This window comes from Pelecanus crispus, chromosome 4 (genome assembly GCF_030463565.1).
Source record: "Pelecanus crispus isolate bPelCri1 chromosome 4, bPelCri1.pri, whole genome shotgun sequence".
NCBI lineage: Eukaryota > Metazoa > Chordata > Aves > Pelecaniformes > Pelecanidae > Pelecanus > Pelecanus crispus.
Window position 1 is genome coordinate 46812306 of NC_134646.1, and position 144179 is coordinate 46956484.

General features: G+C 37.0%; 3 protein-coding genes across 6 annotated transcripts; 2 read left to right on the top strand and 1 right to left on the bottom strand.

Moving 5' to 3' along the window:
• Nucleotides 1-1871: 1871 nt before the first annotated feature.
• WDR17 (WD repeat domain 17) lies at nt 1872-50227 on the top strand. 3 transcript variants are annotated; one of them, XM_009479376.2, is made up of 30 exons: nt 1872-1985; nt 11116-11244; nt 12318-12501; nt 14275-14505; nt 19574-19825; nt 20543-20665; nt 20999-21186; nt 22443-22611; nt 24271-24362; nt 25519-25601; nt 26571-26657; nt 27352-27516; nt 30763-30965; nt 31103-31252; nt 31371-31501; nt 33086-33211; nt 35057-35212; nt 35497-35561; nt 35963-36095; nt 38161-38249; nt 39171-39270; nt 40435-40574; nt 42818-42838; nt 43794-43905; nt 44630-44771; nt 44860-44962; nt 45846-45947; nt 48326-48421; nt 48604-48787; nt 50108-50227. In XM_009479376.2, the coding sequence occupies exons 1-30, from the start codon at nt 1872-1874 to the stop codon at nt 50225-50227; spliced, it is 3990 nt and encodes a 1329-aa protein (XP_009477651.2). The 3 variants fall into 3 exon arrangements, with proteins under 3 accessions (XP_009477651.2, XP_075565200.1, XP_075565201.1); XM_075709085.1 differs by lacking the exons at nt 1872-1985; nt 27352-27516 and having other exon boundaries at nt 11122-11244; XM_075709086.1 differs by lacking the exons at nt 1872-1985; nt 27352-27516; nt 42818-42838 and having other exon boundaries at nt 11122-11244.
• Nucleotides 50228-62317: 12090 nt separating this feature from the next.
• On the bottom strand, nt 62318-90802 carry ASB5 (ankyrin repeat and SOCS box containing 5). Of its 2 annotated transcripts, none has more exons than XM_009484982.2 (7): nt 90516-90802; nt 69374-69453; nt 68148-68255; nt 66396-66546; nt 66126-66260; nt 63833-64024; nt 62318-62445 (listed from the first exon to the last, which is right to left on the bottom strand). In XM_009484982.2, exons 1-7 carry the CDS (start codon nt 90709-90711, stop codon nt 62318-62320), a joined length of 990 nt encoding a protein of 329 aa, XP_009483257.1. In that variant the 5' UTR covers nt 90712-90802. The 2 variants fall into 2 exon arrangements, with proteins under 2 accessions (XP_009483257.1, XP_075565358.1); XM_075709243.1 differs by lacking the exon at nt 90516-90802 and adding an exon at nt 72761-72818.
• A 13082-nt stretch (nt 90803-103884) lies between these two features.
• SPCS3 (signal peptidase complex subunit 3) lies at nt 103885-112406 on the top strand. The gene is made up of 5 exons (XM_075709581.1): nt 103885-104027; nt 107099-107172; nt 109861-109937; nt 111385-111500; nt 111996-112406. The coding sequence occupies exons 1-5, from the start codon at nt 103885-103887 to the stop codon at nt 112126-112128; spliced, it is 543 nt and encodes a 180-aa protein (XP_075565696.1). The 3' UTR covers nt 112129-112406.
• The last annotated feature ends 31773 nt before the right edge of the window (nt 112407-144179 follow it).

A 144179-nucleotide genomic window follows, 5' to 3' on the forward strand; every position in this document is an offset into this window, starting at 1 on the left:
AGCGTGAAAGCAAAGGCTTTCCTAAATGTGCTAGTATTAATTTATTTGAAACCACAATTTTGGGGTGTAACAAGCAGTAATAATGTGGATATGATTTGTTTAGCAAATTGTAAAATTTTTTTCATAGGAATGGTACATCGGTAACATTTTTATCATTTAGTTACAGACTGTGGATATGGTCAGGCATTTCTTCAGCCGTATGAATAGAGGTGTCTGAATAAATCCTTTCCCATATAGTTTATGAGACCATGCAATTCTGTGCACTTTGCATTGCTTATGTTTGAGCCAAAGTCTCAAAGGGCAAGTAATCTGAAACATTTCAGCAGTATGGTGAGAAGTTCCTCTGTATGTTCTTGTGTATCTATACATCTATCTGGAGAACTGTATAACCACAAAAAAATCTGCTAATCTGGGAATGCTACTTCCCATAAATATAGTGGGTGTCTTGATTTAAATTTTTATTATTTTGTGTATGTGGTTTGGGTTTTTTGCTTTTCCCCTTGGGTGTCATAATTGCTGAGTGAGAGGTTGGAAAGCAAAAGTATTGCTGGTTTTATTTCCCTGCTTTGTATCTGAGGATGTAGCTTGCTTATACAGTAGCCTTAATGGAAACTACATGTGCTAGGGTAGGACTGGTAATGACGCTGAATTGCTCTTTGGAAATGGCAAGTCATGTTGACCACTAACTCCAGGTTAATATCTGGTACTTCCAGCTGTTCTTTTCCTACTTTGCTTTGTTTATTTCTTGACTGAACAGCTGACTTCACAGTCTAGCTTTTGCATTTATTACGAATTTTGGGAAACAGCTCATTAATCCAGTACAGAAAGGCAGACGTTGTCTGGGTTCTAGATTTCTTAAGAAACTGGGGGTTTTTAGTTCTCCATGATCTCTGTTGAGGATTTGATAGTTGCTGCAGCCGTGTAGTCAGGAAGATTTGTACGATAGTCTCCTAAACAGCGCAGCTGATGAAGCGTGCTGCTGCAGTACTGAGTTGTGGTGTGAGCAATACAGCTTTTATTCCTCTTTTTAATTCTTGTTTTCAATGGTATAATGCACTCTGAAATCCGGTGTGAAACTTGGGAGCATACCAAAAAAAGATAATTAGCTGCAGAAGGAATAAATACAGATACGTGAAATTCTCCTGAGGGAGAGAAAAGAAGCAGATGCATTCTGATGAATTAGTGAAAATTAGGCTTTTTAAATTTCCCAGCCAGTGCTGGTGGCTGTAGCTGAACCCTTCAGGCTCTGCTGGCTGTGAACAACAGAGATGCAGATCTTTTTTTCTTTCTTTTTTTCACCTTTTAAAAAAAATGTTGTTAAACATAAGATGATCGTAACGGTCTTTTCCAACCTAAACAATTCTATGATTCTGTGTTCGGCACTTCCGATAATTGTGGCCCCTCCTACTGTGCCAGTTGAAACCACTCCCTACATAACCAAAACATATCACTTCCCATGATTCTGAAGGTATTTTACATTTCAATACAAGCTTTTGTGCACTGAACCACATTTCTTACAGACAGTACATTTGAAAAGAAGGAAAATAATTTTTCAGGAGACAAATGAGAATGATTCAAACAGCATCTCATATTCAGAGCTCAGAAGCACTGTAAAATCGAGCTTGAAGCACTAACCTGCTTTAATTTAAAATACTGGAATATATAATCTACTAATTGTTTTAGTGTTGATTTCTGTTTTCCAGTTCAGAATCCAATACATAGACCGTTGAAACTGCTGCTAAAAGTATTTCAGATTATATATTTATGAATGTAAAGTTTATTAATGTAGAATGATATCACAGAGTTCAGTTCTGATCTTTGGGTAGCTTGTAGTTTTCAGTAAATTTTAGCACAGGACTCATTGCACTCGCATGTGTTCAGGTTCTGTATATTTTTTTATTTCAACTGTGCCTTCTGTCATGGCTTGGATGACTTATATTTCCCACTGGTTTGATGAAGATGATTGGTATGAAGGACAGCAACGAGTAAGAATTGTTTAAATTAATATTTTCTCTTTTACTTCCTTTATATTTTTCTTCTTTAAGCTGCTGTTTATTATATTACTAGTACCAAAAGTAATATTCCTATAGTGGTACTAAGAAGGGATTTTTAGTAGTTTTAATGAGATCTTGGCTCATAGACAAGCACATCTAAAACTAGTTTTTTGCAAATTAATGTTGCTAGCTGGATAAAAGATATTGGAAGTTTGGTGGCCACCTACTTGCATTTTTTTAGTTTGCATAATTTAACCAGTAGTAATTCTTTAATATGTAATGAGCTAGAAATCAAGCATTTAATTGTATTGTATTAGGAGGAATTAATATACTGTGCATGGAGTAAACGAAAGAAACTATAAGCAGTAATTGAGTAAAACAAAAATATTTGGAAGATATTAAATTCACCTAGGGTCATTTCCAGTTTGTACCTTGGATACCTGTATATTTTTATTAACATTTTTCCAAGGAGGAGGAGTTGTTACTATAGCAACATTTGCAGGATATCTTGGATATTTTTAAAATGTTTATTAACTGCATGCCTTGTGCAAGCTTAATCTGCTGCTGGTTTCATAGATTTATGGTGGAAAGTGAGTATGTCACATTTCTTTCACTGTATCAAGCTCCTTTATGTAACCGTATATTTCTGTAATTACTATTTTTCGTTTTGATAGTATATTCTCAGCTATTGAATCAGAATGCAGGAGATGCTATTGAAACACAAGGGCCAGCAGCTGCTTTAATTGTACTGTTGTGTATTATTTGGTAATACCAGTTATATGCTCACAAGTATTAAAAACTAGCAGATTTTAATACTTTTCCACTGTTCTTATTTTACATGTCACTCATGATATTAATGTTTCAGATGTGGAGTTATCTTTTAATAGCTGCTCATCAGGGCTTCAGGTGTGAGATGCATCAAGAGGTAACTTTATCTGAAATCAGAAGTGTCATTTTTGCAATTTGCCAGCAGAAAAGCAATCTTCTGGTGATTATGGTAGCTCTGGGTTGGAAGATGAGAACAAAATTCGTATGGAAGGTCTTAGATGCTTTATCCTGAGATCAGACATGGTTGTATGTATTTCTTTGTATTACATACAGTATCTGAAAACTAGATTTCTGGTACCGTATGACTAACCAATACTCTATAGATTATGGTTTTGTTACCACTGCTGTGTATGATGTCTTGGCTTGATTAGGTACGTAGTTCAACATTCCTGGTGATGTATTATTACAAATACCAGCATTTCTCCATGCTCTGTTTCAAACCCTAGTATTGCCCTTTAGATTATCTTGTTAAAGTTGCACAATAAAGGATATTCTAGTTAAACTGTACAAGTAGTGTAGTCGAGATAGTAAAAAACACTCCTTTGTAACACTTACCCCAAGTTACAATTTTTTTAATGTCAAATTGTTGGCCTTAGGTTTTCTAATCAGGGTACCTATCTTGAATTAATATATTTGTTTTTAATTTCAAATAAGTGTTTGTTTCTGTAAAATATGGTCTCAGGCTGTGATTTCAAATCCAGACTTCTTCCAAACTTCAGCCAGAGGTCCACAACGTTTTTAGGACTTATTCCCTTGTGAAGCCAGAGAAACTGTGGTTAAATCAATTCTAGTAGTAATTTGGTTCTGGGTTTATTGTGGAGGTTTAAAATGTCTGTGAACACTAGTAGGACACTTGTTCATTTAAAATGGTCTTTTAAATAATAGTGTTCTTTTCCTAGTCAGTGTCTGGATAACTGAATGCACTCGTTTTGAACGCTTGCTACGTTAGCATAAATTAGGAAATGTTATCTGCAAATGCTGGTTGCAAGAGTCTAGCCGAGGCTTCTGGTGTTTTTGAAGAATCTTGCTGAAATTCAAAGCCTTGTCCAAGGCACTCTCTTCTTGCCTCTGGTTAATTTTCTGTTTCCATTACCCACAGATGGTCTCTGTGCCATGAATTGTAAACAAAAGTAGAAAAAACTTTTCTAATTTTTGCAGAGAAGCATGCAAACTCTCTGTCTATACTGTTCAGTGGTAAACTAGCAACCAACCTGACACTTTAACAAGCAGTAGACTACCTAGGTTAAATTGTGCTGGGAGGTATGAAGGGCTTAGCTTTTGCTTAGAGCAGTACATGCGTAAACCTACATAATTATAATACATTATTCTACATTGTGACTGTCATGATTAATGTAGTCAGCCTTTGCTCATCTTTTGCCCAGAAGCAGTTGCTTGAAGTAGTGTGTGTACAGTCTCAGTAAGACTATTTAGAGACCTACATTAGTAACAGCAGTTTGATTGTCCACATCAAGAACTGAATTCTTCAGCATTTTGTGGTACTCCACACAAAGTAGGAAGAAATTTTTTTTAAAGGGAGTAACTCAAATGATATTGAGATATCTGGTTCTTAAGAAGTTATAACTGAAATATGACACTGCCATCTGTTTCTTTGTTTTTAACCTTTTTTTTTCCCCCTATGGATCTATTAAAATCCATGACAGCTGATCTATTGTCAAAGTTTTCATAGTATAAGATTTCTTCTTATCTTCTGACGTGCTTACTTTTACTTTTGAGATTCCCCAGATTCATAAAGTAATAGCTATAAGTACATTTTAATTTAATGGATAGATAGCATAGAATAGAATTTAGAAAATGTACTAACTTCTGAAATGTTCCTTCCAGAAACATTAAAGTTTTTGGAAATTTCATTGCTCTGTTTAGTCTTAGTAAATTTAATTTGTCTATTGGCTTTTAAGTTGCATATGTACCAGAATATTTCCAATTATCCTTTATTTCATGGGTCTGGACATAATAATCAGAATTTAATTTCTTAACATGGCTATAATGTGCTTGGTGTTTTCCAGCCCCATTGGAAGCGGGCTAATGCTAATTATGCTTATGTTCTCACATGAGACACCGTGCTATTGAGGCAGGCACACTCAGGAAGAAGTTGGGTTTTGCTGTGTCTTGCAGACATGCAGAGATTTCTTGGTAGGTTTTGAAGACTTTTGTGTTCTTAACAAGATAAATTGTCTATTATCTGGTGTTTCAAACTGGTCCCATTGGATAGGGTAATGAATTTGAAACTCTATGGTTCACAAATCATGTTTTCATCTCCAATGAATTTTCCCACAAAGGTGGATAAATATACCCAATGTCTTTAAGGAGACATCATTTTTCTATCACTGAAGATCTTTAATTATTACATTGTCATTGACATATTGACAAAAATACTGGTACCTGGGGACAATAGTCTGGATGTGATACAACAGGTTTATGTGTCAAACGTACGGGAGTTGACAGCAAGCTTTCCACATAAGAAAACATAACAAGCTTAATTGGAAGATAGTGACCATAGAATGAACAGAAGCAGAAGACATTAACACTTTAGTAGCTGTTCAGAAACTAGGGGCTTATATATACAGAAGCATATTGATTAATACTGTATATTCACTTTTGTGTGCACACCATATTGCATATGTACTCATTTGGACAGCTCATACACCATATGGATCACAATCACTAACAATATCAGCATATGTTATTGGTTGTGCTTGATGGTTATAAACTTGCAAATATTTATAACAAGCAAGCACATCTCTTGATAATTAAAGGGTGCTAAGTGATGGATTTAAAGAGCTATTGTTATTCTGTAAATAGCATTGTAGTACAATCAGGAAATACGAGTAATGAATACACTGAGTAGCTGAAGCAGAGAAAAAGGAGTTAGGTTAAAATTAAAATGGTGCCTGTTAAAGAGCTGCAGTTGCCAGGCTACTGATACTGCCGTTTTGTGTGTGCGGTGCGACACAATGCTCAGTCTTTTCTCCTGCATCCTTTAGTAACTGCATTATTCTGTGAACATCAAGGTTTAGTTCCTTCATCTGTCAAGTAAAGTGATTCCGTTCTACAACTAGAGCAAGATTTTGCATTTTTGGGAGCAGGAAGGTATTGGAATGAACATGGACATTCTTAAGTGGTTTACAAAAAATGATACCTTTGCTAAGGTAGGGGTTATTAGGCATTTATCTTTAAGTTATTGATATATAGCCATGTCTACCTATCTAGTTCACTCAGTTGTTATTTTTAAATAATATTAACTCTATGGTATACAGAATTTCAGTTTAATGTTTTTTTTCTATATTTAGCAACAAGGAATGACTTAGAATGTTGCTGCTCATTCCAATTGAAAAGAAAGGTTTTCCCTTCATCTCCTGGGAAACTGTGGGCATCCTTTGATAGCTTTCCCAGTGTGGTATACATTTTTTACATGCACATTTTTTTTCAGTGTATACTTAAGAGTCCAATATAATTACTTGTAAATCCCTTATTTTGAAATAAAATGCTTTTTTTAACGAAGTATGAAAAATCTCCATTGTATAAAAATGCAACATGCGTGAAATCATAAATATTTATCTTTATTCAGTTATACTGCATTTCTAAATTTTCTGTTTTACTCAGGCTGTTCTGATGAGTGCCGCTTTCTCCCTTGTACTATGAGTATATTCAACAGAAATCTATAATGTCTGAAAAGATCTGCAGGAAACTGCTTTGACGCATGATGCTTACAAGAGAATAACAGTCAGTATGCCACACAATTGTAATTTCTTCTAGATACTATTGTACTGAATTTCAAAGCAAATGCTTCTTCTTAATTACAATATTTTTTGTAAAACAGTATATAACTCATTACAAGGAGCAGGAAATATTAACAAGTTTAAAACAGCAAATATTAGTAAATAAAGTGCAAATTCCTTTCTATAATACACCTCAGAATAGGTTACATATGTCATTTTTTTACATATACTTAAAGAGGAAAAATCTATAAGAAGAATCGAAGTTTAATAATGCTTCTTAGCATGAATTATTAACTCAGTGAAATAAGGATATATCACAAAACAGCATTTTTCATCTAAATGTTGATCTTATTTAGGAGACATTTTCATTTGAATATCAGACTTTAAGAAAAATAGTACATTATCCAAAAAATGGTTGTTTAATTTTAAACTTGTGAATAAGACTTCTATTGGTGAATTTCTTCAAGAAACATATTCAGGTTACCTTTTGTCTTTAACATAAATGTAGAACAAAGAGAAGACAAATGTGTTCTTCTATTTCAAATACAGTACTTAATATGACATATCCAGTAATGCTTACAGACATACATTTAGACCTAGGCTGAAATAATTTTATAACCATTTGATGACAATGATTTTTGGTCATGATTAATCTAGCCTGAATTCTAATCAAGTGATGCATGTGTTTGGAAACCATTAAAATATCCTAAACTATGCAGGTGTCCTGATGACATGAAGAAATACCTAAAAGGCTCTTCATTGTTAATCAGCTGCGTGGAAAACATGGGAATAGTAGCACCAGTAGTGGAACTATCTCCAAACCTGAAGTTTGGAGACAGCTAGTCTGTTTTGTGTGATCATTTTAATTGTAAATCCAGTGTAGAGGATCTTTTTCTTTTTGTTCTAGATATCACACTTAAGCTCGGAATCCTCCTCATTCTCCACTTAGAATAGTATTTTCCTACAGACTAGATTTCATGTAGTCAGGAGTAACTTCTTTCTCTCATATCAAGGCAAAAAGGAAGATCTACTGAATATATTAACAGGAATTCTTTTTATACAGATTACTGCAGAATCCTACAAGACTGTTGTTACTCTGAAAGAAACATTTGTGGAATTCTGTTTTAGCATCTGTAAGAGATCTTAACTTTACAATCAATTTCACCTGTAATCAAACCGCAAATTAAACAAGATTTAAGATAATATCTTCTTACAGATTCTTACAGATTAAACTTCATCAAATCAGGAACCTCTTAGCTCCCATATGAGAAGGTAAAAAAGAGGATCTGTACAGAATGACACAAATCTGTTATTACTATGAAATAAATATTTGTGCACTCTTAGTGTCTAAAGAGTTGTTAACTTTTAATCAATCTTACATGTGATAAACCTACAAACTAAACCTATGATAATCCAATATTGTACATCTAATTCTGTTCTATTTCACCATGCCTTTTTTAACGTTCCATATATGTTTGCTGACATACCTAGTGGTTTAACCATCATTTTCCCTGGAATCAAGAGTGAAAACCAGGAGTTCTGTTTCCAGGTATTATTCTGCATTTTAGTAAATTGATATGTAATCAACTGGATTACTTTAATTTCAGAAAAAGTGTGTGTTAATGGTGCCAGTTGTACTTTCATTGTGACCGAAAAAAGTCATGTGTTGCAGTTCTGAATGCCCCAAATCCAAATATTTCTGAATATATGTCATTGATACTTTAATTGCACAGAAGGGATCTCTGGAATTTGTAATTTCACTCAACAGTAAAAGAACATTAAATGGCAAAATCAGAAATTTGGAGTATATTTTTTGTCACTTTGGTGATGATGATGATGATTCTTCAGATAGTAAGATAAATTTCTTTCTGTGGGACTCATCATTTATAACATGAAATGGATTGCAAATAAACTGCAAGGTGATGCAATTTATAGAACTGTTCTCTCTAGAATCTATAATTTATTTGCTGCAGAAGTCAGAAGAATTGTTAGCAGAGACAGAAAGGAAGTCTAATAGCCAGAGCACTAGTCTGCAGCAGAGCTGTATCTTGTAATGTCTTACTGTATATTTCTGTTCTGTTGTTGTACAGTCTCCTTTACCAAAATTTTCAGAGGTTAAACATGGGCGTTTCATTTTCTTTAGGCATGTAGAACTCAGTCAGAACCTTTAAGCACTATAACTACAGTCAGTGATATCTTTGAGATGGTCAGTCCCAAATGTTCAATCTGTTCCTGATCTTCTGCTAAAGAAGCACCCAAAATAGTCTGTCGTAATTTTTTTTTTCTTTCACACTTTCCAAAGTGAGAGAGACTTATAATCTCATGGAGGTTGCTTCTTATATTCATTCATATTTATCTGCCAAGTAGACACCCCAAGCAGGTAAGAAAAATGGAAGATAAAATTGATCATTCAACTTCATTTTCATCCCTTGTATATATATGCAGTAAAATGAAATTTTGTTTATATTTATATAATAAGCTTTTTGTCAATATTGACTGATAGGTTCCCTTGAGTACTATAGGTCACTGTTACCATACTTGTACAAAGTTTTTTTTCTAAATGTGCCTTAATACTAATGTCATTCAGAAAAATTTTTCCAACTCCATACAGTTGATATCAAGTAGGTGGAAAGTGATCTGCAGACAACATATCTTTCCTAAAACTGTTACACAGCAATGCATTGCATAACCAACCCTTGCATTTAATCAATAGTTGCTCCCTCAAAATACTCGATTGCATTTGAAGTCTCCTTTTTTCTTTTTCATTCCCTTTCCTTTGTGGGGCTTGAAAACGTACCTAACACTCGGTAAATTGAACATAACTCTCCTTGTCTTTAAAGATTATAGTCTCAGCTCTTTGACCTAAAGATCCCATCCTCCATAGTCCATGTAATGTTTATCCACATAATGTCCCTCAGTCCATTAATCTATCCACAGTATAAACGTGCCCTTAAATGACACATTCTGTAACATAGTTGGAGGAGTAAATTTTTATGTTTGGACCTTACCTTAGCCCATGCTGAAGCACTCAGTGGTGTGGTGAAACTCAGCAGAATTGTCCTTTGCTAATCTGCACAAGAAGATTCTTTCCTGCAGGAGCTCTCACTGACACATGTACAATTGTTTTCTGTATTAGGATTCTGCTGCTAGCCCAGCTGAAGTCATATGTACAAAGAGGTTTCAGCTATGGGTTATCTTAAATGTCCTGTGTATGGGTAGTACTTTCAGTCATGCTCATGGGGGCCTTGTTTGGATTGATTTAACTTTTATGCAGAAGTGGTGAATCCTTTTTGCAGCTACTTGGACCTTTTCCTGCCATTTGGATCACCACGCTGTTGCAGGCTGTGATCCACCTAGTCATTCTTGTTAACCTCAGTTGCAGTTGTGTGGCAACTGGAGCCTTCTATAGTGGTGGTAAAGCCACAATTATTTCTGCAAGTTCATGGAGCAGGCATTTCATCAGTTGACAGTTGGCTTGAAGCTGGGACATTTGTATCACATGAAGACTGGTTTCTAGGTGAATTCTGAGATTCTGTAAAAACTGATGGCCTTCCCTACTTGTCTGCTGTAAATAAATGCAACAAAGCTCCTTTTGAACGTTTTCTTAAATCACAGAACAGTTGAGGTTGGAAGGGACATCTGGAGGTCATCTTGTACAACCCACCCAGGAGTTAAGTTTTAACAATACCTCTGCAAATTTGTGCATTCTTTGTCGTAGTAGAGTATCTAAATGGATCATAGGAAAATGGTCAGGCTCATGCTCTAAGTAACATTTTGACATTATCATGAATCAAATACAGGCTAGGTGGATAATTGGTCTGGCCCAGCAAAGCATTTCTTGTGTTTTTATGTTGAAGTCAGTCGTTGCCTCTTTCTGAGCAGAGCTGGTAGTTTCAAGGCTTGTTTTGGACAGTGGAGGCATAGTTTGCTATACAGTAATGTTATATTAAGCTTTGTTTTTTATTTTCCACAGCTTGCTTCAACTTTTTTGTTAAACAGTAATTATTAAGAAAATTTAGAAAGCTTCTCCAAAAAGGATGATGATAATAGGCAGTGCATAGTTGTTCTGTGCAAGTGGTTTGAAGTTCTTTTTAGACATGTTGCTTAACTTACTTAAAACAAAAATATTAGCATATGGTTTATATTGTTCAGCTGTCTTTATAGGGGATGATGGGAAGAAGAGAGCAGAGAGGGCATTACACTGTAATATATAAATTATTGAACCAGACTGCAGAATAAAATGAAAGTGATGAAGATCCAAAACTATTCAAGTTTTCATGTGCTGTCCCCCCATGCCTTTTTTCCTTCCAAATGGATTCCTGTGTATGGTATTAAAATCCCTTTCTTGTGTAGCAGTGAAGACTGCGAACATCTGCTTGGCTTTATTTTGGATACATTCGTTTGTACTTCATAAACACAAGATGTTGCTGTTAAAACATAAAGGCTAGCTATATTTTTAAGGTACATATGTATACGTTATTTATGGGAACAGAAACGTATTGTTCTGTTCTTTAACATTCTGTTGTCTTGTAGTCTAATGAGTTTCTGTTTTAAAGGCAAAAATGTCACAGGTTAAACAAGTGGGACTTTTAGCTGCTGGATGTCAGCCATGGAACAAGGATGTATGTGCTGCTAGTGGGGACAGATTTGCCTACTGTGCTACCCTTGCTATTTATATTTATCAGGTAAGATTATTTTTTATTTAATAGACTAGTTACATTTTTACATTGTTGTCTATCTCACTTTGAACCATTTCAATAAATGTTTCTACAACGCTTTTGGAAGTATGATTGCTGCTGAGAAGATGTCTATATAAAGCTCAATCTTCCATTCAGATTATTTTTTCTCCTTGTTACAGCTAGTGCAAAAGATTGATGTAAACTTTATATTTGAAGTTATATGTGTCAAGAATTATTCTCAAAAGACAGGCTCTCAATCCAGCAAACACTTGAGATGGATGAAGTACAATGATAGAAGAGCAGGTTCTGAGAGAGAAATGAAGCAATTCCATGGCTTCATTTGAAGCTGTAGTATAACAGTAGTCTTTTGAAGTAGTTTAATCCACTGTGCAAAGTCATGGATTCAGTGGTCCACCTTTCTTTGGTTTGGAACAAGTTATTACTTTCTTCATTTCTGAACTGCTCAGCACTGTGGTCTTCTGAAGTTCACAATTACTACACATCAACACATAACAAAAAAATAGAAATGCTGTGACGTGGAATTTTCAGACTGAGAAATGTGTCAGGAAATAAAGGATATGCTTATTTCAACTTCATGAGTTGTACCGCTACGAGGATTATAATAAACAAAATTTACTGTGTCAGGTTTGGACATTTGATTTTTTTTTTTTTAATTGTCCTAAGTGATTTAAGAAATTAGAATTATTTCAAACTCATTTTCCTATTCTATCCTGTGTGACCCCTTGCAGATTACTAAATTATTGTTAGCATGCCTATAAATAAAGCATTTTAGGATTGTGTTTGAGTGCAGTTATTAATGGAATATTATAGTTCATAAGTGAAAAGAGGATAGACTGTGTTAATACTGGTTGGGCTAATTGAGTATTTGACAACTTTTCTGTCCAAGTCAAATGTGTGAGAATTTAATTTATTGAGATGTCAGGTACTGACAATTGTTAAACCCACTATGAATTCATCTGTAAGTCTAATATGGTTATATGAACTATTCTCCAACCCAACAGTACTTAAAGTGAGTTTGAAATAAGTGTTTCTAAAATGAATTTTACTTTTTTATTTAGCTGGATCATCGTTACAATGAATTCAAGCTCCGGGCAATTATGTCTGAGCATAAGAAGACAATCACGGCCATATCTTGGTGTCCTCACAATCCTGACATGTTTGCAAGTGCCAGTGCAGATAGTTTAGTGATTATTTGGAATGTGACTGAACAGAAAGTTGTGGCCAAGCTGGACAATACAAAAGGTATTTCAGACATGGGAATCTATTTGATTTGTACAGCTTTTTCATCCACAGGTATCAGAAATACTTGATATAGAGTAAATTCTAAGCACTTGGTAGGCTAGAGGTTTAACAATTGTGTAACACAATATTCTTGTCAGATTTGTAGCAGTTCATTTTAGAAAATAATGATAGTGTGTTGAAGTAAATTGCTCTGAACCGTCTAGTATTTGGTAAAGAAAGAGGTTATTCTTTTTTCTGAAGTACTTGACGAACTCAGGAATTTACTTTGTCATTGATTTCTTGTTGAGCAGAGGAAAAAAAAAAAACCCAACTTTTTTTTTTCCATCACTGTATAAAAGGATAAATAATTAAGTTTTAAACCTTGTGTGTTTTCATGGTAACTTTGTGGAAGTGAAAGCAAACAAAATGTAGCCTTCAACAGATTCAAGTATAAATTGTCAGTGAATTTGAAAAACAGGTTTTGTTTAAATACCCTAATGCTTGTCTGCCTGCATCTTCTCTCAGGACTTGAAACTGCTGGTTTGGAGATTGTAATAGAAGTCTGGTGGGTTAAAAGTCTGTGTCTGCCACCTTTCCCTGCCCACTTCTATTTATTCCCTTTAGGCAAAACCAGTACCTGTATTTCTGTTCTTACAGTCAATCTCTGTCAGGTGTCCTTGACTCCTACATTTGCATTCTTGGAAAATAGGTGCAACCCAAGAATAGTCAGTATCTCAGGATCTTCTAAGACATTTCAGGACCCCCTACTCTGTTCTTCCCAGAGCACTTAGGATACCTCTGAAAATCTTGTACATCTTGCATGCCCTGCAAAAGGAATAAGTAGGAAAAAATCACACTAGTTTGATCTATTCTGAAAGGAATATTGTATCAGATTATGCATTAATATAAAAACTGATACTTATTTTTCAATACATTGCTTGTTTAAAAAACTACTTCAGCCAGTGACTACAGGTGAAAGAAGCGTTGTTATTATTTTAAACTCTTTAAAAGTTAATTTACTTTTAGGATAATATGTTTAAACCTCCTATTAATGTTGCTTTTACTCTGACACTGCCATATTAAAGTGTCTAAATACAGTTTTGAATTTTCAGCTTGAGGAGTTTGTCTTACCATCATTTATTCCTTCAGACACATATTAATAAATTATGAGGATAATGAGGGTTGGAGATGTTAACGTCAAAATCCTTAAACTGGAATGCCTACAGTTAGGTGTTAGGGAACGGAATTAAAACTGTCATATATCCAGAAGGAAGCTATCAAGAATTTCCTTAGAATACAGAGCTAGCTTTCCAATTTTGTCACAAATATCTGCCTCTGTTATATTGATCTCTAAATTAAATTTCATTGTGTTTTGCAAAAATAGACATTTTAAAGTTTTCAGTATTTTACCACCTTAGTAGCAAATAGCTTACAGTAAAACATAATGCTGAATGGAATTGTGAATGAATGAAAGTATTGTTTACAGGATCAGGCTTATCCTCTTTCATATGTGTGATTGTCTTTGGCACTAATGAAGTGTAGCTATCATAAAATACAGCCCGTCAAAATAGTATTAAAATAAGTTGGGAAATAATTCTACTTCCTGCCTATGGATATGTGTTGTTTACTTTTACAGCATAAGATGTTCACACAGTTGTCTAAATTTTGGTCTAATCATTTTTATGTAGAATAATTGTTTCTACAGCTTCTCCAGACAATTGCTGGTACTGGGTTAAGCAGTAATACACTGAATTTCATATCCTGGTTCTTATAAGGTTTACCTGTATGTTTCAGGAATTCCTGCGTCACTTAGCTGGTGCTGGAATGCAGATGATGCAGTTGCATTTGTGTCCCACAGAGGTCCGTTGTACATTTGGACTATCTCAGGACCTGACAGTGGGGTAACTGTACATAGAGAAGCACATAGTTTCTTGTCAGATATCAGTCTGTTTAGATGGCATCCAAAGAAAAAAGGAAAAGTAGTATTTGGACATACTGATGGAAGCCTATCTATTTTTCAGCCAGGTAAGAACTGATATGGTAAAGTATTTATTTTTTTTATATATATGTATCTCTTATTTTTGTCTCTGTATATGTGTGTAATTCTGCACTCCTTTCATTTAGGTTTTATAATGTATGTACATATATAAAACTTGTTATTAGTTCATAGTATTCCTATTCCTTCCATATCACAAAAATACTCTTTCTTAGGTAAAGAGTGCAGAGCATTTTCTTTGTATCTTCTCCCTTTTGTGACCAAGATAACGTTGCAATTTTCGACATACAATAAACCGGGTTTTTTAGGGAATAACAGCCATGATCTTCTACTGAACTTTCACAGCAAGTTTGTTCTGGAAGAATGGACCGACTTGAATCTGTCGCTCTTACTTTGCTTGCATTTGTTCTAGAGTCCTCTGCTTCATAGTCTAGAGTCCTCTACATTTTTGTAGGTAGAAACTCATGTCACGTGTCATATTATCTTTGTGATTCTGTTATATCAAAAACTATATGGGAAAATATTTATCTCTGAAAACCACTGAGTGCATTTGTGCATACTTTATAAATAGTCCAGTACTCTGCTAATGAAGGAGTCTTGTGGATAAGCTGCTTTGAAGCTAAAATTTAGCGCTCTCATAAATAGTTTTCTACAAAAACAGATATCTGTATTAGGTGGATTGTTTCAATTTTTTTTCTGGCTACTTCTTTTTCCTCCAGTAAAAACTGATTTTCATCTTTGTGAGAAAAATTTTTCTTTAAATAATGCATTAATTTTACATAGTATTATGCTCCAACAGCCATGCAAAGTTTATTCTCCTTCAGTTCACTCTACTAAGTTGTCACTCAGGATGTCACAGAAAATAGATTCCCTTGCTTCAGTAGTGCTGACTGAATTAGTATTGGCATTGGGAAAAGAAAATTTATTTTAATATGATGACCTCTAAATATGTATTGAACTGAGACTTAACATAAAGTTTGTCTAGAATGATTTGAATATGAAAATAGAAATAATAGGAAAAGGATTTAAAATGTCAAAATTATGTTCTGCAAATGCAAATATAATATTGGCTAAAAAAGCTAGCAGCAGCGGCAGTTTTGTATGTACCACAATTCAAGTTGCTACAAAAATTTGTTTATTGAAAATTATCCATTACTGCTGGGGAAAAACCTATTTGCATCAGCTTGAAATTGAATTTAGATTATCACAGAAATTCTGCTTGTCTCTATATTTAGGATAGTTTTCATTATTATTGTAAGATTATATATATTCATTAATACAATTTTAAAATAAAAATAAATTAACCATAAAATTTGCTCTTAACATAAATAAGATTCTTGTTTTCCAACAGAGAAATAACAAGCTGAAAGTTTATACACAGCTGGGTGAAAATTTTTGTCAGAACTCTTTCACTGAAAATCCTGGATTTAAGTAGTGCAGTTTACTACTTCTTAATAAATGCTTTAGAATAAAAACGAAAATGTTGCACTTTGGCTTTTAAAAATGAATGTTTCAGGTTTTTGTTTTTAAACTGTTTAGAATTTCACTTTCTCAAAATTATTCAAGAAAAGTAATACATTTTCTGTTGAATCATATTGTGTTTTAAGCCTGAAGAGACTTCTTTTAATGAAATGGATGTAAAAACTTTTTTAGTCAAACAGGATTTTTAAATTTGATTTTATGTAACAAAAAAATCACTGACCTACAGAGGTCTACTTACAAATTAATTGTGAGAACTGAGTAGCAATTTTTACTATGTGGGATAAATTAGTGCAACAAATTCAGATGCATTCAAGAAGAATAACCGCTAATTGAAATACCATAGAGCCACCATTTGAAGCCCAGACTTGCATGCAATAAGAAATTGGAATATTTTAATTCAAAGGATTATATTCTTGTAATTAAGACAATGACATTGGAGCAATCATAATGACTTTGAAAGAACACAGACCAGTATTAGTTTTCTTTTCACTTGCTTTCTTTACACTATTACAAAAAGACAGAGAATTTGTTTAGATAAAAACATAGATGTGTTTAAGAATAGATCACAAAAATTTTGGTGAACAGATAAATTCATTAAAATATGTTTCAAAATTAGGTAATACTGAAAAATAGATTGTATCACAATAATAAAATAGAAGCACCATTACTGTAGTTACACTTCCATAAATAACTTTAGTGTGTCTTAGCATTCAGATATAATTGAAAATGTAGGCTTATCAAGTTATCTATTTTATCAGCTGTGTGTTTCTATTTTGCAATTTATAGTCAAACTTAATCTGACTTTTGTAACTGGTAGCTCTTAAAATAACAGAGTGGTATCACTAGGATGAATATAGGCCTTCTGTTTTGGTTTTTTTTTTTTTTAAAGAGGGGTACAAAGAATTGGTACTTTTCAATAAGGAATAAAAAAATCAGTTTTTTGCTTTGAGATCAAAGTTCAGCCCTCGTCTACCTCATGTCAGAATGTGTAAAACGACTTATTATTGAACCAGAACTTAGTTACCAAGTGAAATAAATTTAAAAAAAAAAATTTCTATTCCTTACTTTTAAAGGTTTCAGTCCTTTTGTAGGATATCCTACAAAACACTGTCTTGAGAACCTGAGCATCCACAAGTTCCTGTTAATTGCTTGAAAGTTCAGTGTGATTGAGTCGTTGAAGGCTCTACTCTTTCTGTTTAAGTGTTGAGTCACTGCTGCATAATTAGCAGACTACACAACTTTTTTTTTTTTTTTTTCCATTATTGTTATCTACTTAGGTTTTTCTCTCCTGGCTGTATTTTCTTTTAATTAACTCCAGAGTATCCACTGCTGTAGCAGAACAATTAGTGTGAAGAAAAAAATATGCAAGAATTTAAGATTAAAACCCTATTTTTAAAGAAATACAGTGCAGTCATGTGGAGCCAAATGTTCTGTACTAGTTTGCCTTTCATTTGTTCTGAAAATAAGCACAGCTTACTTAAATGACCTGTGACTCAGTTGCATGATTCACAGTGCTGATGTCTTCTTTTAACAGAAAATAAAATTTAACAGTTAGGGTTTCCATGAGCTTTGCTTCTGGACTCTTTTGTGAAGCACAGGTAAAACTGAATAGCTCCTAGATATCCATACTCCCCCAGCAGTTGATTGCGCTTTTTTGGGACTGAAGTGTTTGAGCATGACTGGCTATGATCACGTGAGGACTTTTTGCCTTTAGTTTTTGTAAAGCTAACTGAAAAATGACAATTCTGCTTTGTTGTCAGTTCTTGGTTTTCATTTGAATATTGATTTTCATTCAACAAAAAATCTGAACTGAAATGTAAGCAGGGGACATTGTTAAAGAAGGTGGGAATCCCAAAGTTTTGGGCAAATTTAAAGTAGTTATCTGATGATATTTCTGATGTTATTCCTGATGCTTCAAGAGAGGCAACTGCACCTTTGCAGTTGTCTTGCACACAAACATAAATGGAATGGAGAAATAGTTTATGCTATTAATTCTTGTGCAGTCTTAAATTATTTTCCCCGTTTCTGGTAATTGATTTATAAAGTTACCCTTGATATAATGTGCACTAATAGCATTTTCCCTAGAAAATCACAATGAGAGTTATTTTAATATTCAGAATGTTCCCCAGTGAACAAAAACTTCTCAGCATTTCTTTAGTATGTATTGGAATAGGCTTTGTCCTACATCAGTCATGAAGGAATACAGGTAGGTCTTGGCATTTATGATACTATGACAAATTAGTTGTATTCTTCATTATCAAAATTGAAAATTAGATTAAAAACTGAATACTGGAAGATGTCAATTCATTATTTCTAGAAAAGGGGTACAAAATTAGTTTGTTTTTTTTAATACAAGATCACAACTTCAGAAATACAGAGCTATGTTGTTCATTATTCATTTGGACTGTACACTATCTTATAAAAACTAAGAGCCAGCTCTCCATAACAACAAAAACTGGGAAATAAACATGATGTTAAAAATTGTGGTTCTCAATAATATGGATCATCAAGTGAAATGTGTCTGCTGTTGCAGGTATCAAATGTCCTGGTTTCAGCTGGGATAGAGTTAATTTTCTTCCTAGTAGCAGGCACAGTGCTGTGTTTTGGATTTAGTGGGAGAAGAATGTTGGTAACACACTGATGTTTTAGTTGTTGCTGAGTACTGCTTATGCCAGTCAAGGACTTTTCAGCTTCCCATGCTCTGCCAGGTGCACAAGAAACTGGGAGGGGGCACAGCCAGAATAGTTGATCCAAACTGACCAAAGGGCTATTCCATACCATATGACGTCATGCTCAGTATAGAAACTGGGGGGGGTTGGCCAGGGAGCAGCCATTGCTGCTCGGGAACTGGCTGGGTATCGGTCGGCGGGTGGTGAGCAACTGCATTGTGCATCACTTGCTTATAATTATTATATTGTTGTTATTATCATTACCATTTTACTTTATTTCAATTATTAAACTGTTCTTATCTCAACCCAGGAGTGTTTCTCACTCTTACTCCTCCGATTCTCTCCCCCATCCCATCGGGGCAGGGGGAGTAAGCGAGCGACTGTGTGGTGCTTAGTTGCTGGCTGGGGCTAAACCATGACACAAATTAGATATTTAATGGCCTGTTCTGGTTTCAGAATCTATGAACGCTTCATAATTGCACGCATATTTTTGAGTAAGACAAAAAATCTAAAGGCAATTTTTCATGAACACTTTTTTGACTGCTACATTTTTTTTTTCTAGTTCATACTGCTTTTATTTTGCCTGTATTTGCTGTGGTATGCAGATTTACTTATACTCAAATAACATGTATGTTAGGCTGTACAGCAGGCCTTTACTCATGGAAATTGTTAGGACAATGTATATGATTTAACAGATTTTTCTTTACTGTAAAATTATGTTAATAAACCTGACAGCTGTTTCTGTTTTCTGCTGTATTAAAAAGTAAGTTGGATTTTTAAGTCAAATACTGTAAAGCCAGCTTCATTAATTTCACTGGTGCAGACAGTAGAGCAGGCTACTAAAAATTTCAGGGAGAGACAAAAATTATGTTTGCAAACCTTGTAACTATTGAAAAGGTATACTTGACTTCATTTTGAAATAATCTGTTTTCTTGTGTTCTAAAAGGTTCTAAAAATCAGAAACATGTCTTAAGACCAGAGTCTCTTGAAGGAACAGATGAAGAGGATCCAGTTACAGCACTGGAGTGGGACCCTTTGTCAACTGACTACCTTCTTGTTGCTAATTTACATAATGGTATTCGACTAGTTGATTCTGAATCTCTGTCCTGTATCACAGCTTTTAATTTTCCCAGTGCAGCAGCGTCTGTTCAGTGTTTAGCCTGGGTTTCTAGTGCACCTGGAATGTTTATAACTGGAGGTAAGACTTTAATTTTCTGATTTATACAAAGGTAATAAATATAGGACTGTGTCTTCAAAATTAGTACATCAAGTCTGATCTTTCTGTATCTTAACATTTCTACAAATAAAAGCATACATGCATTGTACAAAAAAATATGTAAATCTGGAGAAAAGAACAGAAAACTACACTGAGCAGTTTTTACTATTTTGTATTTGTTGGGTACATAAACAAGTGACTTTAAACTTTTTTTATACTAAATAATATTTTCGTCATGCACACTTCAGCAACAAATATGAGAGTTACTTTGAGAATAGGAATAAAAATGCATTGTACTAGTGGATGTCACTTCTTGTGCCCCTGCTTTTCTTTCTCTATTTTTAGAAGGATTTTAAGAAAACTTAATCCATTTTCTGCCTGTTTTCTACACCATAGACGTTAGTGCTCATGTTGAAGAACTAATGAATAAGGAAAGTGAGACTGTGAGAATATTTTATAATGAGAGAGGTTCCATACTGAAGTTTAAATAACTAATGCTAATAATTATTGTTGCTAACAGTGATATTACCATGGAGGTGACAGTGCTTGCTTATAAAATTCTTTTAGGATGCTAAGTTTAATTCATTGTTGTATTTTTGCTTAAATCAGTCCTTAAACCGCATACCTCTGTGTACAGCAAAAAGATAATAATAAATCAAAAACATAAATGGTTTTGTATTTTTTTTTTTTAAACCTCAGATTCTCAGGTTGGTGTGTTACGTATTTGGAATGTTTCACGTACAACACCTATAGATAATTTTAAATTGAAGAAAACTGGTTTCCATGGTTTGCATGTGCTAAGTTCTCCTCCAAAGAAAAAGTGTAAGTGTAGTTTTTATTATTATTCATTGCAATGACTGTAAGTTAAGAAAATCTTGTTTGTGAATCTTGTTATATCTGAGTCGATCTTTGTATGTTCGTGTCGGCTCTACTTCTTAATTAAACAAAGTACCCTCTGGTGCCAGTGGACTAGACAAATGTGTAAAGGATGAAGCACTTTATGAGGTCCTTCTTTAGTAGCTTCATACAGGAATTCTCCATTTCTTTTGTTTTTAATCTCATTGGACTACAAAGCATTTTACTCTTTGAAATTGTTAATTATTAAATGAAAAAGTAAAAAATAATCTTATCTTTTTATATCTTTATTTTGTTAAGCACGTTCATCACAGTATCCTACTAAAAATCACCATACATCCTCAACAAGTGAGGCTGTTCCTCCTCCAACTTTAACCCAAACCCAAGCATTTTCTCTTCCTCCTGGTCATGCTGTCTGTTGCTTCATGGATGGTGGAGTGGGGCTTTATGACATGGGAGCCAAAAAGTGGGATTTCCTTAGAGATTTGGTACGTTTCATCTCTGCCTTTGGAATGACAGTTTATGTGGCTTATACGCTTTCTTCTAACAGCAAAAAACTGAGAAAGAAGTCTTCACAGCAATGTGAAACAGTTTCTATCATTAAAAAGAGTCTACATTTCTAGGAAACAAAATTACAGTTCTGAAGTTGAAAGTAATTCATTATTGCAAAAGACTGAACCCTGTTGGAAGTATTCTGGCAGTTTTCATCCAAAAATAAAGATTTAAGGGCTTGGGTTTTTTTTTTTTAACTGAAATTTTAATTTGATGGCCTCTTCAGAAGTATTATCTGGATGGTTTTCTGTAATCCAGAATAAAAGTTCTAGTCAAATCAGAGAGAAAATATGTGCAACTCAGATGGTGAGGTCACTCAGTTTAAAATGACAAAGATTGAATTATTAAATCTTCTTTGAAACAGAAATTCAAAAATGGGTTTATTGCATATTAGGTGAGCCTCTTTTTCACTAGGCTTTTGGTTATTCTTGAGGATTTTTTGCTTTTCCTCTTTCCCTGTTCCCTTTTCATTGGAATAACTTCAATAATTTTCAGCTGTACTCCCACAAGTGCTTGAATAGAGGCTACTGGCTGGTGTTCTTTTTTCCATTTTTAATGGTTTTGGTCCTGTAAAGCAACCAAGGCTTAAAAAATTCTTACATATTATCTGTGTCTCGTGTGTGCGTCAAGTTAAATTCTACAAATGCATGTCTTAGAAAACAAGCAGTTGATCTGGGAAATTTCTAATGGACTGAAGTTTAAACTGCAATAGAGCATAGACTGTATTTAGAACATAGAAAACTCAGTGGAATACTCGAAAAATTGTAGAACATGATCAACATACAAAGTTTTATTTTTTACAGTCAGATACTTTTTTACCTAAAGAGCAAAATTATTTCTGTTTTAAAAAATTAACTTTTCTTGGTTGTTTTTTTTTTAGCTTAACTTTTTTAAGTTCTGTTTTTTTAGCAGTTCCGTTCCAATGGCAAATGCTAAAAAGTCCCTGGCATTGCATCACCCTGTTGTTTCAGGGCAGAATTTTTCTGTCTTTAATAATCACCTATGAAAGGGAGGAGTGTTATAGTCCAAGCTATTTTATGCCTTTTAATTTTGACTGATGAGCCAGGTATTTTGGAACTCATAATTGATCTGACCGGTTATAATGTAACGTATTTTAGAGTTTGATCTACAGTTGGACTTCTGAAAAAAGTCAAATGTAATAAAAATGGATTAAATATTTGTTTCATTTAAGGGACATGTTGAGACCATCTTTGATTGCAAATTCAAACCTGATAACCCTGATCTTCTTGCTACAGCTTCATTTGATGGCACAATAAAAGTTTGGGACATAAATACTTTAACAGCGGTTTACACATCTCCTGGTAATGAGGGGGTTATTTATTCCCTTTCTTGGGCTCCAGGTAAGAATATTTTGCTTTAGATCTAAATGTTCTTTGAATTAGCATTGACTAGCAGCAATAGGGAGTACCTTTTCTGCTAAGCACCTACTTTTTCTTAGAGAAGTCACTGAGATCAGTGGGAAATTGTCGTCTTAAAACTGTTCTGCAACACACTTAGGTGAATCTGGGAGTATATTTCTGATAGTTACTAATGGCAATAGCTGATGATAGGCTTTCTTGTTGTGTTCTAACTCTTTGGACAGCAGATGCATTTTTAAAAAAGTCTAATTCAGCTCAATGCCTTTCTCTACTATGCTTTTAAACTCTAAGAAATAATAACTGACAGGAAAAAATACTGTGATAGGAAGCTTAATGTATTTTGCCTATGTGAAAACAATTTGCACTTCTTTCATTTCAAAGAGTCTCTTGCACCTTGTTCCTCTTCACAGATAATTTGTCTTGCTATATGGAAATGATGGCAATATGAAATATGGTGTTTTCTTTTGTGTTATTTTGTTTTGAAATTTAAATTCAGTTTGTAGTAGTATCTCACATCGAGAGAGCAGTTTGTTCACTGGGCAGTGCTTTTCAAGTCTTGTATTCTGATTTTTTTCTTTTTTTTTAAACGTAAATTTAAGCTAATTGGAAGCATGTGCTTCAACTTCAGTTCTGTCCAAAAGCTCCTGTCCATCCCAGACAGAACTTTTCCTGCTTCTTTCACATCCCTTACGCCTAGAGAGTTCCTCTCCACCTTCTACTATTATTTATCTTCATTCCTAGTATATAGTCCAATGCATGCCACCATTTCTATTTGGTCTCAAAAGACCTTTGAACATAGTGATTACTCTTTTTTTCTTTTTTTTCTTTTCTTTTTTTTTTCTTTTTCCCCTATCATTCTCCTACCTGAATCTCTTTCCATCTTACGTACCTTTCTAGACTCCTCCTGCATAGACTGCCTTTTCCACCTCTGAAGTGTGGTATAAAATAACAGTCAAAATTTATATATAAATGTGCCGTATAGCTATTTAGGAAAAGTATAGCTATATTGGGATATAGGGTTACTGTGGTGAGGAGAAAATGGTGGCTTTTGGATTAGGCCTGAATTCAGTGTTCAGGTTCTTATGGAGTCATATATTAAGATTTTCTGCCCTGCAGAGTGTGGTTACAGATTTAAGTACATTCTTGATGGTCTTAGGTGGTGCAGTGGCACAAGATTAAGAGAACAAAGTACTGTTATATGTTCTGTCTCATTCTTCCTGATTTGCCTTAGTACCTAGGGAACTTTAAAAGAAAATGCTGTAGTTGCTACAACTTTAAGATTGAAACATTGAGATTGTATCTCTTTTTCAGTTTGAGTCATACGCCTCATGGACATTATTTTCTTGTCACCTTAACTGCAAGACTTTCAGCAGGCGTTGAGAATACTTCTTGCAACAATAAAACTTTTATTTTGCTCTTTTCTCAAAATAGGAATGTAGAAAAGCAGGCCAAGCTTTTGTTGAAATTGATACTTGTGACTTAGTATGAAATGCTGGCCTTAAACTGTGAAAAACTCTTGTTTATGTGCCATTGATGTATTCTATTTATATTACATTTCTTAAATTTAAAGTAGAGACATATTAGTCAAACAATATTGTGCTGTTATTTATTGTGAGATGTTACAAATATCTTTCTCCAAAGGAGATCTGAACTGCATAGCAGGTGCAACATCCAGAAATGGTGGCTTCATCTGGGATGTCCCAAAAGGCAAAATGATAACCAGATTCAGTGAGGTAAGATGAGTTTATGTCTTTTTTTTGTTTGTAAAATGTAACTTAGCTGTTCCCTCTGTCAATAAATAAAGATGGGTCAGAGTTCATATGTTTTTAAAAGATGCTATAATATAAAAATCTATAGAAAGACTTATGTGGGTGCCAGTTTATCTCTGAGGCAGAAGTATTTTTACTTCCTCAGACTGGGTTTGTGACATGAGAATGATGAAGCACCAGATGGTCTCCATTATCTTAAAATCAGTCCTGTAGTGATAGACAGCAAAATCATACCTGATTCTTTCTTAAATATGTAAATGTATATGGACATACAGACTTTAAACTCAGTACCAAAATGTAAAATGATGTTCTGTATTTTCAGAGATAAGCCCCAGAAAAAATTTTCAGTCCCTGAAGGCTAGACCAGTAAAGCTCCATTTTGCAGCACGCTAAACAGTATGCCTTATTTAGAATCTTGCCTTGTATTACCTGAAATCTATGCAGGCGTTTGTAAGTCCTGAAATGGTAGCATAATTGTTATTGGCAGAAGGAGCTATTTAATACTGTGTTGTAGTATTCTATACTATTTTGAGTATTCTTAGTATATAGCTGTAATCTTCAGATTATACAGACATAATTAACTGTGGCATCTGCACCAGAGGACAAAGGCAGCTCTTTGAGAAAACAGAGATGGACAGCGGGGCGGGCAGAAAACAAATATACATATATTCAGGAGTTCCCAAGGTCTAACACTCAGATTTACACTTGTGCTCCTAAATATCTTTTCTCAAACACTTATACCGATACACATCCCACTTAAGTTTTCACATACCACAATTGTTCATGCCCCCTAACTTCATTATTCCAACAAGCAGCTAACCTTTTTTCAAGCTTCAGGTCCATATAGTTGCTCATTCTTCAGCTTGACTGAGTTTTGTCTCTTGGATCCTGGAGAATATGGCAGTTTTATTGTCTCTCTCCTCTGTCCCAATTTTTTGGACTTGGATTCTCAAATACCCAGCTATATTGGGACTCATTGTAATGTGTTTTTGTACAGTATACTTTACTGGGAGAAAAGGGCTGAAGCCCACAGGAGAATAAAACAAAAAAGATGAGTCAACAGATGAGAGAAAAAGGGGTGAATTATTTCTTATTGATAGGTATTTTGCATTTTTTGAAGCATGGAAAGAATGGAATCTTCTGCATTGCCTGGAGTCATAAAGATTCCAAAAGAATAGCAACCTGCAGCAGTGATGGATTTTGGTGAGTGTTATTGGAAGAAAAAAAACCCTGCTAAATGCGCTTCTCAAGTCAGTAAACAGTACTATCAGTGATTAATTTTAAAACTGTTCTTACTGGCCAAAACTTGGATTATGTTAATCTCCTGTACTTGTTAGGATACATTTTTCATTATTTTAAGAAAAAAATAGAGGAAATTTTGCATAAGGAATAGTGTCTAAGACACTCTGATAGTGAAACTGAATATTGATTTTTATTTAGCCAAGAATATTCTCCTAGGTTTCTTAGCTGTAGATATGGAGGACACTTTTGAAAAGCTATCCCACTTTACCTGTCTTCATTTTTGAATTTTTTTTAAGTTTGTTATTTCAAGGACTAGGAATCACTATTTTAGAACAAAGTAGTTGCAGTTGTACTATTACAGGAGTATAATAGAATCATAGAATCGTTTAGGTTGGAAAAGACCTTTAGGACCATCCAGTCCAACCATTACTTTATTTGTAAAAACTTGTGAAGACCCATTAAGAACAATTTTGCATGTATTGTGTTTCAGTTCACTTTTAAATCCTTGTTCATTCTTTTCCTTTGCTACCCATGTTATTTCAGCTCAAACATAACAAGACCATGAATTTTAGAAAACAATCAAGAATTTTTTTTTTTTTTTAATCCCTAAAGATCTATTTGTACCTTAAAGCCATAGCTACAACTTAAATTTTAGGCTGTGAGGATCCTTTCAGGGAGGGAGATACTGCAGTGGACATCTTTACAGCCCCTCTGAAGGATCATGGACTCTGAAGCCCAATTAAATGTTTGGCTGGGAAATATATAGTTAGCCTTGTAGTTGAGGGGCTGTAGGAATAAAGATTTCTCATATTCTTTCTGTATACTTTTTTTGCTATCTGGCTTATTTGTACAGAATCAAACTTGACTTTTGGATAGCCTATTCAGAATGCTTTTTTTTTCCTCATAATATTACATTGTAATTGGTTTCAGTATCATTCGAACCATCGATGGCAGGGTTCTTCACAAGTACAAACATCCAGCTGCAGTGTTTGGCTGTGATTGGAGTCAAAACAACAAGTAAGTAAAAGAATTCATAATATTTACTATTTAAATTGATTACCAATAAAATAACATGAAGTTACTTAGAATGTGGTATTTACAGTAGGATATGTCTGTAGCAGCTCTATATTCCCAGTACTGTATTTCATTGCCTAGCATGTTAATGTGTTGAGTAGGACAAGGACTACCTAACTTTCAAAAGAGGGTCTTTTCATATTGATGGGAGAAAAAAAAAATTCTCTGGCTGAATATATAATGGAGAAAAAAAAAGGTGACATTCAGTACCGGGAAAAGCGGGTTTAGATTGGCTTCCTTTTAATGACTGCTAAGCTGAAGATATAGATATGTTAGATATAGATATAGAAGATAGGTTAATTTTGCAGATAATTCCTAATAACAACAGGAGAACTTCTTGTTAAAAAAACAATTATACAGTAATTCAGTCTATTAATAGTTATGTGTTGGGTGCTTAGTCAGACTGTAATGCAAATACTATTTTCTGTTGCAACTAGTGGATCTGTATCAGGTTTTTTTCTGATTTCATATATTTAATTGGATTATCAACAATTACATCATAAAGAGACAAAGCAGAAGCAAAAATAAGCTATTTTTTTAAAGTAAATTGCAAAATGTGCCTTTTTTTTTTTTTTTTTAAGCTAAAGTACTTTTGGTAATCTCAGTGACCAAAGATTTTATTATTTTTATTTTGCAGAGACATGATAGCTACTGGTTGTGAGGATAAAAATGTTCGTGTTTACTACTTAGCAACCAGCTCTGATCAGCCCCTGAAAGTCTTTACAGGGCATACTGCAAAGGTGTTTCATGTACGGTGGTCTCCTCTGAGAGAAGGAATCCTCTGCAGTGGCTCTGATGATGGGTATGTATTTCTGAACTACTAGAAAACTTAAAACCTCAAGCAGGAATATTAGAGAAACTTAAGATCTTCAGTTGTACTGGTGCTGGCACCTTCAAAAACTCTGTGAATAATATAGTAATCTAAACCTCTGCCTTGTTCAGATTCAGTCTGTAGCTTTGCTGTTAGCTTAATATAGTTTTTGGACAGCAGGATAATTATCTAAAATTGTCACAACTGCTGTAGCCATGCAACTTTCCAAATGCTTTCCCAAGAGTAGAGTCAGTGACTGATACCTGTTACTCCCAGGAATGATACAAGGAGGATACCACATGCTTACACTATGCCTAAAGATAGGGCTGCAAGACCTGCTCTTATTTGATGTCTTTCAAAAGTATAATTGAATAGAATCTGTGGAGATTTTAATGGGTGCTAGGTACTTCTGTTTTGTTGGTTTTGATGACATTCTTTGAGGGAGAGCTCATCAGTCTATGGTAAGCAGGAGGGAGGATTTTCTTATGATTCTAAGCCACTTCCCTGCAGAGTACACAAAACAGTTCTGTAAAGGATAAGAGGTGTGGAGTATTGGCTTCTATTGCTTTCCCCAATATCATTCATTAGATGTCTATGCTTGCATCAAAATCTCTTAGTTCATAGTGTAATGATTCATGAAAGAAACCAACTTGACAACAAACTTTTTATGTGTGAATCGTCTCTATTTCATATGAGCAAGAAGTAGTGAATCCAGAATTCTGTCATAGTGTCATTATGAGATATTCTGTTTTTCTTACCAATCATGGCTATGTAATAAGTCTTGATTACAGAGGGATTTCCAGAATACAGTCACACTTTCACTTTGAGGGAAGGGGGTCGTTGAATAACCTAGTCCCAGGTAACACAGAAAGTAAGCAGTCTTTTAAGTTTATTGTACTTGGTAACATTCCTGTTCATAGTCAAACTCGGAACTATTTCAGATGACCTGTTTAGCAGCTAGGCTTATACAGTACATAGGAACAGTATGCAAGGGTCACACATGAGCACATATTGCTGTAGGGCGATATCTATGTCAATATATAAAATAGCCTTCTTACTTGTGGGTTCTGCTTTGTGAAGCAAGGCCCATCAAATGGCCCCTTTGCAACACTGGAGAAACTGTAATAGGTGCCTTTGCTGCCATGAGTGAACTTTGGCGACATATTTGATAATGTAATAAAACTTAGCCAGAATTAAAATTATCTTTTCAAGAAACTGAACTTCTAGCTTCCTAATTCTGTAGTCTGCTCAGTTAGCTGTACCCAGTGATAGCAGCTAGTGAAAATAAAAGGAAATGTTGGAAACTTACTTGGTTAAAAGGGAAGAAAACAATAGTGAGAGAGCTGGTATGAATTCTTCCCCATTACTTGCGTAATTGCGGTGGGAGTTTCCCAATTTAAGATAGTGTGGTGTCCACTTCTACCATGTGACAAATGCCACGTTCAAAGGAGAGAAGATAATAGAATAAAATAGAATATTTCAGTTGAAGGGACCTACAATGATCATCTTGTCCAACTGCCTGACCACTTCAGGGCTGACCAAAAGTTAAAGCACGTTATTAAGGGCTTTGTCCAAATGCCTCTTAAACACTGACAGGCTTGGGGCATCGACGGCCTCTCTAGGAAGCCTGTTGCAGTGTTTGACCACCCTCTTGGTGAAGAAACGCTTCCTAATGTCCAGTCTAAACCTCCCCTGGCACAGCTTTGAACCATTCCCAGGCACCCTGTCACTGGATACCAGGGAGAAGAGGTCAGCACCTCCCTCTCCACTTCCCTTCCTCAGGAAGCTGTAGAGAGCAATAAGGTCGTCCCTCAGCCTCTTTTTCTCCAAGCTGGACAAATCCAAAGTCCTTAGCTGTTCCTCATAGAACATTACTTCTAGCCCTTTCATCAACTTTGTTGCCTTCCTCTGGATGCATTCAAAGACCTTCACATCCTTCTTGAATTGTGGGGCCCAAAACTGCACACAGTGTTCAAGGTGAGGCCACATCAATGCTGAATACAGTGGGATATTCACCTCTTTTGACCAGATGGTCATACTGTGTTTGATGCACCCCAGGATGCGGTTTGCCCCCTTGGCTGCCAGGGCACGCTGCTGACTCACATTAAGCCTGCTGTCGACCAGCACCCCCAGATCCCTTTCTGCAGGGCTGCTCTCCAGCCACTCTTCTCCCCATTTATACTTGTGCCTGACGTTACTCTGTCTCAGGTGCAGAATCCGTCATTTGGACTTGTTAAATTTCATCCCATTGATCGTTGCCCAGTGCTCCAATCTATCTAGATCTCTCTGCAAGTCCTCTTGTCCCTCAAGAGAGTCAACAGCACCTCTCAGTTTGGTATCATCACCAAACTGCTAGTAATGCATTAAGCTCCTGCATCTAGATCATTAATAAATATATTGAACAGAACTGGCCCTAGTATTGAACCCTGAGGAACACTGCTGGTGACTGGTTGCCAACCAGATGTATCCCCATTCATTACAACCCTTTGAGCCCTGTGTTCAGCCAGTTCTTCACCCAGCACACTGTGAACCTGCTCATCTCACTGTTGGAGAACTTGTCCCAAAGGATGCTGTGAGGGACTGTATCAAAAGCTGTACTAAAATCCAGAAAAACTACGTCCGCTGCCTTCCCTTCATCCACTAGGTGGGTGACGTTCTCATAGAAGGATATCAAATTAGTTGAACAGGACTTTCCCTTTGTGAACCCGTGTTGACTGTGCCTGATGACTGCATTACTCTTTACATGCCTTTCAATAGTACCCAGTATGATCTTCTCCATAATTTTTCCAGGAACTGAGGTTAGACTGGCAGATCTGTAGTTTCCTGAGTCTGTTAAGGGCCTGTTAAAGCCATAGGAAAGATAGGTCTTACAGTTTTGCTTTGTTTTTCTTTTTTTCCCCATTGAGAGTCCTAACAGACAAATTTATTACACGTGCAGAAATATGGGCAAACTTCTTTTCTCTCACTGACATGTGAGATAATGGTGCATGTGAGATTTTGAAAGACCATGCGGTGGGTGGAATAGTTTCTTACTCTGGTGAACTGTCTTCAGTGTATTGTGTACCCCATCCTAAACGTGAAGGGCATTGGCTCCAACGTCTCCTATTATAACTTCTGTAAACATATTGCAAATAAATATTCTGATAAATTTGATGCTTAGAATATTGCTGAAGTTGAGAGAGAATCATATTTCAGTAGGTGATTTGATGGACATAGGTCTTTTTTATCCTGTTTCAGTACTGTTCGAATATGGGATTATACACAGGATGCTTGTATAAATGTTCTTAGTGGACATACAGCTCCAGTACGGGGACTGATGTGGAATCCTGAAATTCCTTACCTTCTAATATCCGGCAGTTGGGACTATACAATTCGAGTCTGGGACACAAGAGATGGAACATGTTTGGACACAGTTTATGATCATGGTGCAGATGTATATGGTAATACTTTAAAATTTTGTTTTATTTCTGTATTGAAATGCATTTTAAAATATTTTAAAATTTACAAAAATTAAATCAAACTGGTTATTAGCTAAACTTAATTATTTGACTACATTTTTAAATGTCATCTCTACTAGGATTAACATGTCATCCTAGTCGTCCATTTACTATGGCTTCTTGCTCTCGTGACTCCACTGTGAGACTCTGGTCATTGACACCTCTAATAAACCCTCTACAAATAAATATCTTAGCAGATAGATGTTGGGATGAGATTATTGGTAATACAGGTAAGTAAATTGTATATGCCATTGTTTTAATTTTATTTATGTTACTATATTTCTCTTTTTTTTTTCTTTTTTTCTTGGTTTTTTTTAATTTTCATGTATAAATCTTTGTGTGTGTTAGATCGGGCTGTGGAATCTGGTGCTCCTCCTTTGCTGTGTGGTAAAGTTTCCAGGGATATTAAACAAGAAGTGGAAAAATTGACAGGAAATATTCGAGGAAAAAAACTAAGGTGGTTTTCAGAATGTTTTTCAGTAAGTATTCTGCAAACTTAAGGATGTTGTCAGTGTGCATGACTTTCTCTTCTGAAGTCAGTCTCCAAAACTGAAAATTCTTTCTTTACCATTTTTTTCTCTCTTTCTTAAAGGGAGCTCAGAAAATATGTAGAAATCAATTCTGTCTCTTAACAGTGCTGCGTGTAAAAATGTCCATGACTGAATTGTTCATCAGTTATGAACACCAATTTTTCACAGAGTAAAATAGATGGGATAATTTAATTTTCCATAGGAAAAGTTTGATTTGACAAGAATTTTCTATTGAAGAAAATGAAAAGATGTGTTTTGTCAAACTACATTGGATTTTTTAATTTTAATCCAGGGACACCATCATTTACAGAAAAGGTTTGAACTGCCCAAGTGCCTGTGCCAAAACTGTTGTATGACCTACTTGAAGCTGTAGATCTGGATGACCCAGATCTGGCCTCAGTATCTGTCTCTTGCCTTTGCTCCATTGCAGAGTAGTATTTCCTACAAATCACTGCAGCCTCTTTGTGCAATTGAGTGCTTACCTGCATAGGAGCTGAACTTGAGGTAGAACAAGGACAAAAATGACCTGGAACTACAGCTTGTGTCAAGCACTGTTGTAATTTAAGTCAATACACTGATTTACAAAGACCTAGTTCATCCAAAATATTTGTTTTGATTTCTACCTAAATTGAAGTGTATGATTTAGAAATGCTGAAACAATCTTCTTCAATTACAAATCTTGAAATTTCCTGTAAAAGAAGGAATTCCATAAAAATATATTTTTAATAAAACTGAAGTTACACATTTTGATGTCCCATGTTGATTCAGAGTAAAACTGTTATAAGAATATTAGAATTTTCCAAGTACAAAAACTTTTTTTGAATAGATGTTTTCAGTGCTTTTTGAGTCCAGAAAATAGTGTTGTGCTTAAACTATGGGGAGTCAAGTAACAGTTTTAAGGGACTGAAAAAAGAGGAATAGTCTCTCTTCCCCGCCCCCCACCCCGTAGGATCTGCTTTTTATCAGCTCGGAAATAATTGGAATTCTAAACTTGTAATCCTGTTATTCTTACAAAAGCTCCTTCAGGTCAAAAGTTTAATGATTAGGGTTTTTTTAAGCTTTTAATTATTCACTCTCTTCTAGATCTCATCGAATGTTAAACCGTTGTCCTAGTTCTACAGAAGGATTGATTCAAATGTTAGACCAGTAAAAATGCTTAAAATTTATTTTTAAAAAAATCGCTTTAATGGCCTGCAAGATTTTGTGCATATACAGTTATATCATATGTGTCTATTTTAAGATTTAATATTAAAGGTAGTAAATCAGACTGTGGCAGTCGAACCTTGAAGTTGTTTTTTACCTGGCCCATGCCTTTGCTTTACAGAAAACGCATCCCAGCAGCTGAATGTTGTTTTACTTCAAAAAGACTGAAAGAGTTGTAGTGTCTTGAACAAATTCATGTCTTCATAGTGAAGCTTCTAATACTGAAATGGTCTGATATTTTCTGACAAGTGTTTTTCAATGTCTTTATGAGTTTAATTTCTCTCTTGAACATTACTGTAATACAACTCTTTTCTTCCCTAACAATTTTAGCCTCCAGGAGGCAGCAAAAATTTATGGGATTTAGTTGCTGTAATAAAAGGACAGGATGACAGTTTGCTTCCACAAAACTACTGCAAAGGAATTATGCATATGAAACATCTTGTTAGATTTAGAATGGTAAGTGAAGAATAAATGGTATGTGAAAATGGTCGTTAATCCATTACTGTATTTCACTCTAAAAATAGCATTTAATGCTTTACAGAAGGGTCACAATTTATTTTGTGTCTAAAGATATTTGTGCAGTATCAGTTCTCTGTGCAGTACTAGTCTGTTAGAACAATAGCAACTAGCTAAGCCTGCGTGACTTTGTGCATACTCAGTGTTAAAATGCTAGGTTGCAGTTATTAACTAGAAAAGCAGTTTTCAAAATAAGGAAAAGAAATTGCAAAGCAAGCATCGCTACAGCTTGAGCTATGAAGTGAGTTTGTCTTCCCTGTTACATATACTGTACTATTATATTCAGTAAAGCCAAGCTGTTTGGTGTATAAACGTGAAGTTTGTAGTTATATTCAGATGTAAGGACTGGGGAATTTATGTCTGAAAATGGGGGAGAGTCAGCAGAAATATGCCCTGTATCTGGAAGAAGGAGTGGAAAAACAAGAACCTGTCACTCATACAGACATGCAGCTGAAGAAGGACTCACATGTGAATGTGAAATTCAACTACTAGGCCACAAATTTATTAGTAGTTGCATATATGAATATGCAACCAGACATACAATTTGGGCAGAATATGGGGATATGTGGTTCTGTCAGGGACTTCTTAGGGATACTAAAGAATCCCATACTTCAATGACTGGATTGGAAGGAGAGGAAAGATATCTATTGGTATGGATCAGGAAATGCATCTCTCCCCACTTACCTGGCAGGTGTTTAGCCCTGGGTGGCATCACCTGTTGTTTGCTCTTGCAGGCTGTCTTTTTTTCAAAATCACAAACTCTTAAAGTGTCCTATATACCTTATAACTCTTAAGTGATGAAAGTTTTTTTTATTGGCGATGTTAATTGTAATAATAGCTGCTCTGCTAATACTGTGAAGCTCTGTGTGTGTGTGTGTGTGTGTGTCCAAAACTCAGTTTCCTCAGCCAGTTAGCCTGAGAAGAAGAAATTAATTCTTGACTCAGCAGCTGCCATTGGTCTACATTGCAGTTTACTTTGGTGAAGAAGTTCAAAGTTTGTTCGCCATCCTCCATATATGGTATTGTAAGGCCATGCATAGCCAAATGCCATCTTATGTGCATTGATGATAGAGAGTTAAATGGAGAATTCTTGAAATGTGATGCTCCTTTTACCCTTTTTTTTTTCCTCTGTTAGATGTGATCCTGTTGCAGCTTGTTTCTCAAACTCTGCCAGATGGAGAAATTTAGTCCTATCTTTTCAACTAATATAAACATTGCAGTGGTTGGGCATTTAAATCATTTATTGGTCATAAGGTTAATGGGGTATGACAAATCAGGACACAGGTTGAGCCTGCTGATTTTATTCTTTCTTTATCCGGATATCATTATAATGGTAATGAGTACAATTTCTGGACCTATATGGTTTATGTTCACAGATATTTTTTTGACATTTCAAAAATACCAGGATTTTTATGAGGGACATCTGGGTGAATTACTATTACATGTGAGAAAATGGTTGAGAATTAAAAAAAAAAAAAAAGATATTAAAGGAAGATAATCAAGGAAAATCTATGTGTGCAACAAAACACTAACACAGTTACTTTAACAATATAAATAGTTCACTGTAATCTCATTGTAAGCTTTTCTAATTAGTTCACTGTAATCTCATTGTAATCTCTTCCAATTAGCCTTTTCTCAAAAGGATTTTTTTCTTAAATGATAGCCTTTATATTCCATTGTAATGTTTGACACTAGTTCATTCTTAAGAAAACTTGTTTTCATCACACAAAACTGTACTACTTTTTTTTTTTTTAACTTTTTGAACCTTTTTTTTTTCCCCCTCAGTCCAAGGCACAAGAACTGACAACAGTAAAAATGTCCAAGTTTGGAGGTGGTATTGGTGCACCAAGCAAAGAGGAGAGGCTTAAAGAAGCTGCAGAAATACATTTAAGATTAGGACAAATTCAGCGATACTGTGAACTAATGGTAGAACTTGGAGAGGTAAAATACCAGAACATTATTGAAGAACAATAAAATATGAAGGTTTCTGAAAACCAGCTACCCTAATAAAGATGGGGTAGCAACAAAATGGGTCACAAGTCCAGAAAAGAGTAATCTTGCTCCAATTATATTATTTTTAACATATGCAGTCTAATGCATAGTTCATTCCTTATTTAACCTCTTGACAAATTTATTTTTAATGGAAGAAACATGAAACTAGTTAAAAATACAGCTATTTCTCAAAATAAAATGATCAGGTTAAATGCATTGCTGCTTTATTCTAGTGGGACAAAGCGCTCTCAGTTGCACCTGGTGTATCGATGAAGTATTGGAGGAAGTTAATGCAAAGGTAAGGTAATAAAAATACGGTGCTGAATTGTAGTTTCTGTCCAAAAAAGGACACAGACAAGTAGGAATGATGGATACTAATATCAGTTGTACTTGGCTTTTGTTAAAGCATTCTAGTGATGTTACTTTTTGTTCAGTAAGCTTTGGGATGGAACTGTAGAGGATTTCAATAATGATTTTGTGTCCAGGAATCAAGTTAAAGGGTTGAACATAAATTGCAAGTTTAACTGGAAACACTTCAGTGCAGTATCCACAGTTTGCAAGTTGTCTGAGGTCTGGAAGGGCAGATGGGTTTCAGTGAACTTTATATGGCTTCATCTAACACCTATACCATAGAGTTAAGTTTAGTGATTAATTATATATGCAGATTGTTCTTGTTTGTTTATTCATTTCTTTAATTAGGAGAGCTGATCAGTTAATTCAGGAAGAAAATGATGATGTCATCCCATACTGTATAGCTGTCGGAGATGTGAAGAAACTAGTTTCTTTCTTTACTTCAAGAGGCCAGCTTAAAGAGGCTCTGCTTGTTGCACAGGTATTATTATGTACAACAGTGTGGGAGATGTATTTAGCTATTCGTTTCTAACTCTGAAGATGACAGGCATATTTAAAAGGCTAATTCTGTTCACTTTTGCAAAATGGCTAAATAATGATACCCTACTCTTTATTTTCATGTTGTATTGACCAGTTTTTATGCAGAAATTGTAAAAAGGTATCTCATGCTTACAGGTTTTAAGCCTGATTCTTCTAAATTGCAATCAAATGCCCATAATGAAAACTGATTTATTCCTTTTTAGTTGAAGTAGAAAATTAACCTGATTTTCAGCAGTCAGTATTGCCCTTAACATCTAAGACAGGTAGGATTTCTCTTGCATTTCTACTGAGGTCTTGGTTATACTACTTCCCATTGAATCTTTGGGTAAAACTGCTCAGTTGCAGAGGTAATCAATATAGGAAATCAAACTTCTGAATTAATGCAAAAAACAGTACAAGAGATTACCAAAAGCATGTATGGCCCTTCTGCTTCCTAATGTAAACACAAGTTAAAGGGCGCACAAAACATGCAAGACTGATTCTTTGTTTCGCTCTTTCTCACCATTCCTTTATTCTTTTTGAGTGATGTTCTGGTTTTGGCTGGGATGCAGTTAATTTTCTTCCTAGTAACTGGCATAGTGCTGTGTTTTGGATTTAGGATGAGAAGAATGCTGATAACACACCGATGTTTTAATTGTTGCTAAGTACTGCTTATGCTAGTCAGGGACTTTTCAGCTTCCCATGCTCTGCCAGGTGCACAAGAAGCTGCGAAGGGCCACAGCCAGGACAGCTGACCCCAAACTGGCCAAAGGGCTATTCCATACCATGTGACGTCATGCTCAGTATAGAAACTGGGGGGGGGTTGACTGGGGGGCAGCGATGGTGCTTGGGGACTGGCTGGGCATCGGTCGGCAGGTGGTGACCAATTGCATTGTGCATCACTTACTTTGTATATTCTTTTATCATTATCATTATTATTATTATTACTACTACTTTCTCTTCCTCTGCCGTCCTGTTAAATTGCCTTTACCTCAACCCATGGGTTTTACTTTTTTTTCCCCCCCCTGATTCTCTCTCCCATCCCACTGCGGGGTGGGACGGTGAGCAAGCAGCTTTGTGGTGCTTAGTTGCTGGGGTTAAACCACAAGTAATTTCTGCATACTTAATATAGTTTGTTAAATAAACTGTCAGAATTTGTCCCTGGTACATTCTGTCATGCCTACCTGTCCTTGAACATTCAATTGCCTCAGAGATAGGAACTTTAATAATGCATGTGAATTTGTCCTTTAGAAATTGTCTATCTGTACGTTGTTATTCTTCTAAAAGTAGCTGAATAGTGCACGAAATGGAACTTCAAAGTATGCTTAAATTTAACAAGTTAAAATGTTTGAACCTTGAAGCACCTTAAAGCTTTAGAAAGACCTTAATTTTTCTTGTGAGAGACATTGCAGGGGTTGCTTTTATTACAATTCATAGAATAGTCTTTGTCTCAAAGGTTTAATCAGATAATATTAAGCAATAAAATACCAGGACTTACTTTCCCTTTTAACTGAGCCCTGAATATTAATGTTGTTATCACAGCTACACCTTAAAGCACATGAAAGAATTTCCTTTTAACCCACACTGATCTCTTCTCATTTAACGTTAGAAATAATTTATTGCCAGACACGAAAAAGGTTCAGCTTATGCCACTATATAAACTTTTCCAGATTTGTTGGTATGCCTGCTGAGAAGTATCTATGGAGTTCATCCTCCACTCACAGCCGCTTGCTCCTTGGGGTGTAAAAAACAAGGTTGTAGCCCTCGCTGTCCATTTTAAGCATATTCAGATGCTGGAAAAATCCTGTACAAATGCATAGGAAGGAAGAGGTCTCTTGCTTCTGTGGAATTTCTTGTATGGCTGGATAAAACTAGGCTAAGATTTAGCTATGAATAAGTTTATTGGTTTAAACATTTCCTTTGTTATAACTGGGCTTTAGAAGGATTATTTTGTGGTTGTTGAAAAATAACGTTTTATATTCAGTTTGATTGGTGCATTAATTAATCGGGTTTTTATTCACTTCTAGGCAGCTTGTGAGGGAAATATACAGATGTCGCCACTCTTCACAAGTGGATCTTCAAATTCTGGTGGAGACAATACAGATGATTATAACGAGTAAGTTGTTCTACTTTATATCTAAAGCTTCATTTTAGTGCAGAATGTAAAGTCATCAAGGGAGATAAACCTTAGTGGTTTAATTTCGCATCAGCAATGTAGAATTCGACAACAGAATATTACATCTTATAGTACATAGTTGATAGAGTTAGTAACTAACTAATGCTATACTGAATAATTCCCCTGTTGTGCCTCCTTCTGGAACCAAATGGATTTTTCATATGTGTGTATTATAAATACACTTTTCATTTGCTTGATGTTTAAGGTGCATTCTTATGCACTTAATATGCTAAATATTTAAACATATTTAACTTAGAACTTTTGGTAAGTAGAGTAAAATTTAGCATTAACAAGTATCTGTGAGACCCTATGTTTTATGCATCTCCTCCTCCTGAAGCTTCACTGTTTATCATCAGTGAAGTTTCTGACAATGGACACTAATGGCCATATTTTCATTGTGTGTGCCCATAAAAGAAACCATGCATCTCTCCTTGTTTAGAACAGTGCTCAAAAACCTAAATTACATTATCAAGCTATATGTGTAGTAACAAAAGCAGCTTGGAGGCTGTGTAGTTACTTCATTTACATATGCAGTTTTTGACCAATTAGAGAGATATTTATGCAGAGTTCACAGGTACTGAATGAATATCTAAATACCTGATTTTTCTTCTGTCAATCTGAAGAGACACTTCCATACTGATGTAGATTTTGGGAGACTGACCCACCTGAATATGCACCAACATAAGTAGGGGATGAAGCTCAAATTGATTGCATTTCGAAAGCTAGTGGCATCATTATCTGTAAGTCAAATACAGAAATTTTAGGGTACAGAAGCAAATGTGGTGACTTGTACATAAATTAAACAGCCAAAGAACTCCAACCTTTAAGTGACTTCGCAGAATTCATGTTTTGTTCTTGCAGGCTCCTACACAAGGTCAGTAAAGAACTGGCAGAATGGTATTTCCAGGATGGCCATGCAGTGCTTGCAGCATGTTGCCATCTGGCTGTTGAAAATATAGAGGTAATTTTTTTTTTTTTTTTTTCTCTCTGTAACTATGGGAAGGCCAACATTGACTTCCTTTGTACATCTCCACGTTAACTGCTTTTTAAAATGTATGTACACATTCTAAAATATATTACTTACATCTGCTTTGTATATATTTATATAGAGTTTGATCCTTACAATATTGAAGTTAGTAGCAAAACTCCCCTGATTCTATTAAATTCAAGATTTCTCTCGTGCATAGAACGTTGTATGTTATTTAATTGTATTTTCATATATACAATATCATGTTATATTAGAAAATATACGGTACCTAAGTACCTTACGTGTATACATCTACACATTAAGTATTACAGTTTACTGTTTATGGTGACTCAGAAGACCCATTCAGAACTGGAACTTCATTGTGCTACAAAAGATGCAATCTCTACCTTGAAGAATTTGCAGTCTAAATGGTGAAGTAAATAGGAAAAAAACTCTGCTCCTCACTGCAAAAATAGGGCTGACATGTAGGAAACATTTTATTAGATTTTCATTTTGTTTGTAGTTTTACAAACAAAATTTTGTTTCTTTTCCTCATTCTCTCTGGATTTTGTTGTTGCTGACCCAACATGTTCTTCCTCCTCTGTCCCCCAAAATGAGTAAAAATCCATCTTAACGAGCTGTTCAGAGAGAAAGCAATAATCAGTTAATGCCTATATTTCAAAATAGACGTCACAATTTATTGTGTAGTCTCTTACTGTTTGATACTCTGCTATGCCTACCAGCATCTCCAGTTGCCCAGAGAGGGTAAGAACAGGAGAGTCCTTTCTGGTTTGGTTTTATTTTTTGAGTCTCCTTTCCTCAAAAGAGAGGGGAAATATGTACTCTGAAAACTAGTGTCCTTACTCAAGACTAGAAGGAGTTGCTATCTTGCTTTTTTTATGTATGATGTGTAATCTCTTTGGTTGAATAAAGGAAGATTCTGCTGCAGGAAATGTATTTGGTTATTTAAAAACTGATGAACACATGGTGCACAATTATTTACTTATGAGATCCAAATTAGATATAAAGTTGCTTTAATTAATGCATATTTTGTCATTCTGTAAAAAGCAGTCTCATAAATGAATGTCATATGCTCAACATGGTGAATCCCCAGAAATGCTTGTGTCCCTTAATGATATAATTTTTTCATTGAGCAAGCTTGCGATGGCAAACCTGATTCGTGGAAATGAACTGGAGTTGGCAATCAGTGTGGGTACTGTCTTAGGAGAAAGTGCAGCACAAGCAACACATTATGCCCTAGAATTACTAGCAAGAAAATGTATGACAGTAACGACATGGTAAGAATTTCTTAATCCACAGAAGATTTTTCCCCTCCCCCTGACAAAATGATAAAAGTGTTTCATTCTGAAACTTTTATAGACACCCAACCACCATGGGGAGGTAGAGTAAGAATTGCTGCTTGGATAAAAATTGCTGTATTAGACCTTTGAAGCACAGGGCATGCAAATGTTCGGCTTTAATCTCAAAATACATTATGTATACATTGTAAATGAGAGGAGAGTCATTGCCAAACAGAGTATGAAACCCACTGAAAAAACCCTAGATACTTGGGCAATAGATAGCATAGTAAGTCCTAGTCTGTACTGAGTAAAAATGACTGCTTCAGGCAAAGTAAGGCTAGAATTGAATTACAAAGTCAAAAGGAACAGAAGCTTAAGTAGGTTCTGTGAAGTGATTTTTAAGTACTGGCTTGAAAAACATAAAAACGTAAGAGGCTGAGGAATTACTTTATGTTGGTATTGGGAATACAAGACAGCTGACAAGATTGAAGGATGTAACGGATTACTATTTAATTCTGCAGGAGTAGGTAATTTCTCTGTTGCATATAGGGGGAACTTTATCTCTGATAAATTTTCTTTTCCTCCGGTTTTACTTTGAAGGATACGGTTTTGGTCTGTTTTTTGTTTACCAATGAAAAGCAGAAAATCTTCCTAAGGTATATTTGGCAGCTGTACAGGTGTTTTGGAAATAACATTTCATAGAAAACGTGTGCTTAAACAGATATTGCAATTAAGCATCGGTTTTTCTGCTATGGTTGGTATTTGCTTAAGCATCTAGAGGTAGCCTGAGAGAAACATAGTGGAACTCCTCTCTGCAGAGCACTTTATGTAGCCTCTGATAGGAGGCACTGGACATGGACTTAAGAAAAACAGTGTATATTTTTCCCAGTTCCATAACAAAAGCTTGTTCTGATCTCAGTGCTGTAACAAGTACTTATAATAGTATGGCATTTATGTGTAAGTACATAAAACTTCTGCAAACTTACGGCATGCATACATTGAAGTCTACACGGGTATATGTGATTAAAATTTTAAATTGGTGTACTGCATATTGCCCAAGTATACATCTGGATTTGTCAGTGGGTTTCATATGCTATACATATATTACAGCTACACCCTGCAATCCTGGATTCTGATTTGCAGCCATTACAGCATATTTTTCTGTTCTGTAGGAAAAGATCAGAGATTCCTGAATCTCTTAATATTTTTTAATAAAGAGATACTGGCACAGCATAGTACCCCTTGGTCCACTGCATTTATAAGGTCATGTATGGGGAAGCTGGAGTTCAAGGGCCTCTGATATTTGAAGGGCTCCCTTTTTGTTTTTACTGGTTGTTATGCTTAGGGATATCCATCAATTGCAAACATTTCATCGTAGAGACACTCTTAATTGTAGACACCTCAAGGAATACTGAAAGGACCTTGATGGGTTAGTAATGAAACAGTTATTGGTGGAATGTTTTTTGGGGTTTGGTTGGTTTTGGTTTTTTGGTTTTTTTAGAAATGCTCTAAAACATAAAATCCAAACAAAAAAGTCAAAACTAAACATTCATGCGCTTCCCCATCCTTCCAAATTACACAGCCTTGGGAAAATGTGTAACACCATTTCCATTTTATTTGTGTTTAGCACCTAAATACTGTTAAAAGCAACCTTCTGCTATTCAGAAGGCTAGTGGTATTTTACTTGAAATACTGAGTTCTGCATATGCAGACTCAGCCACCTGATTTTGTTCTTTATACTGACAGTGTTTTCAGCTCAGTTCTTAAAAAAACATTCCAGGTAACATGATTTGTAGGCCAGTATATGAGGGCTTCTTTGGATTCTTTTCAATTTGATTTTTCTAAACATTTGAATTCAGTTTTTTGGCTGAGCAATTTCTAATCACTTTAAAAAAAAATCTTTAAATTGCCTATGAAGATGAGTACATGTGAGTATCTGATCTTGAAAATAGTTTAAGAACTTATGAAATATACTATATTCTGAAAGAGCGTGTCTGTATCTTGGAAAAGTGGCTATTGCATGGTAATAATATACAGTTTTTTCCAAAGACCTTTTGGCATTAGCTTCTTTAGGTTGTCAAAAGGCATTAGAAAGATATTTTTTTATTGTTTAACAAAGTCAGTTAACCTCACCCTTAGATTTGCTCTTGTAGCTTAATTATTTTCTATTAGTTTTTTCCTCTGTAAAATAAGAATACAAAACAGTTTTGTTCATTACTGTTTCAATGTCTTCCTTTTAGCTTTCCATCACTTGGATACAGGTATTTTGCTTGTTTATAGAAAGAGAGATTTGAAAAGCGTGTGACTTTACTAACGCTAAAAATAAGCTTAAACTAAGTGTTCTAATTTTTTAATTGTGATCAGTACTTAAAAGTGGGATAGAAGGCAGTTGCAAATATTGGACAGTAGCTTACTCGAACATTTTTAAGCCAAGGACTGCATTCTGAAAATCCAGGGGAACTCAGAAGGAGTTTTTGCCTACATAAGGGCAAGTCAGTCTTGTGGGTCACAGGAGCAATGGTGTCTGCATGAATAGTCACAGAACATCCAGAATAATCAGTTATTAAAAACTCAATAGAATAATTGTTTCAAAATAATTTATTAATATTTACCTGTATTCCCTCCAGCTGCTTGTTGTGTTAAGGAGGGGGTAACAAACAGTAAAAAGTTAGGAATATTTCAGAAATTGCAGTTTGCTAAAATCCAATTTTCCTTTCAGAAGGATGAAAATAGGTATCACATTTTTTCCTTGTATAATCTCTGTTTTGTGATGTCACAGAAGCACTAGCCATTCTGGATGACTGAGAGATGCTTTATGCTGATGTCATGGAGCTCTAGAAGCCTGGAAGTTTGAGGATGGTTTCATGACACAGAGCCACATTAACAGCTTTCCTTCTTTCAAATCGGATAGGTCCTGCTCACATATTCTTCCATCTCATTTTGAGGTGGTTCTGATGCTTGAGGATTGCACAGCTGTTTAATTCAACCAACTAAAGCAATAGAAAATTAACACATGATTTCCCAAAAAGATGAATAGATTAAGCCTCATTTATTGCACCAAAATAGTCTTAGAGACTGAGGTTGCTTCTGCTGTTCTCTGGAAATAGTATTTTTTTTCAGTAAACTCTTCTTTATAAAAGGAGTGTAAAAGAAAACAGAGTTTCCTCCTATTACAAACCATCAAAAATAACTACATGTCATCTTTTGTTTGTGCAGGGATTTAGCAGCTGATCTTCTTATGATGATTCCTGATAATAAACTGCAGTTAGTAAAACTATGTGCTTTTTATCCTGGATGCATAGCAGAAATAAATGACCTGCATGAAAAGGTACAATGAAAAAGAATGCTAACAAGAGGTTATGTATCGATTTGTTTACTAATTTCAGAAAATTTAAGGCCAAATAGCTCTGTAGGATGAATTTGTCGCTAACAGTCTTATATGTTACGTATCCTTTTTTATTCTTTTATTCTTAATTTGACTTCGTTTTCAGTACTGCACAAGAACAACTTTAGTTCTTTGATTCTACTCTGTGTGTAGTCTTTCCATGATATGGGTTACTTCCTGAAGTAGCTTATTATCTTCAGAATTACCTGTCAGTATGATTTATAACCTCCTCCTCACTGATGTGCAGCCTAATCATGTCTTGGCAGATCAGCTTTCTCTACTGTCCTGAACTGTTTTGCATCTTATGTCTATAATCTCCTGAAATCCCCCCTTTCCTCTTCAGCAGCAGAAGGGTCTGCTCCAATAACTCCCTTAATGTTCAACTCAGACTGCACATCTATTAAGCAGTAGTAAAAAGTTCACAAAAACATTAGGAATGGAAACTGATACTGCTTAAATTAAAGTTACAGAACCTTCTCCTGTGTTGTTCTCTGGTCTAGATGGCTTTCTTAATGCGCATTATATGCAGGTAGGTCCTTCAAACAATGACTCTTCTTTCAGAGTGAGTTTGATCTTATTGTTATGTGCAAACTTCAGTATTTCTCTGCATCTTAGAGAATTGTTTGAACATTACAAGAATTCTTTGGCAAAAATCTTTGTTTTCCAGTGTAATCTTCCTGATGTAGAAGAATGTATGCGACTGGCAGAGACAATTCAGGCAGATGGGGATATATTTGAAACTATAAAGTACTACCTGTTAAGCACAGAACCTGAAAAGGCTCTCCCTATTGGCATTCAGTATGTGAAAGGTAGGTACCTGCATGAAGAAACCTTTTAAAGCAGAAGTCATTTATAAAGCTTGCCTCTTGAGATACTTTTGTTTCTATTTTTCAACAGAACAACTTCGTGGCTCAGACTGGACTTTAGATTCAGTCTGTCCGTATCTTGATCTTCTAAGTTACATACGCACTGAACGATTAGTGTTGCATAAATGTAGTGAGTGAGTATATATTTTCCTTACTTACAAAAATGGAAGTTTCATTAAAGGAAACTTTTGGAATTAAAAAAATTTAGGTGCATACTGTTAGTATCATTTTATGTGTACCAGAAGAGGGGTACAAAAAAATTGCACCAAGCAGGCTAGTTCCCAATCTGGAGAACAGAATGTGGAATTTTCCTAAATTTTCAAGGTTTAGCAAGAAGAAAAAAGATATTTTACTGCTTCTTTCTCTGTGGGGCATTTACAATGGGTGAATCAATGTTGGTCTTATTTGAAGAATTTCACTTTGATTAGCTCTGGTTTCTGTTTCCTGAAGAAAAAGAGCAGTAGTACCACACATAATACATGTTTTTATGTCAAAGTGTTAAGGAAATTTGAGCTGTCACTCTCAGAATTAACTCTAAAATAGTTGGATGGCTGTGGTTGACCTTTATGACAGGTGGGTGAAGCTAGGCCTGGGTGCCTGCACAGGTGTACATGTGAAGAACTAAAAGGAGCAAAAAGCTTAACTCTTATCTGTGGCCTGTGGGGAAACCTGGTGAAACTGAAGTCCATGCTAATATGCGGGGCAATTTTATTTACATTTAGAGTTTTATCACATTAAAAGGTCTGAGTGAAATTGTTTTTGTAACTTTACATGATTGTGCTTAATAACTGTGTTGTACATGCTATTTAAAATTTAATAATGGAGATCAATATAAAGCGGATGGAGTCTGTTTCAACAATTATATCACACAGAAAGTAAGCATAATCAGCAAACATATATTCTCGACAAAAGATGGATGGATAATTTAGGTTTTATAATTATAATTTGAATATGAGTTTGTTTAATGTTTTTGCAAACGCTTGTTATTGTTCATGATTAATACTTGTCTATTTATAGATTTCGGAATGAGTTGCTGATTTTGTGTGGTTACATTGGTGCTTTACTTGCTATCAGAAGACAGTACAATAGCATTGTACCTGCACTTTATGAGTATACAAGGTAATATTATGTTTTAAGTAACACTGAGACATCTCAGTCCCTATTATATGCCATGCATTGTCCCCACTCCCAACCCCTCCAAAAAAAAAAAAACAACCCCCAAAAACCCAAAACACCTGAGTTCCCAGTCCTGTTATAAAGTTATAAGGGTATGCCCATGCCTGCATATAGAACCTTCCTTACTTTCTTTATGCATTATACGCATAGAAGTTTGAGGTAATGCAACAAGTTGTGAATCCAGGATTTCAGTCAAACTCTTAGCTCTGTAAGAAAAACAATTTTTAGAAGTAGATGAGTATTCAGCATTGCCTCCATGCATGATTATATGTTGACAGTAACAGTTGTAATTTTGTATCTATGTGTAGACCATTTGCCAAGACTTGCTCAGTAGCAACAAGGACAAGCTTTCAATTTACAGTTTTCAATTTACAGGCACTAGCTTGATTCCCACCAAGAAACCTGGCTTGACCTTCTGTTACTCCGTGAGCTAATATTCCCAGGCATTAATACACTTGACCTGGCCCACTTGATCTGACCTGGCCTGGTCCTGCCCACTTGGCCCAGCTCAACCCCATCCAGTCACCTGACTTGACCTGACCTGACTAGGCCCACCTGACTAGACATGACTGACTTGAGCCAGCTCAGCCTGACCAAGTTGACTTGACCTCACTCACTTCATGTGACCCAGCTTGGGCCACTTGACTTGACCAGACTTGGATTGACTTGACCCAGCCCACGTGGCTTGACCAGACTGGGCTTGACCCAGCCCAATCTGGCTTGGCCCAACCCACTTGACCCTACTTGACCTGACCCACTTGATTGCGCTTGGTACAGCTGACTTGACATGACCCTAGTTGTCCCACTCGGACTTGAACCGACCAACTTGGACTTGAAAGGAGAAAGATTAAGATCAATAAGATCTTTATCTTAGCTGGTAAATAAAATAGGCTTACATAGAGTACTCTAGTATTCCTTCCTCAGAGTATAACCATGATTGTTTAGTCTTCCTGTCTGGTTTGGTAACAATACTACTATCCAGCTGACTAATTTCCATTTCTCCCTCACAATTTGGGACTGTCAAATCCTTTTGGTTTCATTACCTGACTTGCTACGTAGCAAGGCCGGCTCCAAGATGTCACCGATTTCATAGTGCAAGCTGCATTGTCATTGTTCTAGCTGGTATTGCTCCACTAGCTGCTCTGACCACTGTAGCTTTGCTAGCAATTTCAGCTCATTTATCTCTTCATTAAGAGTAAATGTTGCATAGATGTTGTCCACTCCTTTCACACCTTAGTAGTATTGTGAGCTTTCCCTTCACCTCTTGATATTTTATCAGAATTGCCTACCAAGGATAATAAAACAACATAAATTTAACATATCTTAGATCTCTGTTTCCCCTTTTGTTCATCTCCTCTCTGTTAGATGGCTCAACAGCACTCCTTTCCTCTTAGCCATCCTCATCTCTGAAACTTGGTGAGAGGATAGGGAAAAGGGAAAAGGACTGTGGTTTTTGTTTTGGTTGGTTGGTTTGTTTTTCTTTTCTGAGCCACCAGACTTATGTATGGAAAACAACAAGATGAAATGTAAGCTTTTACAGCAGGGCTATTCTGATATGGAAATTAATAGACTAGTAACAAGCCGACTCAGTTTGTGATACTTCAGCTGTCAAGCTTTAAGTTTTCCTGGAATTTAAGGAACTGCAGAACAATACTGTTCTGAATTTTTTCTCAGATTGACCAATATTTTCAGGATTCATAGATTTTTAGATTCCAGCCAATGTTAAACTGGACACTTAAATGCTTAAGCTGGACATTTTTAAGGCATCCCAACACAAATGGAAGTTTGCTGAATTAAGTCAGGTAATAACTGTCCCTTGAATTATATTTTGATAAATAAAAAATGCATCCACTGCAAGGGTTTTGAAACTGTTTTCCACAAGCAGTCAGGTGAAACAAGGCTGTCCCAGAGCATGTATTGAACCATGTTACTCTAACTGTATTTTTATCATATCTACCATATATAGGCAAAATGGGCCCTTAATTTTAGTAAAGTTGTCATTATTAAAAATAAGAATGCATCTAGCCTTAAAATATAGAACAGTCTCAAAAAAAAAAAAGAGCTAATTAAAGACAAGAAAGATTAAATAGTAAGGTGCAAATGGGGATAATTAAAATCAAACTTAAATGAAAAGGTATACTTTTGTATCTAGTAACTTAATATTTCCAAGGTTTAGTATAGTAATTATCATGAAGGATCGATTTATTTCCATATCTGGTCAAAAATATTTTTATATTACTACTGTCTGTCTTGCTTTTCTTTTAAGAAAATATTCATTGTTAGAATTACTTTGGACTTCAATTATTTGCATTCCTTTTCAGTCAGCTTTTAAAAAGACGGGAAGTATCTGTACCTTTGAAAATTGAACAGCTTTCTGAGGAACTAGATGCATGGAGAGCTTGTACTCAATTAAACAGGTAGGTGGAAAAATACAAAATTACCATGAATGAGACTGTTAGTATTTAAATGTTTAGTCGTAAATACAGTATTTTTGTGAATATGAATGTAAAAAAAAAAAAAAAAAGAGTGCTTTGTGGCTCTTAATTTCTAACACAAATTAAGATGTATAGTTGAAAAACAAGTGTCTTTTTGTTCATAGGCGTACCAATGAATTGGCATGCACCCCGCCATCTGAATCGCAGAGAAGGGTGTATTCAATACTTGTATCACGCATACAGGAGGAGCCTCTGAAAGGAATGGTTGGGCCAGACTATGTCACTGGATCAAATCTTCCTAGTCACTCAGATGTTCACGTCTCTTGTTTGACAGGGCTAAGGATACAGGTACGGTTTCAGAGAGCTGCAGTTTTCTTTCTCAGTGATAGCATTGACTAGTTGTAAGGTTGCAATAAATCTAAGGTCGCTCCCATCATTTGGGAGGAAAAATGTTTTCCCTGTTGTCACAGTAGCAGAACTCAAAGAGGACGAGTGCTGACATCTGCTACATAAGAAAGCCTGTATAAAGAAGAATTGTCCAATCATATAATTGCCCAGCTTCCCAATCCAAAACTTTTTAATTTCCGTGGGAAAGACAGATTTGCTTTGCCAGATGTTGTGTCTAAAGTGCATGTAACTTCCTGCCTGCCGCCTCACCACGGCTTGAATAAAACCCAGGGAATTACTTGTCTTCCACCACTTACTAACATTATTCTGTTGTTAGTATTTATCGTTATGGAAATGCATTCATGATGAATTAAAACCAGATATTAGAAGACTAAATATTCAAGTACATTTATTCATCACTCACATAGAGCTTTATGATCAAAGCATACTAGTCCTTGTAACACCTCTTTGGTATATGTTGTTATTTCCATAAAGGGAAAATTGACAGAGCCTGAAAACACTACTCCCAGGCTCCTGTCTCCAGACAGTGCCCTCAGCGTGAATTTACTCTCTTAAATGAGACTGAGCCTGTTTCCTCTGTCCAACGCAAGATGCCAGCCCAAATAGTAACAGGGTTGTTCAGGGATTAAAAGGGATAGTTTTGCATCAGAAATTGGAGATTGCAAAGTGCTAGTGGGATTTTTGAGGTAAACAAAATTCACAACTGCATGCCATCAAGTCTAAAAAAACTTGCTGCCGACATTTCCACATCAGACCAATGGTCTCTGGCTATGGCCATACTCTCAACATTTGCTAAGAGCCATGTAAAGCTGCCATTGTTATAATCCATTCAACCAGAATAGCAAATACGGTGTCACCAGCTTGTCATTTACAATATCCTTATTTCTGGATTAGTGAGGAATTCTGAAGGAAAAAACCTGTTACCTCCGTTTCTAATGCAGGCTAAATTTAACTCTGGAATAATTAACAAACATATATAAAATATCACAACTATTAAAAATCAAACTAAAAATGTAAGGATTATGAAATGTTGGGTCTCCAAATTTTGGAACGTAACAAGTTCACTCAACTTCTAATGTGTAACTACTATAAAAGCTTTAGGTTGGTGGGGTGCAATTTTGGCATGAACACAGATGACAGTTGTAAACCAGTTTTTCATGTTCTTAGATAAAATAAAATCTGCTTTCTGTTGTGGTAGCCTTTACACAATACACGTGTACTTTCTTTTTCTTTCCCTCCCCAAACATTTTTGCCGCACAGGGTCCAGTCTTCTTCCTTGAAGATGGAAAATCTGCTATTTCACTGAATGATGCTTTGATGTGGGCCAAAGTGAATCCTTTTTCACCACTTGGAACAGGAATACGACTTAACCCATTTTGATGAGTTAAAATAACACTCTGGGGGTTAATACTGATTTAACCTTGGTTGTCAAAAGGACAGAAAGACGGCAGTTGACTCCTTCTGAAGGGCAATTACTTGGACTTTGAAAATTGTAAAATGAGAACAAGAAATGGATTGCTATACAAATGTTTGTTGATAATCCAAAGAAAAAAGTTATTTGAGAATCCAAAGAAAAAAAAAAGGTCCTAACTGCATAGACAGCCATGTCTTTTTATAAAAAAAGAGTAGTGTTGTCAGACAATACAGACATATTTCAGTCAACTCTGTGTAAACAGATGCCTTGTAAAGGAAGTAAGCAACTCTCTGCACATTATTAAAATATTGATAACAAACTGTGAAATCCATAAACACACTTTCAAATACATAATAATAGAATGACTTTATTGATAGCCACTGCAACCTGTTTCTAGAATGACTGGAATCCTGTGGCTGTTTCACACATTGTGTCCCCCTTTTTAATTTTAACAAATTTTTACACACAGGGTTCCATAGCAAAAGTAAAATTTAGAAAGTGCTTGGATAATTTTTTTCATCCATTAGTTATTGTGCTTTAATAGCAGTACAAAGATATTTACTAATGTTTTGTTTAGATAGGTTCGAATATCTAGCTTATAAAATTCTATTTTCTAATAAGTTCATCTTTGGCAACTGTCCCCCTTATACTTTCACTGGAAGCTAAAACGTATTTATAAAACTTTTTTTTTTAAAAAAAAAACAAAAGGTTTGTAAGGAACAAACAGCAAATGTATTGAAATTATTTAAATGTTATGTACATTTAAAATACTTGCTTTCTTTTTACATTTTGTATTAATTATAAATAGACATATAGTATGACAGACCAGAAGTAAATACTCGTGCATATATTTTTATTTACTAAAGCTGTGCTCAAATGGAAAGAAAATTATGGCAATAGAATACTAAGAATATTTAACTTAAAGCTGTGTATAGTATGGAATTTAATCATAAGGCAAATCTTATTAATTATTATTCTTATTCATAATTTTTATAATCAGAATTACTCACCTGTAGAAAAGATGCCTTGGTTATAATATTCTTTATTAGCTTAATTGATGGCACACACAGAGAAATCTACTTTATCTGTTGTTACAGTTTTTGCTGCTGCTTTAAAATAAATTTTAAAATCTTGATAGTTACATAAAATGTAAAGAAGTTGCAATTAAAAACTGGCAGAACTGTTCTAGAGAAACTGTTGCAAAACTGGAAATAACACAAGGTCTCTTTCAGCAGACCCTATCAAATAAAATCCTCAATATATAGGTAAGTAATGCCCTCATCTAACTGGAAATAATAATGCCACCATGCTGGAACGGTGGGATGGAGATTAGAAATAAAAAATTCCCATCTTCCCCCTCCCCCTTAGAAAGTTAAAATTACATTCTGTCAATGTTCTAGAGTATTACTACAGGGTTTCTGGTGTAAGAGTATATGGGGGGGAGGAGGGGAAGCTTAGCTGTTTTGTAACCTATACAAAAACATTTTTGTACATACTTGGATGCTGGAACAGAATGTTTTACTTTTTGCAGTTATTGTTTGGAAAAATGTTTGCCTTTGTTTAACCCTGTGGAGCTTGGGGAATGAGAGTTGGATTTCAGAAATAAGAATTCATAGTTTTTGAAGGAATTTTCCAGCAGTCAGTATCTGATGTGTTGCTTCTGTCAAATGAAAGCTGTCTTTTAGCACATAAATTGTACAACCTTGTATGTAAAACTTGTTAGTACAGAGTTGGAGAGCAAAGGTAAGAACTGAACATGCAGCCCTATGACTGATGACGGGGATCTGAAGGATTGACTCAACTGCCACTCTACTATATTTAAAATGTTTTGCTGTGTCCTAAGGATTTTTACCAATATCTCACAGTTTAAATAACTTATGTAGTATAACTGTATCAATTTGTTGTGCATAAATTGTGCCTTAACATGGAATCTCAAACAAATCTACTCCCTCTTTAAATTAGAGAGTGAGGGTTAAGAACTCTTCATTGCTGAAATATAAAAATTAAGTCAAAGGGTGCTTTTTATATTGGAAATCCATCAGGTGACAGTCATTGTGAATAAAATGAGGTTGCATTTTTAAGGTGGTTATACCCCATGTGGTGAGTGAGGGGAACGTGCAGAAAAGGTTGTAATTGTGTCTACTGCTACAACTGTGGTTGCAACTGTCAAACTATAGATTCATCATTTTCAAAAATAATTTCAGATTGTTTGCTAATGTGTGACTTCATTGTCTGGCACAGCTAGTCAAATACAGATATTTCCCCTTAATATTAAAGAATCCTTTGTCTTCAAATGATTGTTTGACTCTTCTGTAAAAGTTTTATCTCTATTTGAATGAAGAAATTTATCAAGCTACCCAGCTAGTGCTTTCCAATTACTATTAAATCTCAGTGAAGTTTAACATCACTTTATCCCTACAAAATCAAATTAATTGTTCTATTGAAAGAATCTGACCAACATTACTGACAGGTTTATAAGCTTCACAGACTGCAGTCACATGTGAGACTTTCCTATGTGGGTTCCAAAACAATACCAAAAAAATCTATCATGCTATAAACTCTTCCCATTGCAAAGACTGCCTCTAAAGTGAGATATGACACTTTAAATCCATGTTGTTGAATTCCTTCATTGGGTAAAATTATTTAAATGCAGAATTACAACAATGCAGTAAACTCCCTTTGTTCTTCACACAGAAAACAAAACTAAACTACTAAGTCTAGATACCTATTTCAGAACAGGCATTAGGGGTTTGTTTTAAAACTTGAATCTTAGACATTCATGTAGGAAGGAAATGAAATCCAGGATCATCTTTGCTCCAGATAAAAGTTACTAAAAACACGGGGCGGGGAATAGATTTAGAAAAGCAGTTGTGAAGACTGGTATGCATTTGCACAATAGGTCAAGATACAAAGACGTGAAGAACACTTTCAGATTTAGTGAAAATTTCACATGCAACAATTATACCTTGTAGCTTCTAATGTTGTATCAGTAACATCTGTGTCAGGAAAATGCACTGATAAAATAGTAAACCAGCTCTAGGAAGAAGCTGAAAAGGAAGCAAGGCAATGTTAGTAAATTACAGTATTGCAGAAATTAAGAAATAACAACAAAAGCTGTATGTTAGAATATGATGATTTCAAAGAGGTTTTCAATTTATTTGCTTTGAAGACAATTGTTCCCTAACAGACAGTAAACTTAAATTTCTTTCTGTTGACTATGCGGTCAACACTACTGTAACCAGAATGGGGTTTGTGTTTCAAAGTTCCACTCTCTGGGTAATCCGTTCAGTGGTCGCTGGGAGGTACCAAGCATACATTGTAACAGGACCTGTCAGCTTGTTCCACCTGGTTTTCTTTAAAAGGAACACCTGTTTTGCCTCATGTTTCTGAGGAATCTAGATGCATGTGGAGGGAAAAGAATTGGAAAAATATATTAAAAGAAACGGTGGCTTCGAAGATTCAAAGTATTAAAACTCCATAATTTAAAAGTGACAATCACCTTTTAGTTTAAATTTGGTGTACGATTTTATAGTTAAACAGGGAAGAAAGCCTCATCTTTCCTTATAAAAACAGCATTTTAGCCCTATACATACATAAAGCCAAAGCACTACCCTCTTCTGAGGTACAATTACTTGAACCAGTGTAGACTATTGGTGGTGGGAAAAGGGGAAAATACATGCAAAGAACGTGAAAATTTATCTGACTATTCACTTTGGGACTATTGCTACCAGTATCCAAACCAGCCAGATGTGTTGGCATCTATTGCAGGTAGGGCCTTGCTGCAGAGCTGACTACTCATGTCCCGCTTTTCCTGCACGGTATCCTACAGTTCCCTACGCAGTCAAGATGTCTGTTAGTGTTGTAGGAATTACTGATTAAGTAAGGACTGGAGCACCTGCCCAATCACACATTCATCAACAAAATTAAGATCTCTATTACATAATTAGAGGGAAGAAAACTGATTTCAGTATCATAAAAGTATCCAGAATAAATCAAAGCTCTGAGGAAGGTAACAGAAGCACTTTTGAATATTAGAATAATTTCTACAGATGCCATGACAGGGAAAAGTTCAAAGCAAATTTATCTTAAAAATAAAAAATACTGGCAACCCCCTTCAAACTTCCTATTTTCTAAGAAATTGTATCCGCTATCTTCAAATTTTAAACACAAAACCTCTTGGTGGCCTTTGTAGCAAAAGTAAACCAAACCCACACAACATTACAATCTGAAAAGATTAAAATGAAGACTTAATGTGATGTGAGAAACAAACTTACATGATGTGGCAAACAGTTTTTCCTTTGCGATGTGAGCTACGTTCTCATAGGATGCGGAGCAACAAAGATGGTGAACTGGACATTGTCCCAAACTTGGTTTGATGTTAAAACCCCCTTTAAAGCAAAAAATGAGAAGTTGTTCATTTCAGCAGTATGTTAAGTATCTGATCAGTTAGTTGTTCAGCTTTCTACTTTATTAGCAGTTATTACCCTTCCCCCCCAATTGACTTAGACACCCAGATGATCTTGGCAGCTGTACAAAAAAAAAAAAAGTGAAACAAACCCTCTAAAAAGAGAAGGGGAAACATTAAACAGGTTATATGGTAAAAGTGCACTGTATCTTCTTTTTAAATGGAACATTTTGCGTATGTTGAAAAAAACTAAAATGAGATGGCTTCAGCATTTTGGGGGCATAATATGCATGAGATCATAATGAATAAACATGAAATAGAATGTCGAGAAATTACACAGTATGTCTTGAAACCACACATTCTGAATTTGAACAACTAACTATCGGAAGAGTAAAATCATTAAGTCATTCTAATTAAACATTACTTGCCAAAGTAGGTCCAATATTGACGGGAAAAAAAAAAAACAACCAACCTCTTGACAAACTGTGATCATATACAGCCTTCTGATGATCCAGAACAAATTTTTCATTTGATGCCTGTCAATCAGTATACTTCATTCTCTTCAAAAATTTTAAAGATGCAGCTAAAAGACCGACTGACCTGAAGTTTAATGTCTAAATTATGTTTGCGTATGCTTCATTTAGTCCTGCAACTACCACTGATATTAAGAAGCTGGAAGAACTTGTGCAGTGCCAGTACGTGCAATACATAGTATGTTAAAAAAAAAAATAGGAGATTTTTTTTGCCTTGGCCTGTGGCATAGAAGACACTTATCTGGGGATGTTAGGTTCCATGTTGGTGCATTTTGAGGAGGACACTGAAAACCCACAGGAGTGCAGAAAAGGGCTCCAAAATGAAACAAGCCAGAGAACTCAGTCTCATTTGGGAAACATCATTGATACGGCCATGATATCTTTTAATTGAGACAGAGCGTCTTCCAAAAAAAAAAAAGTGCTTTAGTTAACACACTGGTTAGGAAGTTGAATGTGAGAAAATTCAAGTGAAATGCAGTGGCCTGCAAGAGAGAGGAGGTCAAACTAGACAGGCTAACAAACTCTTTAGACCTCAAAAATATCTCAACTGGTTGCAGTAAGACCAATACATGTACAAATATTTGCAAGATTGGATTGATACAGGAGTATTATGTTTTTTAAAAGGTCATATTGTTTGTTGTCGTGGTTTAGCCCCAGCCAGCAACTAAGCACCACGCAGCCGCTCGCTCACTCCCCCTACCCCGATGGGATGGGGGAGAGAATTGGAGGAGTAAGAGTGAGAAACACTCCTGGGTTGAGATAAGAACAGTTTAATAATTGAAATAAAATAAAGTAAAATAATAGTAGTAATAACAACATCAATATAATAGTAGTAATAACAATATACAAAGCAAGTGATGCACAATGCAATTGCTCACCACCTGCCAAACGATACCCAGACAGTTCCCGAGCAGCCATCGCTGCCCCCCGGCCAACCCCCCCCCAGTTTATATACTGAGCATGACGTCATGTGGTATGGAATAGCCCTTTGGTCAGTTTGGATCAACTATTCTGGCTGTGCCCCCTCCCAGCTTCTTGTGCACCTGGCAGAGCACGGGAAGCTGCAAAGTCCTTGACTAGCATGAGCAGTACTTAGCAACGACTAAAACATCAGCGTGTTATCAGCATTATTCTCATACTAAATCCAAAACACAGCACTATGCCAGCTACTAGGAAGAAAATTAACTCTATCCCAGCCAAAACCAGGACATTTGTCTTACAGAAGAGAGGGGTAATAACATTAAAATGAACAGAATTAGAAACTCAAACTGATTGATTTAAAAATATCCTTTTACTCTTGAAGACTGTTTGATAATCTTATCCACGCAAGTTAAATTAACCTAATTAGCAGAGCAAAATAATTAGCTACTGCATTATCACTTCACCTGCTCTTCTTCAGGCTGAACAAACCAAATCCTTTCAGCCACTCTTTGTACGCCAGCCCACTAACCACCTCGGTGGCCCTTCCTGGACTCGCTCCAGTATGTTAATGTATGTTTTCTACAGGTGGTCCAACACCCAGTGCAGTACTGCAGGTGCAGTCTCACAAGTGCCATAAAGAGGATCAGAATCTCTTCCGAAAGTGCTGGCATATTACACCCTTACTAACACAGCCCAAAATGCTGCTGGCCCCTGCTGCTTCAAGGGCGCTGTTCAACTTGTCCATCAGGAACCTCGATGTCCTTTTCTGCAAAGGTCCTTTCTAACCAACTGGCCGCAGCCTGTAGCGGTGCACGGGCTACTCCATCCCCGGTGCCGGACTTTGTCTTTGCTGAGTGTCACGTCATTGTCAGCCCGTTTCTCCAGCCTGTCGAAGTCCCTCTGAACTTGGAGGGACCTCCAGCACATCAGTCACTCCCCTGTTTGCTACGTGTGTCCTCCATCCCATTGTCCCAGGTCATTAATAAAGACATTAAGCAATACTGGCCCAAGAAGTGACCCCTAAGGGAGATGACGTGTAACCGGCCATCAGCTGGACATCATCTACAACCCTTTGATCGCAGCCCTTTGAATATCACAATCCAGCCAGTTTTCCATCCACCTCATCAACCACTTGTCCACTCTATGTCCCGGTAATTTGACTACAAGGACACTAGACAACATCCACTGCTATCCCCTTGAACCCAGAGCCATTTATTTCTTCAAAGACTAGCGGTGACAAGTTAGAATCATAGAATCATAGAATGCTTTTGGGTTGGAAGGGACCTTGAGAGATCATTAGTTATAGTATCTCTGCTATAGGTATAATGATTCAGACAAGAAGAGCTAAGGAACACAGCAGCTTCTTTCAGTAATAAGGAGTAGCAGAGGGGCATGTTTATCAATAGCATGTTAATGGTGGAAGTGCTATTTATTAAATTTAAATTTTACTCCAGTAGCATCATAACACTGACACGCTATCCAAGGAATGTTGAATGTAACCACACAGCAGTCATCGAACATGATGAAACACTGGGAAAAATTCAGAAGACTGTACACATGACCCAATTCATGTTGTCAGCCATATGGTTCTAATAGTACTCCCTAACTATGTTTAGGCAAGCAAGACAAAAAGGCAACCGAAGGAGGCCTGCTGCTCACTGCCTTCAGTTGTCATTCTGACACTTAGCACTGTAGCTGTGGTAAAATATGACTGTCCCAAGCTCTGGTCCTGCTCTTCCACTTTCTAAGAAAATAAAAACCAGTGACAAAAACACTCACATGGATCCTCTTTTCTCTCTTGCATTCTCATTCTCACATGCATAGTAACAATGGCATTAACCTTCTGTTTATTTATGTTAATACTGGGCTCCATCACTATGTCTGTCAGCCTGATGTTACTATTGATACAGCCTTTCAAGCTGTTGTTCTGGTGACCAGGGGTAACTGTGCCTGATAACAGTAGTCAGTAAAATCAACCTCCCTGTCTTGAAGTTTTTTAATTCTGAAGAAAAAAAAAGATGTTCAGGAATTGATGACATTAAAAAAAAAAAAAATCACTCAATATTATTTAGATTTTACAGTTCTATTAACGTATAATTACTTTCATTTTGAAAACAGGGAAACCAATATACAATCTTCTTCAAGAGCTTGACCAAAGCTATTTGGTGAAGCTGAAGGGAATCAAGCAGCAGTCGATATCCAGGCCTGTGAGCTCAATCAGCCAGATTAAAGCTTCTCAAACTCTTCTTGTGGAGTCAAATTTCACTTTAAAACACGTTTTTCATTCATGACTCTGCTATTTCTTGCCAAATCAGGATATTGAGTAATAGGTCAGTGCTAGTGATGAACAGCAACAAAACCGCCTGTAGGTATCACCAGCTCACCCTCTATTTGTGTCGCGCAGATGTCCTACGCCAGCACTTCTGCTGCTCCTGGCTTACAGTGACTTGTTCCTTCTCATAGAATCCTAGAATGCTTTGGGTTGGGAGGGACCTTTAGAGGTCATCTAGCCCACCCCCCCAGCCGTGAGCAGGGACAGCTTTAACCAGATCAGGTTGCTCAGAGCCCCAGCCAACCTGACCATGAATGTTTCCAGGGATGGGGCCTCCACTACCTCTCTGGGCAACCTGTTCCAGTGCTTCACCACCCTCACTGTAAAAAACTTCTTCCTTATATCCAGTCTAAATCTCCTTTAGTTTAAACCTCTGTCAGCTCCTGGGCGAAGTTCAGCGTCTGTTTTGCAAAAAAACTTTATGCAACAGGAAAAAAAGGTTTCAGGTGTGAGCAGGTGTGAAGAAGATGCCCGTATGGTTCTGTTACCCAAACTGAGATTTCATGTTGCCCAGAACCCCCCTTTAATTCACCCAGAGAGGCTTTCAGTACAAAAATAAGCCAAATACTGCCGAAAGCAACTGCTGAGCCTGCGTGTTTACCTTTTATACGTCGCATTCTTGTGGAGCGGGAACTCAAAATGACAGAATTTAGGCCGTTAGCCCCCCCGCGCCCCGCCCCGCCCCAACGGTCACCCTAACGGCCGCCCCAACGGCCGGCCCGCGCGCAGGCCCGCCGCCGCCCCAGGCCCCGCCCGCCGGTACCGTTGGGGAAGTCGCGGCCGAGGCAGCGCGAGGGGGCGCTGGCGCGGGCACCGGCTCCCGCTCCCCGGCCCGGCCCGGCCCGTCCGGGCGCGCCTGCGGTGGCGCCTGCGCCACAGGCCCCGGGCTCGACGGCCCCGCTCCGGGCCGGCCGGGCGGTAAAGGCAGGGAAAAGCTTGTGTTCCGTAGGAACCGTGTATTCCGTGCGCTGTCGAGACGCCAGCGCGGGGCCGCTTGTGTGTCTTTCTCGAGTACAGCATCAGCCAGCCTGCAGGATTTCACAGCTGGATTTCTTTGCAGAATTGTGATATTACACTACATTTTTTTTTTTCCTGAAAATGTCTTACGATACTTTTTTGCTGGTGTAATAATTCATATAATAAGAGATACTTCAGCCAGTAAAGAAGGCTCCTTCTAAACTTGGGTGTGCTGGAGCAGTCTTTAACAGCGCTCTGACATGCTTCAATGTTTGTTTCAGGTCCTGGTTCCTAATATTTTAATACATTACTTAACATTGATTTCCTACTAAGAATTCAACCCATCAGACCCCCATTGTAATAGGGCCCCAACATAATGAGAACAAGACGACGACTTGTTTCCTTTTCATTTCTGGCCAAACAAGGGATCATTTTTTGGAAAGAATTTTACCAAACACTAATGTCAGGTATTTCATTACTATGTATTTTTGGTATGTGGCATTAGCATGGTCTGAGCTGCCAGAGACCTGTTCCAGTACATAGTCCTGCCAGGGCAACAACAGCCTTTCCCTATTTTGTTTGTTCCTGTTACATAGTAACAGAAGTGATGCCCATCCAACTTGGCTCAGCTTGCCAAAGCGACTCTATTTTCATATAATTATCTGGTAGCAAAAGATTAAAGATTATGTTGAGAGCTGCATATCGCCTGAGATTGAAGGCATCATATTACTGTAAACTAGGTCTGGATTACTCTTCTGGCTAGTCTACCGTTCTACAGAATTAAACAGAAAGTAGTACCGAATAGCTGTAAACTCCTAAGATGGTCTTGTTTGCTCTTTGGATGACGGCAAGGATCAGTAGGAATGGTGGGAATAGACACTGCAAATGCCACAAGAGCATGAACACGCCTATTTGCGATGAGATGGCTTGGACTCTGATGTAACTCTCAGCAAAACTCCTAACATCACCTAATTCTGTTTCAAACAGGTGGTTTGCAAAATAGCTGTGCTTGCTGAAAACTAATCTTATTCTATAGAACATGACAGCACTTTTTTTTAACGATACTTTTCTTGAGTCCAACTTGAAAAGCGCTGTGTGCACCTGAAGGCGAGGGTCTAAATGATCTCATTCTACATAGAAAAGTTCAACAGTGCCCCGGTTGGCTTGGCACTTCCTTGTTTCTTGAAGTAATACACAGTAATGGTATTGTACATAAAACCACAAATTACTAGTTTCTGGATGAAAACCAAAACCACCCAACTTGCTGCATTAGAGAATATGTACATTATGGACTCCTAAGCAGTTCCTCTTACTTGCATCTGACTTGCCTTTACAGGGACTCTAGAAGAGGCCATCACCAGAGTTTTTGCAGGGAACAGAAGCAAATTAACATTACTTTTAACAAGGGCAAGTGTCAGAGAGCTGCATTTTTATTAGGTGGGTATAATTTAGCAACTGAGTAAGCGTTCTTCTTTGTGAAAACTTCCTCTATAGTTAGTTCCTCACTTAGCATCTTTCCAGTAGGAACATAAACACTGAAAGGAGTCACTGAAAAGGAATGGAAGAAGGTGAATCACCAAGGGCAAGCAGTCAGTTTTCAGGTCTCATGCGTTGGTTTGCAGGAATTGAGTATCAGTCACTGAGGAAGTAATCTGTTCTTAGAGGAAGACCAAATGAAAAGCCAGAGAGAAGGAGCACTGTATTTCGATGAAGTAGGCAGATCACCTTTTTTGACACAACTGGCAATCATCACCATGCAAGGGCATGAGCCAGGCAGAAATCCTTTGGGTTTTCTAACGTCTCTTGGTGGTGTCAGCGTTTTGTCTCTGGCTAGAGAGCTGAACAACAAAATTGCAACCTGATCACAGAAATGCCTGCTAGAGCATTCTGGGATTCTGCAACATGATTTTTGGAGCTGGGCAATTGTTTCTAAACTAGACAGCAAGAGAAATAATGTCCTTTTCAGAGTGATACCTGTCCTGATACAGGGAACTGATGTATTTCTGGGGCCTTGCACCCACCTCCTGAACTTGAGGTTGAAGATTCAGTATCCACATCTCCACAATATGTCTTCAGAGACCTCACAGATACTATACAGTAATATATGCCTTTCTCCGAGGCAAATAATTATTTAATATGCCCATTCTTATGAAAAGATAAGGAAAGAGCCCAGATAATTGTTTCACAAGAGGAGATCAAAACTATCTCAGCATTAAGGCTTTTGAGGAATATTCCTCTGGAATTTTTAAAGTTGCTAATTGTACTACTAAACAGAGAACCTTTAAACTGTGCATGGCTGAAAAAATTGTGATTCTGTTCACAGCAGCGTAATTCCAATTCCAATTCACCGCACAGGCAATGAGGAAGAATAAAGGAAGTTTCTCACTGTCATTAATGAATTGTCTATATAAAGAAAAAGAAGAAAAATTGACATCTATTTGTTTTATTTTTATCAATGTAGATAGTGAACCTATCACCAAGTATTTTTAAGTACACAAACAATAGAAATTAAAAACACATAAAATAATGACTCCAAATGGACCAACTTAACAAATAATAATGAAGAAACTCTGTGGTACAGGTGTGCCAAACAGATTTTAACAGTATAAATACAATTAAAATTAACAGCACTAAAGCTATTTAGTAAGTGTTAAGCTAAAGCTATACAATCATTTCACAGAGTATCAGCACACTTATTCAATTCAGCCTTATTAACACCTTGGTACCAGTTGCTGAATGGCTCCCAATTATTATTACATACCAACACCAGGTGTCAAAGATATATATCTTTTTTTAAGTAATACGCAAAAGGCTTTTTTTCCGCCAGCAGTTCTTTAGATAAAACATACAATAAACAGAAAGAAGAAAAAGTACTTGTTATTCAAGTTTCTAAAGGTTAATTACTCTGTTATCTATACTGTAAGAAATTCTTCAGTATTGTTGGCAACTGGAGTTGCGGGACAAGATGCAGTCTAGCTCTTCCTATGTAATTTCGGATACATAGTCGGCAGAGCTGACAAAGAGAAGATGGTGTGGCTGCAAACAAAAAAGAAAGGAGTTTAATTATACAACTATAAAAGCCAGTACTTTGTTTTACAGCAGTCTTGCACAATAATGGAATTTCTAAAAAAAAATGTTCACATTTTGCAAATTTGTCCTTTTCCTTCCTTCCTTTTTGCCCTCAAAGATAAAGACTGGGACTGCTGAAACCTTACTAATAATCAGGGAAATACTCAAAAAAATGCTTTTTTGGTCATGTCAGCAAATAATTTGTGTTTTTAAATTAAAAACCTGCTCCCAGAAAATTTCTGATGTGAACAACTTTAAAAAGCTGCAGGGTTATTTTTTTATTTATTCATAGAACAAGTGAAATACATGCTACAGCACTACAAGCTGCTCTACCAATGTATCACTGTAAGAAGAATAAGCAGGCAAAACACCCCGAGATCCTGGACCATGGTTAGTGGTCTTACTAGCTCATGATAATGCCTTTGTCCCTCTACGCCCCTCCACTCCATCACAATGAACACATTGCTGTGTTTCTCTGGGCAATAAAACCATACATGTTTCATGCCAATTCATTTTTTTTGACATCTTTGCTGTGGCTTTTAAAAAATGTTGTGATAACCAACTGTTTTTAGAGGGTTTTTGTAACAGCATTCTGACTAGACAGATGTTTTCTGGAGGAAAACGTTAATCAAAGCTACTTGTCAGTTCCCCTCTAAAGAGATGCCCACGGTTATTGCAATAGTTTCTGTGCTTATTTCCCATCTTTGTCTTGTGGCTTCTTTTTATGCCGTACATAGGTCAGTCTGAACAAATCCAGTTCCCTTTGGGATATATTCTCTCTCTCTCTCTCTCTCAGGCAACAGACCTTTAAGAGTTTAAGGGACTCCTAAGTATTGACTCCTATTTCTCAGGTACTTATAATTCAGTAAAGAAAATTTAGCAAATGAAACTTATTATACTTTTTGGCTACAATCACAGTAAAGTACTTTATATGCACTTAAAAATATATTTTTAAAAATATTGGGACAGCTGGCCAAAACTAAATATATTTTTAATCTGAAATTGAAATATTCTGTTTCTTTTTAACAAGGTCTGTAACAGCCGATAAAAATATAGCTTTAATGTCTAATTGTGTAAACACCCAATAAACACAAGATGATTCTTTTTCAGCTTGTATAAATTCTGATGCTGCTTGGTCAACAGGCTCTGGCCTGACACTAAGTATTACTGGGTATTTTTATAGTCAGAAAGGAATTTACCTGAATGTTAATATATTCATTTCATAAAGTACAATGTTAGCTTCTACAGTATGGGTCATTTGGGCTGTTGGGGTTTTTGGCGGGGGGTAGGTTAGGTTTTGGGGTTCTTTTAAGAATACAACTTAGAGTTGCAAAAACACACATGTAAAACTTACCTTCATGGAGGAGCAGCAGTCTCTCCACTAAACTGCTTGGGGCAGCTAAATCAACAGGCCTCTCAAAATCTGTATTTTTGGCATTTATGTCTGCCCCAAATTCAAGGAGTAAGTTTACGATCTCTGTACTAGAATGCTGGGCAGCAGCATGGAGTGGAGTTTCCAAATGCTTTCCTTTCTGCACATTGGCACCTGGTGGGTAGACGCACATAAAGAGACGTAAGACGAGATTAATTAAAATTGTCACTGAGTAAAGATGATGTTACAAAACAAACAAAAAAACCCCCCGCTGTCCTAGAACGCCACAGTGAGTTTAGCCACTTCACTAATTTTATCGCATAGCGCTATAGCTAATCATATCAGTGGGGTTTTTTGAACCCATACGCTTAACCTAGGTTTTATTAGCTAAGCACAACTAGATTTTAAAGCAAAATACTTTATAAAAAGAAGGAAAAGAAAAATCAAATTAGGTCATGTGAGAATCACTGTTGCCCTAATAATAAAAAAGTACATTTTGTACATGTTTAAGAAAATTTGTACTACATAAAAAAGTATTTTCCTTATTTAAGTCTTTAAAAAGAATCACTAAACTGAAGTTTAGTATTTAGATTTTTGTAAGTACACCAACTCAAGAAGGAATCTAACTTGGATGCTTTATAGTTTTTCTTGTGATGAAGCTGGCAAGGGGTTTGAAATAGATTCCCATCCCATCCAACCTTTAACAAGGATTTTTCTATAAAGGACTTAATTTTAATTAAGGTGGGATACACAGTCAAAAAAGCTAATAGGGAAAAAACCCCAAACCATTAATTCTCCCAGTCCACAGAATTCTAATTATTACACTTTTGTATTAATAAGGAATTGCTAATTTATTTTAAATTAAAATGGACTAAATTAATTTGCACTAATGCATTCATATTCAAGAAAAAATTATCCATATCAGAGTTAAACAAAACTATAGCTAGTATGGAAGAATTTCTCTTATAGGCAAGCTGTTAGTCCCCCTAAAACTGGGTTTGCCCCAACAGTCTTCTAGACTATGATAGCAGAAGAAAAACCCAGGCTTCTTAAGGGAGCTTTACTGATCTCGTGAGACCAAGAATTGGCTTCTGTACCGACTTTTCTCCTTAAATCAACAATTTTTGCCTTTTTAATTCCCATTTGAGTAAAATAATTTAATAATATCACAGGCCTAGCAATTAGATTTGAAGTCTGAGTAACTCACTGTTCTCAGTATTAACAATTTGAGAATACTTCCACAGTATCATTCCCTTGCCCATTTCATTGTCTATTTGCTTTTCAACTTCTAAAACATTCTCATAAACTGATAAAACATGAAAAAATTCAGATTGACATAAATAGTTACTTATATTCTCAATTTACATACCCTTTTCTACTTCAGGGCACCAACAATTGTAGAATATGCCCTCCTGTTACTGTTTTTAATGTATGGTAGTATTTGAATCCCCACATATGCTAATTATACTTCTGCAGTTCTTAAACATAAAAATCATGACAGAGGATAGTTAATCATACAAGGAGACTGACTTAACGAGAAACAATTTAACTGCTTGCTTAAGTTCTAAATAACCTGCGATTAACTAGAAACACAATTCCGGTGTAATGATGGCAAGTCTGTAATTATTCATATATACATTTTCATTCATTGTGCTGCAGGACACAAAAGCCCTGTATGCCATTACCTGAAACACAGCAAACGATCCTTTAGCTATGCCAGTTGTGTCCTGGGACTTGTGCTGAAACAGAGTGAGCCTCCAACATCTCTTTCCCATTGATTAAATAAATAATCATATGCGAAATTTAGGATCAAATACCTTTTACCTTACCTCTTCTCTCTGCAACTCAGCCTCGATGCCTTGTAAAAAGATCTATTAGAACATGCTAAAGAATGAAAAAGGGTGGGACTCATTGCTAAAAGTTCTGTTGAAAGCTCAGTGATTACTGTATAAAATTCCATTCTCAAAGCTGTTTTTTTACCTTTGTTTTTCCTACAGAAAATTAACATCTACAAAGCTGTAGGAGGTGCTAAAAATTTTGAACATCCATTCTTATTAGTATGGCTTCCCTTTTCTCTCATATGCGTGCTACACCACAAAAAAATGAAAGACATAGTAAGTTATTACAAGAAAACAATAAACACAAAATAAACTTAGAAGTAGAGCCCTGCAAGGAAGGGTCCTAGTTTCATTGATTGAGCACAGCTCACTTCAAAGGTGAGTACAGTATGCTTATTTTAAAAACTAGTAAAATTTTTATTTAAATCGTGACATACCTGCATAAAGAAGCTTTCGAATACAATGGATCTGCTGTGAAACACATGCTACATACAGAGGTGTTCCTAAGTGAGGAAGATCTTGGTCAACGTCTATACCCCAGGATATCAGCACCTCCAGACATTCACTGTGACCTGTCAGTACAAAGCACGACAGAGTTTGCTCGACATTAGTAAGCTGTCTCATACACAAAACCAGACACAATTCTTAATGCTATTATTGAGACATTTGTCGACTGCTCCATGTTTGTTCAGCAGGTAATTTCTTACCTCTGCTGGCTGCTTCATGAGTTGGTGACGGAAGACAGGACTCCCACTGAGCTTTGGCACCATACTCTAACAGGAGCTCAGCACATGCTGCACTGCCTCTCGAACATGCATTAAATAAAGGTGTCACTCCATCAATTGTTGTAGCATTTACCTAGAATATATAAAATCTATTTAAGAACAGATTTGAAAGGTAAATTTTTAAATGGGATATAGTTAGAAATTGCATTAAAATACCAAAAAAATTTACTGGTTAGAATAATGTAGCTTATCTGATCAGTCCCTGTGCTACTGTCTTCCTCTCACCACACCCCTCAGTTGAAATTAGTTTACTATTATTCTTATTAAACTATGTTGAATAAACCAAAATACACCTGGAATACTGAAGAACACACATTAACATCTAGGCAGTAAATCATTTTCAAAAGTCATTACGCTTAGCTTGTTTCACTGATACAGAAAATCTACACTTTGTGTAGTAATGGGATAATGGGGACCTTCTCTCCACAGCTTTGTCAAGAATACAAACTCCATGTTAAATGTGAGAATTATTTGCCGTTTTCTTCCATGGTTTTAGTCTCCAGGTTGGAGTGGTATTTCACAGGATGGAGACAAAGCTAATAGTATAGTACAGGGTCGCTGTTTTAATACTAACCTCGCCCCCTCACTGGTTAATTGAATGTTCCCAGTGTGAGAGAATGAGGAGAGAAACTAGGCAAATTTGTGAGGGCTAATAATAGTAAAGGAAGGAGCACAGGTATTAGGAGAGGGCTCCTTCCAGGACTCTGGCCTATCCTCTTCCATGCACCCCCCAAACCCACCAAAAAATTTAAAAGTACTAAAAATATTCAGATAGGAAAATGAAATTTGTCCTTACAGTTTTGTCTATAATATCTATAGGTTTGTATCTTTAGAAGCCTTGTGCTAGGTGAAGTGGAGAGGAATTGTTTTTGGAAACATCTATGCTTTTTTTCTTTTTCTGTAATAACATAGACATATTCTACATGGGTCTCAAAACTGAATTGTAAGGATAATAAATATTTCCATCACAAAGATCAGGTATTTGGAAAACTACACATTTGAACTCTGATGTCAGCAGAAATTGTAGTGAAAGTGGTCTGTAAAGTCCCGTTCTTGTTTTGGGGTAACAGATAGACAGCCTGTGTCCGGAGTACAGGAAAGAGCCAGTGCTTTTTTTGTACTCAGACCCTAAGAATCTTAAGTGCACACAGGTGCAGTGTGACAAAAGACATTCTGGAAATTAAAAGAACAGTCTCCTGCAAGCCACTCAAAACAAGAGGAAACAGTAAAGGAGAGGGACGCATTCCATGTTTTAGAAGAGAGATAATGTAATGAAATTCAGAGAAGAAATAAGGCTGGTGACACACCGCTAGCAGATTCTCTCCAATTCTTGACTCTGTCTCAGTGTCTGCCCAGCTCCCATCTATTTTCCCTGTTACTGTTCTTCTGTTTGATATCTACACTTACACGTACAATTATGTGGTTTGTTTGGTTGTTTTTTTTTTTCTTTTAACCTAACATCTCTCTAATGATGTTTCTTTGACCCATCACTTTCCTTTGCTAGCTTTCAGATGGGAGCTTATTGAAATGAGATAACTGCAATCAATAGGGTGAGTAGAGAGAAATATCAATTAAAAAAAATAAAAATCAAGGAATATATCCTTCTTAGTTAAACTAAGGTTAGCACCAGACTTCATATACAAAAAAAGAAACAAAAAAACCCCAAACCCTTACATTTGCTCCTGCTTCAAGAAGGATTCTTGCACATCCTACATGATCTCCCAGGCAGGCTTCATGAAGTGGAGTTACTTGGTCAATTGTTAGTGTGTCAACATTGTACCCCTAAACAAGACATGAATGACATACAGAGATCATAGAAAAGCTGTTAAGAGTAATTTCCTCACACTACTGTTCAAATGAATAGATTACAATACTCTAAATAGGCTTAAAACTCTACTTGCAATAAATAAATCTTCAGTGAGCATAAAAAGAATCTTTCAGCAATGTATATAACAGAATAAGAGTAAGTTGTCAGCTTTTTTTTAAAAAAATCAGAAATAGGAATAGGATATAGAGGGTATAAAGAAGATGGAAACAGACTGTTGAGATGCACAGTGGTAGGACAAAAGGCAACAGACACAAGTTGGAACATGGTGAATTCCAGTTAGTTAGATGGAAAAAAATTTCACTGTGGGGACAGTGAAACCCTGAACAGGGGTCCAGAGAGGTTGGTGCATCTCCACTGCTGGTGATCTTTAAAACTCAACAAGGCCCTGAGTCTAAACTGTCCTGTTTAGGACAGAAACTACGATCCTCTGACTTAAGGTCTGAAATATCTAAAGCCACAAATTTTAGCAAGGAGATCACTTCTTGGATTGAGAAAATCATCAAGCCCTTGAAATTTTCTGCAGTAGATGTTGCTTGATTCTTAAGAACTAATAATTGCATCTATTGGCTTTCATCAAATGTATTCTATAGTATACATTTTCAGTATTGTAGTAGCTGATATGACAATACTGTAACATTAAAATTTAGCGGTTTACAGTCTCCCCTTTGCTATTAACAAAATATATATATTTTTAAATCACAACTATGCAAAAACCAGAATCTTGCAGTGATTCTTCCACTCAACAAGTATCTTCCTGACTAGCTCTATTTACCTGAGGGCTTAAAGCAGTAGAACTACATTGATTTATACCATGCAAGAGGGGGAGACTGATACACATTTAGATACAGCTTTGGTAAAAATTTTTTTGGGGAGGGAAGTTTTAAAACATATAGAGGAAATACTTTAAATATTAACTTATATCTTACCATATAAAACATTCCTAAATGTGTATTGCTCTGAAAAATTCAAGTGAAAAAAGCAAAGCAAAGTATACTAAATCTGCATTAATAATCTATGCTGAGAAATTAAGTAACATTAAAAATAAAAGCAATTTTAAGAACACAGCCTTCACCTGTGACAATAAAGTCTTTAGAGAAAGAAGACGTCCTTGACTGGCTGCCTCATGCAGAGGTGAGCGATCTGCCCAAGAACCTATGTAATAACAACATTTATTGAGTAAACCACATGAATTAGAAGGATTTTGGAATGCATAGAGCAAAGCAGAAAATATAATGCACAGAATGAAGTCAACTGTCCTATGAAATTAATTTTTCCTCTTTACAGCCTGTATTTCAAATGATCAGTTTCTAAACAATAAAAACTGCTCTATTAACTGTAAACATCTCTAATAAATGATTATGTGCTACAGAGAACAAAATATTGATATATTGATTTCAGTAATCTGATTTAATAAATTCATCAACTGCCGTATTTCCCACTTCTATATTTGCATTGTTCATTTTTTTTTAAAAAATAATATAACTTATTTTTGCAGCTGGCATATGGAAATTTATAGACTTCAACAAATTGATATTTGAACTTCAACCAGTCATAAACCTGCCTGAAAAAGTCCTGAAAAAGTCCTGAAAAAGCCAATGTACATGAAAATCAATATGGAAATCCCTATGTATGATGAGATTAATCTGCAGCTACTACACAAGTGCAAGGAGAGAAATACAGTGAGAATCACAGTAAAAAAACTGCTATAGTAGAAATACGATATTAAGTCAAAGTTCTCATTCTAATAGGCTATTAGGGCTAAAAATAGTTAGATATGCTTAATGTAAAGGTTTGGCATTTATTTTCATTTATTTATCACCCCTGAAAAAGAAAGAGGGGGGGGGGGGGGAGAAACCAAAAAACCACCTCGCCTTCACACACATACCCCACGCCTTAACTCCCAACCCAGGTCCCAGAGTCATCCTGTGGCTCTTGATGAAGAACCTGCCCTTTCGTCTAGAAGACTGGCCCACTGACAGGTCCCTTCTAACCAGACAGGGTTGCAGGCATAGCTGATACCAATTTACTGTAGGAATTTTGCAAATCAAGTTTTGAGAGATTGTGAAAGGAAGAACCATCTTCAAAATATATTATGAATTACTGATATTTATTCCTGTAGGAAGAAAATCACTGGCACTGTAAAATGCTAATACAATCACTCATGTGAGTTATATCAAGTCCGTCGTCCCCCTCCCCGCCAAATCCCTGAAAAAAATGTAGAGAGAATTAGCTAAGTCTGATGACCTGGTAACAATGGCAGATGAATCCCCAATGTGTAAACATGTTTGACTTTGTCTGCTGCAATGGACTAGGACTGCCTGCAAAGCCAGTTCCTGCATTTTAGTGACAAGGCAATGAGTTTTAAAGGAGAAGGCTGTTGTTCCATCGCTGGCAATCACCAGTCTAAGCTCTAAGGTAACTACTCACTAGAAATAGACCCTGTTGCTGTTTCCCACTGGACCCCTTCTGTCCACTAGCCTGTTTCAGGAAGTAAATTTCTGATTACAATAAACCACCCCCTCAAATCACATGAAGAATGACCGAAAAGATTAAGACTGCTCAACCTGAAAAGAAATCAGGGCATAGTTAAAAATGTATGAAATTGTGCACAATATGGAAATTGAGATAAAGCCTCCATTTTCCTAGAGGTGTTAGTGAATGCAACTAAAACTTACTCAGATGTGAGACTGACTGTATCTTCTCACAGAACATATAACTACACTGTGGAACTCAGCACTACTGGATGCTATTGAGATCAAAAACTTAGAAAAACAAAAGCACAGCTGAGTATTTAAATTATCATAAGACTACATAAAGCTGATCACAGAAGTTAAAAAATATAGGAGATTAAAGCTTTGTAAACCTGATCTTAAAAACGCATAGAGATGTCTGTTACGTCCGAGTATCCAGTATCTGTGAAGCTCCTTGTACTCTTTCATCTGTGGGAGTAGATGGGGCATAGGCAAGATCCAGCTTCCAATACTCTTTCAGAATTATTTACACTAAGCTCTGATCATCTGTGTGTGCATGTGTATGTACATGCACACACATCATTCCCTATACTTTATTAAATTTTATTAAATGAAATATTTGCAATCATTGCCAGTCAGAATAACAGCTAAAAAAAACCATACCAAAAGTGACTGGGATTTTAAGGGGCATTATTCTACAAAAACTGAGCTCAGAAATCTTAAAGTGATCTGACTTTGACAAAACATCAGTATTTTCTCTGTCATCCCAATAAGCTCAGATATATTTATCCTCTTGTAGGTTTGATGCATGCAAACACTATGAGAATTTTGACCAATGTTTTCCTTCTTCTGTAGTAGTATCTGAACCAGCACTCAAGTTGTTCTAATTCAAATCAATTAGATCCATTAAGTTCTCCTGCTTTCAGCTCGGAAGAATTCCTCAAAAATTATTAAAAGTTGTGTTTAGAAGTTGCTTTTGAATTTTGTCCCCCTGTCTCTACAGATGAGTACTTCTCTCTCCTGACAGTTTGTCCTACTGCTAAATTAACAGAGGAAAAAAAAAGACACTTAACTATTATATAAAAAAAGTCTAATAAAATTGTGTCATGAAGTTTTTACGCCCATTAAATACACTACACTTTGGACATTTTTGTAGCCATGTATAACTCTAAACGGAACAAAGATGCAGGTAGGATCTGAAAGCAACATTTTTTCCACCTTTCTTTCCTTCACCTCCTTCCCTCTTGAATTGTTCAGAAGAATGTCTGTTAATGTCATTACTCCAGTGGCATCTGAGAATCAAATGATGCCAGATCCCATTTTGAGCTCTGTTTTGCACCTAGACCCACCTTATATCCCTGTCTTCATGTAAAGACATCCAGTAGCTAGCTATTTCTGCTAAATCCATTAAATAAAAAATGCTTGTATCATCTCTACTAGAAATAAAATCTGTAAGCAAAATGCTGCAGAAATATTTTATGCAAACCAAGTTTGGGAAAAACTTTCACATTCCAACTGATTTATCGATAAACACAGTAATTAATCATTAAATACCACAGGGACAAGAATACGTTAAAAATAAGTATGTATCATAAACAAACATCAAAGGTGTCTCCAAATAAATCCTTTGTCTAGATTTCTGCCTTCTGCTCATCTACAAACTTGCTATGTCTCTCACTTAGAAAGCAGTAACAAGAATATAAACAAGATTTTTTTCATTCATTGTTGTCTGTAACAGAAATATTAGCAAACAGTCTATTCCAAAACTGTTAATGCATTAATTCCCTACTGATGTCGTCTCTGACAGATGCTGAATACAAAGTATCTCTAACTATATTTAGAAGCTGTGTTAGTTCCAAGTTCTCTGGTGTATAGTTTACCAGGAAGGGCAGCCCTCATTGCTTTGTAAACACTAACAAGAAAGAATAAATATATTTACTGTATTAAAAGGTGAAGTTAAAAAAAAATTACAAAGTATCATACAATACCTAAATCTCCATCTCCCCATGGCACTTCCAGACAATTGCAATTATAAATCCTACTCATTTCTTTCAATCTGGAAAATAAACAAACAAACAAAAAAAAAAGTCTGTTCTTGCTAGTTGGGCCTGTTCTTAATGCACTCCAGCTATGTTTGGAAGGAGATCAGCAGCTCACTGTAATATGAACTTTCACCCTTCAGTAAACACAGCTTTGAAGATATGAGCGTATACAAGTCGCCAGGTTTTTTTCTTATGCTAAAGGACTGTGGCCCTTTCTGTTCATTTTTCACATTTCTTTTTTTAACATAACAACTTTTCAAAGTGCCAGTATCTGTGCATTTGCCTTCCAAGACAGATTAACTGGAATTTCAACACAAGATAAACTCACAGTGAAATCAAGAGAACCTTGAGCTGAATAAGAACTGCAGGACAAACTCTTCCTTTAACCTCATGCAATGAGACACATGGTTTTGCATCCTCAAATATCAGTATTAGTACACAGATTTGTAAGGGAAGCATTGCCAAATGTTCATGTTATTTTACTACTTACTCGTAATACGCTTAGAAAAGAAATAAGCAAAGATATTCTGAATATTTTTCAAATGCTATTTGATCCATATGCTGAACTGTGTTTTTCTTTCAGCAGTTCACTATTGCCTCAGTTATGTTCTAAAAAATTCTTTGGTTGTTAAATTGGGGTTTTGATAAGTATTCTCAGCAGTGAAAATCCCCCAAAATGGGGATTTTCAATTCTGACTTTGATCCACTTCTAAGTCATTAATATTATTTCTTCATGTTTTCCTGCAGACTTCAGTCTTTTACATCTACCTGCAATTACCTGTAAGTCATTCCTGCAGTGATGATCATAATAGTAAAACACTAAGTAAAAATATTTTCGTAAAAGTCATTAACTCCAGGCATCCCATCCTTTTATTTCTAAAAATTTGTGTAGTCTTAAAAAAACAAACAAACAAACAAAACAAAACAAAAGAAACACAGTATAAAAGGTACCTCAAAATTTGGATTTTCAACACAAGGAGGACTGGAAATGAATGAAAGTCTTCTCACTGACTTCACCAGGAGAACATTTAGGCCAGGGCTCAGCACGTTAGAAAAATACTGCTCTAAGGGTAAATAGATGGTGTCCCAGTCCTCAGAAGAAGCAGTATCATCAAAGAACTGAAAATAGAAGCCTGTCCCAGTTCATTCTTGGGAGATGAGAAACACAGACTATTTGGAAAGTGTTGTAGCTAATACTTACTTCTGCAAAACTAACAAATGCTATGTATTAAGCTCATCACTGTTACCTTTTACTCCTTGAGATGTATTCTGAGTGGTTTAGTTTGTGGCAAGCGAGGCAACAGACAGGATCAATAACCGTAACAGAAAAACTCTGTAACTTTATAGTCCCAAGATCAATGGACTCACTTCACTCCAGTTGTTAAAACTGCCTGATATTTTGTATACGTAATTAGGTTCTAACAGATTTTTACTGTGGCACTATAAAATTACCCATTTGTCTAAAGCCTTTGCAGGTTAAAGAAGTGTAGCAACTGCTTAATTGATATTTGATGTTAAAAACTATTGAAAAGAATCTTAAGTTGAGGATTTAAAAGTTAAGAAATGCATCCGTGGTGCTTAACTACTACGATTAGATATGACCAGCAAAACAGAAGCTAATTCTTTTTGACAAATGAAATTCCAACAATCAACATTGAAGAACTCCAAAAGAATCAGAATTTAGGCTAGAGATGACTAAAATATGTCTGTGAGAAAAGATGTAGTTCAAGTGGCATTTAAATATTTCATTTCAATATTTCAAATAATCTTTGTTTTCATTTGACTGAAAATTATATAACAATACATAAATATATACACATAAATATATGCATACCAAAAAATGAAACCTTGATTGGTTCAAACCAGTGTTCTTTCAAGTGTTTATCATCATGCAGACTTTCAAAATTTGCGGATTTTATTCCAAATGCAAAGGCCATTGATTTCGTACCCTTGAAAACCATACGAAACAAATTTATTTTCCCACAGTTGTTTGTGATGCACCCACATTATATGACCACACATTAGTTTTGCCATTTCAGTGTTGTATGCAATGAAGAAGTTGGCATTCAAATTATTTTTTATCTCCATACCTAGTAGGATCTTTCGCTCTTTAAGATATGCTAACCAAACTATAAACTGACTATAACATCATTAATTTTACACTGCCTTTTTCATGGTATTCTCCCAATAACAAAAGAATACTTCAAAACCCTTGCTGAATCTACCTTCATAACATCATCCATTCATACTATTTTATAACTAAGGAACCAAAAGATAGAGAGTTTTGATGCTTAAATTGTAAAACCAATCTAATAGCTTATTTTTTCCAGAGTACTTAAGCATTAGAGTGTACACTGAAAGCATAGTTTAATTATGGTTATGAGAGCTTTGAGCTTCTGAAATTTCAGCCTTAGATAATAATAACCATGATCAGTCAAGAAACTTTTAGGTTAGATGATTGGTCTTAAAACACACAAGTGCCACAGCAAAGACAAGAATAGAGTTTGCTTTTAGGGACATGAAAACATTAACCCTTTTTTCCTACCTATTCACTACATGCCTTCTAAACTTTGCAACATACAGGAAAACATAGGGTGTATTTTTTCCAAGTATAAACCAAATGCATTCTGAGAACATCATCCACCTTGCACATCAAAGGAAGCAGGGTCTTTGTGGAAAAGTACAGCATGTGGCTGTGTTGCCAAATACTGGGTTATAACGCATTAGGGGGTCAAATGGGAGTGGCACAGGCAACGTTACTTCTAACATTTCCTAAACTTTGAGTGCTTTGACATTGCCATCTAACCTACTTTTCACACAGAAACATGAGGCACTAAAGCATATTAACAATCCTAAAAAAACCCACAGCGGCAATACCCAAACCCAGCTCACTTGGTTCCCAACAGAACCGACATTATGCTACGCAAAGGCAGTGGTAATGCCGATGGCGTTGCTGCTGCTGGCCCCGTGCCAGGCCTTGCACACGCAGGAAGAAGTGTGTCAGGCCCCTTCTCCTGTCACATGAAAGCACAGCAACGACTCCCCTCTCCGTTCCTCATGCACGGTTTGTTTTTTCCGTCTTCTTGAAGGATCAGCAACTGGCTGGGTATTTTCCCAGCTGAAAGTAGCTTGCAAACTCTGTGTGCCTTAGCTAGAGCACCAAGGTGTAAAATCACATCAGCCTCTAAATTCAGTAATCTGTTAGACCCGCATCAGATTTGATTTGAGTATGTGGAGCAGCCGGCAGTACTCTCAGGCTGTTATTATTCCTTGGACAAGTCACTAAAACAAAGTAAGGGTGTCTCAGTAGCCTTCCCAACTAGAAGGTGACAGAAAAGGCATACAGACATTCTGAGACGAGTTAGGCTCTGGAGGACTTCTGCCTGGCATAATTTTGCTCCTCAAATGCAGTCTCAGCCTTAAACCAGCCTGCAAGCAATTTTCCCCAAGCTGTGCTCAGAGTTCTCAGTGTTTTCCCAGCCTGCCAGAGTGAATGCAGCACGCGGCCTAATCGCTAGCCTTAAAAGCGGTACACAGGTGGGCAGCAAAGCTGGGCCTAGCGTGCTCATTTTTGCCACATCCAGGAGATTTTGGTAAAATAACCTTTTTCTAGCCTGACTCTATCCTTTTGCCCTCCTACCAAATCTTCTCATGACATATTCCACCCCCTGCATCACTTTTAGTCCATTTTCCAATCTGCATGTTTAATTACATACTGCATTGCAGTATGCCTTTCTCTTCCTTTGCTCTGTGAGGGTGCCTGAAGAACAAAGTCAGGTTTGGATACCCGCATGGATGGGAACAGAGAGGGAAGAAAAGAGCCTCCTTCAGTTTGATATTAGCTATACTTGTTACTTAAGTGAACTGTAACAACCAGAGCCTCAGCTGCAACAGAAGTCCCTCAATACTTCAAGATGTCCATCAATAAATACATACATCCTGTTTAGCAATCACAAAGAAGCTGTAAGTAGCTGGACCGTATTAAGATGGAGTCTTCAGAAAATTTTACTTCCCATATTTTACTGTGATTTTAAAAATTTCAAAACTTAACTAACTGTGGCTATTTCTTTATAAGTATGGCAAAAGAGCCTATCCTTGAACCATATCAAGGAGTGGCTAGTGCTAACATTGATAAACTTTGGTAAAATTTCTTTTCAGTCTGAGGGAGAATGTGCTATTTTTTGGGAACTACTGACCTAACTAGCTGAAATGTTCATAAATAACAGATCAGGAAATCTTAGCCCAAACAGTGAACAATATGAGGGTAAAAGATACACTTGCATATTAAAACTGATGAATAAATATAACCTTACAGTGCCACTGCATTTAAAGAGTTACTTGGGAAGCTATGGTAACTGTTGCTTAAATTCTTGAATATTGCTTAATTCTAAAACTGGCAGTACTGGAAATTAGCAAAGGTATTTTAAGAATAACGGATTCGTATAACATAGAGCTACGTTTTGCATGGTAAAGTCATAATTATTTTTATGCACGATATATCAAATCTCTCTTCCCTGTCTCCTCCTTTCCCTGACCATTTTAACATTTCCGTTTTTAATTTGAAATCATATTATCAGGAATTTCAAGTTTTATTTCCTTATTTTCTTTTTTGTTTCACTCTAAGCCTTATGATGTGGTCAATATTAATTGGAATTACAATCACTCTTTTAAAAAATTCCTGTTAGATTCTCACAATTACTCAAAGCTCCCTTTTACACACTTGTATTATGAAAAAATTAGGTAAATATGGCACAGACAATAGCAGTCCTAAACACTTCTTCTATAATAGAGTTTGTTCCTTGTTGCTGAAAACGTCAGTGTCCAGCAACTTAAAACACCTCCTAAGTACTTCTCTATGCAAACACTAACAATTATGTCTTTGTCTTCAGTATCTTAGTACAGGACAATAATTCTGTCACCTGTAGTTCCCCCATTCCCTCCTTTTTCAGCTACCTAAAAACTTCTCTTTACATATGAAGTTATATGTAAAGTTTACTCCTCCCCCCTCCTTTCATTCCCAGTTCCCTGTTGTAAACAATTAGCTTTCAGTATCCAGTTACCTTGTGACAGCACAGCAAAAGTCAGGGTAAGTCAAGCCTTAAACATTTCCATATAACAAATAGGGCAGATAAACAAGAAAAGGTATTTCAGATCAGCTGATAAGAGTGCAGAAAGAACAAAAATAGCTTCAACCTTGTGTTAACCCATGCAAGACAATAAAGTGCCACTAACATAAGCATGCATTTATATTACAGCTAGAAAAAAAACAAAACAAAACCAAAAACCAGTTTAGAGCTAGAACATCATAAAATTGGGTCAGCTTTAGCATATTTCAGTACACGGTTTCTGAAATGGCTGCTATACTAACCTTGGCTGGTCAGAATACCCCAGCTAGCTTTTCGTTTTGCAGGACACTCCCCTATACTTTCTAGGCGTCTTTTGGGGAGATTCTGGCTCCTCTGAACAGCAGTGTTTGTTGTCATTATTTGTCTCTCGAGGAAAGCCTGGCTGTCATTGGTGCAGGTACTCTGGTCTGACGAACATCCACAAATGGATTTCTACTACCTTTTTTTCCTCCTTTTGCTTTTTCACAAAGGATCTTGCTGTACTTACTGTAGAATGGCTACAACACTGAAACCCATTCAGTAACATTTACTAGCTTGGACTAGTGAGTACATAGTGGGGGAAGGGAAGGACTGCTCTAGCATTTTCTATTTTTAAAACAGAGAAAGAATCAGCTTAGCTACAGCATGAGTCTTAACTATTTACATGATTTAAATGGAAAGAAGGTGTTAATTTTTTTAATCATTTAACCAAAAAAAGAAACAGATTCTTAAAGCATAAGTATTCAGTGCTTTGTTGTTTGAATAACAAGCAACCTAAAACAGAAAAACTGAAACTGTTTTATCAGAATGGCAATTCTTTTAATAATAGAAGTAATAATTATTACTGCATCAGGCTTTACTCATATGTAACTTGCAGTTAAGAGAGATTTTGGAATTCAGAAGAATTCATGAACTTATGAAGCACTTCTGGCTTTTTATGGTTTGTTGGTTTCTTTGTTTTTTGTTGGGGTTTTTGTTGGGGTTTTTTTGTTTGTTTGTTTTAAATAGGGGACAAGGTATCCTACACATGTCAACTAGAAACTACATCCTGAATAAATAAAAGCATGGCTTGACTATCAAAAAACCAAAATTTCACTGGTTATTTTGAAAGTCTGATCCCATTACGAAAGTAAGGCTGTAGTCTCGTCAGAAGCAGCACAAGTCAATATTTTTTTAAAATAATAACAAACCCAAGGGCAATCAACTAATAGTAGAATTTTTTTGTTTGTTACTATGTATCATGCTGATACTATACAAGAGAAATCTGCAGGGAGAAACAATCCATGATAAAATTCCAGCATGGATAAAGAGGACAGTGATTTCTCTGTACTAATAACATGTTAAGATGCTGCCTTTACCTCCTTCCAGTATTTCCTCACTGTCCTCTTCTACTGATACAAAAACTAGCCATTTGTAAACTTTTTAAAAGGAAATTAACATTACTGGGTTTCATTAATACTAGTCCTTTCAGATACCTGACAAAAATTAATCCCGAAGATGTTGAAATAATACACAGGTATTTAAGGAAATTTTCTATATCCTTCTTGTTTTTCTTTAAGAGAAAATCAGAGGCAAGATTATAATTAGGTAGGGTAAGGGAAAGAAAAGGAGCAGCTGCAAATTTTACGCTGCAAATCTCACCTTGAAATTACAGCACATGAGACCTGCCCTACTGGAATGCCGCTACACTCTACAGAACAGAAGCAGGCGGACTACTGCTGTTCTCGCAAGAGAGAACAAAACTGCACTCTCCCAGATGTTATGCTGCTTTCAGAAAGTTGTTTTCCTCAGGTTTTATCTAGCTGAATGAACCAGAATATCTCATAGAGTGAAATAAACGCTTCTACACGTCCAGCAATCAGACTCTGCAAGTAAATCCTGAACAGAGCTTTTGCAAAAAGGCTCATTATAAAAGGGCACATTATAAATACATCACTTTAATACTAAAATTACTTGTTAAATTGTGGTGTTCTCTTCACGTAAATACTGGAAGATGAATTAACAGGAAAGCTTACAAAGGATGTGTATACGTGTGTCTGTGTCAGGAAGAGATCAGCACTATTCTCCAGGTGAGAAATAACGGATGACAATATCTGTACTTGCCATGACTCTGAGGCTTATCTCAGTCTTACACTTCCTTTCCATTTGGAATGGAATCCCAGGACTTTCAGGAGAAGGTGGTGAGGATCAGGATCAAGCAAAGCATCTGGCACTGCAGGGCAGGGATTGACAGTGGGGTGGGAAGACAAGGCCTGCATATTTTTGTGGGAGTCCTGTGGGTGAGGTTTGCAGCTGAGAATGAAGCTGGGTCCTTCTAGAGGAGTGATACAAACATGCAAGTGGTTCATACAACTTGTTTTCCACAAATATCCCAGCCCCCTGGTTGTTATTCTCTTTTACTAGTCTCAGAGGTGTGACTTGCAGGAGCAAGGAAACCAGCAGATACACAGACAGCTGCCATGGCTTCAAAGAGGAAGGCCCCCCGGGGAATGAGCAGCACCTGCTCACTCTCATCCAGAGAACTGCATAGGAAGCAATGAGCTACCAATGGAGCGACTACCCCCAAAATCTGCCCCCAAAATCTGCCACCTTCAAGGCAAGGGTACTAGGAAAAGTATCTCTATTCCATAGAGACTTGCCAGTCATTGCTATTATTTCAAATACTTTGGAGGACATCAGAATGCAGTGCATAAAAATACTCACTATCTTTTTTCATGCTTTAAAGAAGGCAAAGCTTATCCCATTCAGGACTCTAGGAGCAACTTTGCACTAAATTCTGCTAGGCACAACTATTCATCCTCTAGGCAAAAGCCACTAAAAAGTACTATTAAAACAGTACATAAAAAAGTGAAAGCTAGATGAACATCAGAAATCAACTGGAAATGTATTAAAAATATAATTGAGATGTTGATATAAAGAGGGGATGAACATACAGTTAAAACTGGAGTAAGACTGAAGAACTCACTGTTTCACTTTCACCTCTGACATGGAATTGCTATGCCATCTTCCTAATGCCAGCCATCCATGCACTGGGTTACATTAGCTACAAAATAAAAATCAGTATCTCTTGACTTAATTAGGTAATAAAACTATTAATATTTGAAACTACTTGGGCTTGGTACTCAGATTCTGTTCCTCAGATTTTTCTCTACACTCAAACACTTCCAAAATCCACCAGAAAACCTGTAACGGAAATCTAAGTAGATATCCAAGTATGTAGAAAATATAGTAGGCCATTACTTTCCCTGCCTTGGTACACAAGCAATTTAGGACAGTATTCATATTCTGGTTATTCATGGAAGCAACGCAGCTACCTGCAAAAAAGCAGCCAGAGGAAGGGGCAGACACTACAGTCTCAGAGTAAGGGAACTAGAGGATTTTACTGATGAGTTTAGAATTCTGACTTAATTTAGCAGACAAACTTTAAATAAACCACTATGTTGCATTTCACCAATATTTCATTCTATTCCACTTTTATAACCCAGAGGAAGAATTGTTGAAGGAAACTTTCAAGTGATTTTCTTCACAATCTTTTTTATCCAGTTTTTTTATAAAATGTCAGTACAGTTTCAACATTTCTGTCAGCAAATAGTTCTGAGGGGCAGCAGTTCTTAATAACTGGGAATGAAAACGGAAAGAAATTTTTGTTCCTCCTTTTCACTGTGGGGCTTACTCTATTTTGAAGACTATTCTTAAGGCAACAAAGATGCAGTTGTGATAACACACAAAAAAGGTGTTAATAAAAATGACAAAAAAACCCCCACACCTTTCAACACATGATGCAGCCCCATACAATACACTCCAAACTCCCGTAACAACAATTTATCTTAGGAAAAATTGGACAAAATTGCACTGTTGTCAAATGTCACAGATCAGCGTTTTGTGTGCAATCCTCCTCAACTTAGCCAACTGCCGAGCCACCTCGCTTCACAAACTGTTCTGTACTCTCAGATTCACTCTACTTTTATGATCAGGATTATTACAGGGTCACAGTGACTGCATGGAACCTGCCACACTAAATTCTGGAACAGGATTAGAAATTGCCTTTTCCTGCTGTTGTGATCCACAGACTACAACCATGAAACTGAAATAATAGATAGGCTCCCTGGATCTCAGTGCCAGTACCCCAAGAGTTGCCTGTCATTTGACATTGCCAGAAACGAACCAGCATAGATCTTGAACATTCCTTCCTGTAGGAGAAGCCAAGACGAAGCAAGTTTGAGAAATACTTACAGAAACATGGTTACCGACAAAAACATAGCATCCTAAAAGGCCACAGTGGCCACAGTTACATCCTGCAGTGCCAGCTCAACGCCAAGGAAGATAAATGCACCATAAAAGTACAGTGATAAAGCTCTAACAGCAGGACAGGGAAAGGACTGGAACAACTTTATTTTTTAAAACAGATTCTTGCATCAAGCCACACTTCATGGCCAATACAATGATATTATAAGTCACTAGCAGTCAACCAGAAGTTTAGGCATTACCCAGGTGTCACCAACCAGTCCTCTGCCCTCTGCATCTTGACAAATGCCAGCAGATATGCAGATAATATTTAAAACGTCATTAGTTATTTAAGCATAAAATGACATTTCTCTATGCCACTATAAGCAATAAAAAAGCCTATTACACACTCCCGCTCTTTATACAGTATCATCACTATCTCTTACTTGGAAATCCGATTTGTTATTAAGGTAGCAACAGCATGGATGGCTAGTGGTTTTCCTACCTCTTCCCCTGAGATTTTAACAGTTGTTAGGCCTTGTATCATTGGATGCTGGGATCAGAATGGAAGGTTTAGAAAAGATTTTAAATTCTGATACAATAAAGGCTCTGTCTCAGCTACCACAGAAGTCAAATATGGAACAATGATACATTTACTACATTTCTTGGCTTGTGGGTTTGCAAGGTGTACCCACCAGACCTCTTCATGCAGACAGGCAATGGTAACACAGAATATTTGCTAATATGTAGGCTAAAGACAACCAAATCACAGCACCCATGCTGACAAATCTAGCCAAATCAGTTACCAAGCAGGCCTGGGCTTCAGATATTGACAGAGAAGAAACACACAAGGCGTAAGACCAGTAGTCAGCATGGGAGTGGTATAGAGCACCACAGAGTGAACCTTCAGCCAATTACTGTGAGAGAACAGCCATAAAGAGAGAGATCATATCTATTGCCAGAAAGACTCCAGACATAGCAAAGAGTAACATCCACCAGTGCAACAGATGCAGCATGCCATAATGGATTTATGACCAACCAGCCAGCATTGCTGCAATCATGAATAGAGCTCAGTACTTAGGCACGTAATGCATTCCCCCAAAGCCATCATCATCTAACCCTGGCAGAAGTTCACTCGCTGCTTGCCTGCATTGCAAATGTTTGAGAACATCCCCTACAAGAGAGGAGTGTGAATAGCAGAACGCTGGCCATAACAAGTCTATGGCTGACGGAACGAACATTACCTTCAGGGAGCTATGCTATTTTGGTCTTCCCTTGTTGCCTTATGCCCCACTGCTGCAAAAAAGACCAGTGCAGGTGGTGTGTTTGAGCTTGCCCCAATCCAGTACCGGAGTTTCCTAGTGGCTTTTCTTCAACAACAGTTGTCTTTAAGGCCTTGCAGGCAGATTGCTCCAGGATTATCTTTCAGTCTTATTGCTACGTACCTTTAAAAAGCTAGGTTTTAAACTACATCAGAGTTCACAATGTTTCATTTTGCACTTGTTTGTAGGTCAAAAGCTTATTATTAATTTAATCCAGAAAAATAAAGAAATCAATTGAAGGGGATTTCCATGTGAGTTAACTTAAGACTGTGCACATCAAGCAAGCCAACAGGACCTAGGTTGGTGACAAGTTAAGGTCTGTCTTCAGAAAAGAAACATTTCAAGGAGGCACACATAAATGATACCGACCATAAAATACAGCTTGTGGCAATGGTCTTCTCATGGGGGTCCTGACACACAAATATAGATAGGAGCAAAAAAAACCCCAAAAACCCAAAACACACAAAGGAATCCACATGATAGGATAGCTCAGTTCCTTTCAGGGAAGCAAGTATGCAAACAGGCTCCAGCAGATATAGTCACTAGAAGTTTCTGTAGCCTGCGAGATTTTCTTTAAGGTGAGGGAAGAGTCAATGCTTGCCAACAGATGTGCTTGTTTTTTGTTGCTGCAAATAGGTCAGGGCTCTGGCCATGCCAGTCTAGCTGCATCATATAACTCTCACCAAAATCCCTTTAAAGTAGATTATGTTCTTCAGAGGAGAATGGTTCTTGCATCTTGCTGATATGTGGTGTCATTTGCTTCATTCTAAGCAAGTGTCTTCTTGAGATTTATTTTGAAGTATGACTCTTCTTTGGCAGTTATTTGTCATACTAGGCAAAGTCATTTAGCGTATAAGAGAAGGTGATGAGCTCCATCAAAAAAACCCCCCTTCTGAACTTTCAGAAGAGAATACTCACACTATCTTAAGCATTTTTACACCATTAGCTTACATGCTGCATATGAAAAACAAATGCTAAATGCGGTGCCTTACACCAAGTCGTATGGTGAATAGGTATGCCATAAAATATTCCTATCATTACTAAATGAATCTCTATTGTATCCAGGAAGCTAGTAGAGGTCTTATATGGCTTTTATTAATAGAACTGTGATCTCTTTGGAATGCAAGTAGAGAAAATGCCTCATGCCTATCTTCCCTACCTAACAACTGTTGCTGAGTGACATTATCAATTGCAACTTGTTAGAATAAAATAATAGGAAAACTTTTCCCTACTTATTCACTACAGTTCAAAATGTAATCAAGCTTTCGAAACAGACGATCTCTAACAGTGAAACACAGCATTATTTCCTATTTATGAGTTGTATTTAATGGACTGGTTTCTCAGGTCCACCCAAGCAGCGCTCAGTGTACAAGAAAAAGAAGGCAACAGAAGACTTCATACTACTTACAAGTCTCACAATCCTGAAAGGAGATGGGGACTCCAGTTTTGAACTACCACAATCCATAGATGGCTTAATTTAGGGTAACTAGGAATAACTAGTGTACTGAGCATTCCTACCATGCCTGGCCAAGGCAGATACAGCAAAGATGGGTAGCTTAGAACTTGCTATGTTCATTCAAGAGTACACTTTTTTTTTTTAAACTGAGAAGTCAGTGCATATTCACCTCTCCAGTTCTGCCAAAACAGTATAATATATTTTGAGAAGCTATACTCAAATACTACAAATAGAAATTCTGCTTTCAAATAATTTTCAAATATTACTTTAAAACAAGTATAGTTATGCAAAAAGTGATATTCTATGAAAATTTTTGCCAAAAGAGTGGACATAATTAAAAAAATAGGATATTAAAGAAAAAGCATTTTATGTTGTCAGAACTACTTAGCTTGTGCACCAGACCCCAAGTATCTGTGTAAGTACATGACTAGTTGTTTGTCGTTTATGCTATATTAACTTCTGCAAAATGATTCTTTCATAAGCAAGTTCCTCTATACCACCTTGTGCTTGCAGCTAAAAGCATTCTGACAGTTACTATCAGGTTTAATTTTCATAAAATAGACTCTTTTTGCTTTATCAAAGGTTTATGAATGGGAACTATACCTCCTTCTACAAAGTTATCTGTATTATCAAAGTATGGACTCTTCCATACAAACCAAGCTCTTACCAGTATTTGTCAGCAGAGTTTATATCTTACAGGCCCAAAACACCTGAGAATGAATTAACTCTTAAGATTTGATACACGTTTACACTTTGAAATCAGTTCATACCACAGCACTACTACCTCATCCTCAAGCAACTGAACTACAAAACTCAGCTGAAGCTCCAACCCAGCGCTTGTATGTACAGAGCACTTTCATGATATGAACAGCTAGTTGGTATAGCAGGAAGAGTCTAAAGGTTGCTTTTGATCCTCCACTTGGTATCCAGCAACAGCTGTACAAAAAGCTGAGTTATTAACTCTTCACAGGTCTGGAAATACAGCGAGAGAAGAAATCTTACTGTGCAGATCACTGTCACTGCAGATAGCCTGCTAAGGAGCTAATTATACCCAAAGTTAATTTGCAATTAAGTTCATTTTTGTAGGTCAATTTGTAGGGCACAAAATTTTAAAATGGAATAAACACATATGTGCTATGACTTTTTACATAAAGAAAGAAATGAACAAAATGTTGACTTTTGAAAATTTTCTAGTGTAATGAATAAATACATGTTCACTTCAACAAAATAAAAAAAGCTAGGCACCATAACCTATTTACAACACAGCTATAGTCCCTGATTGCAAAGCACTTAGCTCTAAACAACTGATCAGTCCCTTTCAATTCAATGGGGCAAATATGTGTATATGAGTGTTTATAAAATCAGTGCCAAAGTTAAAAATAATCCAGTAAATGGGACCTTTATAATAGAATGGATCCCTTTTTCATTTAATTCCTTTATGTTAGCAATACCACTGACTTCATTGAAAAAAGAATTCAGTTGTGGTGGTTTATTAAGACATGGGTCTTTAATCCACTTGTAGAAGACCATAGAGTTCTGTCCTGAATTCGGTGCTGTTCAGTGGAACAATATTATATATAAACAATAATACTGTGGATGATAGAATATTATATTTATTTTTATAAATCAGTAGATGACACTAAACTGCAGGTGCTGCAACTGCTCAGAGGGAAACAATTCAAAACAGACTTGAGTAAAATGGAGAAATTGTCTGATAACAAGAGCATGAAGTTAGCTGAAGGCCAGTACAACGTATTACACTTAGAGAGGAAAAAGCAAATGCATAGTACAGTGACTCTGTTTTAACATGGGGTTTATAGTAGGCTACAGATTGTATCCTTAATGCTTTACTGTTGGGAGGGAAAAGAAAAAAGCATAATTCCAGGAGGTATTACATAGGGTATCATATATATGGCACATGACATAACTGTTCCACTTTTATACAACAAATAGTTCCACTGGTTGCACTAATAAAGTCTCAGCTGGAGCACTCTGTTTAACTTTGGGAATCAGACATCAATAAAGACATCTATGAACTGTATATGAACTGGCACAAGTCCAAAGGAGAGCAACTACAGTAATTCCAGGTCTAGAAAACAAGACTTAGGAGGACAGACTAAGTTCAATCTTTTTTTTCTTTATTCTAGAAAAGGCAAAAACAGTAGAGGTAGGAAGATGCATGATAACAGCCTTTAAATTGCTTACTTTTCATACATGGAGAAGAACTTATAAATACCTTAATCATATTTTATGTATTTAGTTTGCAGAAATAAAGATTCAGGTAGGTCTTGGGCAGAGTGGGAAGCATTCTCGTGATGAGAATAGCAAAAATTGTGATTGGCTGCGTAAGGACACTGCAGAAATCACTATTACTAAGCGGGTTAGACAAACATTTGCCAGACAACCTATGTATACTTGATCCTAGAGCATCCAAATTACCTCTCAAGGTACCTTTCAGCTGTATGCAAGAAAAATTTTTACTCAGACTTCATCTCCATAAACAAATTAATGTGACTTACAACAAGTAGAGATTTTATACGCACTTTTCTGGTCTTAGCTGATGCTGAACACTGATCTAGTTCTTATATTTCAATGCCACATACACAGTATAATAATTTGTAATTAATAATTGCAATACTACCCCTATCCAGCTGTTCACATACATATGAGATCCAAAGGATAGATTTAACATGGTAGATTGGTGACTATCCATACTGGAGAGAAAATATTCCTGAAATATTAAGGAATAAAATATGACCTGTTTCAGTACTAATATCTAGCAACAAGACCACAGTAGGCAGATGACACAGATAAAGCTGTCTCCTTGTATTCAACAAAGAACAAGCCACAAAGCAAAGTCAGCCACAAAATGTGTGATACCTGGGCCTCAAATCCTGTACTGACCTATATGCCTTCAGTTTGATAACAGGAGTTCCACCAAGTACTACTGCTCAGTACCTAAGATATCCTAAGTTATACAGGCTTCATAAAAGAAAGGCTTTTTAACTCAAGAGTTCAAGTCAGTAAATATGAAATAATGCCTGTGCCTAGTAGCACAGTAATTCCAAAGGCTCTTCTCTCCTTCAACATTACAGCACTCTATCCTAGCCAAGCCATGATAATAGCAAAAAGTAATTTTGTAGTATTACAAGCAAACTGAAAATACCAGCAGTAACAGAATTTTAAGAGTACATAATCAGGTTAAAACTACAAAATGAAAACTAACATTTCCTCTAATTAAAATTACTTCTTGAAACACTATAAACTTCAGTTAGGCAATGACAGGCTATTTTTCTGTTTTGGGTTTTTTCTCTTCTGCTGAGGCTTCCCCATTGCTTAATAAAAACCACAGAACAGGATCACTAATTAGGAGGATATTCAGTATTTAATTTTATCATTTAATGTTAATGTGAAGCTGAAGGTTCAGATTACTTATTGTACAGTCTTCTAGATATTACTTTGAACAGGATATTTTGTTACATGGTATTGTATAAACTCTACTGAGGTATCTCCGTACTGTATTTCACAAACATAAACAAACCAAATCCCACAACATGGTGTGAGTTGAGACAGTATTGTGCTCCCTTCTAAAACACAGAACAAAGGTGTAGAAAAGATGAGATAAAACAGTAATTTTGAGGAGCCTTATTTGCATCCCAAAGAGCAAGGATTGGTCCTGTTAATCATGACAAACAGCTGAATTTGCAGATTATGTAACATTAGCTGAACATGGACTTAGGACTCTTCCAAATCCAGACCCAAACACTGCAAGTTGGGCAGTGAAAAATTAAGACACATTGGCGTCAAGTTGTAAAAAGTACAGTTTAAGCACAAAATAGTTGCATTAACTATTTTCTTTTAATAAACCAAGCGGCAAATCAGAAACTGCCATATGTTTGAGCCTTTAAATCAATATAAACATCTGCTACCTGAGGAAAACAGTAACCTGCAAGAATGACAGATTTTCATCTTTTACATGGGCCAGCTACTAGAACACTGAATATACATTTATTTAGATATAATAGTTCAGACATTTGACAAATGACCAAACTAAAGTCTCCTGGATTCAGCAACAGGTAACACTGTAGAGACTATTTTACTTTCCAACCTGATGCATGTTATTCCTTTCCCTCTAGTTTTTCCCAGTCTTTTTCCTTCCTTACTCAGCTTCTGTGTCAGTCTTCCCAGAATGAGCTGCCTTAAAGCTAGCCAGCAGTTTTTGACAAAAACATTCTTGATTTCAAGTGAGGGCTACCACATTCACTGCAAGTATTTCTGCCAGTGGGATAGACACGCAGTCCTTCCCATCCTACTGTAGAGAACATACATACACACACCCCCACATACATATATATCTGTACACATACTCGCACACAAACACACATGCGTAATGGTTCAAATGATGTGATTAGCATACTCAGATGTAAAAACCCTGGGTTTCAGAACTTTATCTCTAAATTATGCAGAGAACACATAATATAAATCCACCTCAAGTAAATCTTTCGCAAAGCAAGCTAATTCCTGCTTTAGGATGTAAGCCTCTCTCTCTGGTTTGCAAATCTAAATACATACACACAAAATGTCTGACTTTTGTCCCAACATTGAAGACCGAAAAGATCTTTACATTTGAAACTGTTTCTGGCTCGTTTCTACAGTTCTCCCCTTTGCATTTAACTTGGGTTGTTTCTTCTTGTTCATGGTACCTAGGGATGAGTGGCGAAGGCAATACAAGGCAAGACAAGTCTTCCTGTTCCATCGCCTCACTCGGTCTTGATGTCATCCCAGAATACAATGAACGACAAAGACAAGCGAGGCAGCAGGGATCCCAAGTTGAGCAAAACCATGGCTCAGTCATGCACTAGGATACCACATTTGAGAAGAGAGTTTTCTGCATTCTGTGATGCAGAAAAAGAATTGAATGAAAATGGTACTGGTTCACCACAGATGAGCTTGAGGGAACACCAGTGCCCAGCTCTGCCAAAGTTCTGCTTGAGCAAACAGAGAAAGGAGTTTTCACAAGGGCTTTCAACCCAGTAAAATTTGATGGGTTTCCACGCAGATGCCTAAAAGCTCACGCTGACACACAGTAAGCTTCCTGATATGTGCCAAGACACTAATTCGAAGTACAGAAGGACTATATCTTCTCAAATACATTATTATAAGAAAATTTTAAATTAATCAAGAAATAATTCTCAGAAATATTTGGACTAGTTTCACTAAAGTATTGCAAAATAATTACATTTTCCAGACAGCAAATTTCAACCACATATGGATAATGGGGAACCTTAGAAGCAATATGGAAAATCGTCTTAGTTTGGGAAGTATTTGTCAATCTTAAATATAGCCATCTTAAATATAGGCCCCTCTCCTAACAGGACATTGGCTGTAATACTTCAGTTTTATTCTGAACTTAACCTAAAAAAAAAAAAGCTTAAATAATCTAAAAACACTCCTTCAGATAATTTTTGTTAAAAAAACACAGTGAGAACTACAGAATAAAAACACTCACACACTAGCAGATAAATAATTACCTGGGAAAAAACCAGCAACAAAACCCCCAAACAGTAGTGATAAGATAGTAAGTACAAATATACCTTGTCCTTGAGGAACTCCGTAAAATTCAGCAGCTATCCTTGCTGCTTCCTTACGGTTTCCTTTCACAATGTAGAAATGGCTAAGTATAGCGAGGCTGATCTTCACAAAAAGTTTAAAACAAAAAAGGGAAAGTATAGTAAAGTAGACATTGGATAGCTGCTGGGCAAAAGGGCGACTTTCTTCTATGACAGTCATTGCTGCAGCAAAATCTCTCTGAGTGTTTGGGTAGGGCTCTCAAATGTGTTGATAAGATCATATGGCTCCAGCCACGCACTCTTGGGAACAACTGGTCCTGAGGAAAGAAAATATCAGCTGGTCATGATGCTTGCTGCTCAAAATATGACGATTATTTATACTGTACATAGTATTAAGTTCACTACCGCTCCTGCTAGCCTGGTGATATTCAAGTGGGATGGAATATAACAGACACAGGTTCCAAGACCCTGGCTTGTACTTGTTCCACTTAAAAGGTCTGCTTCATTCCAAATTCTGCATTTCTAACTCATTTATTTACCCTATTAATACATGTTTAAAAATACACTGTCAAAAGTATTAAGACCTACAATTTCATGTACTAAAACAGGTAACTCAGGTAATCAGTTTTTGCTAAAATAAGTTCTCCTGCTTCTTAAGTACAATTGTTCTTTTGTGCTGCTTCATTTTATGTTAGACTACAATTTTTACTTACAAAACTAGAACCACATCAGTAAATACTTGAAATACACATTAATAAAGAAACAGAGATTTAACATATATCAGCTCTGACAGTCTCTTATTATTTTGTTCAGGCTGAATGAAAATATCTAGTATACATGGCTTACAGCATTATACAAAAAACAGTATCCAGAGCAGACACTAAAAATCAAACTCCTAGACATTTTCATAAATAAGATCTCAGAGCATCTAAAATTAAATTAATTACAATGTAATTAAAATTAAATAAATGCAATGGTAAATATAAAACATGGAAAATTTCTAATACTTATGATACACATTTCATTGTGCTGCATCATATTATTTTAAACCTATGACATGACAGCTTTTATTTTTTTGGCCAGTTTTAGAAAGGGGAATATGAATTCCTCAGATTGTTTTAGGAATTAATTTGCTTATATACCATAAATTTATTACTCATAGTCATCAGCCGTTACGCACAAATTATTCCATTAGTGTGAGTAATTGCTGAGTAAATAACCGTGTCACAACATGATACAAACTGAGGAGCTGCAGGACCGAACTAGGTTCCTACGTAAGCTATAATCCTAAAATAAAGAATCATGGCAACATAGGAAATGGTCCTGTTCTAAACCTTTATTTTTCCTTTTAAATAAAATAAATAGTGACTTTAATTATAGTTTAAAATACTCTGCCCGTATTAATCTTAAACTGAAACACCCTTTCTATTCTACCCTGGATTCTCTTGTTTGATGGTCAGAAAAAAAACATTTTAGAATGTTGGCAACTGTCCATCAGGAACAGAGGGTATGATCCAAATGTCACTGCATCCACAGATCCCCCTGACTTCAATGAACAGCATAGCAGACATTAAGGATATGATACAAAATCATGTTTCTGAAAGGAAAGTGGCAAAACAAAGCACCTTTTATCATATGGCTCCAGGAGTAATTTATTAGAGTAAGAAACTATAATGTTTTCTGGAAACTACATTCAAATAAACCTATATAAATGAAGAAAAGACAATGATAAAAGGAAATGTGCTTGGAAATAAATATCAAGATTTTTAACAGACAGGAACCGAATTGTGCTTATCTTGAGAGAAACAGACATTCAGTCTTTTTCTTTGAAAAAAAATTCAATCCACATAAAAGTCAAAAGAGTAACTAGAAAGGGCAATTAAAAAGCGGTTTACACTGTAAACTATATTAGTCTTGAAAAAAAAATATGCGTTTTCTCCTAAATTTCATTTATAGACATTTTCTCATCCAGCCAGAATAGGAACTGCTCTCCTCATACCATAGTTAGAAGCAGGAGCGAGTACTTAAAATGCCAAATGAAAATCCCTTTTTATATTTGGCACATTGTTATCTGACACTGAATTGAGGTGTCATGTTTTCCATAAGGATAAATAGGCATTATGTTCTGAGCCGCCACTGCCAATTTCCGTTTCAATCATTAATAGAAATGGTATTTTCCTTAGTAACACAACCAGCATTGGAATTTCTTACTTCTTCCATATTTCTACTAGTATTATTAAGCTTAATTCAATCAGTCCACAGAATCCCCCAGCCTTCTTAAGTACCTGTTTTGCAAATTTACAATGCAGAATAAGGAAGAATCATAATTATCTCATGGAAAACATTATTCTTCTTTACCTGACCCCTTTTTTTCCTGACTCCACATTGTGTCATCCAGTAACCGTGCTTTCTTGTCTGGACTTCTCCCACGTTTTGTTAATTAACAAAATAGTCTTTCTTAGTAGAGGCAAAAATCCAAATAGTAATTACTATAAATAACAGCTGGAGTTAACAGCAGCACTCAGAGTTAATCTTCCCCGTACAATACTGTTTCCTGCTTCTTATAACTCCAGTAAATAAATCACTGAAAATAAATTACTCAGTTGTTTGGTTGTCATCTTCAGGTTGTATTTTTCTGTAAAGCATCAACAAAAATAACAAAAACCTTTTCAAAAATAACGCTGTGGATGCATGTAATAGTTTGTAAGTGATCTTTCAAAAATCCTCATTGATCTGTAAAACAAAATGAAAATTGAGCAGAGGGGTTATTCCTGTATCAAAGGTTGTCTTGTGTCCTCTCTAAAATTTTCCACCTTAGCTATAAACTACATAAAAATCAAAGAAATGATGAGTTTTGAGAATTTCAGTTCACACATGCTCATAAGAAGCTGGCAAAATTACTCTCCTAGTAGTATTTCTTCTTTTTTAAAGCTCTGTAACTCATATGTGCCAGCTTAACTGGAAACTCTCCCAACTGCACGGAACAACCAAGTTTATCCTACTCTAACACTACTAAAGCTCTCCAGAAATTGCCATTACAGGTTGTTGGCAAACCCATGCTACCAGGTGCCCAGTCATGAAAACAGAACAACTGTTCAGATGTTAATGCTCACACGGCATTTTGGAAGAATCAACAATGTGAATACTGAGACTTGAACACAAAATAGCTGACAGCAAGCCCATGCAGTCGGGGAGAACCACGAACAGAAAGCTGCAGATGTTGTAATGAAAATCAGAAAGTAGAAGCATAGGTAAATAAATAAAAAAAGACTGAAAAACTGGCATGTAAGTGTTCCAAATTTTCTATTGCATGGCAACATGAAGCGATTGGAGTCTGGTCTTGCAGCAATGAAGAATACTGAGAGCTTCCAAATACAAATGCATCAGCAATATGTAACAAATATACAATGTTATAAAAATATCAAAGCACTTGAAAAGAGCAGTGGCTTAATCTAGACATTTACATTTCCTGTACAGTTTTGACTTTGGGGAATGAAATTTCTCTGCCTCATTTTCTCACTTGTAAAATGGGCTTAAAAGGACCACTTAAAAGGAGTATTCTGAAGCTGACTTCATTGCTGTTAACAAAACACTCAGATACTCTGGTGAACACAATACTGAAACTAATTAAGTATCTAGGATTTTTCTTTTAATACAAAATTTGGATAACAAACCTACATAGTGAATGTTCATTCACTTAATAACTACAAAAGCGATAGCATGTAAAATTATTATAACATTTAAGGTTTTAGAGCACACAGGAAAATGGCGCCAAGCTACACTGCCGATAAACAATATTAGGATTTTTGTTTTGTTTTAAGAACATAGTAATACTGTGACAGACGAAGACCCCCCTAGCTTGACATACTAGCATATTCCCAGCAAATAAAACAAGAACAGTGTAATCATTTCTCTACTATGCTTTCCCCATTTCTGGCAATTAACTATTTTAATTTTAAAACCATTAAAAAAGTTTAAAATGCTGGAATTTATGGTATTAAATTCCCTTTTCATGTAGCTTCGTCAGTTATAATTTCTAAAGAACATAACCAGTATACTCAAGATAGCAATATTGCCATTTATAATGACTATAAAAGTGGTTAATTTCAAACTCCAGTGCTCAAAGTAGTCTGCCCTTTAATGCCTTACTGTGTAGTGGCCAAGTGCAGAAAGAAAGTATTCAGCAATGGCACCTGTTTATGCTAATTCAAATAATTTGTGAAATGTAATGCAATTTACCCACAACCTAAGTAACTTTTAGAAAAAAGTATGCTCTATCTTCTATGATTAATTACATAACCACATTAATAAACTCTATTTTATTCTGGCAATTTTTCCTCAATGCTTTACAAGACTGGTGTGCTTAATTCTCAGTAAGGCAAGATACGCAAGAAAAATAACACAGTTGATAAAATATTTAGCCTTTGAAGGCATTTTTTAATACTAAAGACTGTAAAACCCTTAGAAATACAATTATACAATTTCTTTATAGCGTATGCTGTGTCTTTAGTTCTGGAAAATATATTTACATCTAATTAAATCTTTTAAAGTAATATCCTTAGATTAATACAGGCTGTAGAAGAGTAATTATACACACAGCACAAATTCTGTTACAGTTAGTCTTCAGTATTTTGGAGATGCATCTAAATGTCTGAAAGTGAAAATGTTTTTTTAAAGATGAGATATGCAATACAGTATAAGGAATTATTTGTATCACACTTCACCTGCATGTCCTCCTCCACATACAAGAGATTTGGCTAAAAATACACAAGAATTTAAGATAGTCATCCTAGTTTTGAAACTTCTGGCTAATAACAAATATAACAGAAGATAATTTAATGAAATAGGATGCCAGGCAGAGGAAAGGGAACTCTTAGGTGCTTTGAGGAATGCATTATTTTATACCTTATAGACAACCCACCAGGATAAACTTCTAAAACAATGACCTCAAAACAGAAAGAGTTTAAAATAAAATCAGTAAGAAGCCTCTAGTTCTAGTACTGAGTTTCTGATGTAAGCATGCAGTGCTTGATGAAGGACTCAAAAATGCTGAGAAGCCTGAGCTACTAAAAAGACAATGTCAATTCAGCATGAAAAATGACCTGCTTAGTGAGCTGCCGAATTGTATTTTAATAGGTGTATGGGATGCTAATCCTCAATACTTAAAATTTAATCTGACTCATCTAAAGTTACTGAATGCTGTTTATGTAGTTTCCTCCATGATGTATGTTCTTTAAGGAATTTTTTCTATCATATTCTATTCAAAGCATTGGAACTGAATAAATCCAGACATAGAGCAACTATTTTAAAATGCATTTGCTCATATATGTTGTTATGCAAAATGTTACCTTAAATTAACATTGAAGGTAAGGCAAAAAAAGACAGACATACCATAAAACAACTTTTAAAAACCATTATATGTCCTTTTCAGTAATATCCTTTTTAATTTAAGGATATTATGCATCTATGCTTAGGCATAGGAAAACAAACAAATCATATTTATTCAATAGCTACAAGAAATTCAGAAACCAGAGTGACTGGAAGACATCAAGCAGCTGCTGAGTCCTTTACCAAACAGGAACTCAAGCCCCATTAGCACAATGCAGACACTACTCTTTCTTTGTAAAATATGAAGAGGAGAGGTGGACAAAGTGCAGACTTTGTGCTACTGTTTTGGGGAATGAAAAGAAGAAAAGTGAGAGAACATGAACTTTGGTCCAGAGGAGACCCAACTCAGTTCAGATCTGAACTGCTTTTTCACTGCATCCTGTTGCTATCCTTAAAAATTCTACAGACCTACCCAACCACATGCCAAAGCCATATTCCCAGCACAAAACCCTGAGTTGTGCTGCCAACTGAAGCAAAGACAACACTGTAAAACAAACAAATGAAAGGCCTACATCTCCTTTTTACAGCTTTTCTTCCTTAAGTACCTTAATGTCATGTCTATCCAGAATCTACACAAACAATGCCACGACTGATATGCAAAGTTATGTTGCATTCATATTTCTGCAGTTCCCAATTCATGGCAGTCTCCTGATCACCTACCTAAAGACTTTAACCAAAAATCTCTTTCAAAATGCAAAGCGATGACATCGTAACTGTCGTTAACAGGGGAAAATCAGAATAAGCATTGTAAAACATGTTACCCTCCTCCTCTTAGTACTCACATTCTGACTTTTGACACTCATTCTACTGAATGGCTATGTATTTAGACACCATTCCTCTTCTCTCATAAGACTATGAAGCACACCAGTTCATTTAAAAAGCTTTAACGCACAAACATTTTTCTTACACAAGTTTTGTTACATAAATAGTTTCTCTCTGTATTTTGGTGTAGCACATTATTTCCATCAGTACTCAAACTGTTCCAGAAAGTCCAAATTCATGCCTTTGGGTAGATACGGTAGTACTTTTTTTTTTTCCTCCACTGTATTAAAATCAGTGAATGATGTAACCTTTCATTTGTAACATCATGAAAAGTTTGCTTATTCTACTGCTAACTTTTAATGAATTTAAATTGTTTTTATTCAGGTGTTTCATCTTCCCAGTCTGTTGAAAATACTACTGCTATCTTAGAAAATAGCTCTAACATACAGGCTTGCATATCTGGATTTCCAAACGACAGAATTACTGGTCAAGGATTTAAATATCAATCAGTTATCTCTAGACATAACAGACATTGTCTCTATCACATGTATTTAAAAACATAAAAAGTAACTCAGATATTTAAGCAATTATGAAATTCCAGTTTTCTAACTTTCTCAGTTCTTTGAAAGAATACACAGAAGTTTTAAAGCTGTATCACTTTGTTATACACCCACTGGATAGCTGCTTCTCACAATGGTGATAGATTCCACTTCAACTACAAGTCCAATATCAAACAATCCCTGCTATCAGCAACATTATCATATGAACATGCTTGATCTGCTTAACTAGTCCATCTAACCACTGACAGCAAAGTTCTATACAGAAGGGAAGCAGGTATAACTGACCTGCTTACAAGCAAATTCAATCTGAGTTCTGCTAAGGACCATAAGAAGTTTGTCCTACAGTATTTGTTGCAGTCCTCTTTGGATACCTAACACAACCCAATTATTCAGAGTGTTACAGAAGAAGATTCCAAAATAAGTCATGTGTGTAGTGGGAGAGATTACTAAAACCAGAAACATGTCAGACAGCAGGCACACACAGACTGCTGACAGACAAACTCTAGCAAATCTTGTCCCCCAGGAGTTTAAAAAGTTACCACCTCCAGCTGCCCATTCCATTCCTCAGCTAAAGGTTCCTGACCCTCTTTCTCCCTTCCTGGAAATAAACAGGAAGGAATGTGTATTGGTATTCAGCCACTTCAGTTAAAAATCTGGCAATTTAAACTGTTGATGAGTTTAAACTAACCTTTTGGACTTCACACTGAAAAAACCCACTCACACCCCCTACCACCCATTCTGCTACGGAGATAGTAACCTCCTGTTAAAAAGCAGTAGCAAACTATGAGGGGAGAGTAATGTCAAAACGCACATACAAGCCACCTCTTAATAAGGATATTTAGCTGTAATTTTTGATGGCTCAGTGTACTGATATGGCTGTATCAGTGAAACTTTGAAGAGTCTCCTCATTTTGCATGTTTCCCTTTGTATAGTTCCTTTCTTGGGTCCAAACAAATGTTTTCATCAGCAACCACATGTCTGTACAACTTCACAGATTCTTTCTTCAGCAACTAATTCACCCTCTTCCTTAGGTATTAAAGTTACTATGCTTTTGGTATTTGAACTAGCTTGACAGAACTAACTTTGACATTTCTCTTTTCTCTGGTAGGCAGTGCAACCACCCTGTTAACCTAAATTCATGTAACTGAACCCGGTATTTTTGCTGGTTTTATGGCTAATTTTTTTTTTAATGAACTGCAAAATGTCACATATTCTTATTAAGTAGCTGTCTCTAAATAAATAAATAATAAGTAAATAAAAATAAGTAAACAAATAAACAAATCGGTAACATTCAAATCCCAGAAGAGCCATGATGTGAAGAGCTGGTTTTCATCACATATACAGTTAGTACATGAGAAATGAACTTGACAGAAATTTTCTGTTCCAAGTGAGAGTTTTCAAAAGACCAGATTTGCACCTGTAACTAATGCCTCTCTGCCACTTTGAAACCTAGGCAGACCTCTTCAGCTGTTTGAATTAATACTACCTGGCTTATGAAACTATTTTGGATCTATAGTAATTTTTTATTTATTTATGTGTAAGACCTTTAAATTATGTCATCAAGATTAGATGATTGTCAATTATTCTAAAGCAAAAAGTTTGCTCAAAATAGTATCTCTGAGTTGTGAATGTTTTCTGACACCAATTTTGAATTCCTTTCAAAATTGTTAATTTTATTCTACATTAGTCTGTCTTAATTTTTCTTTAATCATTTAACTCATTTTTTTTTATTCATTACAAACTGTTTCTAAAAACAGTGAAATAATCTGTTTCCTTTAATTTTGTACCCACTTTCTTCAAACTTTTCCCAGGTGTTCTTCTAGATTAAGTAAAAGTGGTTTAATTTGTCTCCTTTCTGTGCAAAGTATATTCTGGTGCCTATGAATGGTATTAATAAAAGGAAATGACAAAGTCAATTGCATGACTTTGTAGGGATGAGAATTAAAAGATTATTCTGCAAGCATACGTCACTGTATGCTGACTCCCGTGGCCAGTGTTCATATCAGAAAGGTTTTTTCCATCCACTAAAATTGGTATCAGTTAAGTGATATCATCATGACAGAGCTAGCAGAGCATTCTTTTCTTCAAGCCGAGGCATGACAGCTTCTGCTTGTTGCTTTTACAAGAGACATAAAAATACTTTGTGATTAAGAACTTGTAACTGACTTAGGGAATGAGGTAAAACTGGAGTGAGGTGGATCAGTAGCACACAGGCTTCTTGCCACAGAATGCAAAGCACAATGAAGTGTGAAAGCTTCAGCTGAATCAGTGAGGTGTGAGAGGACTGTACCTAACGTAGCTTCGTATGCCATGGAACGGGCAATAGCAAATCTGCCAGGAGCCAAAAATGAACTGTGTTGGGCTACAAAACATACTTAAGAGTTGTTTTTGGAGCCAAGAATATTTGGTTCTATCTTCAATGAAGCATTCTTATGCCGCTAAATGAGACAGTGTTATAAAATATCACGTTCATTCTGAAATCAGAAATTTAAAATTGGAGGACTAGCAATAAGAATACAGAGACAAGTGAAAATTTCTGTTTGCTTATCTTCTTATTCTCCATACTTTATAGATCCAAAGCAAAAAAATGGAGGTGAGAAGAAGGTTAGAAACAAAAACCCTTTAATGCAGTCCAGAAAGACGACTACTCTTGGCCACAGCCTTTCCATACCAGTTGTGACAATGGCCAACCCAGAAGAGGTGCTTACTGAAAGGGGGCTGTTGCAATACAGACAAAAATTCCCCAAGTTGCTCATGGCCACATTCAATCTTCACCTGCATACCAAGAGCTGCCTAGGAGGCTGTGTGATGCTACTGTCTCTTAAAGAGTTAACATTTCAATAATTAGTAACAGACAAATTCAATAAAGGATTTAGACATTTATGGTAAAATTTAGGAAGTATATACATGGCCCTAGACCAAAGAAAGTTATCTATACAGTCCTCATCTACCTAGCTAGGTGCCAAAGATGCCACAGGCACCTAAACTTTCACCTGTAAAATTAGTTAGAAACTTAAGCCCCAAGGCGGCCAAAGGTGCTACCACCTGGGCTGAAGTTAACACCTGTCCTTTACCTGGAATTCACAAATCATACACCCTAAGCTGTCAGCCACCTCAAAGCTCCTATCTGTGTGTCCCACATTAGAACCAATCTGACTTCAGCAGAAAACAAAGAACTTACAGCAGTCTCTGTCGATGGTCAATGTCAACGCTTGCCAATTTGTTTATAGATGATTAAAGGAATCACTAACTTGAACATCAGAGTAGAAACATCTCAACCAAAGCAAGCAAGCCACTCTCTCTCAGAAGACTCCAGTAATCATCAGCTGCTGACTGGGATCAACCCTGTTGAAGTGCCAACACTATAAAAAAAAAAAAGAACACATGATTAATACATTAAAGAGTGCATAAGACCACAATTCCAAAGTCGGATAACTCTGGGGAAGGACAGGAGAAGAAGGGAGAGTTCTGTGTTTCAGACCTGCTCCCAATCCCATCTCTGCATTTTGTTCAATTACTCTGTAATGAAAAATTATGAAATATCTTGAAGTAAGAACCAGCCTGAGCACTGCCATGCCTTAGGTGCTCTGCTGGTCTGGGCCCGAGTACACTGCCCAGGCATACTGAATACCTTACACCACTGCATCTTGGAAATGGTCTCCCAAACTTTTCTGCTTCCCCAAGATGCTATAGATTTGTTTTCATAATTATAGTCTTTGATCCATTCAGACTAACACAACTTATTTAGCTGACAGAGACTTCTGACATGAATATTATGCCACTATTCTTTACAAAAAGAACAAATTTCATATTTTTCACAGAACAATTTGGAACTTACCAGCAAACAACTATTGTGAATAATCTTTTTCCCTTTCTCCTTCACAATTGCCTTCTTCATTTCAAAATTTTTCTCCTCTTTTGATTTTGCAAGATTTCAGTCATTAAAAAGCTACAGAACATTTCTTTGTTCTGAAACAGTGATGGATCAGTCCTTGAATAAACTACACCATCTGTCTTCCCCTGCATACTGTGTGACATTTATGTAAGGGTTCTACTAAAATAAATCCAAAACTACATGAGCAACAGCCATATTTATTCATTTGTCTTAGAAAACACATGCTAACATGAATGTGGCTAATCCTTTTGGTTTTGGGTTTCTTCAGGTACTTGACTGCTGCTTTGGCACTTTCACTACTCCTACAAGTTCTGCCTTAGATACTTCAGTCTTCCCAACAGCAGAGTTGTTCAGTACTAATGAAAAACTCTAGATAGCAACTGTAAGACCTAAAAGCAAGCAAAGACAATTGAGCCTTTTGTTTGTAAATACAAGAAAAGAATAGCATGTACATTTTGAACTATCTTTTTGAATATAGCAGAGATTTCACAACTTCTGAAATGCTTAAGTTCCCCAGTTTGTACTAAAAGCTTCCTTGTACTTCTAAGTCTTCATATATTTCGGGGAAAAGTACCCACTTTTCAGTAACAGTTATCCAAGGTTTCAGTAACACCACGTTCCAGACAATAAATTAAAAACCTTTACCTCACAACAATTAATGTTTTGACTAGCAAATCAAAACATGAAATAATAACAAACCAATAAAAACCTTTACACAAGAAACTGCGTTTCTGGAACCCTTCTGGAATTCTGGAATATCAGGAAGGCTGAGAATTACCAAATGCAAAACGACAAAGAGTTTATCATCAGAACACTGCTAAAGAGCCTATCCTCTTTGGGCCTGCGACTGATTTCATTATGGCAAATGCACAGACACACAGAAATCAACAGAACAGTGAAACAGAGGTTCCCAACTGCAAGGAATATCCTACACATCCTATGTTTAATAACAGTGCTAAACAGAGATGTGCTATAGATACTCAAGCTGGGTGGAAACACAGAGCATTAGTATGACCTTTTTCCTCTTCCATTCCCTGCCTTTATCTGCAAAGCTTTTTTCTTCCCTGAATCACAGACATGACTCTCAGTTACATCGAAGGCAAAGAAACAGCACCATTGCTACAGAACATGCGTATTTCAGAATAGTCTGACAGTCCACACCTTCTTCTCCCTATCCTTTAAGTCACCATGAGGCCTTCCACATTTTTAGACCCTGTATCTGAGCTCCTGTTCCTACACCCCATATTTACAGCACTGGAATCTTAGGGCTGGGAAGAGGAAGTTAAATATAACTGAACCACTGCTGACACCTGTTGTCCACCCCAAGAAATCTGTGTTAATCAGGCCTGGTGTAATAGAGTGAAATATGGAAAAAAAAACCATTGTACACGCTCTCTCTCCCCCCAGTTCTCAGACTCATAATGTTGCAGGTCCAGGGAGCAGGAATGGGTGCCAAGTAGGGGCCTAGGAAGAGGAGCTAGAAACTACCTCACTACATAAGCTAAGCTATACTAGCACCAATTCGAAGTGAAACTTCAACCAACTCAGAGGAGTAAGCTGAAAGACTGCCTCATCCTGTGAACAGTGTGGGATCACAGAGCCATGTAGTAAAGAAAAAGGATTCCAATAGCATGCTTAGCTACTAAAGGAGGGCTAAATGAGGTTTCCAGACAAGATGCTTTACATACTGAGTAATGTAACAAAGTGGAAATGAATAGGAACATCCTATAGGAAACACGGGAGCGAATGGCAAGGCACACCAGTGAAAGCAAGATACAAACATGCAGTGAAAAAACAAGCCTTCACCTCAAAGGTTATTTACATTTTATTACATATATGCAAAAATCTACCAGAGCTACAAATACCGAGTTCCCTCTAAAAACAAATGCCTTAGAAACATAGCAGGTGGCAAACAATTAATTCACAACAAAACACTCCAACACGTAACAACCATCTTTTTTTTCCCCCAGAGTTATGAAGCAACTAGGACAAGAACATATACTGCTAGCATTAACGGCGAGAGCAGCAAACAGCAACTCCAAGAAGCCCTCCCCCGGGGACAGCCCCAGGGGATAGCGATGGGACTCCACCATGTGCTGCTCTGAGGGGCCAGGGCTGTGAGCCAGCACCGGGGACCTTCCTACAGCCATGCTCACAGAAGGAAACCACCGCCCACAGCTCAACAGGACACAACCCAGCAGGCATGTCTTGTCTTCTGGTATTTTCTCCTTCTATAAACCAGACCGAGGCAGAAACCGTATGAAGGAAACTCTTTTTTATGAAAGTCAGTCACCTTTGATACGCGACAGCCAAAGGGCACAACGCGTTTCTTTCTCCCAACTTTGAGAGATGCCTGAGAGGGCGCGGGTCTCAGAAGGCATGGCGGCGCAAAACTAACGGCTAGCCAGGAAGAGCAGAGGCGGGGGGGCGACAGGGGCACCGCCGCGAAGCAGGCGGGCTGCCTGCCGAGGAACCCACCGCCATGTTACAGCCGGGGACGACGCCCCGGCGCAGCCCCGCGGCCGGCGGAGGCGGGAGGGGGGCGGCCTCGCCGCGGGCGCAGGCGCGGTGCGGGAGGGGCGTGGCCTCACGAAGAGCCCGCCTACGGTAGGCGGGCTCTTCGTGAGGCCACGCCCCTCCCCGCCGGCCCCGCGCGCGAGCGCGCGCCCCTTCCTCCGCGGCCCCAGCGAAGGCGCCGCCGCCCGCTTCCTGCCGCGTCCCAGCACCGCCGGGCCTGCTGCTGCCGCCGCCTCCCCTCCTCCGAGCAGCGGCCGGGCCGAGCGGGGAGATGAACACGGTGCTGTCCCGGGCTAACTCGCTCTTCGCCTTTTCTTTGAGCGTGATGGCGGCGCTCACCTTCGGCTGCTTCATCACCACCGCCTTCAAGGAGCGGAGCGTGCCCGTCAGCATCGCCGTGTCCCGGGTCACGCTGTGAGTGCGGGCGGGAGAGGGAAGGGAGTGGCGGAGGAGGGCCGGGCCGGGCCGGGTGGCGGCCGCCCGCCGGGGCGGGGAAGGGTTTGCCTGGGAGCTGCGGCTCTTCCCCGGCTGCCGGCCGAGGAGCCGCCGCGGGGCGGGTAACGGCCGGGGCGCGCGAAGGGGACGTTAACGCCCGGCTGCGGGGCGGCGCAGGCGCGAGCGCAGGCCCGCCGCGGCGGGAGCTCCGCGCCGCTGCCGTTCCGCCGGCTGCAGCGGCCGGGGCCGCGGCGCTGCCCGCTTCCTGCCCGCTCCCCGGCTGGGCCAATGAGGGAGCCCCACGACGGCGCTCCGCCGCCTCACGCCCCGGCCGGGCGGGAGCTGGGGCGGCGCCGCCCGCCTTGGGCGTTTGGCTGCCGGTCCGCGCGTTGAAGCACTGCCCCGCGGGAGACGCCTTAAGGGACGCTTGCTTGCAGACGCCAGTCGCGTTCTCTGGAAGAGGGCGGGTGGTGGCTTCCAGGGGGGTCGAGCGAACTGCTTTTGACAGTTTTGAGGGTGCCAGGACCTAAATGAACGTACGTTTTTTCTTCCTACCACCTCTTCTTGTAACCCGTCCTTCCCTTACATGTTTCCCCTAGTAACATACTTTCTTTTTTGCGAGCTCTGTGACAGTAGACTGACTGGGATGGCTTATCTTCCTGTGAAACGCGCCAGGTGCAGAATACATAATGCCACATCAAAAGCGTGTTGCCCACATGACACAATACGCTGATGCAAGCTTGTGCCAGGGGAACCTTTTTTACAATTTTTTTTTTTTTTTAAAGGAAACTTTGTCACAGGAAACTTCTGTCGAGTTAAGTCTCTATGATGTGGAGGGCTGTAGTTTCACGAGCAGTTGAGCAGCTGCTACTGCCACCAAAAATTGGAGGTCTTTGCTGCTGCTTCTAGCCGCATCGTACTTTACCGGAGCTGCACAGGTGAATGGGGCTCACAGGGTACTGAGCTGTTTTAACTCAACTGATGAGTTCGTTTAGTTTGGTTTTGGCCAAATTAGTGAGCTAAAGCAGCTCATGGAGCTTTGGACCACCCCAAGGTACATGGCAGGAGTGAATGGCTAGCAGCAGGGTTTGAAAGGGGAGGTGAATGCAAATAAAAAGGGGGAACTGCCATCGCCTTTTGGATTGGCTTAATATCTTACAAAAAGAAACCCCGTATTTATGCTACATTGAGGATTGCAAACAGCATAAAACGAGCATAAAAGCATGGTTTTGAGTGTTCTGGTGAGCTTGACATGTATGAAGTAGCATGCCTAATTTGGATGAAATTTATAGTGCTATGCCAGTCCCTTCCATGATGCGCAGATCTGGTATTAATGAGGGGCATTATACATTAGTTGCTTATCTTCAACTTCTGAGAAATTCTGCACACCCCAGGCTTAAGGCCCATTACTCCACCAGACTGACAGTGATTCAGAAACGAAGTCAAGTGCTTGATAAGAGTTACTACTTAAAAATATGTTGTTTTTTGCCAAGGGGTGGAAACTCATCGTAAAGGCTTTGTCATGGTTTAGCCCCAGCCAGCAACCAAGCACCACGCAGCCGCTCGCTCACTCCCCCTACCCCGATGGGATGGGGGAGAGAATTGGAGCAGTAACAGTGAAAAAAACCACTCCTGGGTTGAGATAAGAACAGTTTAATAATTGAAATAAGGTAAAATAGTAATGATAATAATAACAATACAATAATGATAATAATAATATACAAAGCAAGCAACGCACAATGCGATTGCTCACCACCTGCCGACCGATACCCAGCCAGTTCCCGAGCAGCGATCGCTGCTCCCCGGCCAACCCCCTTCCCCAGTTTCTATACTGAGCATGACGTCACATGGTATGGAATAGCCCTTTGGTGAGTTTGGATCAACTATTCTGGCTGTGCCCCCTCCCAGTTTCTTGTGCACCTGGCAGAGCATGGGAAGCTGCAAAGTCCTTGACTAGCATAAGCAGTACTCAGCAACAACTAAAACACCAGCGTGTTATCAACATTCTTCTCCTACTAAATCCAAAACACAGCACTATGCCAGCTACTAGGAAGAAAATTAACTCCATCCCAGCCGAAACCAGGACAGGCTTAAATTGGGAAGTTCTGGTGGTGTTTTTCTTAACTACTGTCTCCAAAAGTGTTCTTTCTGCTGGTGAACTCTTTTTTCCCTTGAGATTACTAAGCTTAGTTTTAATGAAATGATATTTCAATGGAATAATTTTCAAGCTGGAATAAATGTAACTAAGAAGTTATTCAAATTCATAAAATTTTTGTTACCTGAGTTATTAAGGTTCATAGCTGCTTGCGGTATTCCTCTTTGTAGAGGGCGAGTTTGGTAAATTGATAAGCTTTGTGAATATGTATGAAAGTATCTGGTGTGTCTCTGTTACTTTCCAGTTTCTTTTTCTAATGTGGTTTAGTGTGGCAATGTCAGATATTTCTCCAAATGTGGATTTGTAGTAAAGTCTTCCAAAATGATATGATTTTCCATAATGTAGAAGAAAAAAAACATTTTCTTTATACTGCTACTTAAATACATTCCAGGAAGAAATCTTGTAAGTTGTGTGAACTACAGACATAAACTTTTTTTTAATCAGAATGGTTGGAGTGTCTTGTATGAGACTGAGCACTAGAGGCTTTTTTTTATGGAAAGTTGAGAAATAATACTGAATATGGTTTGCAGCAGACAGCTATGCTGCTGGTGTTCCAGTCACCTTATACATTTGGAGATGGCTAATGCATGTTTTACTAAAATGAAATGTAATGCAATTTGGGTACGGATGGAGATTTTTGTTAATCGGAAAAAGTCTCTAGGCTGTTTGTATAACTTAGACTACTGTAGTGGCAAGGCCTGTCATTCAAAACTGGGGCTCCATAATTTCTGGGAGGCAGGTTTTATTTTGTAACATTGATTATATTTTAGCCAAAAGTATTTAAAACAAAGTACATAAATTATTATTCTTATTACATATTTCCCTCGTCCATTTTCTGTAACTCATGAAAGAGAAATAATGAGAAAGGATAATCTTGTGTTTTGTTTTGTCTTAGAAAAAATGTAGAAGATTTCACTGGACCTAGAGAACGAAGTGATCTGGGATTCGTCACATTTGACATTACGGCAGATATCCTTAATGGAAAAAATGGTTTGCAAACATTTTGAAATAAGAACATCTTGACATCTATTTTTGTTATCTAATAATCTTCAGATATTCAGAACTTGAGGAAAAGTAGCAATTTGTCTTAAAATATAAATTTAAAGCAGTGAAAAGTAGCATTTCACATAGCTAGGGCAGTAAAATAGAACTTGCAGTAGCTGTTCTATCTCTGGTAGGTGATACAGGGCAAGTTGTTTTCTCTCATTTTTTTAATGCCTGTTTTTAAAATCAGGCTCTGTAGTGAAGTGCACTATCTAATAATGGAAGTGCAGTTTAACATCTGGACAGTGTTACTGTTAAGTGAACTCTGTGTTGGTGGTTTGAGGTGTTAATTAATTATAGGGTTCATATAACATAGTATTTTGACTGTCATACTGAATCTAGAAACTCCGATGCACCCTTCAAACTCATTTTGTTGTGAGGCTTTCAAAGTTCTGGCCATGTAGTAGTTGCATACAAGTACCTGTCTTCCTTTAAAAATAAAAAGACATTGTAATCCTTTACTTGCTTACATGTTAAACTATTAAATCTTTAACATTGAATAGTACGGAATTTCTTGGGAAGCATATGAGATACTACAAAATTTATCACATTACTTTTTGGCCTCTTTCTCATTGCTGTTACCTTTTTGCAATTTTTCTTTTGTATTTCTTTGCTTCCCTGTTAGTCTGGTTTTTATTGGGGAAAGAGGGTTGTGCGTGGGTAGTTTTGTTTGGTTCTGTTTTGGGTATGTTTTTTGACAGTAGAAGGGAATCATTCTTAGGATTTAGTGTCTTGATATTAAAAAAATCTGGTTTTCTGCAGAAGTCTGTACCAAATATGAGGCAGCATGCTTTATTTCAGGTGATTACACTAAGCCTTGCTTTGCAGCTGGGCTGAGATTCCTGGGATTTTTCCCTGTCTGCTGTTTTTTGTCACTGTGTTAAGCAAGACATCAATTAGCTCTGTGTTTTGGTTTGCCTGTTTTGGAGAATACTACATTGTGTAAGCAAACTAAACAAAATACAAATCTTGAATGCATGTGAACACTGGATAAACAGGTTAATCAGATTTTTGCAGGTGTTGCACAGGAATAAGAGGGATTTTTTTTTTAATCAGCTGGAAGCAGGAGAGGTGAACTCCTAAGTCTGAGTTTTACCTCTGAAATGCTTATACATATTAAAACCAGAAACTAACATTCTAAAGTAGATTAATTGAATTGTACGCAGTGCATATAGGGGGAGGAAGAGCAAGGCAGGACAGGATCTCTAAAATAAATGTTCTTATGCAAGGATTAGTCTGCAGTACGTGGACATAAAGATTCCTTGTTTTAATGACTTTTAATAGTAATAGTAGTTTTAATTTTTTTTTTATAAAAACTCTGACTTAATCTTTCATGCCTAAATAAACCTTGCAGTGTGTAGAGTTGTAAAACACAACTTTCTGGTAGATTTTTTTGGACAAAATTTGTAAAGAGATAATGGTACATGGGCTCTTTTAACAAACAGAAATGAGTTGTTAGTCCAAGGAAGAATTAAATAAAATGCCAGTTAGAAAAACAAACTAGGGAAAGGAAAGGGGAGTACACAGTTTTCACAAACTCATTTTAGCCTACTTAATTCATGGCTAACTGTAGCAAGTGTTAAGAAATCCTACAAAGGAGATCTTCGGAATCTTGTTTGTTTTGAGTTAAATGATGTTCAAGTAAAATAGCTCCAGCCATTCTTACAGCAACAGCAGTTAATTATTTAATTCTTTCCTTACTTGCCTTTTGAATCAGTGGCTTAAAACATGATTCAGTCTTGGAATGAGTGGAACAAAATAGAACAGATTTTGAGACTGTTTGGGGAATGTGTTTAATTTATTCTTCAAGATAGTGGCAAACAGAATAAAAAGGACTGTGAAATAAAAGGTTACAGCTAATCTTTATTGTGTGTTAAAAGGTCTTTTCCTTAGCAGTCACACATGGTGCATTTTATTGCTAAATAAACAGACAAGTATTTAGCATATCAGCTTTATTATACTGCCAATGTCAAATGGCAGTCATCAGTTCTGTCCTGTTGATCAAAAATCTGAGCAGAGTTTTGTTCCAGTCTAATAAGTTGACTTTCTTTGTAGTAAATAGGTAATTAAATTTGCTAATTCCTGGTGTCCCTTTCAATATGAAATACTTCCCATCTACTGTCTTCTCTAGTGTGGGTATTAGAGGCTCTTTGAACTCTCTACAATCTGCCAATTTTGTATTTATATATTGTTTAATGTTATTGTATCTCAATCCACAGTTAGATACCAGGATTCTTTGGTAGTATAAATAATTGCTTTGAAGATATTTGCTGAAGAATTCTGTCTTGCCTTTTATGTTTAAAGTTTTATAATAGATTGTCTAGCAGTGGGTTGTGGTTACTAGCTTGCAGGGTCAAATATAGGACTCTTAAATCATTGGAGGAAATAGCTGTTGGATTTCATAAATAGTAAAAAAGAAAACCAAACCAAAAACCTGTCGCTTTAATATGATTAAAATATGTATTAGAACTCCTGGAAGTGCTCTGATTTATAAATAAGATGAGGTATGTTGAAAGGTAAGAACTCACTGTAATTATCGTAGTCTGTTTAGATCTAGTAAAAATAAAACAAGGTTATGTAAGTACAATATGGTATTTTTCTTAACTCGCATACATCTGCAGAGTATATTTGACTGGAATGTTAAACAATTGTTTCTATATTTGTCTGCAGAATATTCAACGAAAAACAATGTAAGTATCAAAAAGAAAGTTGAAGCAATTACCCGTTTTGTACTGCAGCTATTTTTAACATTCTGAAGTTCTGCTGGGAAGAGTTAAGGCACCAGCATTTCCTACTAGCTTGGACTATTTTTACTGGCCTTCGTGATTGTTATTTTCTTGACAGTTTAACTGCAGGGTGGGAAGTTCACCCTCATGAAACCTAACTTGATATATGCCCAGCAGTGTGGGAGAAAAGTAACATATGCCTTGTTGTTCACTTACAATAGTGGACTGTAAACGAGTGTTTTCACTTACTTGGTCTGTCCGTTTTACTTTTCCCTAATGTTCTGCAGTTGATTGCTGTTAGCAACAAGATACAGTGGGCTTTGGTCTGGCCAGGTGTGGTGGGTCTTTTGTTCATAGATCACAGAACCATTTGCCGGTACCAGTTACTGTAGCCCCATAATACATTTATGTTATCTTGTCATACTTCTCAAAATAATTGGCCTTGCTGCATCCTTTAAATTGGTTGCTACTGATACTTCACTCTGGATAGCTGAAGGCTTTTTTTACTGATCTGATAGGAGCTGTGTGGAACAGCCTATGGAAAAATTATGTAATGAAACACCATGCTGCCATGGTACCACTGAGTTACGGTTTAAGCTACTGTGGTCACATTGCAAGGGTATAGTGAAGGCTTGGGGTTTTTTCTTAAGTTGCTGCACAAAACTATCTCCCTACTTTTTTTTTTTTCGAAGTACCTTAGTTATTTTATACATGCGGGTGGATGTTGTGTTTGTACTAAAATAGTTTTTAGAGTTCTTTATTAGGGTCTAGGACTTCATTGTCTTACACATTTTTTTTTTCACATAAATTACTAGTTCTCGCAAATACTGAGAAATATTTTTTTCTAAATTATTCTATAAAGGTACTAAAGGAGACTGTTTAGCACCTAACTACTTAAAAGAACAGTATAAATTTTCAAATATTTAAGAATTTGGGATCCATCTTTTGAATTGTTCATAGAATTCTTGGGGTTACACTTGCAACTGAAGTAGAGATTTTTTCCATTAAAGTTGGAAAAATGTTAAATACCTAGGCAGTGTCAGGATAGCTCAATTTAAATCCTTTATTTGAAATGAAGTCTAAATACCACTTTAAAAGTGATGTACCTTTGCAATTCGAAAGGGAAACCCATCATACTTTGTAAGCCTTTGAAAGGCTTATGACTTTTTTAAATGGCTGTCTCGTGTTTTATTGAGCTGTTCTTTGTTGTTTCCATTTATTCTGTGCCACACTTTGGTGTGTAGTAGTACTAGTTTCCCCCCCCGTAAAGCATTATTTTGTTAAATCAGTTACGGATTGCGAACATGTACTTCAGCTTCAGGGTTTTTAGATGAATAACGCTATGACATTCCAGTGACTGAATATGATCTTGTAAGGTACCTTGCTGACTTAATTACAATTGTATTTTTAGGCTCTAAACCAGGTGGTCCTTTGGGACAAGATCATGTTGAGAGGAGATAACCCAAGGCTGTTCTTAAAAGACATGAAGTCAAAGTACTTTTTTTTTGATGATGGAAATGGTCTCAAGTAAGTACATAATTTTTTTATTATTCATGGTGTCTTGATTTACTTGCATACTTTGCATTTTATGTGTTTTTATTGCTGTGGTAAGGTACCTATATTCTATTTGATACTCTGTCAGTCTGTTGCATCTTTGTAGTTTGATTGTTATGAGATGACCTTAGGATACAAGATACCCTATTTCTTCTGTAGACTAGAAGATGCACTGCTAATATGAGCAATAGGGTTCTGGGTTTCTGCTTCCAATATTCTTGTCTGTGTAGAATAGGTTCTGTGATGCACTCAACTCCAAAGGAGCTAGGTAACAGTTTAAAAAAAAAAAAAAAAAAGTGTCTTATCTGGAAAATAGGTAATACTTCATGAAGTAACTTCATAAAAGTAAAAAGCTGATTGTTTCTGCATCAGGAAAACAATTGTATCCTAATTTATTTAATATTAGTAATTATTGATTAAGTTGGTTAACTTGAGTATTTGTGCTGATAGTCTTTGTTGCTTTTGCAGGGGAAACAGGAACGTCACTTTGACTCTCTCCTGGAATGTTGTACCAAATGCTGGCATTCTACCTCTTGTAACAGGATCAGGACATGTGTCTGTACCTTTCCCAGATACCTATGAAACAACAAAAAGTTATTAAATTATAATGCTGAATCCTAAGCAAGATATTTTTATACTTGTATATTGTGAATAAATTTTATTGCAGTTTCTTCTCACATCCCTTGCAACCCTTTGGTGAAAGGTACTTAATTTCCTCAGTTCTAACAGCATAGGAAAAGGAAGTGAAAGTTCAGGGTGGTGGTTTTTTTGTTTTGTTGTTTTTGTTTTTTTTTTTTGAAATAAAACATTGAAGCTGAAACTTAAGGGAAAGGTAGATTGCAGAGTAATGGTTTTGGGGGGGAAACTGAGGATTTTTTTTTTTTTTTTTTTTTTTCTTCTGGCCGTCTGGTTATAGATCTCTTTTTCTTTTAAATAAACATTTTTAAACCAGAAGATAGTCTTACTGTGGTTTTTTTGAGGTACTGTGGTAGTTATTTAATCTGTGTAGAACTCAGATACACCTTCTGGAGTCAGTTTCTGTGAGTGCCTGAAGGAAATGACTGTTCTGTTTTAAAGCATTTTGCTAAATGCATGCTTAGTGTGTTACAGTAAGGTAAGCTTATTAAGCATAAGTCCGTAAGAAAAGTAAAAGCTTTAGGTAAAGAAACACCATCTACAAAGCAGCCACTTGGTTTTTATTGGGATCTGCTCAGCGGGAAGAATGAACACACTTAGTCCAGAGGGGGCCGGAACAACTAATGTTAGAGGGACCCTTCCATAGCAAGGAATGGGACAGATGTTCTCCAAAACAGTCTGGGAAACATGTAAGAAATAGAGGATTTCCTGTGGGACCATAGAGAAATTTAGACAGATTTACCAGCTTGAATATGGATACGAGTCTACCTGCAAGTCTTCCTGATTGGCATCAGCCAGGAAAGGTAACAAGCCGTGTGTAGCAGCTTCAGCCAGCACTCCTGCTGAAGAAGTGGCCTCTCTGTGGCTGCCCATCTGCTCTTTGTGTCCTCCTTCACTCAGCTACAGCCACAAATGCTTGTCAGAGTTGGGAGGGCAGAAGGAAGAAACAGGGTATCAGGATTGTTCCTTGGCAATATAAACCATCAGGTTTATACTGATCAAGTAGTGTTTCTTGCTCATCCTATATCCAGAAGGAGGAGCACTGGCCACTCTCACCTTCCTGCCGCAGTTTTTGATGTGCATGTATATATTCAAACAAAGTATGGTAGAAGTTAATTTATTGCCAGACATGGAATGTTCTGAATGTGCTGGGGACTTTCCAAAAGGGCAAACGGAGTCTGAAATTAAAACTGATTTTTTTTAATACTGCAAATCAGAAAAAATAATAGGAAAAATTGTGACAAACCTTTCAAAAGAAGAGATGCAAAAGATTGGAGCAGAGTCGCTCCCTTTGTTGTGAGTTCACCTAAGAGCTGGTGGATTTTGAGGAAGCCAGCTTGATTTTAAAATGGATCTTGAATATTTGTGAATTATCCCTAAGTGACGAGTACATTCTCTGTGTTGGTGTATCAATCAAAGAGGCATTAAAAAAAATTCCAAAAAGTGCTTTGTCTTTTTACAAGCAAAATATTGTTTAAGTGTGAAAACTAACAATTATTTTCACAGGAATATTTTAGGAGAATTTTTCATTTGTATACAGCATCTTTAGATGAATCTCAGTTCTCTGAACCTGTGCTGTTTTCCACAGATTAGCATAATCACCACACTGAAATACATCCTATTTTTTCTGTGCTTTGATATCAGATGTATATATTGCTCTAAAAATTTAACTGTTATAGAGAACTTAATACCATCATACAGGAGGAAAACAAGTATTTTTTTTAGAGATAATTGGGCAAAGCTGTGGAGTTGTTTTGTTAATTGCCAAGTAAGTGGTTGGTTTAGTCATAAATTATATTCCTGAAACATTTACTGAAACTTATTTCTCGTGGCTTGGCATTCAACCAGTTCCCTGTATTCCTTTGGCAGTACTCTTCCAATGAATATAAAGGCTGTTTACAAAAGAGGTGCTTTAATGACAAAGACAAGGATCTGCTGTCAAAAAACATCAGAGAGAAATCTACCTTCTTTCCTCCGAAGTGGTACATTCCTCCCAGCAGATAATAGCAGAATTTTAAGACACTAAAACTGTAGCTTCAAACATCGTGCTTGAAGCTTTTCTAGCCTTTCCCAGTGAGGAGAAGTTATGTTTGAGGTAAGCATTTTAGAGGGATGAAGAAGAAACCATCACTGAGTTTATGTTCAAGTTCTTAGGGAGAGCCTGGTTTTATCCAGAGGGAAAGGCCAGCATAGATGAGCACTTAAAGGATACTGTGACAGCTTCCTCTTCCCTCCTCAGCCACCAAGCAGAACGGGATGCTCTCTTCTTCTCTTGGTTCAGGGAGTAAGGAGGCAAATTCCTCAGTTGGTCTCTTTAAAGCCTTTCCACAAGTAAAATGACTCCTGTATTTTGTTGTGACAATTCTCAAACCATTTATAAAAAGCAAGCACTTCTATGGAAACAAATGGCATTTACTTCCTCTTGTCTCTCCTGATACACCTTATAAAAAGAAGTAGTAGTATTGCTGACAGCTGATTGTTCTCTTAGATGTGTTGCTAACTAAATAATGATGTTTTATGCAGTGATGTGTACAAAACGTGTATTCCCTAGCAACTTAATGGGAAAGGACTCAAAACCCTTTTGTAGGGAATTTTAACTGAAAACACTTCTGATGCATTTCAGATAGCAATTCATTGAGGTTCTGGAGACAGGAGTTCTTGTCTGAGGACTGAAAAATGCAAACTGTTAAAATAACCTGGGCTTCCATTTACTGTTGGGAGCACTCAGCATGACACAGAAAGCCCTATGGAGGAAAGGAAAATAACTTTTAAAAATCTGTATTTACAGCTCTGCTCCCCTGTGCATACAGCTTATTTATGGATTGGCACTATAGATACTGAAAATAGACATTGAGAAAATACATTACTTCTAACTATTGGTTGTTTATTCATTTAATAAGTTTCTTCTGAACAATGAAATTAAAGCTAGCTATTATATTGCTTAAAAGCCAGATTCAAGTAGAGTTCCTGCATTATTATTGGATTACAAATATTGAAAATGTTTTTCTTCTGAAAATTATTTCAAGAGGGGTTTTGCAGAAACAGTTCTGTAAAATGAAAGCTATCAGGTATTGGAGGAGCAATCTTACTCCAAATTTGTGTCAGAAAATGCATAGAAAATAACTATTTTTAAGTCTTTGGTGTTCAAGGAATGTTCTGTATTTTGGAAGAAAATTGAGATTTTCTCCATTAAAACCAGTTTAAAACAATTTAAAACATTTTGAACTGTTCATGCAAACAAACAAGTAAACAGGTATATACTCTTTAGCATGAAGAGTCCCATTCTAAGCACACAGGTAAATGCTCGTATTACAGTAGTCACATCAGGCATATTTTTATTAAACAAAAAAAAAAAAGCCCCAAAACCTAGCTTGGACAGGCCAAACTGCTGCTGGATCCTTTTCTGGTGCCCTCCACCACTTCCCTGGGACTATTTTTGTGAATCTGCACGTTCTTGAAGAGATGAGGCACTGATAAAGACAAAGTAGGCGTTCCATTGTTAAAGGTTTTTTTCCCTTAATATTGTGTCACAGTAATAATTCCTTTTGTGCAAGTTATTATTTAGTTTATCCACTAATAGTTGTTCTTAATTAGCAATTTTTAATTTGCTTTTGTTTTACGTGGAAAGATAGTCAGAATTTTCTCTCTCTCTCTCTCTTTCTTCTGCTTACTCCAAACTCCAACAGAGTTGCATTTATGATTTCTTTTTCCAAACGCTAATGGTCTAATAATGAAATTCTAAATCCTCTATGCATAAGCTACTGAGAAAACAAAACAAACACACTCCCCCCGGCCTTTGAATCCGTAGTTACATTATCCAGACTTACAAGCTATTGATTCAAAATAAAAATAATGGAGCCAAATGTATCATTAAGAGAATATTTCAAAACTCGGATATGGTCAAAAGTGCTGCCTGACCTCCTGATCCCTTCCCCCTGCCCCAGCTCAGTGCTAATGGTGCACACCAAAGTCACCTGGAACTATCCTCTGCTTTCCAGCTGTATCCCCTTGTGCCCATTAGCAGTGCTCCAGGCCATAAATTCTGAAGAAATAACTAGCACTTCTTTAAAATCATAAAACTGGCAGAAATGGATTAGAGAGAATATATGTATTTCCAGTGCTAGAGGACCATGACAGTGAGTAAGCGTGTTTGTAGTCTGAAGACATATTTATATTACATAAATAACTTTGTTAACAGCAATTGTCATTTATTTTGCCGTTCTAATCCAATGACTTCCGAGTGCTTTATGAGAAAAATCTGTATTTATTCCTAGAAAGAGGCTGGCATTCTTAAGCCACACTGGAAGTGCTTTTGCAAGAGATGGTCTCAAAAATATTATCTGGCAGTAGCTAGAAATGCCTGGGGCAGCCTGCTGTGGGCTTTGTACCACCTGGCTGCACAGGTGCTTGGCAGGCAGAAGGGGTAATTGGGGACTCCTAATTGGGGGCTGCCTTTGCAGAACCAGGCTTTGGACTTCACGTGGAGCTGCTTCTGTGGCGCAACAGGGACGACAGGTATGGTGCTGTTAATTCATTCTGCCTCCTTGCGCGGTCTTCCTTCTTGCTTTGTCGGCGTTTGTTTTTTCCCCCCCGAGTGAAGTGACTGCTATGGCCCTGGGTGCTCATGCTGAGGTGAATGAGTTGGGTTTGGTACACAGGAGAGGTTTCAGAGCGCAGTGATAGGAGCTATTGCGAGCAAAAGAAGGGGTCTGGATGTGGCTACAGAAGATCAGTTCAGAAATGAGTGGTTTAAGTGTAAAAAATATTTGCCTTTAAGAATGACTTGCATTAGATGCAGTTATGAGTGGCTGACAAGGCAGGCAGACAAAAGAGCTCTTTTTTGTGTAAGTTTATAATTGAACATTAAGATAAAACTAGTTTAACTGTGATTGGAAAGCAATGAGATTGTCTGTGGCTGCTTAAGTCTCTTTTTCTCCCCCCACCCTCCCATTCTACTGTTATTTCTAAAAGGTAATTTTCTTCCTGTTTTATCTCTTCCTTCTTTTCCCTCCCAATTCTGAAAGAAGGAGGGGGTCAGAGTTTCTATCTCTTCCCTGCCCTTCCAGCCTCCATCTCTCATTAAATACTACTTGTTCATTTATTTTTTGCTTTAGGAATCAGCATAGTAAGATAACAGAGCTGGGCACTGGTACCTGCAATCTAGCTGCTATGTGGCAACAGCCAACACTAGCACCCTTCTTTTTAAGGATTGGGGTTTTTTACATTTACAAATGTTAAGATTAAAAAGTAAAGTGATTTGTACAATTTCAAGCTGTAATAAAATTATTTAAAATTACATATCTCATCAGATGTATTATCTGAGCTCACTGTAAGGACTATCTCATTTCACAAGCTCTGACCCACTTCCACATGAGCTATGAGCTTTGCCTCGTTGTCACCTTTCTGTATTGTTAACTATCACTCCTAAATTGAATATCTCATTAGGACTCACCTTTGCAAAGGCATTTAAGAGCAAAATGGCTTTAAAGAATTAGTCAAAAGAGCATCCCTAGAAACTGTGAAGACTGTAGCCAGATATCTTGATTGAAATAAGGCTTTTGACGCCTTCCGTGCTGTTAATGAGCTATGGGGAAAAGATCCATAAAGGGGAAAATACTTGAAGATAGGTGTAAAACTATTTGGAAGATTATACACAGTAGCTCTAAGTTTTTCAGTATTAGACTGGAAGATGTGTTGGGCTTCATGTTTTAGAGGTGGTTGGGTTTTTTCTGGTTTTTGTTTGTTTTTCTTTTTTTTACTTTTTCCTGGCTCTCATGCTATTCACTACTCTCATTAATAACATGGGTGATAGAATAGGAAGTATACTTAATGAAATTTAGAGATTATGCTCAGTGTAGAAAGTTATAATTGTTTGGAGATTCAAGCAAAGGTAGTCAGTAAATCACATTAAATTATTCTCCCTACGTATCTGGCTCTAGAAAAGTCAGAACTGGGGTACTCTGTAAGTTTTTTAACAGTGGAAGCTGTACATTCACTCCACATCTTGAAGAGCAGAATAGGAAATCTGTGGGTTTTTTACAAAATATGGCTTATACGAGTGTGCATTTAAGAATACATGAGTTCCAGGTCTTGAAATACATATTGCTTTACTGTACATGGGAACAAAAATAAGTTACATCTACTGGGGGTGGGAGTAGAATCTGTTTTCGTAAAGTATTTGTGTTTGAATATTTAGTCTGAATCTTCCCCCTCATCCATCAAGAAAAACTTTCTAAGATTAACACAGATTTCCTAGGAAGATACGGAACTTGTACTGGAAATAACAGTTTATGCCAGTGTCTGTCTGGGATGATTTGTATCTGATAGATCTTACCACTGGGAAAGGTAATGGTATCGATTGGGCTAGCCCGTTAAGGAGTGTACTGAAATTTTGTATTTCTCTTGTGGGTTTTCATGAAGACGGCATTCCTTACCTGTGTTGCACTGTGTAAGCCGTTGATGCGGTCATCAGTGGCCCCTTTCCACCCTCGGATGGGGAGCGCAGCAATGGGAGGTGGGTTGAAGCAGCGTCCTCCTCATCACGATGATGGGGCAGCAGCTAGGTTATGCGCCTAGGCGCTGAGGTGGGAAAGACTTTGTGGTTGCAGGCTGGCATTTATGCAGTCATATTAATATAAGTGAAACTATCCAGTTGACCCAAGTCTATGAGTTGATCCACTAAGTGGTAAATTCATGTTCTAGATAATTTTAACTTTTGAAACAGTTACAGGCCATAACAAAGGGTGAGAGAGCAGTTCCCAAAACTGAAGTAGGGTCCCAAAATTCTGGTGGCTTGTTGCCAGAACTTAGGCAATAGATCCACTAACTTCTCAGATATATGTAGTGGATATGACCTTGTAATATGCATTAGGGATAGAGTGTTATTTGCTAAATACAGTCTTAGAAGCATAGAGCTGGTAGTAATAGCTATAGACATTGAGAAAAGTTAAAATAAATCTCCATCCAAAGTTTTCTTATTCTTTTGTTTTGGGGTAACTAGGGGGGGAGAATAGATGAAGGGGTGATTGCCAGGACACTTCTATTGCTATCTAGTTTTTTTAAATTCTGTACACATGTAAAAGCAGAATGTAATATAAGATAACAAAAATAAGTTGGTTTATGAAGTACTTGTAATTGAATATTTACTTCTAATTTCCTACCATCCCATACAATTAATCTGTATTAGACATCTAGGTACTAATGTCTTGAGCAACTGATTAAATGAAGGACTTAAAGATGACTCTGCCTATTTTTATAGCCTTTGTGATTCTTAACGGCAAGATGTTGATTTAACAATCAATAGGATTATGTGATATTTATATTCTTCACAGTTAATGCAAGTTTCCTCTATTGTGTTTAATTCAGTCTTGTTCCCTGTAGGTATCCCATTGCACAAACCCATGCAATATGAGAACATGAACAATTCTATCTGCATAATCTTAAATACAGATCTGAAACTGGATTTCAACTGAACAAATTGATGTTGTGATAGTCCTGGACTGAGTAGGAAGTGTTACAAATACTGCTTTCTAATGATGTTCAAGTGCTTTTTGCCAATAATTATATTTAAAAGGAACTTTCTGCTCTCAAGCTGAAAGTGGTTGGAGAATTTGTTACAGGCAGTTTAGCATATGTCACTGAAAACATTGGTTCAGTACAGGCAGAAATTCACATAAATAAAGTCAGTAAATGTTTTATACTTCTTGTAGCCATGGATTTTCACCCTTGGGTTTGGGTCTAAGAAATGCTTATAACTGCTGGAAATCCAGGAAGATGGATGAAGTAAAAATTCTGAACACACCAAGTGAAGTAGTGCTGTATCTTGGAAAAAGCACGGAGTAGTCAATGGTTCTTTGATGCTCTGGCATCTAGAGTTGCCATCTTTCTGTCAAAAGGAGAAGGGGAAAACAGAAAAGAAAAAAAAATCCTCATATCTAGAAAGTAATTTAAACCCTTGACTGTGATAACGTTTATAATCATTCTTATTCTGTATTTGGAGAACAGTTCTGTGACAGGGTGTAAAGTTAATTTTGCAAGAAAGTGAAGTGTGTCTCTTACAAGCTTGGTTGGAAAGTCTGAAAGCAGAAGTCTGTGCTGCTTCAAGAATGTGCTGCCACTTAGTTTTAGAATTCAAAATAATATCTTTGACCCAGATATAGGATATATTTTTGTGCGTTTTAATGTTTTTTGCATCTCAACAAGCTGATTTTTAATGCACTTCCTTGCTATATAAAAAAACAACCTTATCTTTTTTACTGTTTAAAAAAGCGTAACAAAAAAGTAGAAACACTGGCAAAGCAACTCCTTACCATGCTATTCCAGAATAACATTAAGCTATACTATGTCTGAAGCCTCTAAGGTAAAAGGGTTTGCAGATTTAAACCTTCTTCATTTTCTTAAAATGGATGGGATTTTTTTTCCTTGCAAATGTTTTAATCTTTCAGAAGGGTATTGATATAAAAAGTTAATGAAACCTTTTGTGGCATAAGAATGTATAGGTGTTGTCTTTAACTTGGTGAATAGTCAGCACTATTATTTTCACCTGTCCCCCATTTTTATAAATTATTCATCAGAAATTTGAAAAGCAGCTGTTGACTTCCTGAAAATGGACAGGAAGGCCACTCCTCAAAGGCAGATAATTCCATGTAGGAATCCATTGACATTGATCAAAGTCAGTGGGTGTCTTCAGATAAGGTATATCTGTTTTTTCCTGGGTACTTGGCATAATAATAATGACATGAGTTCATTAATTGTGTCTCTTTTTTTAATGATCTCCCTATCCCATCAGGAGGAGGAATTGTTCAACTGTTATTAAATTTCTGATTTTTAATATTAAAGAAAACAAATAATGTGGAACTTCCATTTGTATTTTACATAACAAACTGTTACCCTTTCAGGGAGACCCCGTAACTATGTATGGTATATATGTGTATCTGTAGTTCCATGTAATCCTTCAAGAACTGGTCAATACCAGGGAATTTTAGCAGTTTGTTTTCAGTGCTGCTTATCTCTCTGGGGAACCAGTGTCAAACACTGAGACTTGTCTGCCCAGTTCTGCTGGGTGCAACACTAATTTAATACTTTTGCTCTTGAGGAGCTATAGGAGGTGTAAATAACTTGTTTTCCTGGAGCCAAGAAGTGTTTTGCTGGCTCTGATTTTAAATTTTTTGTCTCCTCCCCTGACTTTTTTGGTTCGGTTGTTTTCCTTCTGGAGCCAACAAGTAAAGTCTTTTGCCCTCCCCCTTTTTTTTTTGGTTTGGTGGTTTTCCTTTTGTCAAAGAGAATTGCAGATAGTTTGCATTCAGAAAACATATATGCATTTGTCAATAAATTCAAGGTAACTCTTTCATGCTCTCTTTTTGGCAGTGTTGTAGCAAACTGTAGCTTATATGTTGCACACCACCAGAACTGCACATTATGATATAGGGATTCAACGGACATTCATCAGTTTTTAATTCTATTTTATTGTTTTTGTTGGTACAGAGGAAAAATGAGAAAAGAAAAATGGATGTAGGCAATAGCTTTTACTTTTTTTCCCCTCTTCATTTCATTGGGTTCATGGTGATGCTTCTACAGGGCAAGAGAAAATCTTGTCAGATAAAATTTTATTTTTGTTTGGAATGAAGGATCAGTTTCTGTGGCTGAAGGAGTTCTGCTATTTGGTATCCATATAGGCTTTCAGTAAGGGTCAGTTGTTAACTTTGCAAGTTTTAAGGGTTTGGGTTTTTTTTTTTTCCCCTCTAAACTTTGTCAAGCAGAACATTTTATTTGCTACCTCCATATTAAAGAATTCATAAAATGTTTTACAATTTCCCATTTTCCTGTGTATATTCTTTCTTTCCTGTTTCTGGTTGTGATCCAGCAGGATTATTTTCATTCTGATATGCTGACCCCTTCATGCACAAAATTAGTTTCTGAATTATGTTTTACCAAGACATTGTGTTACACAGTTGCTTCGTAAAATCACAGGTGCTTACATATTGTAAAATTGAGTCCTACTTTTTTATACCGATAAGTTCCCAAATTTCTGAAGATGAACTGTGCAACTCGGGAAAGGGTGAAAAACTGAAAGCCTTCAGTTTATCAGTTTTGGGGTAGTCCTCTTTTACTGCTTTTTCTAGTGCAATATCTTTTGCCTTCTCCCACGTCTTTACCGGCTCTGAAGAATTCTTCTTAAATAAAGACATGTTTTGTAGCCTTTGTCACAGATGGGACTTTTGTAAGTCATTATTTTAATGGACATTCCTGCAGTCCTGTTGTTAGCAATTGTAATTTTTGGTAGCATGACTGAAATATTACAGAATAGTGTAGAAATAGCTTTCTAAAAAATGTTCAATCTAAACAAAAGAGAATGTGAAGTACAATAGCGCTAGAACTGGTTCTGCTAATTTATTAAAAATAATGTGCACAAAAATCATGTTGGGGAAAAACTTTTTTTGAGGACTGGATTTGATCAATCCTGCAAGAAAAATTTGTAGGAAATTCTAAGACACTCAGTGTCTTGCATCTAACAAGTAAAAGCAATATTGATGCAGTTTGGTTTTGAAACCTCATTACATCATGGTTGTAATAATTTAAATCTTTCCTAATTGAACAATTTATATATTCTAAAGCATATTCCTTAGCCCAAACTAAACTAAAGGCAGTTTGAGTCAACAATATACAGTCTGTATAATTACCAGCAGATGTCAGGCATTCACTTTACAAAACAACTGAGCTTGAAAAGTGTCCATTTTTGCAGTAGGATATAAGAAGCTTTGATTTTTAAATTTAGGCATATAAAGCTATTGTGCATCTTGTTACCCATTAGACTTGAGAGATTTTAATTTAATGAATGACTTTTCAGGGTGTTTAATGTTAAGCAGTCGTGGGCTTAATCTTAATGTGACATCTTTTTGACTATTCAACCTATTTAGGATTGCCATATATAACATGGTAAAAAAAGAGTCAAAATTATGTACATGTGTACATAAGTGACATCCTTGCATTTGTCTTCTCTAGACACTAAAAGTCTGGTGACATTTAAGATAGTACTGTTTAGTTTAACCCTGGGATTTGATCAGTCGTCTGTTGCAATTGAAAGAATCCTTGCAGTTAAAGTCCATGACGGAGTCGGGACTCTGCGGTATTATTCTTGGCTCCTCTACAGATCTTTCTGGACCAAAGAAGAAGTTGCAGATGACAAAACTATGGCACAGATTTTTAAAATATATAGGAGCAATGGTTGGTTGTCTCAAGTACTTTGAAACCTAATTCATTGTGAATCTAAGTCAAACTTTTCAACTTTGGATTGTATGGGTAGGGGTTGTTGTAGAGAATGACAAGACTGGACAACATCATCTTCTTTCTGATGCTCCACTGTTGTGGATATATTTAAGGCAATTTTCAGTGCATTTATTAACTGCCTGTTAAATGTTTCCTGTAGGAAACAAAATAAAAATATTTTTCCTAAATATTTGGGCAGTGGAGCACAAATAGCTGTCCTTTGAAGTGGGGTGGTATTTCTATACAGATAACCGCATTGACCCCATTCTTTAACGTAAACGTCTGTGTTCTGGGCATCTACCCCTGCTAAGTGGGAACAGCTGCTTCCCAAGGAGACAAGGTACCAGTCAGTTGCTAGTGCTGCAGCAACATGAGTCTCAAAGCAGTCTTGGTTAAAAACAACAGAAAGAAGTGAGCATGAAATGAGAACTGCTGCCTTGGCAGTTGCCATTGTATTAGAAACAAACCACTGTTTTTATCCTCTCCCTACCCAACTTTAGCCGCTGCAAATGAAATGGACTAAAATAACTGGCATAAGAAAATATTATATTCTGTACATATGTGAAAGAAAGAGGAAGGTCTACGTCTACTGGGCTGGTTTTGTGCTGGTTCCAGAATGTTGTGGGTTTTTCCCTCATGCACAAGCACTAGGAAAGTCTTTTTGATAAAAAACAAAATGGAAAGGCAAAGACTAGATCTGCTACAAATAGGGATCAAGAGTGTTCACAAACCACTTCAAAAGTGCCGCGTGTTGAAAGTGCCCAGATAAGGTATGACAGAGGATGACTTTGTGTAGAGGTAGCAGACTTGGAAGAAAATCTTACATACTTCCTCCACCTCTTACACCCTGACTCAAGAGCTGATGCCTCTGTAGCAGCAAGTAAGTGGTGGGGAAATAAGGAGCTTACTGATAAAACACAGTTTTTCTCTGAATTAATAAAGTATAACTACTCCTTTAGTCATGCATAGAGAACCAATTAGTATCTGCTTAACACTGCACTTAGCAGTTTGTGGTGCTCAGTATTACTTTCTTGCAAGGCTAGTGTGGGTAGGTTTCCATTTCTTTCATTTGGACCTCATTCATTCGTGTCTGAACCGCAAAGCGCTCAACCAAATGGTCACCTTCAGTGGCTGGGTCCAAAGCCTAAAAACGACTCAGATGGGGCATCCCACCCCACCCGCATGGGCACAAAATAACTTCTGGCAAGTAGCAGTATTTCAAAGATTGCTTGGAACAAATAATACGTTAAGAGACAGGTAATGGTAACCCTGTCAACCAATTTATTTGTGTAAACTACGACAGGCCTTTTGGAAATATCCTCTATTTGTGGGATTATTAGCTATAAACCTGTCATGAGAGTGGCCAGAGGCAGTGCAGTGAAATCTCCCCAGGGCTGGGAAGGCTGGGGTGCACACCACAGGGCTTGTAAAGCTGAAGGGAGCGAGCATGCCAGGGTTGCTGTCAGGTTGGGGTGTGACTGTGGCTCCCTAGAGCTTTCATTGCTTTAGCAAGGCAGTGCTGGAGCAGCTTCTGCTGCTCAGTGCTGTTGCAGGGGATTTGCAGCGTCTCAGTGAGGTGAGCCTGTGGCGTTGTGGCTCGCCTGACCTGCTGGGACTAACTTCTGTCCAAGAGAAGGCTGTAACCTAGAAGTAGGTGTATGTTGCAAGCCCATTCATTTTTTACTTAAATCTGGCTTTTCCACTCAGGATCTTGGGTCTTATGTTTATAGCTTTGAAAGTACCTGGTATTGATTAAGGTGATGGCATGCAAGACATGCATCAGGAGGAGATTCAATTTTAAATGTAAAACCAGTAAAAATGCATATGACTGTTCAGAGCACTAACAGCAAGGTCTGCAACCGTGCAAATAGTCCTGCATGATCTCTTTCCAAAGGAGAAAATACTGACTTCCACTTCCTACTGATATAAAGGTCTTTTTCATTAGCAATATTAAAAGGTACCAGCCAGACTTCTGAAGAGCTAATCATGGAAATGCAAACACACAGTGAGAAATACTCTAAAATCAATCAAATAATAAAATTTCCTTTCTTATTAAACTACATTAATGGTTTGAATAATCTTTTATTAACACTAAACTAATACACTGAGCTAGATTTCATTAGGGGAAAAAAAAAAGTGATTGAGAATAGTTTATCAGCAGAAAACACCCTTGCAGGGTGTCACTAGATGGCAATGTTACATATAACGCTGGGGGCTTTTGTGTTAACTGTACAAGCAAGATTTTAACATTGAGACAAAGCAGCTTTTTGAGACAGTTTTCATGTATACAAGTGCAGCAAACGAGAAGAGAAATAATCTTGTTGCAAGGCTGCTCCTCAAAAACTGTGTGTTTATTATTGTGAAAGGAGAGAAGTGTTAGCAATGTTTGTGGTCAGTTGTGTTTGAGGACCATCAGTAATTGGAGTGAAATAGAAGTTGCACTAGGTATTTGTCTAGCCAGGGTTTGTGTCGTAGTGTTCCTTCATGAAAGGGCAACTTGAAAGATCTTGGCACCTTCTGTCCTTCATGGTAGCTGAGTAACACTGTGTCTAGGCTGCAACCTGTTAAAGCTTGCACGTTTAGTAAAACTAGACCGTTCCCTTTATTTTCATGGGTTTTTGTCCTGTTTGTTTGGTGGGGTTTTGTTTGTTTGTTTTTTGACCTCCAGACCCAATATTAAGAGGGCCCCAATAACTGGGGGAACTTGCTGCAGGAAAACAGCACTTGAGAGAGCCTGATATAACCATACTGCACTCGTGTCATGCTCAGAAACTTCAGCGGTATCGAAGGGAGTTCCACAGGCGTAATGCATGAAGGGCCAACAACACAAAGATTGCATGCAATGAATTATAGAGGGGAAACGAAGCTTTTCAGTCTCCTTTGCTTATCCCTGTGTGCCTGGCTATTGCACAACAGATGGGGTCAAGTGACCTCTTAATGTACGTACAGACTAGTTCCCATTAATCTTGAAAGGAGGCAAGATTTCATGGTATGTGAAGACATCTTTTTTTTTTTTTTTTCCCCTCTTGTGCTGAAATACAGTGATGCTATGGGGAAATGAAGTCTTGATGATGCATTGGCTTTACACAAATGGCATATTATTTTAAGATCGAAATCATATTCCCTTTCCTTTTTACTGTAATGGATCATAAAACAATGTTGCACAAGATGGGTGCATTTTATTTGCTGTTAAGAAGTCACATGGCTGCAAAGTTTAAATAAGTTTGTATTAAACAAGGAAACAAATTTTGTAATCCCTACCTACAATCCTAGAAGGTAGCAACTAGAATTAAATGCTAACTTCTTGACAGGACATTTGAAAATCTATCACAATAGTTTTCTCAAGTCTTTCTTACCAATGGATATGTTTCCATTACTGTTGTTCATTCATGAGAACAAGGGAAGTGATGCAGGATGAGCTGGTGAGAAAATTTAAAGGAAACAATAGTAATGACTCACACCTGAAGTCTGTGCTTTAGAAATTCCCACCTTTCAAAGAAGGTCTGCTAAAGAAAACTCAAAGAAAAGTTCTAGCCAAATCAAAATTATATTGAAGAAATACTATGGCATGCAAAGTATTGTTTTCAGAGAGACAACCTAATCTGCTTGTACTTTTGTTTTGAACTTTTTTTGGATTAATGGCATGCTAAAAATTGCTTGCCCAATCCATTGTCTTCAGAGACTGCCCTTTCTTTGATGACTTACAGGAGTTGAATTCTGCAAAGAGCTGACTGCTTTCTCTGGCATTAAGTTGCTCCACTCTTTGGAGCTGTCTTTTGAAGTGCTTAGCAGAATATGTTTAATACTTCAAAGGCTTAGGTCTTTAAAATGTTAAATTCAGTATAACAATATTGTGAAAACTAGCACTAAAACTGGAACACAGTGACCAAAAGAAAAATATGCATTGTAATGTGATGAGCCACAGACTTTGATGGACTTTTACATTTTAATTTTTATGCACTTTACACGTTTGCGATGAGAGTTGTGTTTTCAAACACAACTCCCTATCCATCCAAGTTCTTCTGTAAATGTCTTTTTCCTAACTAGTGTGTACAGCCACACTGGAGTTTCCCAAATACTCCTCTTTGTGACTACACTTGGGATCAAACCAAGTCATGTACCTGATTTTACCACGTGAGAAACGTGCTCCTATGAATAGTGGTTAATCTGTGTGGGAAAATGGAAGAGAATCATATCTTGGGGAAACTGAGTACACTGTAGTAAGATTTTTATCTGCTGCTGGTATGTGTATCTGCATATGGCTTCTGTTACATGACTGCTTAGAAGACTTATTTTCTCATGAATGCTTGTAGCTGTCATGTTAAAGGAGTCTTGTTTATCTGGGAGTTGAAGTTAAAATTACAGAAGTTGTATTTTTAGTGGTGATTTGACATGTATACAGTGCTGAGAACACTAATAGGCTAAAGTTGTCTGTTAATCCACTAAACAGAAAACATACTGTGTCATATACAGTCATTTTCATGTCAATTTATCAGTGCTCCTTAACTATGTCTGGCAAACTCTTTAAACTGTCATCTGGAATAGTTGCTCCTAAATGTGTATGTGTTCTGACTTTTTATTTTTACAGTAGAAAACATACTAGGCCTTTTTTTTTTTTTTTTTTTTTTTAATATGGTTATATTAATGTTGCCAAGTTACCAGATATTTCAGTGGTTGTCTACAGAAAATCTTTCCAAGGTCTTGGAATATGTTATAGAGCTAGCAATTGAATAAAAATACAACCTCACACCATGCAGAGATGTAGTGAAATATAAAAGGCAATGTATGCAAATTCACAGAGCAATATTGCCTAAATGTATAGACATACCATGATATTTATTAGGTGTGCGGTGGGTCACTAAAATGAGATAAAGTTTGAGAGAGTGGCTATATGGTTGACTTCTGTGAATGTTTAATTTCTGCATATCAGCTTTTGCTTTAATCATTCTGATAGGTCTGTTTCTTTACAATTTCTTTGCCCTGCCCCCAACAGCTATTCCTATATGCCAAGCTCTCTGATCAAACACCTAAACTCAAATCAGTGGACTAGTGCACTTCTGCAAAGGTGGTACAACAAACCCCAAAGAGGGACATCAGTATTTTCCTATCTTCCCTTGGTATGCCTATGGACCACATCTGGATTCTTGGAAATTTTGTCCATTGCAGAACCAAGTTTATTTAAAAAAAAAATTCAAAACTTCATTGCTTTAAACTGTCAGTTCAGTCTTAAAAATGTATTTGGTATAAATGAACTGCATAAAGACTTTCAAATGGATACCTATAAATGGATTGAGGTGCTACGTCATTCTTAAATTCCTAAACATTTTTATAGTAGAGAAATGAAGTAGCAAACACAAAACACTTCTCAGAAATATGCCAATTTTAAGGAAATATTTTGGAAAGTAGAAGTCTTAAAATGCATCTACTGTAAAACAATTCAAATTCTAATGCTTTAAAACATTACATTGTTGAATCGGAACTTATACTTTCCTGCTTTTATATGTTACGAGTTTTCATTTCACATTTTCACTATAAGAGGGGCATGGAATATGGAATGAGAGGATGACTGTGATTTTTCTTAACTCTGCACTACACAAATGAAGTAAGAAATAAGCTAACTTTCTGCCTCCCTGTGAAATAAAAGATTGAACCCTATTCTTAAGTGCAGTACCCTCAAGTGTCACCCAGTGTTTATTTTTAAAGATGATGTGCCTTCATTTCCATTTATATATGCCACACATGATATTGTGTAGCCATCCTTATCAAGCAGCCTCTTGTGGTTCCATCAAGCTTTTTTGACTGGTCATATTTTACTGATAAATAGTTTAGGTAAATCAGACTATTTTCCTTTCTTGGCCATGATTTGCTGCTGAGAGTTGTACTCTTTCTCAAATGTATCATTTGTATGCTACCTTCCTTTGTGCTGCTGCTTTTTAATAACCTGAAATACAAAGCTTCCCTTTTTATCTCTACAGAAGTAGTACTAAGGTTTCAGTTCTGAAATAGTAGTCCAGAGTGTAAACCCAGCCCCCTGTTAGAGCAGTTCGGTTAGTGGCTCTTCGGTGCTCCTCACGGTGCTTCTCTTTTCAAAAAGACTCATCGGTGTCTGTGCTGAGCATGTGGATGTAATTAAGCAGCATGAAAGCTGATCTATCAGGCAATGTACTGCTATAGTTTAAATAACTCAGGCTGGAATTTCATTACAGAGCTAGGTGTCAAACTCCTAATGAAGTAAGTTACTTATTGCCTGTAGCAGGTAGTAAAGTGTAGTTGGAAGATGCTTGTGTGCTTGTGTTGCAAATGAGATGGTTGATGCTGTCATGGTCTAAAAACTGACCTCTGCAGGAACAATTTTTTGAGTCTTCCCTCTACTAATAAATTACTTTGTGCTGATGTGCTTGTCCTGTTGCTTGTTCTATGCTGTATTATACTGTACAACATATACATTATTCTGTCCCTTTCTGAGGTTTTTCTACAAACCTGAGCTAAGTGTGCTAGCCGGAAGCAGTAACAGACTAATCTGTTATCTGAACCAAAAAGTAGAGTGGGATAGAAGCTCTTAAAAGGGAATATATAAACATGAAAACTGGTATTCTGCTTCTGGAACTACTGAATTCTCTGTGGCTTCAGACCAGCTATTTATTTACTATCTTTATTTACTCATCTGTGAAAGAAGGATGATAATTATTTACCTCACTGGAAGTTTTAATGGTTCATTAGTTTATTTTCAAAGAGCTTCACGACAGCTGAAGCAGACCAGCACACACACACACAAATTTCCAGTGGCCAGGATCTAGCCGCTCAGTTATGTTGATCTCTGCCCGAACAGCTGTCTCTACATCTTCAGCAGGGAAGCTAAGGCTGGCTTCAGGATGCCCTATTTTTTTTCCCCATGTCTGCCTCAGATTTTTATATTTATATACATTTTTCCCCCCGGAACCTGTTCCATTACAAGTGTTCCCGAAAACCTAGATAAACAAATCAGGTACATAGACTTATGATAACTATAGGAAGGTGGTCTTGTGTCCAAATGACTTTTTTAAGCTGTTAAAGAACTGGGGTTTTCAGGACATTTATGATTCAGTTTTTGTAGGAAAAACATGGATTTTTGATCCACTTGCAAGGAGGGGACAATTACCAGTGATGGTAGAAAGAAGGTGAACAGTGGGGAGCTGAAGGTAACAATAAAAATAATAGCATCACTTTCTGGCAAAAATGAACAGAAAATCACAAAAAGGGCTAGATAAGGCCTGTTTCACTGCCTATGTAAATGAAAATATAAGCTGTGTTTTGTTAGCAAACTGGGCAGTTTGGCACTTGGAAAGCCTGGTACTTGGAAATGCAGTTTTTGCAGGTAAGATGTATAAGTTCTGTTGATGCCTTACAAAAGCCTGCTCCTGGCTTGTCAGAGATTACCAAAAAGCTTTGAGGCTACTACATTAAAATTGTCTTTGTTTATCAAATGATGGACACGTATTATCTCAAAATATACAAAGTTACACAAGATCTGAAACAAAGTAAGGCTTTGTGCATTTTTGGTAAGGCTTTCTTTCCTTTTTACAAGCAGAACTTCAGGATATAAACAAGAAAATAGCCACTGATGGATATTTGCCCTGCTACAAACAAGTTAGGAATGCCAGAAAGCTATTTTTTTTCAATTAAGCATATTTAGCTTTGCCAGAAAATTGGCAAAAGATGCCTCAAGGAATTAGATATAACTGTATATGGAAAAAACAATTTTCACAGTAAGCAATAAATTGGTACATACAGTATTGATTAAATTATGGTGTCAAAGTGAAGTTGATTTGAGATACGTAAGAGAAATTGCTACTCATTGCTGATATAATGGACCAGATACTTGGTTGTCCCATAAAGATTATTTAATGAAATAGTTGTGGTCACAAGCAAGCTAAAAGCTGCTGAAATGTTTGTATACAAAGGGTAATGTTAATTTAATTCTCCTATTAAATTGAAGTAGCCCTTAGGTTCTTCCAGACATGAGAAAGATGTGAATTAGTGTTGCAAAGTCTTGCAACTGAGGCTGCTTCAGCTTTTCATACAAAAGCTAAAAACAAATGTTCTCTTGTTCTTCTGTAATCTTCAACCCAATTGCCATTATGACATAAGGTCTCATCCCACACATCCCCCCTGCCCCTTCTTTCCCCTTGGATTTTAAGGTCTTAGCGTTACCTCCAAAATGGTAAAGCAGAATTGTGCCTCAGGGTCAGCTCTGTCACTCTGGACCTGAATCTTCCATGTTTTTTCACCTCTGAAGTATTTTGAGTGTATTTGTATGTCCTTGATAGCAGTAGCAGGAAAAACAAGTAAAAAATGCACAAACCATGACTTACAAAAAACAGCTTGGAATACAATATCCTAAGCATTCTACTGGCAATGTTTTCATACAGCACCCAGTTTTGCGCAATTTTTAAATTATAAGTTTCTGGCTGCCAATTCTGTATGGAATAGACTTAGGATATTGTCTGCAATTTACTCTGTATGAAAACAACAGAAGAGTCTGTAGTGACAACATGCATATTTGAATAAATGAAAAATCTTCAGGTTAAGAGGCAAATGGTAACTTTTTTAACTGTAAGACATTCATAATTAGTCCTCTCCTCTCCAGGACCAAATTTTAGCTGCTTTTTTCCTCTGTCTATGCAAGTGTTAGTCTTTTAACCTTCTCATAAGCATATTATAAAGTTATTTTCGCCTAATATTCTGACTTTAGAAATAATTGTCACTTTTCTTTTGCTTATGCAGTGATGAATTCTGTGTGTAAGTTCAGAGTCAATGATGCTTTAGAGATGTTTCAGCTCAAAGCCGCTTCCAGAACTACTTGCAGAACAAGGACTGTGTTCATGAATGACATGAAAAATATCTGCTTGAGTTCAGGGGGGCCTAGGTACTTGAAAGAGAGATCTGTGCATAGTTACTAAACAAAAAATACATCAGTCTTGGGATAACATTTGAGGTTAAAATAATTGAGGGGGTCCTTACTTGCACAAGCTCATATATACTTGCCTAATTCTTGCTTTTTCCACTGTTGGTGATCAAGGTGCTTGCCTATGCAGACCCTTGGTCTCAGATGGCAAACCATAAGCGCAATATTAGCTATGTTCTGACTCACCTTTTTGTTTATGTTTATTGTGTAATTAGTTAAGAATTTAACAAGTCAATGAAACCAGAAAAATCCAGTAAACTATGGCAAGACCTGTGGCTACAGACTTTTGACATAAATGCATACTTTACTATTTAAAATTCAGCCTTCCCATAGATGTATATTCATATGCATCACCTTCTGATTGGTGGGAAACATGCGAAAACCCCTTTTTTTTTCCTTTTGGCCAGAGGATCTAATGAAAGATTACTATCTGCGCTGCCTTGTTTTTTCTTTTCTCAAGCTCTAGCTCGAGTTTGTAGTACATAATCCTGGAGACAAAATGCTTTACTCCTGAAATTTAGTGTCTACTGTTGGACATCTGAGATGACTTGCACACTTTTTCTCTCTGTAGCGTTAAATCCTCTGCTAAAATACTTCTTGCTTGCACTTGTGACCTCCTTTGTCTTTCACAAGAGTATTGCTCCTCTCCTTCCTCCACGTACAAGCATCCCTCTTCCTTATGGTGCCAGGGCAGCAGCAGCAGGGATTGCTTTCCTTGGGGCTGCCCTAGAAAGGCAGCCGGTGGTGGTGGCTGGGTGCAGCCATGCAGAAAGCCACCTTTGCTGCCAGCCACAGCTGAGCAGTGCGCGTCTGAGAGGTTGCCACCCCAGATGCTAGGTCTTGCCCTTTGTCTCCCCTTGGCAGGGTGCAAGGCCCCCTGACCTGCACATCCCCTGCTACTACAGGGAGTGGCAGAGGCTGACAGAAAGGTGACCCCTGCTTCCCCACTGCCCCATGTGCTCTCTGCCTGTTTTCTTGCCAGGCAGCGTTGAAGGAGTGATTCAGCCCTTGGAGTGGTGTTTGCTCCTCGTCCTTCCTGCTGCCTTCCCAGTGAGTGAGTGCTGGGTCCCCTGCAAGTGTCCCTTGGGTCTCACATGGCTCCTGCTTTGTGCCTTGATTGCTGAACCTTCCCCAACTAGTTTACAAAGTGTGTTTCCATCCTAACTGTGGGGATGCATGGCTTTTTAATAGCGCTCCTTCACTGTTGCTCTCCTTACAAGATGTATGAAATTGCTACTCTACCCTTAATTGGTTTAGTGGTGGACTTGGTAATGTTAGGTTAATGGTTGGACTGGATGATCTTAAAGGTCTTTTCCAACCTAAACAATTCTATGATTCTATGATTTTGTTAAAAATAGGTATTGCAGTATATTTAGCACACATGCAACATGTACATGAAAAAATGTGATTTTTTCAGTTAAAGCACTTATGTTGTCATATGCTATACATATAACACTATTAATGGATCAATTTTATATGTATATTGAATGTTGAGATAAAGCCAATGCTTTTATACTTAGAAGATATTTTGCAAGTGTCTCAATTGTGTTATGAAATTTGAATTGCGATCTGCTCTTTTCATTAAAATTTGAAAAAGGATTTTATGACTTCAAAATAACTCCCAGTTCTTCCACATGAAGGTGTTCTTTTGTGCAGTCATATATGTTTTATGATAGTAATCAGAAATGAGCACTCTTCTCCTGTTGTAGGTCAAGTGACTGCATGTGAAATGCAGTTTGGGCATCGTTGCTATTGGGATTTGTCTCAGATCTTTGAGCAATTAAATATTTTGAAAAGTCTCTCTTTTTAATTCAACTTCATTCAGTTGAGTGAGAAACTACATATAAAATCATCTGGATTTCAAGTCAAGTGTTAGGTATGTAGAATACTTACATCTTAAAAAAAAAAAAAACCAACCAAAAACAGATGTTCTTGTTTATTTGTTTTTGTCATCAAGTTAGGTCAGTAGGACTTAGGTTTACTTCAGATTTATTTCCTGCAAGCTCCTTATCTGGTTATGACCTATAAGCTGAGCCCTGGAGAACACTTCAGCAGTGCAAAATAGCAACACTCAGTACTGGAGAATACAAGTGTATTAGTAAAATACCTCTTTTTCTTAATCACTAGAAAGTACTTTTAAAGGCTTCCATGGCTAAGGTGTTTGTTGGCATTGGGTTTGGTATTTGGTAGGATTTACAGGAAGTGGTTAGGACTTATTTTTTGTTATTCATGTTGACCACGCCCTTTTTCTGTATTGTGTGTGTTGAGGTTCACTTCCGTACAGAATAATGAAGATCATAGTGGGTGAAAGAGTTAAAATCTCTTTTAATTTTTATGTCTATGCATTACATCCTGGGATAAAAATATGTACAGTCACCTTTTACATGCTTATTCTAGAAGACATAGTTCTGTCTTTGATATAACAGCCAAAGCTTAGATTTAAAATCCAAACTGTGGTTACAGAAGTAACCATAATGTTAGGAATTGTATAGCATCTTCTGCATGGCTCAAAGCTTTTCTCAGAGTGGTAGAAGAAGGGATTTTTTTTTTTTTCTGTTCTTCCTTTTCTCTTTTGAATTCTAAGGCATGTTGTGTTTCATTGCTGAAGGGACCCCTGAAGACCTTTTAATCCTGAAAAGATCATATCAAATACTTGCATGAAGCAAAATTGTCTTTCTTCTGGTCCTGGTTCTGTCAGTGTAGATAGCCTCTGAATAAAAGTATTAATATTTAAAATTGACATAGATGAACAGAATACTGGCTAGAACTTGCATGATTACTTGTTTCCTGTGATATCTTTTTTTTTTTTTTTTTTTTCCAATTGTAGCTGGGGATTTAACCTTGCAGCTATTTTTTTTTTTTTTTTTTTTTTGTTACAAATTGTGTGGCTGAGTTCCTTCATCTCTTTTGTAACTCCTGAGCTTCATCATTTAAAACGGCTGTATTTCATAATAAATCCAATTTATCTACTCTTATATGTATTCCTGAACGATTCAAAAGTTTGCAGTTGAGCAGAAAATTTCGTAAGCTAGAGTTTCAATGTTTGTTATCCAATGTTTGTATCAACAATAAAGCTGTATAACTAGAAACTAAATTGCCCTAATGGTGAGGGACAACAGGTTTCATTATTTCAGACTTGACACAGTCTAAAAATGCTGCCAGGAACCTTTAGAGTTACGTTGCTGGTCTGAGGGTTTGCAGGAGCAGTACTAAGCTCTTCCACTTCCAACTCTTGACTGTGCTCCTGCTGTCTCTTACCTCACCCAACAAGCCCAGTAAGGCAGACCTAGGCACAGCCCGCTATGCGCAGGTGCAGCGTACGATGACTAGGAACATCCACAGTCTCCCAGCAAGAAAATTTACAGCTGAATTATGGCAACTTCACAGGTAGAGAGTGGGAACTGTAAGCTGTTTGTGAATCTAAGAACTTTTTCTTCTTTGGTTGGTGGTGTAAGAAGTGAGCTGATGTCTAGAGGCATTTGCAGCATAACAGCCAACACTCAGCCCTCCAGACCTACATCTGTGGTGCATGGTTTTCCTCTCTGCTATATAGCTTGAGGGGACAAAGCCCTGTATCACACTGGGAACAGAATTCCATCTCTGTGGATTTGGTGGATTGGTAGAGGTTAATAATTTCAGTGCTTCAGTGTATTAAATTGTACAGAGGGGGTGACTGTGGAGTGGAGGAAGGATACTTATTCTCTTACTTTCCTATGAAGATGTGTAGTACAGGCTTTTGAAATAGTTATGAAAACCATCTGTATGACCATATAAACTCTTGCAAATCTTAATGTGGAAACATTTAATTCCACTTTGTTTCCTGAGGTGACCTCAATCTTTTGGTGGGAACCTGCTCGACTATTGCCAGGAAGTGTTTAGGAGATGGTTGGGTGTACAAAGATTTCCCTTGACACAGAACTGAGCTTTTAGATATGAAACTTGTTACACAAACATGCCATAATTATTGGTCACTTGTTCTGATGATTAAAGAAAACAGAAGTGGCCAGAATGTGAAACTGATATAATTTGCTGCTGATGCTATTTAGCATGGCAAATGAATGGATGGAGGTGAGGAAAAAAGACCAGAAATTCAAGATACTTTTTTTTCTTTTCTCTTCTTTACTTTCCTAAGATTACTAAAGTTAGTCTTCTAGTCCTACATTTAAAGATAGTTTGGGAACTTGAATGAAGTTTGAGTTTGTATACATAGTTATTTACATTTGTTGCTGAAATAATTGTTAAATCTACAGACCTTCATGTAGCCTGAGACAGCTAAGGCATGCTAGACTCTGGGACTGGGTTTTGTGAATATGAAACCCCAGCCCATTCTTTGGGATCATGAATACTGAGAGTCTATCACCAAAAAATGGAGATACTCAGCATTACTGTACTAGGGAGTTCTAAAGATGTTTACTGATAAAATTTATCTCCACCCTCCCAATGCAAAAATGCAGATTTATCAGTTTTATTTTTCCCCCCAAATAAAAGATGATAAATTTCTCATTTAGTGAAAAAACATTTTTAAATAATAGAGTTCTTCCTTGAAAATTTCAGTTTAAAAGCTCTGATTTTCAATTCAAAGCCACTTTTCAATCAAAATTTCAGTTAGAATAAAACCAAAGTATTTGATTACATTGGAATACTTCTTTCCACAATTTTTTATGACTTTGTTTTTTGTCTTTAATTTGTGAATTGAAAACACCTTTAGAGATAGGAAATATTTCCCCAGACAGAAAAATTTCAGCCTAACTTCAGTATAAATTGGGTAAAAACTATTAATGGGTAGGCCTAAACTATTAGAGCATTGGAATCCGAGATCTCATTTTCTGTATCTCAGCACTTTACTGTATGTGGGAACATGTATAAATGGTCAGTGGGTTGCAAAATTTTGGAGCCCAATTAACAGCTGTCAAATTTCAGAACTTCTGGAACAATATGTACTTTTAAAAAGGCACCCTGAAAGCGCTCTTGAATATGGTTCTGTGAATTACTGAATTCCCACAGACTACTTTGGAAGCTGCTGCTAAATATAGTATCCATTGTTTCTCCTTGCATAGGAGGATGTGAAATAGGCAGAGAAAAACCGAAATCTGTGAAATTTATCTACCTGTAAAATGGGTTAATGGCATTTCCTTCCTTTTTTAAGGTATTTTGAGATCCCTTGGTGAAAAATGATGTATAAGAACAAAATAGTAGTGGTGTTCGTTACTGATATCTCATAAAGAGATATAATGCAGTTTGCTTAAGTTTTGTTAGCTTCAAACTCTCATTGCGGAGGATAAACAAGACGAAAAACCCAGAAATATCAGATTTTTGTTACAAGTAATTGCTCAGACCTTTCTCTTTGTAGCGAAATAATACCAAGACCATGGGTTAACTATAATTTTCTTCCAAGAGTAAAAATGGTAAAAGCCATAATTTAAAAGGCTATTTCCGTTGTGGTCTAGTGTAAGTTGAATTTCTTTCCAGAATGCATGTGATATTTCATAGCTAGCAGAATTTTACAAAATCTAGTAATGCTGTAATGCATCACTTTTTGAAAGGAAGGTTTGGTGTCTGATTCTGTTTCCTTCTTTTTTGAGGCAGCTAGAAATATAGCAGATAACCAGCTTGGGATTTGGGGATTTGTTTAAGAAATCATTGGTTTTAGAAGTACTGTAACATGTAAACATGTTTGCATAATTACTGTGACATGTATTAATCAGGACTAATTTTGAGTGCAATCTTGAATCTCATTTACTAATTGAATAAGCCTTTGAAGAGTATGTAGCTTACAGTAATTAGGAATTAGGGATATTTAGTTATGTACTGTAGCTGTGAAAAGTCTTTTCTTAAATACACCTATTAAGACCAGACATGCACTGATTTTGCTTTAAAAATAGTCCATGTACTTATGAGAAAGGTGGAAAAAAGTGTGTTGCTGTTGAGATACTTTGATTTTTAAAGCTTTATATAAACGGTAAAATATCTGTAAATAATAGCTGCATCGTTAAAACTACCAGAAAATAAAGTTATTTAGGGGCTGGACTAGATGATCTCAAGAGGTCCCTTCCAACCTAAATGATCTTGTGATTCCCGTGCCTTAGGACCTTGGTGCTGGTGTATTAATAAAATATGTCACCTTTAAATCATGGAATCCCTGAATAATTCAAGGAGAAGGAGACCTCAGGAGGCCCAAGCCTCCTCTCAAAGTAGGGCCGCCTTTGACATTAGGTACGGTAGTTCAGGGTGTCCTGCTGCAGGGCAGGGCCTCGCCAGTCAGGGACATCCCACTGCCACAGCCATGACCAGGGCAACCAGGGGCAGCCCCAGGCACCTTCCCGGGGACAGGCCAAGGCCAGGCCTGGATGTCAGCCTGTGGGTGGGGGTCAGGATCAGGCCCCATGAGGGGAACCAGTGTCAGACATGACCCCATGATGGTGGGGCAGGGCCATGGGGACAGGAAGTTGGCCCACTGGGTCAGGGCCTGCAGTCCTTCATGGTTGAGTGGCGACGGTCACTTGCGCAGGCTCTGGCCCAAAGTGGCTGATGAGGGCTGGGGCTGGCCCTGTCACAGCTTTCCTTTGGCTGTGCTTGGTGGTCCACTCCACATCAGCAGCCAGAGTGAAGTGCTCAGGGCCCTAGCATGGGTCTTGCTCAGCTTGTCCATGTTCTAGTGCTTTCAGGGAGGCTCCAAGCCTTGGTGACGCTCCTTGACTACATCTACATGTCATTGGCTTATTTTAAGTGGCCTTTTTTTTCACAAATGTCTTCTTTTAAAAGAAGATCTTCAGGCTGCAAGATATTGCCAAGTCGCAAATACATTAGCTGTCTACACCAAAGATGCTATTTAACATGATGTTGTGAAATATTAAGTAGGGCTTAATAGGGCTTAGATATCTGCCATTTTGTCACCCCTGAAGAGATGGGGGAGGACTTATGATGTGAACTGTGTGCAAGAGAGCAGTTCTTCCACTTATTCAGGAGTTTTCCCATTAAAAAATTTTGTGGTTCAAGCTTGTTTGTATTTGGGCTGATTTTCTTGAAACAAAACCTGGAACTTTCTGTTTAAGCTAATATTATGGTAATAGTGGTTACATGCGTAGTACCTTCAGTCCCTGACTGGTTGAGCTGTCTTTAGTTTGGACTGCAATACTGTAAATCTTTAAGATTTTGTTACAATGGATACAGACGCCTTTGTAGCACATGAGTTTCTTGTGGCTAAAGTGAAAATTTTATAGTTACTCCAAGAGATTTCCATTTCCTGTTTGTGTTGGTGTACATATTGTGAATTTTAATTTCAAGTTGGGTTTAGGAATTTCATTAGTGACTGTGTCTATCCCACAGTCTTACTTAATCTTTTTCCATGTGATATCTGCCATTTTGTCACCCCTGAAGAGATGGGGGAGGACTTATGATGTGAACTGTGTGCAAGAGAGCTGTTCTTCCACTTATTTGGCTATTTTGTAGCCCATGTCAGTCCTATGTGTTCTTATTAAAAATCCTTTCCCTCTTTGCTGCTCCCACAGGTTGCTATGATTAATTATGCTGGTGAGTCATAGTGACTCACCATGAAGTAAGGAGGCTGATACAGCAATGCCAAAACCAAGCAAAAATTTAACCCACATTTTTAAAAATCTTTTGTGCCTGTGTTGGAAATGAAGAGAATAGGTCAAGTTGTTAGAAATCCTGAAGGGCTTCTTAACAGTGATTTGCAATCAGAGCAAGGCGAGATGGCTACTAAGGGGCAGAACTGCCATCCTTACTCAGGGGCTATTGTTTGAAACTGCTATTTCCACTAACTTATTCCCCCTGCATACCTACTGCGCTTTAAAGGAGGGCTATGAAGAAGCTTGAAACTTCCAGTAGTGTCATCCAGAGACTGGTGAAGGAAACAGTGGTCTGTGTTTCACTTTTATAGAGTTGAAGAGGGTATGCGAACATATCAACATCAGCAGATTCTTGTGAAAGTAGTCTAAAGTACTCTTCTTCCACAGATTTCACTTCATACAGCCATGAGTCTGTGCAGGGTGAAAGATGTAGTTTTGGTCTGTAGAACCATCAAATATACTGACGATACCTGTGTTACCAGTGTCTGTCATATGAGTATCAAATGCATTGTCCGTGCTTTGGATTTTTTTTCTGGAAAACTTTCAAAAAGAGATAATGATGATTGTACCTGTCCCTTTTGTTATCTTTAGTGTTAAATGTTTTATAACATGTTATCCGTGTGATTTAGCATTATTTTCTAATTCTGTGCATAGTTTTAGCTGAAAAGTTGCTGATCAAGTAGCCTGACCCTGTAAAGACAGCGTGCCTGTGTTAGGTGGGTCTTCTCTATGCACGTGTTCAACAGTGAATTTTTTTTTCTTGGTAATAAAATATTTTTTTTATTTTTGTTTGCCAAAGTAAGTAAATAAAGAATGTTTGTTTCTCATCCAGACTGAGGATTATATTTTCTGTTTATACTAATCCATTACGGCTGCGGAAGTCTAATGCTGTTAGTATGTGCCATTAAGGGCAAGCAGAAGAAAATGAGACTGCAGAGGTACATTTCCGGGATTAAGTTGGTCAAATACATGTTAGTATTGGTAAAAGTGCATGACAGCTTCTGATCTGGCTTTTAGTTTTTACTTGATTTTGTGGGGCTGAAGTTTAAGATTCTTTGCTATTTTACTTGAAAACTATTGTCGTGGTTTAACCCCAGCCAGCAACTAAGCACCACACAGCTGCTCACTCACTCCCCCCGCCCCGTGGGGTGGGGGAGAGAATCGGAAGAGTAAAAGTGAGAAAACTCGTGGGTTGAGATAAAGACAGTTCAATAGGAAAAGCAAAAACCGTGCATGCAAGCAAAGCAAACCAAGGAATTCATTCACTACTTCCCATCGGCAGGCAGGTGTTCAGCCATCTCCGGGAAAGCAGGGTTCCATCACATGTAATGGTTACTTGGGAAGACAAAATGCCGTTACTCCGAACATCCCCCCTTCATTCCTCTTCCCCCAGTTTTATGTGCTGAGCATGATGTCATATGGCATGGAATATCCCTTTGGTCAGCTGGGGTCAGCTGTCCCAGCTGTGTCCCCTCCCAACTTCTTGTGCACCCCCAGCCTACTCCCTGGTGGGGTGGTGTGAGAAGCAGGAAAGGCCTTGACTCTGTGTAAGCACTGCTCAGCAGTAACTAAAACATCCCTGAATTATCAACACTGCTTTCAGCACAAATCCAAAACACAGCACTATACGAGCTACTATGAAGAAATTAACTCTATCCCAGCCAAAACCAGCACAACTATATATTTGATATGAAAACCTTTTTAAAAAAATCCTAGATGGTTTTAGGATTTTTAAAATAATTTTCAGAATCTTTGTTCTGCAAATCAAGGTTACTTCTTTTTTAAAAAAAATAAAAATACAACAGTGGAGTACAATTTGTCTGACTACTTAAAATGCATATGGTTCGTGTTACTAGGATTTGCAGGGCTGAAGTTTAACATTTTTTGGTATTTTACCTGTAAGCTACATATTTGATATGGAAAACTTTTTTAAAAAAAGATTATAAACATCTTCAAGATGTCCAAGACAATTTTCAGAATTTTTGTGCAAATATAGCTTACTGATCTTTCTTTTTAAGTCCACATCAGAAGAATATGATTTGCTTCTATGTTTACAACTGATAAGGTTAATGATTTCAGATCTATTTTTCTTTTAATATCTGTATTTTGTCTGTTCAGAGTACTGCTACCCACAGAAAAGTACAAACTTTCTCATGCTTGCTTAAACACTTTTAATATAGTTAAGGTGCAGCCTTCAGTGATTAGCATGGTATTTCTCGTTTCCTAGAGACCAAGTGCTAAGTCTATTAGACGTTTCCTGCTATTCTTTTGAATTGTAAATACTATTCTTGTAAATTGAAAAGGCCAGTGTAGGGAGATATTCATGCAATTTCCCATCTATTAAAGATGTAGATTTGAGAATGGTGAAACAATAAAATGCAGTATTTCATAGAAATTAAGGCACACTATAGATGGAATTCACACTCTGAGAATTCACAGGGAGCAAATATTTGGAATACCAGCACCAATTATTTTCCTTCTCTCATGATCTGTTTGAAGCAAATATCAGAACATAACTAAAGCAAGTGGTCAAATCCTGCTCTCACCGATCCTGGAGGAAAGTCTGTAGCAACTCTTTTTAGCCTCAGTGAAATTATTCAGTGACAAAAGTGAGATCAGAATTTGGCCTCCTGCTTTATCTTTTTAGAAAGTCCTTCAGTATACAAATGCAGATGTTGTAATTCTTAAATTAAGCTATTTGGCTAGAATTTGGAATAGCAGCCAGTAAGAACACAGAGAGCTTACAACCCAATGTACACTGTTTGTAAGAATTAATGTTTATAGCCGGATACAGCTGATTTTGGGGCAGGAGAGAATGGAGGAGAAGGAAAAAAAGGAAAAAGTCCTGGGAGGGGGAGAGGAGGGAGAATGAAATCACACAACCTACTGAATGTTAGCTCTGTGTGTCAGCCTGAAGAGGACGAGGACCACCCATGAGGAGGACAAGTGAGCTGCCTTTGAAATGCAGCATCCTACAAAGCAGCTGCAGCAAAAAGTATTAACCAGCCTCAAGTGCAGGTATAAACTTAATGCTCTCCAGACTTCAAATGCATCCTGTCAGCTGTGTTTATATATGTTGATCTAGAACACATGACATTTATTGGACTTGCTTTATTTTTGCTGATGTAGGAGAGCTCAGACTTGCACGATCCTGCTGCATTTCAGGAGGGCAGGTGGTAGCTGCATTATTTCTTTCCTTAAGGATTCTGCCAGAAAAAAATGGAATTTCTTATAGCTTAGATTGCTCAGAAATCGTCTATGAATACATCAAGTATTTTCTGAATTGACCTGCTTCTTAAACATGGAGTCCCAGATGCTTTTACACAGATGCTGGCAACTTCTGGTGTGATGATTTTTTTTTTTTTTTTTTTCCTTAGTTCTAGCTTGACTTTTTAAAGTTCTTCCCTTCTCTAGGCGGAGTTGTAAGGCCTTTAAATCATTACACCTTTGTGGCTGCAGAGACCACAGTAATCTAAACCAACTTCAAATGGTTTGCCAAGAAACTTTTAGGCAAAGTACAGGACTTAGCCACATGCTGAAGGAGGCATGACTATAGCATAAGCACAGAGGGGCATGCCTGTATTGTACTCAGCCTCTTGCTCTCCTGCAATAGTACCTTCATTATAATAATTTCGAAACAACTCACTTTAGTCTGGATTCTTTTCTGTTGCCTATGTGTTTTGTAAATGGCCTGTGGGGTTTTTTTTGCCTGACTGGAACCAAAACAAGTTGGGATAGCAACAGCATCCAGAATTCTGTACATCAGTTTTGTCCTTAAAAAACAAACCAAAAAAACCAAAGCCCAACAAACAAAAAACCTCAGGCAATATAAATTGTACTTGGAGTAATGACAGCATTGCACTTCTTCATGCACAAAGTTTCAGCTTATTTTTGCACCTTTGGCTTCCAGGCGGTCCTTAAGAAAGGATAGGGCAATGCTTGTGCTGCAGGAAAGAAAGCTTGCAGGTGCAGCTGTGTTTTCCTTTCAAAAGTTTCAACTGTGAAAGCAACCCCTTTCTTTCTCTCACTCACAATGGGTGTGCTTTGTTCTTAGAAATAAATGTTGTCCAGTTTACAGAATAAGAATTTTTTTTTTTTTTTTTCCAGAGACTAGCTGTGAGGCCTGGTTGGGTGACACCAACAGTTCTGTCTTCAAAAGCTCTTCCATTGCTGGAAATGGTGGAATGGTGTCTTGTTGTAGCTCTCCTCTGCTGGGGA

Excerpts from the sequence above, each read along its gene's own strand:
- SPCS3 (XM_075709581.1), top strand. The coding sequence starts at position 103,885 with ATGAACACGGTGCTGTCCCGGGCTAACTCGCTCTTCGCCTTTTCTTTG. Across the intron at positions 104,028-107,098 it reads GCCGTGTCCCGGGTCACGCT|AAAAAATGTAGAAGATTTCA; the intron begins GTGAGTGCGGGC and ends GTTTTGTCTTAG. Across the intron at positions 111,501-111,995 it reads GATGATGGAAATGGTCTCAA|GGGAAACAGGAACGTCACTT; the intron begins GTAAGTACATAA and ends TTGCTTTTGCAG.
- WDR17 (XM_009479376.2), top strand. The coding sequence starts at position 1,872 with ATGTGTTCAGGTTCTGTATATTTTTTTATTTCAACTGTGCCTTCTGTC. Across the intron at positions 14,506-19,573 it reads CCTATCTATTTTTCAGCCAG|GTTCTAAAAATCAGAAACAT; the intron begins GTAAGAACTGAT and ends GTGTTCTAAAAG. Across the intron at positions 44,963-45,845 it reads GTGTTGCATAAATGTAGTGA|ATTTCGGAATGAGTTGCTGA; the intron begins GTGAGTATATAT and ends GTCTATTTATAG.
- ASB5 (XM_009484982.2), bottom strand. The coding sequence starts at position 90,711 with ATGACTGTCATAGAAGAAAGTCGCCCTTTTGCCCAGCAGCTATCCAAT. Across the intron at positions 66,547-68,147 it reads TTCTTGAAGCAGGAGCAAAT|GTAAATGCTACAACAATTGA; the intron begins GTAAGGGTTTGG and ends TATATATTCTAG. Across the intron at positions 62,446-63,832 it reads ACTGCTGCTCCTCCATGAAG|CCACACCATCTTCTCTTTGT; the intron begins GTAAGTTTTACA and ends TTTTGTTTGCAG.